Source organism: Drosophila novamexicana, unplaced genomic scaffold, assembly GCF_003285875.2.
Source record: "Drosophila novamexicana strain 15010-1031.04,08,12 unplaced genomic scaffold, DnovRS2.1 tig00001089-arrow-arrow-pilon, whole genome shotgun sequence".
NCBI classification, from domain to species: domain Eukaryota; kingdom Metazoa; phylum Arthropoda; class Insecta; order Diptera; family Drosophilidae; genus Drosophila; species Drosophila novamexicana.
In genome coordinates, this window is record NW_020824841.1 from 954,214 (window position 1) to 1,069,638 (window position 115,425).

At 39.2% G+C, this 115,425-nt stretch overlaps 14 protein-coding genes across 16 annotated transcripts; 7 read left to right on the forward strand and 7 right to left on the reverse strand.

Moving 5' to 3' along the window:
• Positions 1-16,915: 16,915 nt before the first annotated feature.
• On the forward strand, positions 16,916-17,541 carry LOC115766287 (glycine-rich cell wall structural protein; the record flags this gene model as incomplete). Its single annotated transcript, XM_030710155.1, has 3 exons — positions 16,916-16,921; positions 16,993-17,350; positions 17,408-17,541. Coding segments are annotated over exons 1-3 (498 nt in total), but the record flags the coding sequence as incomplete, so codon positions are not given.
• Positions 17,542-21,816: 4,275 nt separating this feature from the next.
• LOC115766288 (scoloptoxin SSD976) lies at positions 21,817-26,767 on the forward strand. The gene is made up of 5 exons (XM_030710156.1): positions 21,817-21,822; positions 21,871-21,925; positions 25,920-25,993; positions 26,070-26,449; positions 26,515-26,767. The coding sequence occupies exons 1-5, from the start codon at positions 21,817-21,819 to the stop codon at positions 26,765-26,767; spliced, it is 768 nt and encodes a 255-aa protein (XP_030566016.1).
• LOC115766343 (glycine-rich cell wall structural protein) lies at positions 21,975-23,219 on the forward strand (the record flags this gene model as incomplete). Its single annotated transcript, XM_030710237.1, has 3 exons — positions 21,975-22,293; positions 22,369-22,545; positions 23,173-23,219. Coding segments are annotated over 3 exons (543 nt in total), but the record flags the coding sequence as incomplete, so codon positions are not given.
• A 2,471-nt stretch (positions 26,768-29,238) lies between the features above and the next one.
• Positions 29,239-31,725, reverse strand: LOC115766341. Its single transcript, XM_030710235.1, has 9 exons — positions 31,427-31,725; positions 31,248-31,352; positions 31,040-31,183; positions 30,868-30,979; positions 30,667-30,800; positions 30,427-30,567; positions 30,205-30,360; positions 29,738-30,145; positions 29,239-29,679 (listed from the first exon to the last, which is right to left on the reverse strand). The coding sequence occupies exons 1-9, from the start codon at positions 31,622-31,624 to the stop codon at positions 29,290-29,292; spliced, it is 1,788 nt and encodes a 595-aa protein (XP_030566095.1). The 5' UTR covers positions 31,625-31,725; the 3' UTR covers positions 29,239-29,289.
• Positions 31,726-32,882: 1,157 nt separating this feature from the next.
• LOC115766297 lies at positions 32,883-44,378 on the forward strand. 2 transcript variants are annotated; one of them, XM_030710171.1, is made up of 7 exons: positions 32,883-32,983; positions 40,375-40,716; positions 40,931-41,547; positions 42,738-42,951; positions 43,016-43,334; positions 43,391-43,515; positions 43,583-44,378. In XM_030710171.1, exons 2-7 carry the CDS (start codon positions 40,539-40,541, stop codon positions 43,732-43,734), a joined length of 1,605 nt encoding a protein of 534 aa, XP_030566031.1. In that variant the 5' UTR covers positions 32,883-32,983; positions 40,375-40,538; the 3' UTR covers positions 43,735-44,378. The 2 variants fall into 2 exon arrangements, with proteins under 2 accessions (XP_030566031.1, XP_030566032.1); XM_030710172.1 differs by lacking the exons at positions 32,883-32,983; positions 40,375-40,716; positions 40,931-41,547 and adding an exon at positions 42,665-42,737 and having other exon boundaries at positions 42,803-42,951.
• An 846-nt stretch (positions 44,379-45,224) lies between these two features.
• LOC115766299 (protein NipSnap) lies at positions 45,225-47,342 on the forward strand. The gene is made up of 6 exons (XM_030710175.1): positions 45,225-45,322; positions 45,806-45,910; positions 46,035-46,214; positions 46,302-46,595; positions 46,667-46,809; positions 46,886-47,342. Exons 2-6 carry the CDS (start codon positions 45,846-45,848, stop codon positions 47,032-47,034), a joined length of 831 nt encoding a protein of 276 aa, XP_030566035.1. The 5' UTR covers positions 45,225-45,322; positions 45,806-45,845; the 3' UTR covers positions 47,035-47,342.
• A 99-nt stretch (positions 47,343-47,441) lies between these two features.
• On the reverse strand, positions 47,442-49,406 carry LOC115766298 (zinc finger matrin-type protein 1). Its single transcript, XM_030710173.1, has one exon. It carries the CDS (start codon positions 49,375-49,377, stop codon positions 48,217-48,219), a length of 1,161 nt encoding a protein of 386 aa, XP_030566033.1. The 5' UTR covers positions 49,378-49,406; the 3' UTR covers positions 47,442-48,216.
• A 379-nt stretch (positions 49,407-49,785) lies between these two features.
• Positions 49,786-50,724, reverse strand: LOC115766302 (60S ribosomal protein L30). The gene is made up of 2 exons (XM_030710179.1): positions 50,534-50,724; positions 49,786-50,024 (listed from the first exon to the last, which is right to left on the reverse strand). Exons 1-2 carry the CDS (start codon positions 50,698-50,700, stop codon positions 49,856-49,858), a joined length of 336 nt encoding a protein of 111 aa, XP_030566039.1. The 5' UTR covers positions 50,701-50,724; the 3' UTR covers positions 49,786-49,855.
• Positions 50,725-51,035: 311 nt separating this feature from the next.
• Positions 51,036-52,361, forward strand: LOC115766300 (UPF0488 protein CG14286). Its single transcript, XM_030710176.1, has 3 exons — positions 51,036-51,512; positions 51,582-51,716; positions 52,040-52,361. Exons 1-3 carry the CDS (start codon positions 51,341-51,343, stop codon positions 52,342-52,344), a joined length of 612 nt encoding a protein of 203 aa, XP_030566036.1. The 5' UTR covers positions 51,036-51,340; the 3' UTR covers positions 52,345-52,361.
• Positions 52,362-52,477: 116 nt separating this feature from the next.
• Positions 52,478-53,446, reverse strand: LOC115766301 (small ubiquitin-related modifier 3-like). Of its 2 annotated transcripts, none has more exons than XM_030710177.1 (3): positions 53,035-53,199; positions 52,870-52,986; positions 52,478-52,793 (listed from the first exon to the last, which is right to left on the reverse strand). In XM_030710177.1, exons 1-3 carry the CDS (start codon positions 53,098-53,100, stop codon positions 52,623-52,625), a joined length of 354 nt encoding a protein of 117 aa, XP_030566037.1. In that variant the 5' UTR covers positions 53,101-53,199; the 3' UTR covers positions 52,478-52,622. The 2 variants fall into 2 exon arrangements, with proteins under 2 accessions (XP_030566037.1, XP_030566038.1); XM_030710178.1 differs by lacking the exon at positions 53,035-53,199 and adding an exon at positions 53,345-53,446 and having other exon boundaries at positions 52,493-52,793.
• A 5,279-nt stretch (positions 53,447-58,725) lies between these two features.
• Positions 58,726-61,444, reverse strand: LOC115766326 (protein Tob1). Its single transcript, XM_030710217.1, has 5 exons — positions 60,908-61,444; positions 60,666-60,842; positions 60,186-60,604; positions 59,693-60,110; positions 58,726-59,572 (listed from the first exon to the last, which is right to left on the reverse strand). The coding sequence occupies exons 1-5, from the start codon at positions 61,058-61,060 to the stop codon at positions 59,144-59,146; spliced, it is 1,596 nt and encodes a 531-aa protein (XP_030566077.1). The 5' UTR covers positions 61,061-61,444; the 3' UTR covers positions 58,726-59,143.
• Positions 61,445-62,803: 1,359 nt separating this feature from the next.
• On the forward strand, positions 62,804-65,912 carry LOC115766334. Its single transcript, XM_030710227.1, has 9 exons — positions 62,804-63,097; positions 63,172-63,276; positions 63,329-63,472; positions 63,922-64,033; positions 64,091-64,224; positions 64,285-64,425; positions 64,487-64,717; positions 64,787-65,278; positions 65,348-65,912. The coding sequence occupies exons 1-9, from the start codon at positions 62,894-62,896 to the stop codon at positions 65,711-65,713; spliced, it is 1,929 nt and encodes a 642-aa protein (XP_030566087.1). The 5' UTR covers positions 62,804-62,893; the 3' UTR covers positions 65,714-65,912.
• An 8,960-nt stretch (positions 65,913-74,872) lies between these two features.
• LOC115766290 lies at positions 74,873-76,490 on the reverse strand. Its single transcript, XM_030710157.1, has 2 exons — positions 76,414-76,490; positions 74,873-76,172 (listed from the first exon to the last, which is right to left on the reverse strand). Exons 1-2 carry the CDS (start codon positions 76,488-76,490, stop codon positions 74,873-74,875), a joined length of 1,377 nt encoding a protein of 458 aa, XP_030566017.1.
• On the reverse strand, positions 76,446-95,368 carry LOC115766274 (transcription factor SPT20 homolog). The gene is made up of 4 exons (XM_030710139.1): positions 95,087-95,368; positions 81,646-81,706; positions 77,920-81,579; positions 76,446-76,521 (listed from the first exon to the last, which is right to left on the reverse strand). The coding sequence occupies exon 3, from the start codon at positions 81,443-81,445 to the stop codon at positions 77,921-77,923; it is 3,525 nt and encodes a 1,174-aa protein (XP_030565999.1). The 5' UTR covers positions 81,446-81,579; positions 81,646-81,706; positions 95,087-95,368; the 3' UTR covers positions 76,446-76,521; position 77,920.
• Positions 95,369-115,425: the final 20,057 nt, after the last annotated feature.

Below are 115,425 nucleotides of genomic sequence, written 5' to 3' on the forward strand. Positions count from 1 at the left end.
TGTTGAGTATTCATTACGGTTTAAAGTTTAATGAATTCTCGCGCCCCGGCATGCCGCATGTCGGACTTCATGTGGCCCATCATGCAGTCAGCTTGGAATACGGACACGGGGACATGGGGACATGGGGACATGGGGACGGCGAGACGGACACGAACGAACTCTGACTGCAGCCGCCTTGGGGGCACTTTCCGGTTAGTCATTCATGTTGTTGTGCGTACAATTTTGTTTGATATCAAATGGTTGCTATTTTTAATTAAATTATCTGGGGCAAGCGAGCGGACTCGGACTGCCACTCGCATATTCTGGACCAGAAATTCTGCACAACCCAACAACAGCACAACAGCTCGACCAAAAACTAAGGAAGAACCCTCAAGTGCCTCAGTGCCATGTAAAAGCATATTTATTTCAGCTTCATGCCAACCAGCTAGCCAGCCAGCCTCTAATTAACAGCAAATATATATACGAAAATAGAATAAAAATAAAATAAAATAAAGCAAAAAAAAAAAAAACAGTTGAGATAATACAAATTGGAGAGCACACAGAAAATGCACACAAACAAAAACTCTGGAACGTGCCAAAATTGTAATGGCAAATGCCTTGCACAGGCCAAAAGTACTTTCCAAAACTACAAGTATTTATAATGTTTACTTGCCTTATGTACATCTATGTGTCATGTGTCAGTCCATATTAGGCGCAACTTGGCCTGAAACTGACTGTGAGCCTCTGACTACTGGGCTTAATGTTGTTCGTCTAAGTGTGTGTTAAGAATAATTCCTACTGCTCATACATATTTTTCTCTCAGCCATATCTCTACGCATACTGAGTTTTACTTTCCAACACTAACTTATACTTACCCGGCATTAGGCCGAACCGGTTCAAGCCTGATGTGTTCTAAAGGAAGCCTAACCGAAACTCAAAAATGTTGTAGTTAAACGTAATAAGCTTTGGAGAAAAAAAAAGTCTCAAAGTATAAAAAAAAAACTTCGCCTACACAACCATGGCATACTTCTAACCATGTTTAGTACCTGCCGATTTTGGGTAGGCATAAAATTTAGCCCGCATTCCGTATATGAAAATATCTACGGCTCATAATATTTTCAGTAAAACGGACCATTTTCAGTGGCAAATTGAATTATTCTCAGTAACAAATTGAATTCTTTCATTAAAATGTTAAAAATATATGATAATACAGAGTTTCCGCCGAACCGAGCCGAAGCTAAGGCAAAGGATACGGTGCGAACCGAGAACCGAACAGCTGAGAATTTCTTTGAAATTTGCAGCCCTGGAAAGCGCACTCTTCATCTCAAACATCTTCACCTACACGCACTCTACTTATACCTTTACAATCACAATCTCATAATCTCGTCTATTATCCAATTCGACTTGCAGCCCTGGATAGCGCACTCTCTTCTACTACTCACTCTCATCTCGTCTATTATACACTTCGGCTTGCAGCCCTAAATTGCGCACTCCCTCTACTTGTATATCTTCACAGCCTTGCAGCCCTGAATTGCGCTCTCTCTTTTACTCACCCACCTTCTACACATCGACTTCTAGCCCTGGAACACGCTTTCTCTTCTACTCACACTCTTCACTTATACGTACTTATACTCACACTAGCTCTACTTATATATGTTCGACTACCCACACTCTGATCTATTATCCACTTCGGCTTATAATTATACATTTCCTTATAAATATATATCTCACACTTGATTTTCTACATCGACTTATAAATACTTCCACTCCTGCAGTTATATCTACTTATAATCATACTACTCTTACTCAACCATTTATAATTCAACCCGATACTCAGACTCTCGCTGCCTCTACTCCTCTACTTTTACTTATAAATACTTACATATACGCGTACGCCTATTTTTACTTATGCGCATATCCCTGCACATTCTCGGATAATTCTTGTCCTACTCACATCCCAGTCATACACGCGCACTCGCTCGTTTAAGTCTTACTCTAATGCCTTGTCGTACTCCTACGTTCGAATACCCCTACGTCTACTGGCATTCTTTTCGGTATCATCTGTGCACATAAAAACGTAGCATTTATTAAAAATCAAGTGACTGCCTCGAATTAGGCCCCAGCTATGACGCAAAAGCGGAAGCACAACCAGAACCCAAAAACCTAAGCAAAGAATGCGCCGTTATTGCTTTCAGCTGCCCGAAAACTTTGGGCACCGTTATGGCAGCACACATTCAGCCACACACACACGCACACTCAGACACACACACGCGCACATAAAGCACGCTAGAATGGACGCCACTTAAAGGCGAAAATTGAAGATTGACTAACCTTAAATCCCAACTTTTGAAGTCGAGACTTTGCGAATAAGCAGATAGAGAGTTTCTTAACCATTGTATTGGAGCTGAGCCCAAGAGTGATATTACAAATCACTTGAGTTGGCAACTTTGACCTACTCCAAGCCTCCCTCGGCGCAGCTTTTATTCCATTTGCATTTGACTTTGAATTTCAGCAGAAATATTTTGAGTAAAATGTGACTTAAAACAAGTCTGAAGGCTGACCTGATACATGCAACTATGCCTAGATTAAATACCTATATAAACACATATACATTCATGAATTGATCTGGAGCTAAAGCGTTGACAAATTTGATGTACCCTTTGTCTTTCGAAAGGGCATCATAATAATAACCGTAAAATGTCAACGTGTCAAAATCTGCCAGCAGCTTCCTTCCGTTACTTCGTAAACGAAACACAAAAAATATTTTAACGCACACACACACACGCCCACACATGCGCACACACACATCGCACACATCACACATTCAAGGAGGCAAAAGGCTCGAATCTGCGAAAATGCGTAGCAAAACATGAAAATTGCACAGCCGATCGAATAAAAAGTGTAAGAGTGTATTGTGTTGAGAGTGATAGGCTAGAAAATACCTCGTAAAATGTATTAAATAACATAACGTACTTAGAATGGAGCACAAAAAAGACTCGTGGCATATATCCTAGACATTATACAGCAGACAGGCAGGCAAAAATGTCGTATACCTTATATAGTATTGAACCGCACACATCGCCTTGAACTTGTCGCTCAAATATACCCTTTAGAAAATACATATAGAGTATTGATAACAAAAAAGAAAGGGAACCGGAAATGCTGCAAGTACTGAGCGAGTGCATACGTGTATCTGTATGCGTATGTGTGAGTGGGTGTGTACGAGCATCCTAAATAAACAATTTAACAACTTGAAAATTCCATTTATTAACCTTTTTTCCGCATAATAAAATTCGAAACCTTTCTACACACATATCCCTCACACACGCACCGAAAAGAAGAATTGCACAACGTAGTGAAGAGAAAAAATAATGTGGCACGAAACAGAAGAGCAACAACAACAACAACCGCAACAACAACAACATTGACAATACCAACAACAAGAGCAGCAGCAGCAACAACAACAACAACAACAATTTGCTGGAGTGGATTAAAAACAAAGTCAACAAGGATAACACGCCTTAATTATGTATGTACAGGCGTTAGTGCGCACTGAGAGGGATGTGGGGGCAGTGTGGGAGGGGTGCGGCCGGGGGAGGGGGCGATGCCCACGGGCAGGTGGATAAAATGCTGGATGCGGCAAAAGGCAGAGCCAACCAAGCAGGAGCAGGCTTTTTGAGGACGAGCGGGTTAATACATGAAAAGGAAGAGGCGGTGCAGGTGTTTGCGGCTGAATGACGTAAATAGTAGTCAAACACAGCGGCAGCAGCAGAAACAGCAACAAACAAACAAACAAACACACAGACAGACAAACAAACAGACAAACAGACAAACAAAACAGTCAACCAGCCAACTAACAAATGCGGGTCCTGGCCCAGCAGCCGCGCTCGGAGAGATCCTGTGGCACGTTGCCGTCTTTGCCACATTGATGAGCAGCAGCCTGAGCGGTGTGACTCTATGTGTGCGTGCTGTGTGTGTGTGTGTGTGTATGTGTGAAAAACAAATACTTGTTAGCGAATGCGGGCGCAAGCGTCGCGGCAGCCGCTTTTCGTATTTTCATAAATGAATTTCATTTGTGATTTGGCCTGCCAAAGCACTGTCAATATGTTGGTATCATTGCTACTTCTTCTTCTTTTTCGTCTTCGTCTTGGTCTTCTTCTCTTTTTTCTTTATTTTCCTTATTTATTTCATTGTTTTAATTGGCAGGCGTATTTCAAGCTTAACAGCAGTTGGAACCCTCGACAACCGTTTCTCCCGTTTTTAGCCTCACTTTGCATAAATTTAATTAAGACTTTAAACTGATTAAAAATAACTTTGGACAGTTCCACATTTTTGATCTGAAAATTCAATTCATTGCTTTTTTTTGTTTTTCATTTTAATAGGGGGCTCTGAATTATTATTATTAATAATTATTATTATTATTAAATTTTTGTAGAATTTTCTTTTGCAACAAAAATACCTTTCATAATTTTAAATGAATTTAATTAACATTGTTTTAATATTATTATTACTATTATATTATTTTATTTTTTTATATATTAAACCTTGTTCTAATTCGAAACTAGAATCTAAGTATTCATCGTAATGTACTTAAAATATTTAATATTTATATATTAATAATAATTATGATTAATTAAATACGAGCATACAAATCCATAACAAAAACGTCAAAAAATTCCACTATAATTCGCAAGCTGTTCTAACATACCTCCATTTGCTGCACATGAATGTCTGCGGCACGCACTGAAGGAATTACAGGATTGATAATGCCAATAGACACATGCTAAACTTGGATTGTTGGCAGCTTAGCAGCTATTTAGGAATGAAATTTATATAATTTGCATAAATTAGCACTCAGCTGGGGCCCAAGGGCTGTAAATTATTAAATGTGGAAATACTTCTGTCCGGGTTGAGATGTACAATAAGAATTTAATTATGCCAGACAAAGCTGCGCTCAGCCAAGTACAAGTGGCATAAAACAGAAAGGCACACAACACGCACAAACACATGCACACATGGCCCGATGGTATGTGTGTGTGTGTGTGTGTGTGTGTGTGCGTACATAAATATGCAGATTGTTCAGAATTTAAATTAAAGTTTCAGCTGTTGAAACTACACGCGGATTTTGTTTTCCCAGTGCTGCAAAAATTCTTAATCGCATCCATTAGCCCCAGACAGAGAGCAAAAAATAAACGGACTGTCAGACAGGCGGTCAGTCAGATAGTCGGACAGTCGGACAGTCAGATAGTCGGACAGTGGAGCAGGCCGTCATATTTGAATGCATGCTCTCGGATTCAAGTTGGGGAACTTTGCACTCGGATGCTGGATCAACAATTAGAGCCCATTAAAATTGTATCATATGAAATTGAAGCGTTAATGAAAATGTGCTGACAAGAATTTTCGTGTACACCTGTCTCCACAGCAACAGCAGGAGAGTGGAAGGGAGATAGAGACAACAGGCGAGAAAGAGAAACGACCGTATAAATGCAATTAAAAAGCGTTCAGCGTATGAAATTACGAGCATAAAACATTTTCATCTCAATTTGCTTAATCATTAAAAAAATATATAAAACATATGTGTGGGATATATATGCCTTGAAGTATAAGCTTGCCTCGAAAATATCACAATGCTCAAAATGAAATTTTGAAGATGTTCCCAGTTGCAATTACGCCAAAAGTCGCACTAACGATTATTTTGCATACTTTTCAGGGCAATTCAAAAACTTTAATTCATTTAAATTCTGCCTTCAACATATAAAAAATCTACGAAATATATGTATATATATATATACATATTTACTAATCTATATATACAAAACTGTTTGTCCTGACTGACTGACTGACTTATTGACTGACTGATTGGTGATAAACGCACCGCCCAAACCGTAAGAGCTAGGAATCTGACATTTTCACTGTAGTTACCTTATACGATGAAGGTGCACGTTCGCTTGTGTGGATAAAAATGGCAAAACCCTTTGTAGGAAACCTTAATGTTTACCATCCGATCGACTCAAACTTCTTTTCAAAGATCTTTGTTTAAATTCATTTACACACATTTCGAAAAATGCATTCTTCCTTGATGGAAATGGGGCTCAAAGATTTGGTGGAAAATGCGGACCACACATTTTTTGGGGACAGCTTTAGGTTTCATCCGATTGGCCTCAAACTTACATTCAAAGCCCTACAGAAGAACTTAATGAATAAGCGATTCCATGAAATTTATTGTTTACAGCCCGTTCGGCTTTAAAATCATTTTTAAATGCGCCCTTCGTGAATGATAAATGCGGGCAAGGCCGGGTAATACCCGCTAGTTAAATATATATACTTAATAAATACATATTTTATATGCATAAAAAACTTTCATTAAAATTCAAGAAACATGTTTTAATCAGAAATATGCAAAAAAAAAAAAAAGAGACAAGTTTTGAGTTACGTCCCAAAAAAATTGAAGCCAAAAATATAAAAAAATGGGACGAATTGTAAATGCACTGATAATTTAATTTTAATTAATTTCCCATTGATAATCAAGGAATATGTGCATATTTTTAAAAGCATTTCAAGAGCGGCAGAGCTGGCCGGACGGCCAAATAAAATAAGCCCAACGCGTTGTTACTGTTACAGGACTTTTTTTTATTCTTTTTTTTATTCTGTTTATATTTCTAGCTAAAATACGAATTAACACTCGTACGTTCTGTCGATCGATAATAAATAAATAAAATATGAAATCGAATATTAAACTCTAATTCATGTAATTTTGTTAAAAATAAAATATAAAAAAAAAACTTTAATCAAAGTAAGTTTTTTATTATAAATAAAATATAAAGTACAAGTAAAATATACGTAAATAAAATAGAAATAAATAGAAATAAAACAAATAATAATAAATAAACTAAAAAATAATAAAAAATATTTTATTTTAAGTCTGCTCTTTAATTTTAATTCACAACTTTTTTGTGCCAACAATTAAATTAATTTACTTTTAAAAAAGCAAAAAATAAAAAGAGCCATAATTAAAGAATTAAAACTGCGAATGACAGCAAAAAATTAATTGAATTTATTATCAAGCCATAATCATTTTATAATATTCAAATGTCGAATTCTGCATTTGCAATTTTGCACAGTAAAAAAGGCTTCGTTTTATTATTGCTATTATTATGATATGCACTCTTAAAAACAATATTAAATGCACTATATAAAAAACATAGCTCTCTACGTATATATCTATATATTATATAAATTTGGCAATTTGGAATCTGAACTTTATTGTCAGCCGCAGCATTTGGAGCTAATTTGGCCTAATCGTATAATGGGAAGATCCAAAGCCTCGACATTAGAATACTCACCATTTAGACAGAGCTTCAGTTGCGCTGTAATTTGTAATTTAATTTTGTTATTGTTTCTTTATTTTTTTGTTTTTTTGGCTTTGGCACTTGGCAAAGTTTTTGGCCAAAAGAAATTAAGCGAGCTGCGAGCTGGTTTCGGGCTGCCGTTTTAAATACTTTCGAAAGTCATTAGAGGCTGACTGGGGGTAAGCCGAAACGCATTTCAGTTTCAATTAATTCGATCTATGAAAAATGCCTTTGAAGTGCCTGTCGAAGGGCCGACAGTGCGAATAAAAAAAATAAAAAAAGGACGAAGTTAATCGAAAATTAATGCAATCATAAAAGCAACTCAACGAAATGTCACAGCTAAAACCACACACACAAGCACACACGCACACACACAAAAACAAATAAGAAGAAAACACGGAAAAATGTTTACAAATTAGCTACAATCCTCACCAGAATGTTTGCCCAGGCTGTTTTATCGGCAGGGAAATTTGCTTGCTTGGCCCGCTTCACTGACTGCAATTAACGGTACAATAATTCACGCAAAAAAAAATAAATAACAGAATGCACAAAAAGAAATTTTGGCAGATTGGCCAGATCTTTTTGGCCGCTAAAATTTATGTTTACGCGACGCTGCGCCCAAGGAGCTCGCGTCTCCGATTCCGGCTGTGAAACGGACTATGGACAACGGCAACGGCAACGGCAACCGCACGTGGCACAAACTACGCTGACTCAACTGGCTGCGATTCAAATAGCTTAAATGATGCGACTTGTCGACCGCTTCATGCGAGACCACGACCTCGACTGAGCACACGTCGCAACGTGGCAGCCACGGCAGAACGTCAACAGCAACGGCAACAGCGACCACACGACCACGGACAACAAATGGGACAGATGAGTAGCGACTCGTTGGCTGCACTGCTTCGACTGAAACTGAATTTCTAACTGAGCAGCAGCAGCAGCAGCAGCAGCAGCAGCAGCAGCCACGTGCAGCAGCCAGCCGAGTTCCGAGTTCAAGTTGCCGCCTGCTTCCTGCTGTCTGCTGCCCGCCACATGCCACAGAGTCCTTTGCACGAGCAATAACAGACGCATGCTTCGGCTCGCCTAACAGCTGTACGCGCACTGTTAGCTAACAGCAGCCGGAATGTTACGAAATGTAAACAAATAAAACGCATAGCTTACGTCGCAGTCGACGACGGCGTCGGCGTCGGCATCGCTGCTATCGCTCCAACGCTTTCTTTCCGTTCTTGCTCTGCCAATAGTTGTTTCATTTCATGCTGCGGCTGCCACGTGCAGCTCCAGCTGCTCAATGAGCTCAGATAAACTTGGCTATACCCTGGATTGTGTGCAGCAAATATTGCGGCTTTCCTTTCCATATTCAATGCATAATGCATGCCACTTTCCAAAAAGTTTCAGACAAGGCGAAACTTTTCTAAAAGCGAGTACTGTATACATAATCTATATGATCTAATGATACAGGCACACCTGACCTCTATATACTCTAACTGCTCTAGGCTATGATCAATGCTTAGATAGGGTTAGGCCTACGTCAAGCTTAAGTATATAATAGCTGGACTTTATTTATATACCACGATGTTCTCATCTTCGTTTTGTCTATCCTAATAAACAATAGTTCGGAATAATTAATGACTATTAACATTTTGTCATTGTAATCAAATAATTATATAAGAGAGTTTTCTTTTTTTCGATGGGTACTTTGAGAAAAAATAAATCTGAATTTTTATGCTTACCCCATTTACATTTAATTTAATTAAATGAGAGTAAAAAAAAAAAACACAAATAATTTTTAATTAAAATTCGAACTTTTACTCTGTTAAATTCTATTATATGAGGGTTTTAAAAAAAAAAATATGCAAATAAATCATTTTTAATTAAAAATATTTTTATTATTCTGCTAAATTCGAAAGCCACCCAGCTGACATTATCATTAAAAACGTATTAATTTTTATTCAAATTCGCAACTTCATTTCTTTGCTAATAAAAACTAACTTAATTTCAAATATCAGGCTTTTTGTGAACATTTTGCAACACTGGCGCAACAGTAGTGTTGGCACTGGCAAAAAAAAAAAATATGTTTTAATTAAATGCTTAACAGTTGGCAGCTCCTAATTGAACTGCTCGCGACGTGGAGCTGGACAAGGCCTGATTGGGTGGCTGGGAGCTGGTTTGTTATCGATGGCTTTTCGCGAAACGCGAACGTGCGCGGAGCTCATTAAAGACGGCTAATACCCTGTTTGCAAGAGAACAATTTTGTATATATGTAGTTGGCGAGCCAATGACACAGAAAAGCCCGCGACAGATTATGTTTTCTTTTTTCTTTTATTTTTTCAATTTTTCAAATAACAGCATGCTCATTTTCCTTGCTAATAAAGCAAGACTCACTTCTGATGATAATCCGATAAAGATTGAAATTTTATGCTCGTTACTTTGATCTCTTCCCATTAAACCTTTAACAGAGCATCTGGGCATTGAGTGCCAGCAACTGCAGCGCGATTTGTTCCCTTTTTTAATTAACTTAATGAGCAATTAAGCGATATTTAGAGAACCCGGGAAGCCAAAGCAAATCCATTGACAATGGCCACTGCCACTGCGAAACGTGACAGGCTGAATCGCTGGCAGGACGTTCATATTGTTGGTGTGGCAGCAAAGCAAAAGAAAAAGGCGTAGAAACATAAAAAAAAAACTAGCCTCAAAAGAGTCATCAGAAAATAAGAAACATGAAGTGCTCAGAACTATTCGAAGAACCCTACGAAATTGAAACCAACTTCAGAAAAATTTATATCTATTATTACACCAGCTCAAACATTATCAAAAATTACCCTTAAAAATTAAAATAAAGAAGTTAAATCTTAAAAAAAGAACATTATGTTACGGCTTTAGTTCACTTAAATAATTGGTTCGTGTCCATACTAAGCAACAAACAGCATTATGTTAATTAGCAGCATGCTGCTTATAAACACTTAACATTTGCTTTCTTTTCGTCAGGTTTCGATATATGTGGAACGCATTTTCCGTTAAGTTCAGTTCACAACCATTAAGTCAGCCATAATTAATTATGCCTTTCTAAATGCTGCCATAAAAGTGTTGTCCCAAAAAGCTCAGCCGGAAAAGGCATAAAAAAAGGTTCTAAGCTTGGCTTTAGCCAAGTTCCAAGCACCAGCGCAAAAAGTCTGCACAGCTTTAAGCTGTGCGAATCCACAGCTGTATGTGCTTTAGTTTATTGACCCCATTGGCAGAAGCTTTTGGCGTGCCTTAACCCCAAATCATTTCCAATAGATGGAATCAAAGGTGTTCCAATTCCTCTGACACAGTTTTCTATGCACTTGACGACTTCGCAAGTCACAACTGGAACGCAAATGCTTAACTAGATAACACCCTATACTTTAAAATAAAATAAAATAAACCACAACTTCATTCAACCTTTTACTCCATATCATATGCAAGTAAAAACACATGTACATATGTATCTAGTCAAAAATAACCCGAAAATCTGAATTGTAGGGTCATATATATCTTAATTCATATAAATGCATTTATACATACATACAAATGTGAATATGCACTCACCTAAAGAATCACATGAAGACGTAAGCTTATTTAATTGCCAGTAAGAGGGACGCCAAAATACAAATATACTGAACCCTGAAAGAAGTAGAGAACGAATAAGCAAAATAGCAGAAAAACCATAATAGGAAAGGAAAAGATACCTTGTTTTTAATTACAGCGGAGAAAATTTATTCTTATATATATACATATGTACATATATATATATATATATTCATATATACATATATACATATATACATATATACATATATACATATATACATATATACATATATACATATATACATATATACATATATACATATATACATATATACCTATATACATATATACCTATATACATATATACATATATACATATATACATATATACATATATACATATATGCATATATACATATATACATGTATACATATAAACATATATACATATAAACATATATACATACATACATATATACATATATACTTATATATATATGTATATACATATATACATACATATATATACATATATATATATATATATACATACATATATATACATATATATATATATATGCATGCACATACACATATTCGTACATACACACATGCCTATTTGCCAAGACACACACAAATAAAGCTTATAAGATTACCAACACAGTTTTTAATATAACACTTCACTTACTAGCAGAGCATGAAGACCTGCACTTGAATTAATGAGAATCGCAGAGAAGGCCAACATTTAATAAATAAGTTACTTATAAATGTGCAGCGCAAATGAAAGCAAGCGTGTCATGCATATACAGATATATATATACATACATACATGCACTCATTCAAATATACATATGTGTATGCATGGGTAGATACATACCTACATACATATCTCTACATATACAACTGTTTGTCTTGACTGACTGACTAACTGACTGAGTGACTGACTGATTCATTGACTGACTGATTGAGTGACTGACTGATGGAGTGACTGACTAATGGTCTGATTGATTGCCTGATGACTTGTCTGATTGACTGGCGAACTGACTGACAGGTGAACTGACTGACTGACTTATGGACTGACTAACTAAATGAGTGACTGACTGATTGACTGACTGGCTGATTGGTGATCAACACACAGCCCAACCTCTATGAACTAATAAGCTTTAATCTTTTGTAATGGAGGTCCACGCTTCGCGAATATTCCACCTGCAATTATGGAAAGAATTTTGACACTCTATGTAAAATCCGCCCCTCTTCGATAATAGGTGCGTGTAAAAGATTGAATGTTTTGAATTTATGCTAATTTGCAAAGCAAAGAACTTGGACCTGGAAACACCAGCTAGCTTCATATATATAATTCACAGATTGAACAATCAGATAGAGTATTTGAATATTGTAAACAAATGAATGTGATTTTGATTGATTGCCTGCTCGACGGGAATACGAGTAGAGGCCTTCATTAAAAAAACGGGTGTTTGTTAATAAATATAAAGACGAATATATTAAATATGCGTTGGCCAATATAATAATTACTTAGGTGAATAATTTCGAATAGTTTAACATAATTAAAACGAATAGCTTCATTTACACCATGAATCAAAAGGGCCTTCAACAAATATTCAAATATATATATAATATATAGGTATATCTGTTTTTTTTTTTCAATTTTGAATATATTTGCATAAACTATAGGGAAAAGTTTGCATGACTGGACGAAAATATTCATTGCTTAATTGTGTGACTAAAGGTTTAAATAATATTGAGTGCATTACGAGTGCATTCGTTAAAGCAAATGTCAAATTTCAATGAAAGAGGCCAAAGATTCAAACAACGAGAAAGTTGCAAAATGTTTTCACAAGCAACAATAAAAACCGAATTATTTATTAGCTGAAAGAGCATCAAATGCAACAACAACAAAAGCGACACGTAAAACATTGCATTTTGGCGTGTTTGTTAATTAGGCAGATGCACACATATGTTAATACATAAATAATTCGAAATCTAAATCGGCTTTCGGCCTTTTTTTTGAGCATGTTTTTCGTATTTGCATTTATTTCTTTCACTTTGGCCCTTTTGTTAAATGCGCTTTGACTTTAAATGCCCGACGGAAATTTGCATAATTAAATTGTTTAATGTGGTTTGCCAATTTAGCACATTAAAGATTCAAATAGGAATTAACCAATCAACTAACTCAGCCCAGCTGTCACATACCCTATAATCGGCTTGTCTGCCTTGCTACCGCTAAGTAGCTTAGTTTCTTTTTTTTCGCGCACTCTCAATTCGTCTTTTTTGGTGCTGCCAGATGTTGTTTCAATTGCAATGCTTGGCAGCACTGCAATTCTTTACACTTAACAGGCAGATAAACTGCCTGGTAAACTATAAGCAACTATAAAAATAACTATAAGAACTATAAATATAAATAAAAGTAGACCTTAACTGAGTCAATTTGATAGCCATTTTAATGAAGTCAACTCCAGCTGTTAGACTGTCTGTTGAAGACTTAAAAAGCCGAATACGATTATATTTATCTAAGAATAAAAATATTAAATTTACAATTTTGAAAATATAATATTAAGTAAACCTATTTGTATACCCTGAAATGGGTAAAAAAATGTATAATGTTTTTGTGCAAATGAATGTTACCAGCAGAAGGAAGCATCTACTACCCCATAAAGTATATATATTCCTGATCAGCATCAATAACCGATTCGATCTAGCGATGCCCGTCGATCTCAGAACATATACGAGCTATACATATCAGGCATCTTTCATTTTATAGCTTACCCTAACCTCCCCCAGCTAGAGCTGCATTTGGTGTTGGTAGAAAAAGGTTCAGGGCATCTCCTAGTCGGGCACTCCCGTCTGGAGCGCTCTTGTTGAATATATGATCTACCAAAAACCAACTCTTACCCTGCTATCAAATGTGTCCCAATATTAAACATAATATCTTTCTACCCATGCAAAGGGTATCTGCTAGTGTCATACTATCAGGCAGATCATTTTTACAAGCTGTAAGTTGTGCGAAAATTAAACTGGTTCAGCGCTGGGCCAACATATACATATATATTTTTTTGCACAGCTCTTGGCAATGACTGGGCAGATCATCTGATCCGCAGCCACTTGTCGTTGAAGTTGGAGACAGAAGTTAATGGCTTTGGATATGGTTGACTGCCGGCGACCACAATACAATGACTGTTGATCTGAGCTTGTGGCATGGTATCGCATACGGGCTTATCGGCTGGCGCCGCAAGCGGGCGGGCGGCGTGATAAATTGCGGCGCTGATTGGAGGCAAATTAAGAGCCGTGGGATTAAGTGCGACAAATATTACGACATTAGACGACTTCGGGGCACGCTGGGCTGTCTGACAGCTGGACTTTCGAACATGAATATGCATTCCAGCCCCGTCGTAATGCCCGCAGCTTACATTTGGTTATCGCATATGTTTAAATGTGGAAATTTCAAACATTTTCAAATTTAATCGGAATCGCATTGAAGCTATTTTGTGCCCTTCCGGCGATTGAAATATTTCTTTGTGTTTGTTTTTACTCTGGCATTTCTTTCATTTTGTAAATATTTAAATTCTGTTTCATCAGTAGTCTCATATATTTTTACTGTATACGTGTATAAATAATATTTATATTATGCCTGAATTTCTGTTGCCCGAAAGTTTTTAAAATGTCACAAAAGAAATAAAACGAAAAAATGTTAAGTCATGTGAAAGTATGCTAGAAAAATATATGTATAAAAGAAACTATGTCATTTGCAAAATAAATATTTAAGTCAAAAGTACACGACTAAGAGTTACCCTGTAAGCGGCAGTCAAATTATATTATATTTAATTTAATTAATTTTTTTTTTAATTTAATTTAATTTAATTATATGTAAATATTAATAAATTTATGTAGGTATATTTTATTTTTATGAAACAATTTTATATAAATATACTTTATTTTTAAATAAACGAATTTTATTTAAAATGTAAATTTTTGTTCTATTCATATAAATATATTTATTCATGAACGATTTTAAAGAGTTTGAGTATTTTTATACCCGGAACCCATTAAAAATGGGTATAAGGGTATATTGTATTTGTGCAAAATCCAAATGTATGTAACAGGCAGAAGGAAGCATCTCCGACTAAAGTATATATATTCTTGATTAGCATAAATAGCCGAGTCGATCTAGCCATGTCCGTCTGTCTGTCCGTTCGTCCGTCCGTCCGTATGTATGAACGCAAGGATCTCAGAACCTATAAGAGCTAGAGAAATTGAATTGAAATTTTAGATGTAGATGCTCCTAGTTCCCGCGCAGATCGAGTTTGTTTCCGATAATCGATAACATACTCCGTTTCCAAGCAATCGATAAGAATCGATATCGATATCCTGTTTTTTGGGCAATTTTGGTAAATAATAAGAGCTAAAGTCACCAAACTTGACATATAGCTTCTTAAATAGAATATATATATGCATTTGATGTTGGAAGAAGAGGGTTCAGGGTATTCCCTAGTCGGGAGCTCCCGACTAGAACCTCTTACTTGTTATCTTAAGACTTAAAGATCTAGAATAGCACTTGCGATTATATTTGCACATAATTTGCCTTAATTGAGATATATTTCTATGGATGTCTAAAGAAAAGTAACACATTTTTTATGGATGAGCCAGAAGCAAATATTGCAATTTTCAGAAATTATTTTACAAATTTTATTAATTCGTAAAATATCAAACAGTAATCTCTTAAGATTTTCGGCATATGAAAAATAACTTCCCCAGCTTTGTTTTATTTTCCAAAATTCTTTTCCTGTAACAACAAACAATTCAGTTGTTTGCTAACTACGCAATGTGACTGCTCTGCCTTTCAATTTTAACAATTAAATGCATATTAAATAGACGACTTAAGAAGAAATAAAGCATGTGCAAGTCCCTTTATTATATGATGCTTTAAATTAAAAAATAAATTTAAAAAAAATATGAATTCCATACAACAAGAACTAGGAAACATTAAAAATAATATTTATGGCTATAAATGTGGGCATCTATATAGTCTGATGTCTTGAAGAATTTTGGTTACCAATATTTTACTATTTTATATATTTGTAAGAGACAATTTTATTAACCAAGCCAAAATAAAAAGCGCAAAACCAAATATTCAGAATTCCTAAGATTGTAAGCTCTCTAATTAACAATATTGGTTTTATTTAAAAAAAAAATTCTTCGGTTTGGTTTTGGACCAAATATTTAAAAAAAAATGCTGAAGCAAACCAAAAATAAAATTTCTGTGCATTGATATTGGGTTGGAATTAGCTTGACGGAGATTTCTGGATATTTTTGGAAAGATAAATAACACTTTTCAAAGAGTTTAATTTGGAAGTTGGGGCTGTGACGCGGCTTAAGGTTAAATGCTGCCGGTTGACTCCATATTGGAGCATTAATATTAAGTGGTCTCAACAAATTGAACAATATTTTGACATATATATGATGACATATAAAAATTCTCAACCCTTTGTTCTTAACATGCATATATGCAACATCTGACAGCTAGCCATAAATAAATAAATTTGGGATTTCACTAAGAGGGAGGTGTGTCATCGCCCGAGCAAAGCTTGGATGTGGAATATACGTATGTATAAACATAGCAATACTATAATATATAGTATATGTGTGTGCGTGTGTGTGAGTGTGTGTGTGTGTATGCAGATTATGAATGTTACAAATTTCGATAGCAAGTGGCTAGGATTATAATTTCTGGCTTATACGCATTAATGCATACATTAATAATTTATAGCTCGGCTATTTGAGATCGTGAACTTGTTTTTGGGTTCACTGCAGCCGCGCTGACGTTGACGTTAACGTGTTTTTGTTGTTGTTGCTGTTTAGCATCATTTCTCTTTGGATAGCGCTTTTTTTGGCTGCTTGGGTCTGGATGGCGTATAAATAGCGGCCAGCGAGCATAGCATCAATATTAGTAACTGATTAAGCTTTCCAGGCTTAACTTCGTCTAACAAGAGCTAAAGCTAAACCCAAGCAGAACCGACAACAAAATGAAGGTAAGATTTGGACAAAAATAAACCAAAACACGGAGCCTTTTAACCATGAAGGAACTTTGACATTTGTCCAGGTGCTTGTTTGCCTGATTGTCTGCGTGAGCCTCGCCCAGGCTGGCTTCATCGGTGGTGGCTACTCCGGCGGTGGCTACTCCGGCGGTGGCGGTGGCCACTCTGGCGGTGCACCCACCATTGTCAAGGTGATCCATGAGGAAGGTCATGGACATGGCGGCGGCGGCGGCTTCGATCATGGACATGGACACGGCGGCGGCGGTGAGGTCAAGATTGTCAAAGTGATTCATGAGGAGGCACATGGACATGGTCACGGTGGCTTCGATCATGGACACGGACACGGCGGACATGGCGCCGAAGTCAAGGTCATTAAGGTCATCCAAGATGCTGGTTTCAGTCACGGTCACGGCCACGATCACGGTCACGGTCACAGTCACGGCGGCGATGTCAAAATTGTCAAAGTAATTCACGAGGAAGGCGGCGCCATTGATCACGGCCACGGTGGACACTTTGCCGCTGACCATGGCCACCACGTCGAGGACGTGAAAGTCGTCAGCGTCATCAGCGAAGGCGGCTACGGCGGCGGCGCTGGCGGCGCTGGCTGGTCTGCCGGTGGTGGCGGCGGTGCTGGCTGGGCTGCCGGTGGTGGCGGCGGCTGGGACTAAGCGGACCAATGTCCAATGGCACAACACAGACTCCCATCTTCCCATACACCGCCATGTGATATGCCAGGCACTCGACTCATTTGTTTCTGTTGTCCGAGTTGAGCAACGGCATTAGCCTTGTAGATGTTGTTACTATATCTTTAAGACATCTTTTTTTTTTTGTGTTAAATAGTTTATAAATTGTACAAAACGTGTTCAACTATGTTGGAAACCAAAAATAAAAAATATTAAAAATAAAACAATTTTTTTAACAAAATCATTTTCTTTGCTGTGCTGCCCAGCGGGTGTCCCCGGGCCATAGCTACATATATCACAAAAAGTTCAGGGTCTTGTGCCCAATTTTCAATGCAGCTCTCCTAATTGTGGTCATAGGAATAATTGTGCATGCTAATACTGTGATCTATCATTAGTCAAGCATCAATTCAATCATTAGCTTCTGATGTTGTGTGGAAAGATCAAAACAATGCTACGATCAATATGTGCGCGCAGAAATTTCTTAATCCAAATTGGGCAGACATATATCTAGCTGTACAAATGATAATGATATACAGCACTGTTATGTAGGTCGGGAGCTTAAATAAGACCCATTAATAGTTTGCCATGCAGTGAAAGGCGTCGTCGCATAACCCACAAATGGACCAAGATAATTTATGTACAGCCACAACTATCATAGACCGAGGCAGTTGTTGTTTCTGTCGTTGCCCTTTCTTTCATTAGTTTTATGGATATTAAGTAACTTTAATAAGCTTTTTTCGCATTTGTAAGATTTTATATGTACCACGCTTAAATTAATGTCAGTGTTGATTACAGCTATATCAATTTATTCAAAAACACGGACAAAAAACTCAAGATTGCCATAGTCGAAGGGAAGCGACGAGCAGCTACCCTACAATTCAGGCCTCAATGCGTTTGTATATACTTTAAATCGGGCTTAAATTGCAATTTTAAAATGTGTCAGCTTTATTTGAGACATGAAAATCGCCTAGAAGGGTGGAATTTAGTAGAGACAGAGAGCAATTTAAACGGCGTAATTGAAAGCAAGAGAATAAGAGAGAGTGTGTGACATCTTATCAGAGACTGAGAATTAATTACACAGAACGCTAAATACAACTTAGGAGTTAGATAGCCTTAATGGAATATATGAGAATTGCAAAGAAAGGCGAGAACAATATGATCTTTATATGAGAAGAGCTGAAGAAAACTTAAGCTATACAAATATTAATTAAGAGCAACCGGAGAGTCGGTCCACCTTAATTGAATAAATTAGAATCGCAAGAAAAGGCAAAACAACATGATATTTATATACGGTAAGTTTAAGAAGTTTAAGTAGGAGTCAGTCAGCGTAAATTGGGTTTATGAGAATCGCAAAGTAAGGCGAAAACAACATGAACTAAATACAGAGGAGGGTAAGAACAACCTGAGTCGCCTTCATTGAGTTTATGTGAATCGTAAAGAAATGTGCAAGCAACATAATCTTCATATGTCAATAGTTTAAGAGAGCATAAGTTATACAAATATTAAATACACAGAACCTAAAGAACAATCAGAGAGTCAGTTGGCGTTTATTAAATGTATGAGAATCTCAGAGAAAGGCGAAAACAACGTGTTCTTTATATGCGCAGAGTTTAAGTGCACCTACAAACTACAGTTGATGTCTCTAGCTGCTTAAGTCGCCGAGTTCGAAGTGGTCATGCAGATAGCAAGAGAAGGCCAACTTCGGATTGCTCGAAGCTCAGATCAATATATACATTTATGTTATGTGCATCATAGTTACCGCTTTTAGCCTGCTAGCCTTTTTTTAGTGGGTATACAATTTCGATCATTAATTAAAAACATATTTGTCACTATCTTTAAGAGATGATTTGCCAGAAAACAAACATGAGCTACGTCCTAAGAGGATTATTTCCTCACGCTTCAGTGATTGACATATCGTTTAGCTATACTGCGTAAAGGTAATAGTGATACAGTTAGGTAAGATTAGTTTTAATTGAGGAAGTTCCCCTGTAAGTCTGGTTTACAGAAAGGTTTGCTCACGTTAATGAGCCCTTCTTCAATACACTTAAGTATCTATTTATAAATATTTGTTTATTTATTTTGTATCATTTCTATAACCACATCCGCTCGACTGTGACTATATGTGAATAGTTAAAAAAAAAGATACGCATGACCTTAATTTTGAATTCTCTCGTTTTATCAATTCCAATTATTAAAATTATGGAATTATTAAAAATATGAGGTAAATGTGTTCATCATCAAATGGCTTACAAATTATGATTATAATCTATTTAAATCGACGTATCTAATCTTTAAATTGCATAATGTTTCGATAATTATAACCAATGTAAAAATATATAAAAAAAAAAAAACAACAAGCTTTGTGCATGTACTTATGTATTAGCGCATATACATATGTCTATATAAATGTCGGAAATATGCAACATGATGTAAATTAGAAACCTGTTTTTGTTGCTTGGGCACAAACCTTAAGACAAAAGGTCCGAACCAACAAGCCAGACGAACCCTCATCAAAATGTTAGCGGCCAGCAGCCCTGAATTAAAGTTATACTTACTCGTAAACTAAACAAATGTACAACAATAAATTTCTGAAACTTGGAAATGTTCAAAATTCATGGATTTAATTTATTTTTGTTTACAATATGATAGCTGCCCAAACACCCAACTTTTCTATCATAGGCAAGAGCCGTTGCTCTGCAACTAAAGGCGAATAAGATGTCGTGACTGCGTGGGATTTGTGGGCTTCCGCGAACTACAAAACGCTGCTGAAGCAATTAACGTAGCGCAACACTGGAAAATTATTTGCCATCTATCAAGTGTCGAACCGAAGGTTCCACTGCGAAGCAGTTAAATTTTGTGGGGGCCAACAATTAATAAGCGTTTCGATTGACCCCATCAACCAGTTTTTGAAACAAAGAGAACAGCCAGCCTGTCGATGTCGAAAATTCTATGCGCTTACACATAAAGTGTACATTAATCTGTTAGATTTGAACAGAAATATATTACATAAACCAAAAATATATGTCGACGACTTTTATAGGAAAAAAGATCTGAGTTTTAAAAAAAAAATAGTAGGAAAAGCAGACGATCCCTAGATAATATATAGGCTTGATGTATGACCTCTAAATATTGAATTTATTAGTCGAGTTCCTGAAGCTGATTTGAATTTGCTACCAGCTGCTTCATACAAAATTAAGGTCACACTAAAGGTTTTAACGAAAAAAGTTCCGAGGCTGATTAAAATTTGATTTGGTTTTTCTTGCGTGTGCGACTATTCTTTAGGAAGGAAATGACATGGTCACATTTGTTTGCCTTCTTTTGTGATAATCATTAAGAATCAAAAATTATAATAATTATTATTATTATTTCAATTTATTATTATATTATTTATAATTATTTTTTACTTAAGACTTCTCCATTTTATGTTTATTGAAACGAAAAAATATATGAAGAAAAAATAAATATTTAAAATATTGAAACACAAATAACAAAAAATTATAAAAGAAATAAAAAAAAACGTAAAAAATTAATGAAAACTACGTATATTATTATTTATTATTTTATAATATTATTTATATGTATACATATTAAATGAATATGAGTTTAAGCCTCGCGTCATTAGAAAGTCAACATACCCTGTTTTTAGGGCACATTATGAAGGTGGTGTTTGATTTGAAGTCGGATTTGGAGTTGGAGTGTTAAAACGCGCTACTTATTCGCTTTTGTTATGTTCGGTTTATGCTTTTTGTGCAAGTTTTTGATGAATTGCATAACGAGCTAATAAAGAGCACCAGCAAAAGCCCCGCCCCACTGCCCCTCGAAGCTGAGCTGGTCCACTCCGCACTCCACACTCCCAGCTGCCGCTGTGAAGGCGTTAGCTGAAGACGAAGATGGCCAAGATGTTGGCAAGAGACAGCTGTTGGTGTCTGCATGGGCTGGCTGTTTGATGATGGCATAATCCGGCCAGAGCATCGCGTGGACAAGCAATTAGAGTGTCATACATTAGCATACAGCTGTGGTCAGCTGGCTCCGGGCAGGGTCGAGCTGGTTTTTGTTGTGATTTTGGCTCTTCGCCTGCGCTGACTGTGGCAAATAAAAGCAACGGCCGTTGCACTGCTACGGCACAGTTGAAGTTCAGCTTTCGTCGTAGTCGCACTTGCAAATCCTAACTCCTAACTACCAGCTCCACACGTACACAGAGCCAACATGAAGGTGCGTCTTGGCTGGCGGCTTAGCTCGAAATCTCGTGGCCGGGATTAGCGAATTTTGAGCATTTTTTTTTTAAACATTTTTGTTTTGTTTTTGCTATTGCTTTTTTGTGCTGTGCTGTGATATTCATTGTATTCATTTTCTGCGCCTGTTTCTGTTCGAAGGTGTTCGTTTGTCTGCTCGCTGTGTGCAGCATGGCCCATGCGGGCTTCCTTGGCGGCGGCAGCGCCCTTAGCTCCGGCGGCGGCGGCGGTGGCTACGGTGGCGGCTACGGAGGCGGTCATGGCGGTGGCTACGGTGGCGGCCATGGCGGTGGCTATGGTGGCGGTCATGGTGGCGGCTACGGTGGCGGTCATGGCGGCGGCGGCGGCGGAGTTAAAATCATTAAGGTTATCTCCGATGGCGGTGCTGGCGGCGGCTACGGAGGTGGCGGTTATGGCGGTGGCTACGGCGGCGGTCACGGCGGAGGTTACGGCGGCGGTCACGGCGGTGGTTACGGCGGCGGCAGCACTGTTAAAATCGTCAAGGTCATCTCCGATGCTGGTGCAGGCGGCGGCTATGGTGGCGGCCATGGCGGCGGCTATGGTGGCGGCCATGGTGGCGGCTATGGCGGCGGTCATGGTGGCGGCTATGGCGGCGGTCATGGTGGCGGCTATGGCAGCTCCGGCGCTGTACAAATCGTTAAGGTCATCTCTGATGCAGGCAGCATCGGTGGCGGCGGCGGCGGTGGCTGGGCACCACAGGGTGGCGGCGGCGGTGGCTGGGCACCCCAGGGCGGCTGGGCCTCAAGCGGCTGGTAAAGAGCAGTCCACACTCGGCCGAGCGCGCGCACCAGATATACCTTGTGGTTAGGTTGTGACACATGTGTGGCCAGGCACAGAGGAGCTTGGGCACGAAACTGGAGCAACCCTTTCACATATTTGTTTTATATATTTTTTTTAATTTGCTGTCGCTACGTTGAACACTCGAATTGTAAATACTCATTACATTAACAATAATAAAGCCTAAAACAAATACATTTTGTTTGATTCCGGGCATTAATTATGCGAACCGGGTGCAAAGACTGCGAAGTCATTTCCTGTGACGACAATCTCTGCGGGATCGGCAACCGAATTTGTTTTCACTGTACAACATGGCTCGCCTTTTGATGGTAAACTGAGATACATTGTGGAATAACACATGTTAACTGTGACAAGAAAGCACACGTAACTTTTTCGTATGGGGAAATGTAAATACCCTGGCATATTAATAAAATATACATAGCTCGAGACGTTCGTAGACTCCAAATGTATTGACTTAGATTCTCATACATAATATAAATATTATAAATATACATAATATACAATAATATAGGCACAAGTGAGACAGTAAATGAAAATAAGAGTCAGAGCAGAGATTAAGTTAATTAAACTAGCAAGACAACATTTGATATTATAACACTTTAAGCCAAAGCTTGGCAGCCTTTAAGTCATACATGAGAATCGCATAGAGAGGTGAAATTAAAAGAAACAAAAATCGTTTGCCTTTTGGAAATACTGCCAACGTTTGTGTATAGCTGGTTGAAAGAGAATTTATTCGATTTAACACATGAAATGAAAAACGAACTGGAACTGACCTATCTGGCTAATGAAAATGCAATCTGTGTTCAATTTTTGGGCCCGGCCTTTCAATATGATGAACAAATATGTGCCTTTGCTATTGGCACCCACCGGTTGCAGGTGCTGCATTTCAGCATTTCAATTAACGTCTCGTTTCGATTGCCCCCATGTCCACCTGTGCGAACACTGCCCCACCGCAACCCCCGCCCGACCCACTTGGCGTTTCATGCAAAAGCTTTATGCGGCTCACTGTCAACGCTGAGACGAAAAAGCTTCAACACCCAAAGCTGAATCACGGACTCTTTGGCCTGCGTGCCCAGACAAGTTCGGGCAGGGTATCGAAACGGAAGTTGGGCTCGAGCCAAAGGCTGGCCCCTGGCGTCGATACATAAGATTGTTGGCACATGTCAAAGTCAGAAAGTAAAAGTGCACCATCAATTCAATTAAACTTGTTAAACGTACCTCAACTTTAACCGTATGTGTCGCAAAAACTTTGCAGCTTTTATTATACCCTACACCTCTATTGGGAATCGCTTAGATTGCAATCAAATATATATAGAACACAGGCGAGACAGTTCTTAAGAGTACGTACGTATGTTCTATATTATATTCAGCCAATTTAAAGCCATACATGAGCATATGTGTGCATTAGTTAGGGGTAATTCATAATATTACAGGGCATCTGCTAGTCAAACACTTTCCGTGATAAGCTAAGCAAGCTCCAAAAAATTTCTGAACAGCTTTCTTTAGAATCTTAAATGTTGCCAGAAATAAGTTGGCCAGCACCACTGAACGTTGTATTGCTATAGGAGCTATCGGTCGAAGAGCAAATTGGTGTTCGCAATCATTTAGTTAGTCAGTAGAACAATGAAAATATATTTTTAATTTGCCACGCAGCGGGCTAAGCTCAATGAAAACATACCTTATATGCATATATTAATACATACACATACATATACATACATGTATACATGCATGCATACAAACATACATGCATACATACATACATACGTACATACATATAAACACACATATATACATACATATATAAATGCATACATATATGCATTCATGCATACGTACATACATATATGCGGACATGCATACATACATACATGTATGCATATAATCAAGCATGCACATACATATGTATACAAACATACTTATATGCATTCACACATATATACATACAGTAATACATACATATTTGCATACATAAATATATTCATACATACATATATGCATGCATACATACATACACGCTCACATATACACGTACCTGTATACATACATACATACATGCTTGCATACATACATGCATGCATGTATAGATGTAGACATGCACATGCATACACACATGCATATACATTATACATACATGCACACACATACCGACATACTATTATGCATGCATACATGCAAGTTAATACATATGTACATACATATTTAACTTCACACATGTGGTACATTCATACATACATGCATGCATGCATATATACATACATACAAACATGTGCACATACATAAGTACATGCATACATACATTCATTTAAACATATGTATACATAAAAGTGTCTTTAAACAAAAGATTGGTTAGCTGAATTGATTATAATGCATTATGTATCTTAACAAGCGTTAAGCTTAGTTTTGAGAAAGACTTTTAATATTTTGGATTGGGTTGATTATGAAATAGCAAAAATATGTGGCTTGTGCTTGAGATCCAATTACATAGAATCAATGGGAGCGCACTCTCGATCGATTCCAGAAACAATTTAAAACAAATCGGAATTATCCTGAAAATCAGTTTGGGGGCGGACCGCGGCTAGCCGGAGAGTGCAACAGAGAGTCGTAAGAGTTACATTCAATTTCGCGCCCGACAGAAAATTATTATATGTTGTTATGCCAATTAGCCAGACTTGACCTGAAAGCGGCTAACCCAAATGACATTTCCGTAAAACGCCGGATGTTCGCGAGCGCAACGTGTGCGGCAAATGCGAAACTCATTATGACGGACTGCGGCATACCTGCGGCGTGTGGAGGGCGGCGGGCGGAGGGCGCAGGGGTGCTGGCTGTGTGGGCAAGGTGTGCACAACAGCTGCGGGCAAATTTATTACGCATACGCCTACACACGTACACACGCACACACGCACACACGCACAGAGGCGTGCGTGTAGTAAATGGAACAATCAGCGGGTGTTTTGCGCCTGGTTTTAATTTTGTTCAGTCTTGATTTGTATAGAGGCATAAAGAACAGATGTCTCGATGGACCTAGATATGGAATGCATGAATGCCATTGTCATTGTCATTGCCATTGTCAGTCGGAGGCAGCATCGGGCACAGGCTTTTGACTATAAATACCGCTCGGCCGGCGGTGCACGCATAGAACGTGCTGCACTTATAATCAAACGCCCATGACGCGCCACAGCCACCCGCCGCATAAGCCGTACTGTGGGGCCAGGCTGATGCTTGTGCTCGTGTGCAGCGGCTGCTTTGGCCAATTGGCCGTGGCGCAGAATTACTGTGATCCGGCGCTTTGTCCGGCCGGATTGCGTCATGTTGTGTGCGGCAATAGCGGTGTAAGTAGTGGGCGTGGCCAATATATGTCTGGTCTCTGTGTGTGTGTGCGTGTGTATTAACCGTTAGCAAGCTCAGCAATTCGCCAGCGGCTGTCGCGGCGAATTCGTCCCAATCGATGCACACATACCCCTCATACTGAAGGAGCACAACGATCGCCGCAATCTGCTGGCCGGCGGCGGCCTGAGCGGCTTTCCCAGCGCCCTGCACATGGCCACCATGGCGTGGGACTCCACACTGGCCCAGCTGGCGGCCTATAATACGCTGCAGTGCCGCATGGCGCACGACGAGTGCCGCAACACGAACACCTATCGCTATGCGGGCCAGAACCTGAGCGTTCTCTATACGCGCAGCATTGATGTGGCCGAGTTTCTGCGCCAGCGGATTGCCGCCTGGTTCGAGGAGTATCGCTCGGCGACCAGCGCCGACACGGAAGTCCATGTGCCACGTGCCGGACCGTGCGTATGCCCCAATTGTCAGCTCCTTTCTTCTTTACCAGCTTGTAATCTTCTGGTATTCGCAGGGCCATCGGCCACTTCACGACCATGGTGAATGAGCGCAACAATCGCATTGGCTGTGCCATTGCTCGGTACACGGACGCGAACGGTTTGGGGTCTACTTTGCTCGCCTGCAACTATGCGGTCACAAATGTGCGCAACAATCCGATCTATAGGGCCGGTCCGCCGGCCTCTGAGTGCATCAGGGGTCGCAATCCCAACTACTCCAATCTCTGTGCGGAGAATGAGGAATATAACTATAACACCTGGTCCACTTGATTTCGGTTTATTTTCATATGCATTTTTTACTTATTATTTTTATTTTTATTTGTTTTTAAATGTTTTTTTAATATTTTTCTTTAATAATTTGAATTAAACTCCATTTCTCCTGAGAGTGATTTCCCAGTAAAATATTTACCATTATTGATAACCGTTAGCTCTGTCCCAAAGTAGGGGTAAGCCATAATGGGATATTCACAAATTCCCAATGTACCTATATTATCCGTTTATTTTCCTATGCAAATGGCTTAACTAAGTATTAACTCGGGCTTCAGTCCAAATGGAAATATTTTATATTTTCTGGTTTTTGTCTTAGCTTAAAGTACTCAACATTTTTTAGTGGCAAATACATAAATACCCAATGGTACTTTGTATATCGTAAGTGAGAGTATTCGCATATTATCCGTTAATTTGTGCATTCATGTTCCCTTTCTATCCCTCCTCTTTCCCATACAAATGCTTTAACTATTAACTCAGGCTTTAGCCAAAAAATAATATTTTATATTTGCCGGTTCGTGTCTTGACTTAAAGTACTCAACATTTTTCAGTAGCAAATTCACAAATACCCAAAGGTACTTTTTATATCGTATGTGTGCGCTGCTTAGATACCATAATATCCGTTTATCCGCTCAAAGTTTCAACTATAAACATAAGCTTAAAATTATGGGAGGATTTAAAAATGTCCAATTGTACTGTTCATATCGTAAGGGCAAATTGCCTACATGGACCTTTATGTTTATTTTCCCATTCAAATACTTAAACCTTACACATAAGACTTAGCTGAAGGGAGAATACCGACTGGCTTATGTCTTGGCTTAAAGTTCATAAATCTTTTTTAGGTACATTACGTACCCAATAGTATTTTTTTTTATATTGTAAGAGTGCACTATTTACGTGTGTCAATTTTATCCGTTCATTTTTCCATTAAAATAATCTAAGCATAAAAATAAGCTTTAAATTCTAGAGGATGTACTTGTCATTTACGTGTAATTGTGAGAAAATGTGAGAAACTTCCTTAGTAGGAAATTTACAAGTGCCCAAAAATGGGTTGCCTTTATAAATTTGCACTATCCGTTAAATTTCCCAATCAAATACTTTTATAATCTTCGTAAGCGCCGGCCCAAGGGGAGCAATACTTAGCTGGTTTATGTCTTGGCCTGAAGTACACAAAACTTATTTGGTGGGAAATTTACAAATGCTTAATGGTACTTTCTTATATATATGCATTTTCCACATGCCCTTTAAATTTTGTTGAGATATAACCACTCTTAACTAACTAAAATATTTAAGCTATGAAAATATAATAACAAGCAACAAAAAAAAACACCAAGTCATATAGAGATTTGATTCAGCTTAAATGAAAACATTATTTGGTATTTGCTGGTATTGGGCTTGGCTACAAAATGGGTTTGTGTCTACACTTATCGCGAGCATCCCTGAGTTCACATCAAGTTTTATGAGCTTGAACCAGTTCCTGTTTAGCTTTGCATTTTAATATAAATGCGAGTACGTAGAAGGATATTTGAACATTATTCACTTGATCCTCGCGACACCGGATAATATCTTATAATTAATAAGTAAATGTATCGCAGACTAAATACAAATAGAATTTAAGCAATAAGAAACAGCTTACCGAGCCACAGAATGAAAAAAAAAACGATGCAACGGCATAAATGATAAATAAATATATAACAAAAATTATCTGCATATAAATAAGAATATGTGAGCAAAAGCACGCTTACCTTTCCTCCATAGTTCACTTTTATGCTCTCCCACTCTCTCTCTCTCATGATGTGCACTCCGTTTGCGTGCCAATTTGTTGTGGGCAAAAAAAAAACGCGGCTGCATAAAAATGCGATGCGTAACGATTGTTAAATATGCATTAAAGATCCGTTTTTTTCAGGGGCAACTAACAAACACAACACAACACAAACTAATCGCATTAAACACCATTTATTTAACAGAAAAAAATATATAAAAAAAAAAGGAGTTTCACTATTTTATAGGCACACGCGATCAACAGGGCAAATGCGCGCAGACTAAATTCGCTCAGCCGGCTCTGGCACAAAGGCAATTACTATTGAGAGCACACAACTAAGATAACGGGATCGCAAGCATTTCGACCAATGGCGTGAGCTCAGTGGGCACATTCAATACGCTCTCCCGCTCATTGCCATTCATAGCATCGAGAGAGCCAAAGGTAATGCTTAGGACTTCGTCTCATTTGCACTGTGACGTCACAGCTGCGTATTTTTGTGTGCGCGTTAAATAAAATTTAATTAATATCGATTTGAAATCAATGAAAAATGAAAATACACAATATACGCTTAATGAATAATCATTATATTTTTTAGGCGATTAAAGTGTTATGGGAAAAAAAACTCTGAGTGGAGCTACATGAAAGTATTTAAAAGGTATCAAAATAAAAAAAATTATAAAAATAAAAGAACTTCAACAAAGATCTGATAAAAGTAAAGAAATTTAATATGGAAATTTGGAATTGCAATTGGTTGCCCAATGAGCTAAGGATCGCAAGGATAGGTCCTCGGCTCTTTTGTTTCAACGATACGTATATAGATGGGTATATCCTCGATTTTGGTCGGATTTGTGACCGAGTGCGTAAACGGTTCCACGCACTCCTTCTTGAACCGCGCCCACTTACGTGTCTTGCTAAAGTCCTTGAAGAGCGTCTCACGCGAGGGTATACAGCGATCCAAATAGAAGCGCATACGATGCCAGATGTGACCCGGATTCTGTTCTTCCTCCATGAGCCAGTAGAGTGGCATCAGCAGGCACTGTACTGTCGTTCGGGCCATGACAACACGATGATCCCCCCTCTCGCCCACGCCAAACAGGCCGCCATAAGTCATCGAACCGACGTCAACAAAGTGGGTCGCATAATCGCCATCATACTGTACCAGAAAATGTATGAAATAATGCATCGAACTAAACTAAAACATGGACATTTACGATAGACTTCAGCGATTTGATAGATACTGAACTACTGGACGAGCTCGACGAGGAGGCGGTATATATTTCCGACTCCTCAGACTCCGCTTCCGGGTTGATCAGCTCTCTCTTTCGGCTCTGTTTGCTCTGTTTGCTCTGTTTGCTCTGTATGCTCTGTTTGCTCTGTTTGCTCTGTTTGCTCTGTCGACTTGATCGCCTGGCGATATTGATATCGTCGTCATACGAGGAAAAATGGCTTTCGTCGTAATCCTCAAAGTCAATGGAATCGCCAAGCATTCCCTGCACGACAACCGATTTGAAACGATTCAGCTGGCGCGTCAGCGAATCGGGCACTTTGTCGACGGGTTTCGATTTTTGGTTCAAGATCTTGCAGTATGCCTCAATTTTGGCGAACTCCGCCTTGCGTTTCTGCATGGAAAAGGAGCCGCAAATAGTTGGTTTATCAAATTGGAATTCATACTTCATACCGCCTTCTTCTTGTTGGCTTCGTCGAGCGATGAGTTCGAGCGCAACAGTTCCCTAACATCGAATGGCTCCGGCTTCTCGTCCTCGGCATCATTGACCGAGTCCTCCTCGATCACTTTCGATAGCTCATACTGGACTTCGCCCTTCGCATTGGACACCTAAGTGGCGGATGTACTCCACGGACTCGAATCGGGGCGAATATGTAGATTCCATTAATTACATACCTTCATGTGGAGGGCCTGTAATAGAACGCATTCGCCGCTTAGAACGAAGTGCACATAGAGTATGCTGTCCTTTTCCTCGGGATATATTGTGCTCAGGGGATCGTATTGCCTTAAAATGCCAAATTTGCAGGCACTCACAATCTGTAGGCGAATGGATTATATGCCAATCGATAACTCGAGCTGAATCTGGTCACACTTGGTTTGGTTGCCATTTGAAATACGGCCACACTCGAGACTCACCTGTGACTCATTCATAAACTTCAGATAGCTGAGCGAGGCAATCGCTTTCTTCTTTTCGATCCAAACCTTTTTCACATACGGCCTCAGCAAATCATTGAAGTCAAAGTCATCCAGTACCAGAATTTCGCAATTAGCTGAAATAGAGCACAAAAATGACGATCAGCATTTGAATAAAGACTCGTTTTTTTTTGGTTCAGCTACTTGTGGCCTTATAAGTATTCATTCTCAGGCCTCCCTCTAACAGCTCAATCTCGCCGATCCAGTCGCCTGGTCCAAAGAATGCCTCAGGCTTTGATTCGAACTTGCGGGTGATCTGTGATCACGTGCCAGATGAAATAGAGCTACCAGTTAAATGCATATTGTTAGCTGTTACCTTATTCCATATCCTTCTGGACATCTCGACCTCACCGCTGACCACAAAGTAGACACAAGTCGGCACATCGCCCTCCTTCATCAAGGTGCGACCCGAACCGACGACCATGAAGTGTAGGTAGGGCACCAAACGAGCTCGAATCTTCTGCGAATGCCCATCGGAAGTAGGAAGTTTAGATGATGGATGTAAATATATCAATAGATCGTACCGGTGGCACTTGGGTAAAGCAGCCGAGGCCAGCGACGATTGTGCATAGTTTTTTTCGCTCCGGAATGTTCCGGGTGTGATGCCGGGTGGCTAGCAAGCCTTTTTGCTGTAAGATGCTCCGATCGATGAGGAATGATCTATATATATATATGTATGCATGTATAGGGTCCATTCGCTTACCGCCATTGTCAAAATGCCAGTCTTGTGCTTCTTGCGCACCAGCATGGCCACATTCTTCTTCACATTCAGGGTAATGCCCTGATCGTCCACCTCGCTGATCCATTGATGGTTCACGAAGGCGACTCTGACCAATCTCTTGAAACGCAGCTTGGCCCGCTCCCTCCGTAGCACATCGTCCTCCTTGTGGCGCTTGGACATGGTGGCCGATCAGTTAATTGGATTATTGTAAATTGTCTGTCTTCAATTCAAATATTTTCTTTCGTTTGTTGTGTTGTGTTTATGTATTTGTCTTGGCTGTGACTGTGACTTCTATATGGAAGCATTGGACGAATTGACAACTTGACAACTTTATGGGCGTCTACTTAGTTTCAGTACTAACTTTTAGGAGTCCACAGGTGCTGATAGGACAGCGACTTTCTGCTTCTTCTTCCATTGGGCACACACAATGGATCAGGAAGTCGGAATGACGTACATTTAGGTGGCGGTTTTTCTTGTTACTAGATCCTTAATTATTCGAGATATGCTTGACAATCGATAGTTATCGATTTTTAAGAAACAAAGCGAGATATCGTTAGCTTAAAATATACCAAATTTGATAGACCAACAAACATTTCCGGATATAGATGCTCTATGGGATCGGGCACATAACATACATTTTTATGGTACACGATCTTATTACGCTTTGATTACCTCGAAAGTGAATTTCCCTTGAATAAAAAGTCCCAACTGTGTTTGGAATAATACGAAAATACTCTGATTGGAGTGAAAGGCAAATGGACTCAGAAAAGTGCAAAGCAGTTAAATGTTATTGAGCGCAAATGAGCATCCCTTGAGCAGATGCTCAATGCACCCCTTCGCTCTGCACAAAGCTTTGGGACACATTGGCACACTCACCACATGGTAGACGACAACACGGCCGTGGTGAGTAGAGAGCATCGTTGAGTGAACTGCAAATTGGAGAGTTTGAGTGTGCAGCGCGCAGAGAGCTTGCACTCAATGGCTGCCGAGCTGTTCATTTGGATGCTTCGCAATGTGTCTGTAATTTTGCGAACGACAGTTCATTACTGTTTTCAAGAATAAGCGATGCCCACGTGCTGGGCCCGCACTGGCAAAAACATCAAAATTCAATTGTCGTCTTTGTCGCCTCTTGTGGCCGTCTCGCTGTCAAGTACTTAGTAAGGACACAAACAAACTGCTGCCGGAATGCCACTTCGAGCAGCGTAAATGGGCAAGACCAACAAAAATAAAGCGAAAAAGAGAAACCGTTAAAAAAACAAGTAATGAAGCTAAGAGAAACTAGTTGAAATATTCACCAAAAAACAAAACTGTTAATGAGCAAATACCGTTACGCGCGTTTAAAATACAAGTACTTTTTTTTGCATTTTTGTTATTGTTGTTGTTTTTTTTTTTGCCAAATGCAAACAAGTGCCAGTGTTGTGATGTGCCGCAAATGCCGAAAAGCATAAACAAAAATATACAAAAACTTGCCGCAGCTCGCATCTAATCGCATTAGCCGATTTCGGGAATACAAATTATAAAAAAAACATTTCAAAACGGGTTAGTGAAAGTTGTAACAATTAAATTGTTTAAACTCATTTAACACACACACACACACACACACACACACAGAGAGAGAAGTGGACGGGAGATTTATCCACTTGCTGCTGCATCCGTCTCCGTCGGCTTCCTTTTATTGCTGCATTCCCATTTTCTGCTCGACAAACATTCACAGTTTTTCCACTTCTTCTTATTATTTTTGTGTTTTTTTTTCCGGTTATTTAACGTGGCGCCGGCATCTTGTGGCCCAAGGCGCCTTTTCCTCCGTTATTTGTAAAACCTAATGAAAACTAAAATACAGAAAAATTGATGTCTATCTAGGAACGTCCCTCACCGGAAGTTTTGAATGGAACTGTGTGTCGATCTGTAAGCTACAAATCTTTAAGTACTTTCTGGTATATACTAGTATTTTATGGTATATACTAGCAAATACTTTAAGACTTGTTAACGTTTTACTTAAGTGAAAACCGACAAAATTATACTAAATCTATGTGAATTTCTGGAATAATACTTATATGACATAGAAGACTTTCTCTCGCTTTAACCCAGTTTCTATATTTTTTTTCAATTTTTCTTTAGTTTTCGCTTCTGGATACTCTTTGTGTCCTTTGTCAGCCTCAAAAAGAGTAAAAGATTTGTGAGCTTTAATTGATTGGATCTTTCATACATACGATTTTTGGATTGTATCTTGTTGCTTCCTTTCTCTCTCTTTCTCTTTCTCTCTCTTTTTGCTCATTACCATAAAATATTTGTAAATTTCGTTTGTTTGAGGTCCCCCCAAAAATTGGCTTCTCTCTCCCAACTCTCGCGCTCTATCTATCTAATTTGGCCTCTCTATATTTCCCCCTTTCTCTGGTGTTATCGCTCTTTTTTCTGACTTTCCCGCCTTCTTTCCCTCAATCATGCAAAGTTTTTTGACCTTTTAACGAAAAACATCGCTTCTTTTCTAGTCTCTCGCTCCATCCCCCCCTCTCTTCCTCTCTCTATCTCTCTCTCTCTCTCTCGCTCTCTCGCTCTCTCTCTTTCTCCATTTCTCTCTCTCTCTTTCTTGACATTTTTATTAGTTTTAGGTCCCCAACAAATTAGTTTCTTTCTCTCAACTCTCTCACTCTATCTCTTTATTATTTCCGACCATTATCTCTGTCTCCCTCTTTTCTCGTTCCCCCTCTCTCTCTCTCTCTCTCTCTCTCTCTGTCTCTCTCTCTCTCTCTCTCTCTCACACACTCTCTCTCCCCGCCTCTTTACCTATAGCTCTATAATAATATAAAGAAAGAAATATTTAATTTGTTTTAAGAATCGCAGCCTCGTTAATTCCTCCCTTTCGCTGTTCCCCCCTCCCCCCCCCCTTGCCAGGGTCCTTTAGCAAAAACTACGTGCTTTAATTAACTCATTTTGAATGTAATTCGGTTGAGGTAGCCCATCAAAGTCAGGCAAATATACATTTTTGATTAATGTGGTGTGAATAATTTATTCGCATTAAAACAATTAGTTTGGTTAAACCAACATTTATGCCAGTCCGTGGTAAAGTGCAAATACATTGAGGCAGGTGTGCGTATGTGTGCACACACACACACACACATTATACAAGTGTTGTTGCATGCCCCACAGAAATTTTCATGTCATTTACATGCCTTACGGTATATTGCGCTCGAACCAGGTTCGTTGCCTCCCCGAGCTGAGCAAAATCCAAGGATTCGAGGCTTAATGAGTGTAGATAGGTAAAACAATATCATATTTTATTTAAAACATTTAAATGGCCTTCCAAGCAATAATATTTGCATCGTAAAGTGGACAAAGTGAAAGGACATTAGCTCCATGAGCATGTGCCTGATAATATGATTTACAACTTCTCAAATAGCTATTTGATTTGGCTAAGATATTGCGCAAAGTCTGGCCATTAATTGCCATCTAATATATTCAGTATTCGCTTCAACGCAGAGCAAATTGAACAATTGACTAGGAAATTTTATTAAATTTCTAATAATATATTATTAGCCCTTTGACTGGATACTCAAAGGGAACAACAATATTATATCATATTCTTTTTCACTATAAATGTGTCTTTTCAAGGCTCAATTCAAGTGCTTAATTCTGCTAAATTGGCCACAGTTCAAATATGTGGGCTTTAAAGCTCAAAGCTAACTGGGCGAGGAATAAAATATAGCTAAAATATATTTCAATGGAAATATTATGGAGGTTTATTGACAAAAAAGTCTAGTATTTAGTGCTAGAGGCCGAATCGAGTTGAAAAAGAAGTCTTTTCTTTATCTATATGTATATATGTATATATAAGAATGTATATAAATTTATATATATATACTTAGTAGCGGGTATAACCCGGCCTTGCCGTGGCACGTATGTAAAAAAATCTTTAAAATGCACTTTCCACCGAATAAGTTTGGATTTTGCGAAAAATGTGAAACACGTCTCAAGTGATTTTTCATATAGATTCTTGAAAATGAATTTGAGCGCGAAACGTCATCCACCAAATCTTTGACTCCCATTTCCGCCAAGGAGGAATGGATTTTTCGAAAAGTGTGAAACACCCCTCAAATGAATTTGAACAAAGAACTTTGAAATTGGGTTTAAGGCCATTCGTATGGTGAGCAAAAAGTTTCTTACAAACGTTTTTCGCGATTTTTCCACACTTGCGGGTTGAATTTCCCGAAACCCCGTCTTAAGATGCAGCTTCATCACATCAGGTAACTACAGGGAAAATTTCAGCTTCCTAGCTCTTACGGCTTGGGCTGTGCGTTGATCAGTCAATAAGTCAGTCAGGACAAACAGTTTTATATATGCAGATATATATCTCCAATTTAGGTTTTGCATAACCAAATAACAAAAAACTGAAGCTTTTTATTCATACTTATTATGGCTTATATGCTCAATTCCATTGTTCTAGCTGTATACAAAAAGATTTAAGTTTGACATCTTCGTTTTTTAACGAGCAGTTGAATTACAAAGGATCTAATCGAAATAAATGTTGTTAACAGTGCTCAAAATATGTGATTTTTTTTTATAATATAAAATATATTTTTACAATATGATATTTCTACAATATAACAATATAGTAATATTTCCGATTTCTATGGACACAAGTTCCTCATATCTAGATGCACAAATTATAGCTTTAATTGTTTAAAGCAAATCTTACACACACATGTACACACCCATTCGTTTGTGTGTATGCATCAATATTACGTATACGCCATAAATTAGTGTTATAAAGCAACATAATATAATATAGTAATATATATCCGATTTCTTTGGATACATGACTTAAATATCGAGATTCATAAATTATAGCTTTAATTGGTTTAAGCAAATCTTACACACACATGCACACACCTATTCGTATTACGTATACGCTACAAATTAGTGTTGGAAAGCAACATTAGGCTAACCTCAGTATATCACTCCTCAAGGCCTTCGGCTTTGATAAGCAGACAAATATACCACACGCCGAAACCGAAAACCGCAAGCTTGTTAAATTCCGTTAACCGTCGAGCACACCGCAGCAACACACACACACACACACACAGACATGCATACTTATTCGAATGTATGTGTGTGTGTGTGCGTGTGTCGAAGTAAAGTCAACAAAGTTAGCGCGTCGGCTGAGAACAGCCGTAATCCCAAGATGTCAACCGGCCGTAGGCGCCTGAAGAAGTTTCTAATCTGAATATATACGCGTAAAACAAGAAGAATTTGGTGTAATAAACACAACGGGTGTTGGCCATGGGTGCCAGGGGGATGGTTGGGCGGGGGGTACAAGACTTACGCGTAATGCGTACGAAACAAAACAAAGCACGTTTTGCACTCAATGAGGCACAGCAGGTGCCCTGCGACATACATATGTACATATGAACGTACATGCATACATACGCATGCATACACATGTGCACATGTATGTGGCCACGCATGCAGATTCGAGGGTAGCTTGGACGCATATGCTAAGCGTTAAGAGCTAGTTAGTCAAAGTCAGGTAAGGCACAGGAAATGCTGACGCTGGGCCTGAGTCTGGGTCTGGGTCTGGGTCTGGGCAAATAAAAGAGATAGAGAGAGAGAGAGAGGGAGAGAGAGTGCGAAAGAAAACAGGAACGTGACAGTCTGCAGCTGGAGCTCAGTTATACAGATTACAGTTCTTTTTCTTGAGCTAATGATGACGTTGCTCCTGATGATGATGACGCTGCTGCTGAGAGCCAAGAGCTGGGACTGAGAGCAGCACGAGAATTTCATAAAATGAAATTTTGCTGTACAAGCGTCGCCATAGAGCTCATTTAAGATTTTATTGCTGCTATGTTATGAGAAAATCCTGTCCGCGCCCACTCTCGCTCCCCCTCCTCCATCCACCATCCCTTCTGTGGGCTCCCGGGTCCGCCCATCAAGTGCAATTAGAATACGCAAAAGGCTTTAAGCCTTCCGTTTGTTATCGCTGTGCATAGTTTCGAGGCGGTGCGCCCTTTAAAATAAAATATCGCAGCAAATGGCAAAATCAGATGTCAACAGAAGAAGAAACAAAAAAAAAATGGAAGAAACAAAACAAAACAACAGCTAACTACAGCAACAACAATAACAGCAAAAAAAAATCCTCAACAAAAGCTAACGGAGAGCAGAGGGCGGGGGCGAATGTCAGCAAGAACAAGAGCAACAACAACTTCACTAATATAATATTTATTACGGTGATTATGTCTTGAGCCAAGGGCAAGCGCCGGCAACATCTCGCCCCCGCCCCCACCCCCGCGCCCAGCCGCCTGCCACGCCCCGAGCGTTCACACAGCCGATACAAAAGTGGAAATGAAAGTTGAGAGAAATGTAATAAGCAAGCACACTGCGGGCAACGGGCCGAGCGGGGCGAACGGGGGCATAACGGGACATAAACTATGATGGACGCCAGCGATGACGACGATGACGACGTCGCCGTTGACGTCGACGGCGCAGTCAGCGTCGACGGACGAGGAAACAACAACTTGCCGCAGGAAGAAACTTTAATTCGTTTTATTCATCTGTGTTACGGCAATAAAAACCCGCTTACAAATCAGTTTCTTGATACAAATCAAAAAAAATAAAACAAGTAAGAGGTTCTAGTCGGGAGCTCCCGACTTGGGGATACCCTGAACCCTCTGCTTCCAACATCAAATGCATATATATATTCTATTTTAGAAGCTATATGTCAAGTTTGGTGACTCTAGCTCTTATTATTTACCAAAATTGTCCAAAAACAGGATATCGATATCGATTTTTATCGATTGCTTGGAAACGGAGCAAGTTATCGATTATCGGAAACAAACTCGATCTGCGCGGGCACTAGGAGCATCTACATCTCTAGCTCGTATAGGTTCTGAGATCCTTGCGTTCATACATACGGACGAACGGACGGACAGACAGACGGACATGGCTAGATCGATTCGGCTATTGATGCTGATCAAGAATATATATACTTTAGTCGGAGATGCTTCCTTCTGCCTGTTACATACATTTGGCTTTCGCACAAATGCAATATACCCTTATACCCATTTTTAATGGGTTCAGGGTATAAAAACAGATAAAGAAAAAGAGAAAATAGAAAATAGAACAACAAAAAATAGCACACTTTTTGTTTTCCCAACCACAGCAGCGGGATGCTGAATCAATAAGTGACGCAACGCAGTTTACACCTTTGCACGTTAACTGTGCGATTCTCTTCTCTACTCGGGGGACGCGTTTGCCCGGCCAAAGTATATTTCATAACATTTTTAATTCGATTTCCTTCTATTTTCCGGACTTTTCAATATTTAACAATTTTGTATGCAACGCTCCGACCGTACAAACAATTTTTCACCCCAGGGAACGAGCTTTTCGATTAGTGTAAAACTTGGTCCCTAATTGATTTTTTAGAGAAACGTTTTTCAAATGAATTTAAGCCCAAATGAAAAACAATCAAATTTCTATGGCAAATAATTCAGCTTTTAGCTGCGCCTGGAACATGCGTGGAACATGATCAAATAATGGCAAAAACCCAACCGAACTCCGCCCGGGGCCCAGGCTCACATCCTCTTGCCTGAGAGCTGGGCACCCAGGTCATCCAGCTCAATGCCTCGAAGTGCCAGGCGGTCAGCTACACACTGAGGCGTGGCAAGGCTCCAGCAGTCTGGATAGATGGCAGCTCCCTTCACTCTGGCAATAGCGCCAAGTATCTTGGCTAAGAGGCCTTCCCAGCTGGTTACTAAACCCCAACAGCCTGTTGCCGGGCAGCTGAAAACGTCGTGGTGGCGCCAACTTGGAGACACGGTATCCAGGTTTGGGTCATTGCATCTCGGACAAATCGAAGACGGATGTAGACACTCCAAAACTTGGCCTTGTACATAGACCTCCAACTGGAGACTATAGACAGCCAAGTCGAAGCATTTGCCAATCGACACAACGAGCGCCTGCAGCGACACTGCAAGAGACCTCGCTGGGAGTCAGGAAGCCCAAGAGAAGATCCTTCAAGGACCTACTCCAGCCACCACAAGGAAGACGCCCCAGAGCCCCCGACTACCTACGAGACGAAGCAGCCTTATTCAAAGAAGGCGCCTTTGACTTTTGTGCTATTTCTATATATCAAAATATCGGTTTCATTAAACGCGGTCATATTCTATAGCATACTATCATCTATCGAACAATCAACACAAACTGTATTTTAGATGGGGTTTCTCTCTCTCACTCTTTTAATAGAAGAGTTGATGGGGTTTTAAAGAGACTGTTTTGGACTTGTCCCATGTCTCTTTCTCTCTGTCTATCTCTCTTTCTCTCTCTCTCTATCCTCCTCTTTATAAACTTGTTGATGAGATTTTAATAGACGGTGTTTAAGTCAAGCTCCAGATCAGGATCTCAGTCTCAGTCTCTCTCTCTCTCTCTCTTTCTCACCCTCTCTCTCTCTCTCTCTCTCCCTCTCTCTCATGGGGTGTTATTGCCATTGTTTCAGCCCAGCCCCGTATCCTGTTGTCTCTCTCTCTCACTATACACTAGTTGATGGGGTCTCATAACGATTGTTTTGGCCTAGCCCCATGTACCTCTCTGTGCCTCTCTCTCTCTGTCTCTCTCTCTCTCTCTCTCTATTGCTCTCTCTCTCTCTATCTCTGTCTCTGCCTGCTTTTAATAACTTGTTTTTGGGCTTTTATGGGTGGTATTTCAGCCCAGCCTCATATTTCTCTGTCACTCACTTTTTCTCCCTGTCTTTATATCTCTCCTTCTTTCCCTCTGTATAGACTTGTTGTTTGGGTATTGTTCTGTCTCTTTCGCCCCTTCCGCTTTCTCTCCCCCTTCCCCTCCCTCTCTCTCTCTCTCTCTCTCTCTCTTTGAAGTCAACCTGCTTTACCTGGACTAGACCCAAGCCAACTTAACCCAAAACGATTTTTTTATGCTTTCAGTTGATCCATAATAACTTCCCATGTAGAACGGCAAGCTTGAGATGCACGGCTTATGCTGTCTATAGCGCCTGGATGCGTTGAGGGCAGCTACGTTTTGGGAATAAAATGAAGGTTTCTGATTTCAAGAGGCCCGTTTATCAAAGTCACGTCATCCCGTGCAAAGGATGAGGCGTTTAAAAGTTAATAACACATCATTAGCATCAGCATCAGTCGCGGCCCACCAGCTCCCACGGACTACCCAGTTACAGAATAGCCCGGGCATAAACCAGAGCCCGAGCCTGAGACTTGTTCGGCTGCTCGCCGTTGTCACAGTGATTGGATTTCAGTTTCGTTGTGTCCTGTGTAAGTATGAGGCAAGCTGGGCCATTGCGGTTCCAATATCAGAGGGACACATTAAATATGTGTATGTAATTCGAGTGCCCTTTGCCTATCCCACATTGCCCCAGGAAGCGTAATGATAGAGCACTGGCATCCGGCATATGTACATCAATTACACTCTCTTGCATATGTATCAATAATCTGGGGGTGGGGTCGACTCTCAATTTCTTCCGGCCAGGCACAGCAGCAACCAGTGCATCGATATCAACGACCCTGAGCACACAGAGCAACAGCACAGAAAATAATTTCTATTTTGATGAGCATAATACCACTACCAAATTGCTATCAGTCCTTGCTGCGGACTCGACAGCCGCAATTCCCGACGTCTCACCGATGCCAGCCGAGGCGATACCGACCCTACCAACAGCCAGAGCACAAGTTGGACTTACTACGCTCACAACTGTCCGGCTGACGGGAAGCGAGACCTCAATGAGAACTGCGGTTGACAGCGGTGGGATCGGGAATGGCACAACGGTTAAGAACTATAATGCTGTAGATCTCGGGTCCACGGGCCTGGCGACGGCAGCGGCAGCCACGACCAAGAGCATCAGAAGCACCATTAAGCAACCCAACCTGGATGTCACACGCTCCAGGAACCATTGGACTGTTGGCGGCTCCGCTGATGCGGAACGATCGCGCACATTTCGCAGCAAGTATCATCATGAGAACCACTATGGTCCATTCTTCGAGGAGCCATCGAACCTAGTTGATCCGGGCAAGACTCTCGTCTCGGCAGTACATCTATTTACGGAAGCTGTGCTCAACTGTCGCGTCGGCATGCTCAAGGATAAGACGGTAAGCGGGCTTATTAACTCTGATAATTGATAAGCAAATTAATTGGCTTAGACCACAATCAGTTGCTGGTCTCAGTTGATAGTTTCCTGATTTGTCCATGCTGAAGGCTATCAAGGACATCACAAACTTCATTTGATTCATTTACAACAGTGCTCGGAATTTTAGAAAAGGAGAAAGTAGGGATATCTTTGACACGCCGAAGATTTAATACCTTTGTAGACATTTCCTTTTTGCGATGTGATATGTGATAAAAGTGAAGCTCGTTCGGTAAAAGTATCTTGGAATACATTCGACCGATCGTTCTTAAGTGGTCCGATATTGATAAGATTTTGCATATATACGAACATAGTGAGACTTATAAATGCCGAATTTGGTCAAGATATCTTAGGAAACATACAAGTAACAACTTCGAACGATCGTTTCTATAGTGATCTCATCCAGCTGGCTCCGACATATGAACTACCTCAAACAGAGAGACATTTCTATGCAAAGTCTTAAAGACAATAGCTCTAAAACTCAGAGAGACCAGTTCGCAAAGAAATAGACAAATGGAGAGACGGAGAGACAGACATGGCTTTATCAACTCGGCTGTTGATGCTGAACTGGAGTATATATACTTTTTTTTGGTTGGAGATGTCTCCATCCAGGCATTACACATTTCATCACAAAATCTAGAATAAAATAAAATTAGCATTTATTTCGCAGCGTATCCGTATAAATGGATGAATAATCCAATTTCTATACCAGATGCCAAACCTTCTAGACTGTAAGTGTAACACGCTCTGTAAGGTTTTTAAAGAAAACACGCAGTATTAAGCCAATCCCTGGAATCCCCTTTGCAGGCCACACAAAACAGCTGTAGCAGCTAAGTGTGCCCGTTTGTTTCTTAAGCAAAAATGCTGGCATTTAGTATTTGCGCCAAATTCAATTTCGAATTTTTGCAAATAGCTGGCAACGTTTGAAAAGCATCTCGATGGCAACGCTGTTCAATCCAATTAACAAAACAGAAAAACGTTTCAAATTCAATTTCGAATTTTTCCAATTAGCTGGCAACGTATGCATAACATTTTTAAACCCGATGGCAACGCTGCCAAATCAATCAAATCAGACTAAGTGCATTGTATGCTAGTTATTTTATGTTTCACTGCAAATACAGCCAAATGGACGAAATTAAGTGATCGAAATTTCAGGTAATGTGGGTGAGGCGAACAACCGAGAAGGTGTCACTGCTTACCGTTGGAAATGTCACATATAGCGGGGATCCACGCATACGAGTCAAGTTTCAGTATCCGAACAACTGGCGTCTGATGATTAACCCAACGCAAAGGGAAGATGCTGGCATCTATATGTGCCAGGTTTCAACGCATCCTCCGCGTGTCTTCACCACAAACCTGACCATATTGGGTAAGTTCATACATACATATATCTCAAATTGAACTAATGGGCGTATTGTCTGAATTCCGTGCAGAGCCGCCGTTAAGGATAATCGATGAGCATGAACGGGATGTGGGCGACAGATATTACAAGTCTGGCAGCACTGTGGATCTGCAGTGTCAAATATCGCGGAATTTCTTCCAAAAGGAGCGCCACAACATACTCAAATCGACGGAATCGGGCGGCTCAGCCAACAAACTAAATGAGACGGGCAGCGAACTAAATCTGATCGGCGATGCGAATCAAACATATAGCACATTCTCGAGCCAGGAGTTGGAGAAATACTTTACTAACTTCATAACATGGGCCAAGGACGAGGAACCGCTGCCAGCACTGACCAATAGACGTTCCAGGTATGCTTCCAATCGCATTCAATGTGCCATTTTTCATTCATTCATTTGTTTTGCAGCGTATCCGATAAATGGCTCAATAGTCGAATTTCCATACCAGACGCCAAACTCTCCGATAGTGGCAATTATTCCTGTTCACTTGGTAGACTATTTACTGTAATTGTACAAGTTCAAGTACTAACGGGTAATATCCTTAATTTCAATACCAAACAAAACTTACCTTAAGCATAATACAAATTTTGCATTTTCAGGAGAATTACCCGCCGCAGTCCAACACAATTTGGCACACAGATCCGACAGCTGCATCTCACTCTCGTGGAGTCTCTTCAGCATTGTTATTTGTTTTTATGTCCTCAAGGGCCATTCATTGCACTTTCATAATACCGAATCGATGAATGCCTGATGAGATGGAATTTGTGCTCAGCATCGGTTCATTTACTATATAGTCCTAACATACAGATACGACTTAAATACCAGAAATACTAAAATAGAGCATTTCCAATTATTTCCATATGTGTATGTGTATGCTTCACGCTGTGTAACTGCTAAACTGACCGATTTGTCCAACAAATATTCGTATACTACATACAAATTAACATTCATAACATACATATATATATATAGAGAGAGAGAGAGCGGGAGAGAGAGAGCGAGAGAGGGAGAGGGAGAGAATTTTCTATATCAATTTACACGACTTTCATTGATATTCTTCTTAATAAAATAAAGTCGACAACTTGTTTAATTATATTCGGAATATCGGTTTAAGTAATCCCCCCAGGAACTAGCCCAGTATTAATATATACATACATATGTTTTATGATAAACTGAGAAATTTGTAAACAACAAAAAACATTTGTGAAAAATCAAATAAAATTTGTTAATCTGTTTCGTTTTGAGTGTAAGTAAGTAAGTTCAACTTTCACTTACATGAGTTTTTGACATTTAATTGTGTATTTTGGCAATTAGTATGTTTGTAAATATTGTAAAATGGCAGACGTTAGGATTTTTACCTTATCTGAAATGTAAACATCCTCCAAACATATAACCATATATGCCCCCCCCCCCCCACTCCTTCTGCTAGACCAAATGTATAGTTAAAGTATTTTATTCAAACTGATTTGTTTACATCACGATCTGAGTTAACGGTAAACTATTTCGAATAAACCAATCAAACCCGAGAATCCCCAAAACATTGTTAAATTGCGATAATCATGTATTATCACGATTATCATGCTATATTACAAGTAAATCAAAATACATACTTTCAAATATAAAATCTGTACAAAATTGTTTTCTTTCATCAATTTTTAAGGACTTTGCTAATAATCACTATTCTTTGCATTTCAATAATTATTTTGCACAAATTTAATTTCTTTTTATTACATACTCTGTGCATTTGCGTGTCGTAGCAATTAGGTTTTCAGTGAGTGCCATTGCAGTCTGCTTTTGTCCGACTCATTTAATGGCAACTTGAAATCAAACCGTTCGAATTCCCACTTAGAACGTGCAAATTCTAATAGGAATTCAAGAGTTAGTTGCAATTTGATTGGCATCTAAGCTGTCTGCCCACTAAATAAATGTATTAGCCCAAGTTAACTATCACTCACTATATCCTAGCAGCCCTGACCGCCTAGGCTATGTTAGTAATGCGTAAGAATATATTACGGGCCTTTACATATCTATTTATGGCTATATTTCACATATTTTTACATTTGATATACACTTTTGCCATACATTGGAAACAACAAGCTGTTTATCAAATATAACTTTTTTTTGGGGGCTGCCAATTTGCGAACTATCGATAACTTGCAAGCTTGCAAATCTATCGTTTGCAAACAACATGCCAATCGATATTTTTAAAGGCAATCGCAAACTTATTTATAGCACGAATTTATATTTTCTTTTTGTTTAAATACATAACATTAACATTTAGTCAATAACATCAGTTTTCTTTTTATTATTTTCGAAAAACAGCCTGCAGCGCATAAAATGTGGGTCTAAAATTGCCTTAATTATAGCCAAACAGTGTGTACAATTTTTTGCATTGCCCAGTGATAAGGCCTATGTATATAGCTATATATATATATATATATACATATATATATATGTATGTCTATGTATATAGGTATATTTACATATGTATTAATATGCTAAAAGCTGCATAAAGTACATGATTTGAGCCGCTTTCAACAAAATGAAATAAAACGAACACCTATTCAACTACCTGTTGGGATAAATGCCCGGACACGGCCTGTGGGTGGGGGACAAAGATAATTAACGGCATTAACTAACGATGGGAAAAACGATTCCTTTTGCCACTTGTGTTCGTCTGACTCTGACTTCACCTTGACTAAAGTACACGGGCGCAATGCAAAAACAAAAACAACAAAAACAAAAAACGATCATGAAAAAAAAATCGACTGGAATGATAACAGTAGTAAAAAAGAAAATAACATGCAAATGATTTCCCACAGTTTACATACCAAGCAGAGCGTGTGAATCGTCCGGGCAAACATGTTGAAGCTACGTAACATCTTGTCAACAATGGGCCACAATGCCGGCCCTATCGCGGCTGTCCGGTAAGTTGGTTCCGGAATAAATACGATATGCACACACACACACACACACACACACACACATATATGTGCTGACGATAAGCACCTGGAATGTATATCGCATTTATGTGTCTGATTACTTTTACAGCTCGCTTTCAACAACCGCCAGCTGCAAGGACTCCGAGTCGTGGTTCTCCAAGCTGCTGGTGCGCAAAATCGAGCCGACAAAGGAGTCGCACAGTCGCATGCTGAGCGATAAGGAAATAATATATGCCTTGCATACGCACAACGTGCGCCCCGATTCCATGGGCAACTATCTGAATAATTAGTGAGTGCCAGATCGGATCGGACCGGATCGGAGATATGTTATGTTTGTTAAATTAATTCATATCCCCTCTCTCTTTCTGTTGCGCAGCAAAAATACGGTGGCACTTATCAATGAGAAGAAGACGAGCCTATCGTGCAAATTGGTCGCCTCATGGACTGTCCAAGTGGGCGACATGGATCAGTGTCTGCATCTGTGGAGATATACGGGCGGTTTTGAGAAAATCGATCAGGCCAAAGAAGATCTGTGGAACGATCCAGAGTATTTGAATTTAATGAACGAGCGCTCCAAGTTCCTGCGCTCACGCCATCTGCAATATCTGTTGGCCTTCAGCTATTGGCCGCAAATCGAAAGCCGATCGGGCAAAAACATCTACGAAATGCGGCAAGTTGCCCGATATGCCCGATGCCAATCCATTCGATATGCTATTTATTCTCGAATTTATGCCCGTACAGATCGTATCGACTAACCCCGGGCACCATGATCGAATGGGGCAACAACTGGGCGCGTGCCATTAACTTCCGCAAGCATAACAATGAGGCCTTTGCTGGATTCTTCTCACAGATTGGCCGACTCTATAATGTCCATCACATTTGGTGTAAGCGACGGCCAACGACAAACATTTCACATTCGTCGTTAGCAGATAAAAGCCAATAACGTTTCCTTGTCTGCAGGTTACAAATCGCTGCAGGATCGCAAGGAGACCAGAGAGGCGGCCTGGCGTTCACCCGGCTGGGATGAGTGTGTGGCATATACCGTGCCATTGATTCGCGAGATGCACTGCCGCGTCCTGGCGCCCACTGAGTTCTCGCCCACACAGTAAACTGTGCCCATCAAACTAGAATGATTCAATCAGCAGACCGGCTCTGTGTCTAACAATTTGATTTTAAATGCTGTGAAACTTTGAGTAACATGTACCCCTCTATCCCCCCTCGAACCCTTGCTCCTTCTGTTGAAAACTTGTATATAATGCCAGCATTTGAATGCTTTCATTTTTAGCTGCTATTACTTAAGATAAAAGTGCATTTTTGTTGTCAAACATTTGAAAGCTATGTGTTTTGTGGATATAGCAAAAAAAAAAGAAGAGAAATATAATCAAAAATCAAAATGATCAGAAAAGATAGATATGCAAATTGCAAATGTAATGTATGTACAATAAATAAATTGTGAATGAATTGCATTTACTTGCGCATCTGTTTAATATTCATTTGAACTAATTTAATATAGTTATATCAAGTAGTTAGCACAAAATGATTCGTACAATGAGATAAAAACGTATTTTATAGTTATAACTAAAATATTGACTAGCGTATTCGGATGTACATTCAATTTTTCAACTTTTACAAATGTCTGTGAACAATCAAATTCCCTTCTGCAGCTCCTCTTCAAATATGTACATAAGCGCCTATAACTAAATATAGCCATTTCCGTCTGCATGTTTCTATGTGTATAGCATATCATGTATATAAAACAAGAAAACTGATCATTCAAAATCCTAGCTGATTTCACACATAAATCCAAATGGCAAGCTATTTGATAAGCTATCCGGGCTTGATTAGATTGTGCTAGAAAATATATGGGCCAAGAAGCATAAGCTAGAGGGACAGGACATAGACAGATATGCGATCAGACCCACTTTTATATATGCAGATTGAATCAGAACTCTAGCCTGGGTTGCCTAGAAACAAACAGCCAGCCGGATATGGCTATATCGTCGATGGAGCTTTTGATACTGTTCAAGAATACATACATACTTAATGGGGTCTGCTGGGCGTTACACATATCGTGACAATATTAGAATATCCTCGACAATGACAATGATAAGGATACTAGATATAGGAGATTGACAATGAACATCTGACAAATCGCATTCGTTTGCGCCAAAAAGGTGCTGAGGTATAACAAATTTGTGTGAATAGCAAGAATGTGGGAACAATTCGTGATGAATGTGGCTGACATGTGTTAAGCAACTATTGCTTTATTCATACATAGTTGGGTTTATTGCTTATTGGGAGATCGTTTTCTCTGTCTGCTGACGCACAGTCTTTAGATGCTTCTTGCCCAGCAAGTGCTGCTGCAATATGGATATGTGATTCATGGCCTTATTGCATAGCTTGCAATAATATGACCCGGAAGGGGTACGATACATGGATAGGTCTTCATTCGTATCGGTGGCGAGCGCAGCTGCTAGTGAATTCTGCTGCTGGCCGCCGTTTGCGTCAAGAGTGGCTGCCTCCTCCTCAAGGATCTGCTTGCGTAGATTTTTCTGGTGCTTGGCACCATCGAGATGCATTTTGATTTGCGATGCGGATGTTACGCTGATTTTGCATACTTTACAGGTGAGGCTTTCGTCTACAACAGGTATCTTAACTTCCAGCTGCTGCTGCTCTCCATTGGCGGAAACTTCCTGCAGTTCTGCTGCAGCCGCTGCCTTGATGAACAGTTCGCCAATGCCAAACCGACCGTCGTCTGGAACTATTTCGGCTTTTGTGCCAGTGCGCACCCATTTGCCTTCCTCATTGTAGAATCCAGCTCCAGACGGCTTTGAACGCTTCTGTACCACCAGCTGATGCTTGCGTCCGGCATAGTGCTGGCGGGCATGAGTCATCGATGTGAGAGCCAGGTCGCACAGATTACAGTGGAATGCATTCGGGCCGGTGGGCCCCTGTTTCACGAGGCGTTTGATGGGCGGCGTCTGCAAACCGACCTCGGTGTAGTTTTTGGCCAGCCACGCGCTAATGTGACGATCGTGTGCCTTGGACTCATAATGATCCTTGGCACTTTTCATAGAGGTCATCTGTGCCTTGCATAATTGACAGGACAGCGGCTGAATCAGTTTGTTCAGCTCGTCCGGGTAGCTTTCATCACGGCCCTGAAAAATCGCCAAATTGTTGCCCTCGCCGCACTCCTCCGATTCGTTTAGTTTCCTTTTTAGCTTGCGCTGGGATGCGACCGCAGGAATTGGTTCATTATCCTTCATCGATGAATCTGTCTCCATTTTTGCCACTGGCTTTTCCTTTCCGGCACGCAGCAAACGCTTTGCACTGACTGAAGACGTTGGTGGCGCAGTCAGCTCAATGTTTACAATCTCGCGAATCTTCTCCGGCTGGGCTCCTGACGTTGTTATAAGCGGTATTTGATAACCACTCAGGTATTCGGAAGCCATTTTTCTGAGACCGAACGTAAGGTTACTTAAAATCTATTTAAAACAGTGCTAGAGATGTGCACAATTCTCGTGTGCCCCACAGCGCAGGCTCTAAAGTTATCGGCAGGGCTTCCATCACTAAATGTACAGTGGGATGTTGCATGTTTTAATGCGAACTTCCGTCAATTCTATCGATTCGATAGCAAGAGTTAAAAGTAGCCCATAAATTTGGGTATTTCCAATCTATCTTGATCTTGAATTACAAATCTCTTAGAAAACTAAAGCACTAGACGCATATTCATATAAATCGGCCCACTGTTTCGCGACGTTCAACGAAAGAATACAACTTTTGTTCCATGTTTTTTGTGATTTTCCCATTTTTTTTATTTATCATACCCAGTAAAATGTGGTAGGACCAAACAAAACACCTTCGAATGTACGACTCGTACCATTTCAATGTTTTCTATTTTGTTTGATTACATTTAAAACCGAGAACCCATTAATTGTCTGGCAACGAACGAATGATATCAGAATCTCCAGGATCGGTAATGGACATCGTGCACACGCGGAAGTATTTGCCGCAGGCGGTGCCCAACTCAATGTTGGTGCCACTGTAGTGCTGAACTTCAGTTTTGGCCAACATGGCGTAGTACTCAATCTCAGACTTCCTGCAATTGTCATCAAGAATATTATATTTAATACCAGCCCAAAACTTGTCTAGAGTTCTATGCCCTTCTCTATATAGCGTTTGGCATTCAGAAAGAGTCTCTAGTAATAAAATTCGTCACGGCGGTCGGAATTACAAAAATCATCATATACATAAGCTTAAATTATGATAACTGTTCAAATCCAATGAGAACAACTTCTTACCCCAAGCATCCACACGTATGCATGCGTGTGCGTGTGTGTGTTGTTACTGGAACCATTTGGAGACGTGCGGTGTCTTACATTTTGGCGGCGGCTGCTGCTGCTGCTGTTTGAGACTATACTACTCCATAGTTTCCATCAATATTTTTCATTTGGAATCATATTTCTCAGTCAGCATTAAAGAAGACTCCATATGGTTCCAATAACTACAACATCAGCTAATTATTGCTGTTCATACTTGGGCGTAATGGAAATCTACTTCTCAGTAGCATTTGCTTCTGTTTCAATACCAGAACATGTTCGTTCTCACCTCAAAGCAGGCGTGTTGCTGGCGATGAGCACCAGTTTGGCCTTGCCCTGACGCAGGGTCTTCAGAGTCTGCTTGTATCCCAGGCAGTATTTGCCGGATTTCATAACCAGCGCCAGACGCGCATTGGTGCTCTCTAAAGCCTTCTTTTGTTTCTTAACGGCAACCATGTTGAAGGTTTTTCACAAAAACAACTATATGCAAACAAGAATAATAACGTTAAGCAATCTTATTCAACTTTAGACGCGGAGCAAAACAACCTACCTTGGTCGAGCGACGATGGTAAAAAGGCAGAATTGCACGAAAAACGGAAACACGCTGCCTCTGTCAGGGCTGCAGAAAATATTTACACACTTTTAGGCTAGCCCTGGGTTTAATGCCAAACAGTACGATGAATTGCATGACAGGGCTGCTTATACTAATCGATAAGTAACTAAATTGCGTAGAAAAGTTAACAATTGTATTATTAAACCGCCAATATTTTTTATTTAAAAAAAAAAGTTACACCCACGTTGTTGTTTTCATCAATCTTGAATTTCTTGTTGCGGAATAACGCATGTACCAACATGGATACAGGCAAAATACCGCATTTAAATATTCAATGTACATATGTATTTTCTCTGCGCTTTCATCATGCAAACAAATATCGTATAGAAATATTGACGTCATAAAGATGGCGAACATGTGAAGGCGCAATTGTTTTTACAAACGTGCACAAATACATGCACATGGCCGCCATATGATATGTTTGCATGTGTATGTTGTGTACAACTTTATTGTGATTAATCGCACATGTAGCCGCATATAAACATGCACCGAAGGAAAAGTGCAAAATCGGTGAATAAGCCGCCGCCGATTCAGGCGATTCCCAAAAAGAACACATTCGATGGCGACAACGACATACAATTCGAACTGGAGCTCTGCTGGTGTGTCCAGCAATTGCAAACAGCTCTGGACAGCGGCAAGCTGAGCCAAAAAATTGGTATGCCCTCAACCGAATAACATTCAGAATGCCATTAATAAAACCAAATTTAACAAATTAACAACACAGCTGAGGATACGGCCAAGAACTTGAAAACATTAACCAGTCAAACGGCGCCCCTCATTAAGAAGCGGCAGGTCATGAAGCTTGCCCTGGGCGATTACCGGCTAAAAATGCAACAGGAAGAGAAGAAAATGCTGCTAGGTAAGAAAGGAACTTCAGCTTAAATGCAAGCCAGATAGATCCTATTGATATGCTCTGGAAGCTAGGCCAGGCGAATCAAGCGATTTCTTATCTTAAGCAAAGTTAATGCTGTGTCCCATTAATGTTCTGCATTGTTGTTATTATATCTTTGTAATCGGGTCAATTCGACAAGTTTAGACATTGTTATTTGGGACTATCCAGACTATTCATTGTGCATGATATTGACTGCCTCAGGCAATAGTACTTTTCATCTGTCTGTCTCCTTCTAATACGTGAGGCATGAATCTTGCATATATTTACCATCTTTCTCGTTTACATTTCAGCTTCAAAGCAAATCAAATTTACTCCAGCTGCCGATACGAATAAGAAGTCAAGCTTTGTCAAGAAGTCAGCGCTGCTAACGTCCGGCAAGGATTTTCGCTTTGACTTTGCGCTGCCCACGGGCAACAATTATGAGCCGGATGGAAGCCAACCGGCTGGCCAGCCCGCGGCCGTGCCAGCTCAATCTGATGCGTCCGCGCTGAGCAGCAGCCTGCTAACGGGCAATGGATCCCAGTTCAAGTTCAATTTTGCTATTGACAATGCGCCCGAGGATATCAACTTCGAGGGCTTAATGTTAAATAGCTAATAGGTTAAAGCAACAACAAAAATAATGTAGTTACTATATAAATTATAAGCGAGCGTGTTGCAGCTCTCAATGTGAATGCAAACGACGGTTATTTTTGTTTCGTTTGGATGAAATGTGAATGTTCATTCTTAAATACTTTTTATTGTTTCTGCAAATACAATCGAAGCAGTGTAACTGTACAATATCAAAATATGATTCGGCGGCGTTGTCTCCTATATATAGATATAGATATATATAGATATGGGGCAGAAATGAAAACCAATTGAACAAGATACGTTTCAATGACGCGAACATAAGCCCGTTGACAATGTTTTATCAAATTGGCCGCCAGTTTGTTGTTGATAAACTTCAATTGTGTCGCCCTCTTCCATTTCTAGTGAGGTAGGTGTGTCGTTCTCATTGATCGGTTGTCCATCGAAGCGAAATCGTACCACTTGCATTGAAAGGCCCTAAAAAACAATAGAGGAAAACCCAACAAAATGAGCATATTTGATTTGGAATTTGGAACAGAAATGGAACACTTACAGCTCGGTCACAATAGGCGTTCATTAGCTTACGTAGAGGCGTGTGTTTCTTGATCTTGAATTGAACGACCGCATTATCCTGGCCCAGCACCTTCAAGTTGATGTGCTCGGTTTCAGTCTGTGATCAGATATAAAACAACATATACGATTAATAAATACAGCATACATTTATATTAACAGGAAACTGCGGCGAATGCAACTCTTCAATGTCGAATACAAATATTGGCGGCATTTTTGTTTCTTCTTTGGAAATCCTCAAATTGAATATCCCAAATGTGCGCTAATATTTGAATGCTACGCTTCAAATGTGACAAACATGTTCCATTTTTATTTTTGTTTGCCTTTGTATGTGTGTGTACATACACATACACATATATACACAACACACGCCGGCTTTATTTCGCAGCATGTTTGCATTATTATTTACGCCCCAGTTTGCTGCCAAAATATAAATGAGTTTGTCAAAGTACATCTACCTTCTTTTCCTCAGACATTTTCAAGTTGTTTTTGCAGTTCTGATAATGTATATATTATAACGGAGTGTGACAACTACAACCAACGTTGTCAGCGAAGTGAGTTTCATACAACAACAAAATCAGCGATGACCGATAACCGCTTGTGTTTTGATGTTCGCACTTTGAGCCAGTTCAATTGAGCTGGTCTCGGAGCTGAGCTAATTATGAAATGTATGTGAAAAAGCAAAAAAGTGCTGCGCTGCTCGGTTCGGAACTAGAATTAATAAACTTGTTTTCGGTGAACTGAACTATTCTTTTTTTTTTTTTACAATGAAGGGTATTCCCATCTTTGATATTTATATGAGTCTGTTTATGAGGTACTATAATTTATATAAAAATAGAAAAATAATTGTAATCTCTTCAAAAACTAAACAAAAGATAATTGATTCGGCTAAGACAAACCTATAAGCTATTTATTTAATCAATGCTTGCCCCCGTTTTAGTCGTAAATAGGCAAATGGCATTTTTGAATAATACGATAATCTTTATTCTATTAAAGGTAATATGAAAAATACTCAATATGGAAGTTATTACTTTTCTATACATAATATATGCATATATGTATGTATATAAATCTATATTTGTTTATATAGAGATATATGTATACATATATGTATATGTATATGTTACATTTACAATATTAACTCTATATTTATGTACACACGTTTTGCTTTTCTTATATTTCTTTTTCATCTTGTTGTTATTTTGTTATTTTTTTAATTGATTGAATATATTTTTGTTATACTAAGTTCGTGTACACATACACATACATACATATGTACATCTATAGCACTTTGAATTCAATGTATGTATGTATGTAGGTTTATCGTTTATTTTAATTTGTTATTGTATTCACTGATATGCATTTATTTAATTATTAATTGTTACACACATATGTATGCATATAATGTATCTATGAGTAAAAACATATTACTCGCAAGCAAAGCTGTATGCATGTGTGTATGTATGTATGCATGTACATAGCTTTAATTTTTGTATGAATAAAATGTCAATATATTGCCAACATCGCATTTATAGAGCGAATCCGACTATAGAAATTGGAATGGCAGCCTGATTATCACACAGATCACACATACATACATGCATACAAATACAAAAGAATATAGATGGATATTCTATATAATCGCACTCTGTGTACATACACATACATACATGCATACATATGCTTATACATATACAATTGCTGAGCATTATTTGATTTACATGTTAACACATACACATACATTTATCGATTCTTGGAAAAAGGATATCTAAAATTCTGGTTCACTTACACATACATACACACATGCGCGTACATATGCACTAAGTATAGTTATAATGCACATTTAGATGTTGAAAAAGCTTAGCAATTAAAATTGAAGTTATCTAAAAATATATAAAAAATTACAATCATAAATGAATTGTCATCTAACTACTTACAATCTTAATTATACGGTAACATACTTAAAAATCTTTTCTAGACATATGATTTGAATTTCTGATATACATACATACATACAGACGTATGTACACGTACATATATTCATATAGAAACACACTCCGAGGTATAAAAAGCGATTTTTTTCTTCTTTTTGTTTTTAACTACATAAAGTCGTGTGTAGCTGGGATAAGACATGAAGAACCGTGTACACATATTATAATAAAGTTTTTTAATTTAAGTGTACTTTATAAATTCTGAAAGTTTCAGCTGAATATATGTAAGTACATTTGTTATTTGTGATGTACTAACGATGTACATAAGCATGTACAATACTTGAGTTCAATTTTGCTTTGCTTTTCTTTTTGTATTGTGTGTTGTCAATATAATAAAATATATAGTATGTCCCATATATATATATATATATTTGTTTGTTTGTATATATATATATCGTGTGTGTGTGTGTGTGTGTACATATATGTATGTATAGATATCCTATTATATATAGATAGTTGCTGAATACCCGCGCTAACTAGAGATGAGCAATTTTATCATTTTAGATCTATTATAGGTGTTTTTTCCGTTTCTTCTTCTTCTTCGTAAAAACAGTAATTTGCCATTGACCGTTTAAGTTTATGAATAGACCGTTAAGCTATGTACAGTTATGCAATATATAATAAAGTTTTCTTTCTATTTACATCATTTATTTGTATTTGTATTTGCATTTGATTTTCTTTTCATTTCTGTTTTATGTTTAACCATGGTTTGTTCTATTTATAGCTATTTCCTATAATGAATTACTTTCATTTCTGTGGGTCTAACGTACATGCATACATGTACATACATATGCATGCATGCATGTCTGTACTAAGTACAGTCGTGGGTAAGAACTTATAGTGGGGTATTGTATTCTCTCTTCTCGCTTCTCAGCACTGATTTGTTTTAGTTTTATTTTTACTTATTTTTTTTATATTTTTTTTTTTCTACTCCAATAACATTTAACTACACAGAGTCGCATTTGTCTGCTTGGCTGTCTTACATTGGTATCACAATTGGAGAATGCCTATCAAGCAATCGGTTGTTTTTTCTACTATTTATTTATATTTTGTTGTTGTTGGTTTTTGTTTTGTTTTTTGTTTCTAATAATTATTATTGCACACCTATAGGTGCTTATACTGAACAATACCACCCCTCTCTGTCGCGCTCACACAATCAGGTTACATAGAAAAACTGCTCGTAGAGCCCATATGCTTGCTCTGGCTCAATGAGGCTTATCTGTTACGGAATTCGGAAGTGGAACTGGTGGCAAATAGAGTTTAGTTGTACATAGATACATATGTAGTTAATATAAAACTGACTTAACCAATATATATCTATATTAACAAGATAACTAAACGATTTGACTAACATTGAGAATCCGGTATATGTCTCAAGTTCTTGCTATATATATTCATATTCATATTCATATTCATATTCATAATTAAATATTCATTTATATGTGTGTTTATATAAAAGTACAAAATTGTTGTTGTTGTTGTTGTTGTTGTTGTTGTTGTTGTTATGCACTAGTTTATCTAAATGATTTGCTGCTTCTTGTGTTTCGTGTCAAATTGTGAATGCATATTTGTATGTTTTGTAGGTACTTTTGTACTACCATGATCAAAATACTGGGATCAAATGATGTTTATAGCGAAATCGGAACGCCTATAGGTATCATATTCAATTCAGCTCCACATACATATATCTGCAGAGAGAGAGAGAGAGAGGGAGAGAGAGAGAGAGAGGGAGAGAGAGAGTTCGCAATCATAAATCCACATCGCATTTGATCACAGTAGCGTTTAGTTAGAAGCTTGTTTAAGGTACTTAAATGTTTCTTTAAATTTCCATTTCAGTGGTAAGTTTAGATACACGCACACACGTGTATATTATGTTGTAGGTACATATTCGAATACAATTCAATAGTTGTTAAAATTAATTTTTAGTTTCCATTTTGCATAACAAAACTGAATTATCATAATAATCGAAAAAAAAAAACAATAATTGATTAAATCACGCACATTTATCGAATACAAATACTTAACAAATTTTCTTCTTTTTTTTTTTCGCTATATAGAAGGAATTGTTGACCGTAGTTAAATTGTGAATATCTTAACTGTAGAGTAAAAGTATGCCCCGAATTTGTTTGCATTTCGGTTAGAATTCAAATAAGGGTCTTTCCCAATCGTATTTACATATACATATGTATGTCGCGTTATAAGGTAGAATAAGTGCACATACATACACACACACATATATATACATAGTGATTATTATTATTAATATATGCATGTATGTATGTGTAAGCTATAAATAAAAATGCTTATTAGTTTTGGTTTGTTATTTGCATAAATTTCTCGTTTGCTCTTGTTTTTTTTTTTTTTTTGTTTTCTTTTGGGAAATTAAAGTAAACATTTATATAGCACAAGGTATATTACGTAAGCCCGTATAAAAAGTATAAAATTGTTTTTTACTTTACTTGTTTTTATAAAAATTACAAATGTTCATATAAAAATAGATATACATATAAAAAAATGAAGTCAAATAGTAATACGCACACACATATAGCACACAAAAAAATTGTTTAATTATAACATCATCTGCTTTGTCATCGGCGAACCGAAGCTGGCATACCCTAGGAAAACTGGGCTTAGGCAATGCCTTAGAGATTTCTGTCAATTGAACAAAAAATACAAAAGATACACACATTGATTTTGAATAACATCTTAAGCAGACAATTTGACAAATACATAAGATATAGACTACGTTTTGAAATGACATCTTAATCTGACAATTTGAGAAATACAAAAGATACAGTCTATGATTCTGGTTAACATCGTTATCTGACAATTTGATAAACACAAAAGGCATATGACAATTAAATAAGTACAAAAGATATATACTGTGATTTTGAATTACATCGGAATTTGACAATTAAATAAGTACAAATGATTTAGACTATGATTTTGAATGACATCGTACTCTTGCAGCTGTAGCAACTCTTGTCAGTTAACAAAGAAATCGATTAGGTTTTACAATACGTAGTCGTTGCTTTTTTGGTTCAAAGGGTATGCCATATGTCGTTCCTATGTTATTTTGTGATACACTTTTTGTTTTGGTTAGTTTTTAATCCTTGACTCTTATCGTGATACAAAAACGAACTTATCTCTTAGGTTATAACTAATTAAAAACTTAATGTCAGGGTTTTCCAATTTTTGGATTAGAGTTTTGTTTTCTTTTTTTTTTTTTATCTTTTCCTCTTTTGTTGTTCTTTTTTGTTTTATATAGATATTTAACAATTGGAAAACAATAAGTTTAGAAGTATCTAAAAAGGATCTCGATCTAGTTGTTTTCTTTTTCTTTTCTATTTTTTTCTGCTGTCGTGCCTTAAATGTTTGTTTGTATGCATTTATGTATGTACTTCTATGTATGCACGTGTATGCCTATGGCTACACATATGTGCATACAAACATATGTAAGCCACACAGATATCTAAATATGTACATCCGTTAAGTTTTCAAAGCGTTTTGGTAAATAAATTCCACATTACCATATAGATATATAGGTATACATATATATATATATATATATGAAGTAATGTAAATAACAAAATAAATGTGTGCGAATGTCAGCCCGAATATGCCAATTAGTAACATACACACACACCATATACATATGCATGCATGCTTGAGCATGTGCGTATATCTGGTATATATGTATATATACTATATAGATGCATATTCGGCAAGTACAGAGCACAAAGCTTTAAATACACTATCTATCCATTTTGTATATTTTTTGCTTGTTTGTTAGTTTGATGTTGTTTTTGTTGGTGTTGCTGTTGTTTTTGCTGTTATTGCTGTTGCTTTTGTTGTTGTTTGTTTGTTTCTTTGTTGGTTGTTTGTTTGTTTGTGTTTTTTTTTTTTGAAGTAATACATGAGTTAGGATATTGCTATTTCAAATGGTTACAGTGAGACTTGCTATATCGTCGCTTCATTTCCTTCGTCCGTCTCTGCACTGCCCTGACTTTTGTACAACGTTCTGACAATAGTGTATATATTCTATATATTCTAGATGGGGGTAGGGGGAGGGGTTTTTTGTGGGGCCAGTTTCTGGCGCCCATTCAACATTTATCTTCAATTCAAATTAAGATGCCTTTGGCCGCTTGCGTTTGGAACAATCCTCGTTCGTCGTCTCTTTGTTGGTTTGCATATTGTTTGGCGATTCTCGTGCTTCTGTCTCTTGCGGGTCACAGTGACCTTAGCTGGGTGGGCGACGGTAGCTGCCTAGTTGGCAACCAGTAGCTGCTGGTAGGAGGATCCGGTGCCATAGAACGAGCTGAGACCATCAATTAGTTTACTGTTGCTAGCTGCAGCAGCTGTCGAGTCCTGAGTGTTGGCTCCGTTCGATGTGGCAGCCGTTGTGGCAGCGGCAGTGGCAGTGGCAGCGGCAGCGGAACTTGCCGCAGATACGGTCGATGCAGCCGTTGCAGCGATTGTGTTCAGACCGGGCACAACGCCAGCTGTAGGCGTGGCTATCGGACTATTATCTGTTGATGATTCGCCAGTAGCTGCGCCGCCAGCTGAATTGCCAGATTCCTCGACACCAGCGCTAGCAATGCTGCAGTCCGTCTCTAACCCAAAGCAGCTCTCGCTGCTGTTGGCATGCTCCAAATTGTTTTTAAGCTGTTGCTGCTGCTGCTGTTGTTGTTGCTGCTGTTGCTGCTGCTGTTGCTGCTGTTGTAGCTGCTGTTGTTGCTGCTGTTGCTGTTGTTGTTGTTGCTGCTGCTGCTGCTGATTGATCAATGTGGTGCCGCCTGCGGCATTGGCATTAACGTGACCATTGGCAAAGTAACATGGTTCCAGGTAAGTACTGAAGCTATTGCTGGCCGCAGCTGCAGTGGCAGCTCCACCGCCGAACAGGCTAAGACTGGCTGCATCCGGATTGAAATGTGGCTCAAAGAGGCTGCGCTGACCGTTATACTGTGGATACAGACCCATCGAAATGTTGGGATAATAGAATGGATCAGCAGCAGCAGCAGCAGCTGCCGGCCCGCCGCCAGACGCGTTGCTTTGATTGCCACCCAATGCCAAGGGATTGGGTGAGAGCGAACGCGCCGGCGAGACGGCATCCAATGCACCAAATGCCGAAGCCGATGAGCCGCCAACGCTGTGGCCATGATGCAGCTGCTGTTGCATGGCGCGCTGCTTAATATAATTGGAGAATTCAGTGGGCGACATGCGATACGAGCTGCTGCATAAAAGGTAAAAGAATTGCGATTGAGTTAATACATTTAAAGGCTCGCATTTAGACAACGCTTTTGCCCACCTATTGGTACGCTTGGAACTAGTCTTTAGTTTGGTGCTTCCGAATTTCGTCTGAGCAAAGGTGGCCGTTGTGAATGTTAGCGGAGCCTGAGCAGCGCGCTGCACAAAGGCGGCGGCTGTAGCGGTGGCAGTCACATTGTTACTGCCAGATAGACTGGCACCGCTGGAGCCACCGCCATTGGGATTCGGGCTGCCCTTATATGTGGGCGAGCTTGAGGCGGCCGAGTGCGGTGAGGAGCCAGACGGCGGCAATGGCAACGGTAGCGGCAGTGCCTTTGGGCTTAAGCTCAAATTGTTCATGGTCGTGTTGACCACATCGATGGGACGAAAGCATTGTGCCTCTGGATTGAACGTTTTGGTAACCTCACGATCGGCCGAGTGGCTATCCTCGTGATTATCATTGTTCTCCGTATAGAGTATCTGTGCGGGAATATGCAATTGTAATTGTTGTATATCCCATATATATATTTTAAATATCTACCTTAACAGCGCCTTTCTCGCCAATGCGATACGAGACCTCGCCCGGATCAACCCAGACGGACAGCTCATTGGGTAGATTCTCAAGTATATCGCTTATAGGTACACCACTTTCACGAGCTGCACGCGCCAGTACCGAATCAATCGGATCACCAGTTTTGAGACAACGATATGCCGAACCCTAACAAAACAAAAGGAATACATATATATACATATATATATATCATATCATAGGTGTTGGCTCACCTTAAAGGGTTTCTCTGGATACCAGTGTCCTTGGAATTTGTCGCGTAAAGCCTTCTCCAGTTCCTCGCCAAATATATTGACTCGTCGTCGTGGCAATTTATTATATAGATACGAAATGACAAAATTCAAAGCCACTTGTATTTCAATATGCATTTTGATAGCAGCCTTTGCGCTAAATACGATCGCTTGATCTATGTAACAATCCGGCCACTCGATTTGTATCTCAATCGGAGATTGGTTTTTGTTTTGTTTTTTATTGTTGTTCTTTTTCGTTTTGTGGTGGAAGTGATTTTTATGTTTTATTGCGATCAGCGAATTGTGCAATTAGCAGCTTGCGATTTGCCAATTGCGAATTCCGAATACTTTGTTTATTTTATTTATTTATTTTTTTGTTTTAAAGAACGTTTGCACTTATCATCCGCAATATGATAGAAATTTGGAATAGTGTTTCAAAATCTTTGGCTCCTCAAGTGTGTGTTGTTGTGGGTGTGTGTGTGTTTGTGTGTGTGTGTGTGTGTATTTGGTAGTAATTGTTATTAATTTATCGGGCTTTCGTTTTTTTTTTCAATAGTGCTGTTTTTTTTTTTTGTTATTTTTTTTTGTTATTTTTTTTGCTTTATGTTCAATGTTATGTGTATTGCACGTTGTATTGAATATATTTATTAAACTGTTTCTCTGTGTCAAATGAGAATTGTGTTTTTCTCTCTGGTTTGACTAAGTGTTCCCGGGTTAGTTGATGTAATAAGCGTAGATTTCTAGATCGTCCCATAAATATGTATACATATACACATGTATGTAGTCCTATGTGTACGCATACCTTAAACATATATCTCTTCTAGACGGTAATGGTTTTTCATCGGTGTTATTTACGTATCTCTCTCTCTCTCTCTCTCTATGAATATATACATACATATATATATGTTATATATATATATATATGTATATCAATTATGTATATATTTAGCTATGCGTGTATGTATGTATTAGACGTCTATTGTTTGTCTTTACAATTGTTTTTGGCAGAACTGTGTTAGATTTCTCAGAATTATCTGTATCCTTAATGCCAAGCGGTGTGCATTAATCATAAGAAATATGTGAATGTAGTTATGTACCTGCAAAACAAAACAAAAAAAATCATTGACAAATGTTATGTGATTCAAATTGATGTAACTTAAGAATATATATATACCAAATGTTGCATTATGTTATGCACCAAAAAGTCAAGGCTCAGGCTTCTAGCAAGCTCTACCCTATAAATTTCACTCTGTGCACAATTTATGAAAGTCGCAAAGACAGGCGATATTTAAAAGAATGTAAATATTGCATTCTATTATTCACAAGATGTCAAGGCACAGAGTTCTAGTTTATCATATTACAAATTTGTACATCGCTCTATTTAAGTTTTACCCTCTAAATTGCACATTTGCATTATGAAAATCGCATAGAGAGGCGATATTTTAATGAGAGCAGTTACCAAAGGGGGCTTGTTAAGAGAGAGAGAGAGAGAGGGGGGGGGATAGCAAGAGTCATATAGAGAAGAGAGAGCGAGAGAGAGAGAGAGATAGAGAACTAAGAAACGAAGCGCGTGAGAAAGTTACGGAGCGAAGGAGCATAGCTCCCTTATATCATTTTAATCATTTTTAATGATAATTGGCGAGTGTGTTTTGTCTGAAACAAATTCCGAAATGTAACTAAAGAAACCGATAATGAAAAAAAATAGAGAAAATTCCCAATTTTCAACAAATTGCATTTAATAAAAAACACTAAACAAAGCACTCGTTGCTTTTGATGTAAATTTAAACCAACTTCCATTCGTTGTACACCTCAAAACATGCTGACATTGTTTTAACAAAGACTCTAGAAACAAACACAAAAACACAATAAAACATAAAACAATCCAAAAAAACAAAAAACACTCAAAACTAAATAAAACTACATATAACAATAAAAAATTACAAATAAATTCACAATAAATTTGGCATAAAGATGGCTAAACGAATACGCGATACAGATGAAAAATGTCAGCGCAAGAAAAATATGCGACTGCGTTTCAAGAAATTGGTTCGTGCTGTCATGTTGAATCAGCAATGGCTGGATGAGCCCGAAGAGCAGGGCATCGTCATGAATGCCAAAAAGAATGTCGCTTTTCTCATCAGGCAAAAGCGCAAGACTGGGCTTTTGACTGTTGCGGTAAATAATGTCGAGTATCTTGTTTATTATACTTTTTCATATAAATATATACCCTTCGATCGTCTTTTGGGCAGGAGAAAGCCCTGCTTCGTACTCCACATGCATACCGCACTATAGAGGAGCGTAAGAAGTTGTGCCTGATTGTATCTGGCTTGTCGTGCTTCAATAATATACCGCCGGTAGGTGTTACCTAATTGCCCGATAGTATAGCTCTAATGCTTGGGCTTGTAGAAACTGCGGGCCCGATTGATACCGGTTCTAAAGTTTGCCACTATCGGAGGAGATCGTGTGCTCATCCGGCAAGGTGATCAGCCGATTTACGTGTATTTCATGATCTCCGGCGAGGTCGAAATGAAGAAATCCATCTACGACAAAGTGAGTTCGTCTAAAAGATTGACTGACTGATTAGTGGAAACCTTTAACCAAAACAGCTTTAATCATTTCCATTTAATTGGTTTTTTTATCTATGCCTAAATTCTTTTTCAATTTACATTTCCCCTATGTCGACAAATCCACGCCATTGGGTGAATTTAGCTTTACATTATTATAGATGTTTAATAGATAGTTAAGATTTTAAGCAAGACGCTTCTCTAATGATATTTTGTTCATGTTTTTAACCCGAAATTTCACCACATAAATGAATATAAGCAGCGATCTTTTCAATGGTAAACAAAAGAATTGTCTTATGTTCGTTTTTCGCACTTTTTCCACACTTGCGGGTGGATTTCCCGAGAACTCTGTGAAAATTAAAGTTTCCCAGATCTGTCAGTCAATCATGCCAAACAGTTTTATGTGTAGAGAGAGATATAATCTGCTTGCTATAGAACACTAGAAAAATCACATTGGTGTCAGAGGCCATTATGGGTGCTGGAGATATCATAGGCGAGGTTGAGCTCCTTGAGGACTGCACCAGAATAAACACCTATGTGGCACTATGTAAGTGCTAAACCTGAACTAAAAAGATAGAAGTAGACTTAACATTTAACTCTGCAGCGCCCTGTGAAGTATTGTCAATAACCGACGATGACTTTCGGAGTATTTTGGGTCCTTACATGATAAAGCAATGGCACGAAAAGAAAATAGCTCTCAGATCGCTAAACTATTTCGATTTTCTAACAGACGAACAGGTTTAAGAGTTGCCCACTTTCTCTAAATACAAATTAACTATGTTTGATAATCCTATACAGATTGTGCGTGCTTGCAATTACTGTCAGCTAGCACAATACGATCCGCTGCAGTCCATATACTCGGAGGACAGGGGCGCTGTTAGCTGTGTCCATTTCATTTTGAGCGGCGAATGTGTTATTTTACAGTGCCTCAAAATGCTTGTAAGTATAGGACGCGATATAATTATACACAGTTGATGTATACATATAATCTGGTTTTTAGCAAGTGGTCAAGGCGGATGGCACCAGAACATTCGAGCTGATCAATGTCAAGGAAACGGGACAGAATCTCTTTGAGAATCCCTCAAAATCGATGAGAGCACTGAGCACATCATTTATTGATTATGGAAATACGAAAGACAAAATGTTGGTGGATTCGGTTTTCAATATCAACGATCTATTGGCTTCTTCGTCGGAATTCGAAGATGAGGAGGCATTGCAGCAGAAGAAAGCGGTAAAAGCCACAGAATTATCATACTTTTTGCCTGACAGTCTGACAATTCTAAAGAATTTGACATTTTAGAAGCGTAAAATGGGACTTCGCGAAATCGAGGCAGCGTGTGGTTTTATTCGCAATGATATGGCTGTGACTATTAAAAAAATGAAGCTTAAATCGATTGTTAGGCGAAGAACGACTGTGGTTCCAAGGCGATTGACTACGTATTATCCGCGCCCGTATGTGGACGAAAGTGAATCAATAGACGAAGATACATCGTTCAACTACATAGAAGAAGATTATGTTGTGGAAGAAGAACGAACCGATTCTGAAGCAGAATTAATGTCGATACGATCAACGAAAATCTCAAGAGCTTCGATCTCGAGAAGAAACACTGATGCATCAAGACGTTCCACAGTTGGCAAACCGCTTCCGATCATAAAACAAAGTCCTAAGACGAGCCGAATTGCGGTTCGCATCGAAACGGAAGATTCTGTTGGGGTTATTTCCGATTCGGAAGACTTCTCAAGCTCGGGCTCTAGTCACGTCTTCGAGATGGAGAAAGACAGTCAAATAATTGTAAATGCCAGTCAATTTAACCAAATGGCGATTTACTCATTTGCCTTCTTCTTCTTCTTTTTTTTACAGCCCACGGAGACACGTTTCATAGACGTGGGCTCCCTGACCTATGGCGGTATTTTCGGTCTGGGTGAGAAAATGGCCCATCGCGTTATAATGGCACGCACCGTGGTACAGTGCCTGCTATTGCCACGCTACTGGCTGTTCGAGGAGGAACAGAATCCGGGTCACATCTGGAAGCGTCGCCGATTTTATCTGGAGGGCAGCATACCCTCGCGCGAGGAGCTATTCAAAGATTTTATAAAAACCCGTCGCTGGGAAAATTTCAAGCGTGACTATGTGCAAAGCACATTGAATCCAAATAGCGTGAATAGCACCCAGCCCGAAGATATACCGATAATATGCCGCATTGTTGAGACCAGAGATGATATTTAGAAACGCGTGAAACAAGGGCCATCTAAATTATAATGTGTAGAACGAAATAACAAAACAAGTAAAGAAAAAAACACAGATAGTATGTATATGATATGTTAACTAGGAATATACATATATGTGTATGGACATGGAGTATATTATATATGTACTAGCCCGAGGCTTTTGCCCGGGCAAAGCGTATTTTATGAACTATTTTTTTGAAAGTCAGTAAAAGACGCATTCAATCATTTACTCTTTTTTTTTTCTTTTCATTTTAAAGCAGATTGAACGCAAAATAATATTTTTCTCCCTACACCTTCCCGCTGCTGAGTAGGCTTCCCATGAAAAATGTTAGAGCTCTTTTAAAATCCCGTCTTAATTTTAACTTTCATTCAACGTCAGTCAGTCAATCCTGATTGATTAAGCAACTGTTATTTCTCACAGGTATTGCTCTGGCCCGCTATTCAATGAGTTTTTTTTTTATAGCTCATGAAAAACGGCCTTTGCTGGCACTTAAGTTTATGCACACACACACACACACACACACACACACACACACACACATACACAGACGCAGTCACACACACGCACAGCTGTGCGTAAACATCATATAGCGGCAGTTGTGCCCCTTGTCGCAGACAAGTGCACAGCACGATGCACCTAAATGTCAGCCGCGAATATAGGTTAACCATGGCCACCAATGAGCACAGCCAGCGCCAAAACTAGTCCAGGTGAGAGCGAAAGCCGAAATGCAATTCGTAACTGGAGCAACGACGAGAGCTTTCGCAAAGAGCAAAGTGCCGTTCAGCTAGCGTCTGCTGCCGTTGTTGTTGTTCTTGCTGTTGTTGTTGCTGTTGTTGCTGGTGCGTATGCGCAATGACATTTAAAAGGGTGCGCTTAAACACGCACACACAGCTAAGCGCGAGTATATATATATGAATACATATATATATACACATATATACACACACATTCAGTTGACTCGTGCTTTTGCTTTTACTGCTGCAGCTGTGTAAAATGCATTCGCCCAAGCGTTATGTACATATATATATATATAGCATACATATAAACGTATATACATGTATGTACATGAATACATATGCATTTGTACATATGTATGTAGACGCGCACTGGCTGAAGGCCGCACATTTCAAAGCTCAGCCCAGTAGGAGACTTAGCTTAATAATAAACACACACACACACACACACACACACATACACATGTGCATGCATATGCATAGCACACGCCGATTTGCCCATACACTATGACACCTTAATGAAAGACAAAGCGAAATAGTTGCCATTATTCGCATTTCTTAGTTTCTTTTTTTTAGAATTTGTTTGTGTAATATGAATTATTTTCAAATCAATAAAAAATAATATCTAGAACCGAATTTATGAGAGTGGATTCTAGTCGTATAAAACAACTTTCTATCTTAAGTAAAATAGTTAAAAGTCAATTACTCTTAGTTACCAGGCTCATTACCGGGAACTCTGTAAATTACTGTGTTCAATTATTTCACTAATAGAAACGACTCTATAGAAGTAATACTCCAGTAAATCTAACACTTGGAGTAATATAGAGAGTGTGGCTATATACATACATACTTATGTATAATCATATGCATTACGGGTATTCATTTCAAAATGTCTATTAATTTAATACATACATATATACATGCATATAAAAATATATGTATTTTCTGCTTGATTTTTTGGTATACATATGTATATGCAAAAATTAAAGACTAGCATGTTTTTGCTTAAAGCTTTTCCAGTCTTTTGTCTGTCATTGAGTTGCGCTTATCTCTATTTGACCTTCAGTCGTGCAGGGCTCACCGTTAGCTATCAAGGGCTAGCCCAATAATGAGAGAGACTCAGAGAGACTGATGGATGTTGTTAACACTGGAATGCCCAAGCAAATATCTTTCCTTTTACAACTCTATACAAGCTGCCTGCCATTCAACCGTTAAATGTTGCTTAAAAAGCACTTGTGCATGTGTGTATAAGTGCGATGCACCGCATGTGGTATGTATGTATGCATATGCATATATGTATGTGTGCATGTGTGTGCTTCGTATGAACTTGAATAAGCTCAATTTTCACTTTTATTTAAACACATGTACATGTACACATACATATTCGCATGCACAAGATGCAGGCAGATCTTAACATAGCGCAAGCAGAGAGATGACAGTTTCTCCTAATTAATAAACCCCTTTGGGTAGGCAACATCCGGACGATAGCTGGCGGTTTATTATTGTTTATTTATATGCGAATATGTACACACGATGCGTACGTGTCCGTGTCTGTGTGTGTGTGTGTGTGTGTGACTATATATAAACTGTTCACAGTTGAGTCAAAATGGCGTCGTCATACCTTTTAAATCAACCTTTAAAATTGTTGGCCCAGATTTTATTGATTTTTATTGTGTGGCAAAGAGCAGCCAACGACGACGCCGCCGCCGACGACGACGTCGACGTCGACGTCGACGACGACGATGACGACGGCACAGGCGTTAAAAGAGTGCGAGAGAGAAAGCGATAGCTGAAAGCCGAGCGAGAGAGGCGCAGATGTTCTTGTGTTTACTTTCACATGGCATTTTATGTTGGCTGGAATGTTGTTCATCATCATCATCACGAACATCCTCATCATGAATGAATGGATGCTTGGCTGGATGATGATGATGATGAGGGTTATCTGCTCAGTTGGTGTAAGCAACAAATTGCCAAAATGCTCATATACATATGTCCCAGAATACTTCAAGCAAAATTCTATTTATAAAAGCAACGAACCTACAGCGCCTCAAAGCTGCATAATACAGTGAAAGCTCGCTTGAGCGGATACCCAGGATACCCAATAAATTAAGTTTGACTGTCTAACAAAATAGATACATACATGTATGTATGTATGTCAACAATTTAATATGAATTTAGCTTGTTATCATTTTTTATTGAAATTTGTAGCAATTGCTGCAAGAATCAAAAAGGATATGGAAATTTATGAAACTGGAAATACTCTATTTTGGTCCCAAAAACATCGGATATAATCCGAATGTCTCTCTACCATTTGATTTTTGCGAAAAGTATTGGAAAAATAAAAATTGGAATGAACAAATACTACCGATGTTTGCATAGCAGAACTTGTCCATTCATAGAGGCTTCACTGTAGCTCATAATGTGTCTGTGTGTGTGTGCTTGCATTTATAAGCAGCGCCACCTATAGCTCATATAATGAGCGCTTAGATAAAAGCATTTCCCGGAAAAGGTTCCCCATGACCAGAATCTAAGCCACGTTTTTTCTATTATCGAGGCAAAATGTACTCAAATAATTTTATGCTAACGCGATGACATCTTATCTATTCAATTCACTTATTATTTATCGCTTTTAAATAACGGTTTGTCTGTTTTTTATACCCTGAACCCATTAAAAATGGGTATAAGGGTATATTGTATTTGTGCAAAATCCAAATGTATGTAACAGGCAGAAGGAAGCATCTCCGACTAAAGTATATATATTCTTGATCAGCATCAATAGCCGAGTCGATCTAGCCATGTCCGACTGTCTGTCCGTCCGTCCGATCTCAGAACCTATAAGAGCTAGAGACTTGAAATTTTAGATGTAGATGCTCCTAGTTCCCGCGCAGATCGAGTTTGTTTCTGATAATCGATAACTTGCTCCGTTTCCAAGCAATCGATAAAATATCGATATCGATATCATGTTTTTGGGCAATTTTGGTAAATAATAAGAGCTAGAGTCACCAAACTTGACATATAGCTTCTAAAATAGAATATATATATGCATTTGATGTTGGAAGAAGAGGGTTCAGGGTATCGCCTAGTCGGGAGCTCCCGACTAGAACCTCTTGCTTGTTTCCAATTATGAATGCTCTCATACTCGAATATCTTTCGTTCAACAAAGGCATTCAATATAAGTGCAAATACAAGGTTATTGGAAACAAATGATATATTAATGAAGTTATTCGCGTGAATCTAAAATTATCCATATTAAATCTAATTTAATGTTTTAAGACTCTGCTCAAAGAGCTTGAATTTAAATGAAGCCTTAATGCTGTTATTCCTACATTTACCGTAAAATGATGAGAAGTTTGCATTTTTTATAATTCTTTTAATACTCTATACTTTACTCTTTGTTATTTCCTTTTACACATGTGTATTGTGTTACCCTGCAGGCATTGAAAATGTCTAAGATGGGGTATATTGGTTTTGAGTATAACAGGCAGAAGGACGCATCTACAAGCCGCAGTAGATACATAAATACATATTTATATTCATGGTTGGCATCAAAAGAAGCGTAAGAGAATATATATTCCATAAGCTGGGCTCAGAAAAAGCCCAGCCACTAAGTAAAATGCATTGCTTGCAGCATGCACAGGGTACCGCCTAGTCGGGCAATCTTGTTTGCATATGGTTTTTTTTTGTTTTTTGTTTTGCTTCCTTTCTGCGGTCTAGAAAAGTTTTGCATTATTACCGATATGTGGAATATGACATATTATGGCGTATGGCGTATGGCGTATGACGTATGGCACAACAAAGTGTTTACAAATGTGTTAGCTTTAGAATTGCGTGATATTATGACATTGTCGTGCAGTCAATTAAGAGTGTAAGAGTAGTTGTTGTTATTGTCGCTTTCTGGTTTCACCAATTAGGTGGATTTAAGTTAATTAACTCTTAAGCTGTCGATTATGAATACGCAGTGATAATGGACAGGCAGGTTGCTATGTTGAGGCATTTGCCACTCTCATATCTACATACATACATATGCGTGTGTGTGTGTGTGTGTGTGTGTCTACGGATCTGAGTGGCCTTCAAATAGCTTGTTTGTCGGTAATTAGAGCGTACGTACCATATATGTGCATATGTATGCATGCATCTATACGAACTAGTATGTACATATGTACATACGTATGTGTACATATGCACATGCATACGTATGTATATAAAATGGGAGGACGTTTCATTTTGTTTTGTGCCACTTTGTTGGGCATTTTTTGTGTGCCTCTTTGTTTTGTTCTTGTTTATTTTGTATGTTGTCAATAATATGGCTGTCTATGTAAGTAATCCAGTTCACGTGTAACTGTTAAAAACAGTTATTGTTACATCACGCTCTCTGAGTGCACTTTGGTGCCCAAAAACAAATTCCTATTTTCTAACTGGGAGCTGCTCGTGGGAGAAGGCACAGCAACAGCGGGCTCTCAACAAAGAGCAAAAGTTGACGATTACATAAATACAAATAAATGTTAAGGAACTGATGCATACTTAAACAAATGTATTCAATTATGTGTGCATTTATGCATCTGGTTTTAGTTTATTGCACAAATATGTTGCTTGTTGTTCTGAAACATCGCACTCTTGCATTACATATTTATATTGCTTTTGATGTTAGCATTATGTATGTATGTATACACATGTGTGTGTGTGTGTGTGTGTGTGTGTGTGTGTGTGCATATTTTCACTTACAAAAAAAGAAAAGAACAGTTAAGCGCAAGCCTTTTTCTATGCATTGCATAATTCCTTTTAGGTTATTTGCTTTTTAGCACATCTTTAAAAGCTGAGCGACACTAATACACACAAATTCACACACACACACGTATGTTTTAACACCTGAGAGTGTACACAAGTACTTAATATTACAAGATCGTGAACACACTAAATTAATTTCCACTCGATATGTCGGGTAACATTTTTCACTGACTTGTCATTGCCTCTCATTTGCCCCAAAGAGCATGTACCCAGGCTAACACTGAAACACAAGCACGCACGCACACACACGCACACGCAAAGAGAGGCACAAACTAAGACTGCCGCCACACTCGCGCGCCTCTGCTCCTACAAACGGCTGTTGGTTATTTACGTTTTGCTGTAAAGCGCCCTCCTCTCACTTCCCGCAGGAGCATCGTCTTCGTCATCAGCAGGCAAGCAAAAATGTTGCTGAAGCAATTTGGCATAACAACACAAAACAGCTGACAACGTTTGCATGTGTCTACAGCTGTGTGTGTGTGCGCGCGTTTTGTATGCTTTTCATGGGCTCTCTTTTGGGCACACTTTTTCATATCATTTCCACTGTGCCGCGGATATATTTCTATCAATTTGCCACAATTAAAATTGTTTTGCTCATACTATTTTGTTATCATTGAAAAAAAAAAAAACAAAAAAAACGCTCAGCCTGTTGTCAATAACAGAACGCACGCACGTTATTTGCAAAAGCGTAGTGAAAAACAGCTGATGTTATTCAACGTAATCACAATGAAAACTATTCGTTTTTGCTAATTTGGTCTATTATATGCTAACATACATACATACATGTGCACCACAAATAAACAAGTGTACATATGTCTGTATGCAGGTATGGTATGAAGGTACAAATGTACGTACTATAAATGACAGCAAAACTAAAGCACATGATTTTTTATCTGTGCACACATGAAAATTGAAACGACAAATACGTGAATACGTAAATATGAACAAATGTATGTCTGTATGTATGTACGACATTTAACATTTGTAGATATGTTTGTCTGTGCATGTTCCGCGACACTCGCTCGCCCACGAATATATGCCAAATAACGTTTGTACGTACACACATACATATGCACATATATGCTTTCCGATATATGTATATATATATTTACATACATATTGTACGAACTTTTCAACACTGCCAACTCACTAAAACGAATATTTAGTTTATCGGAATCGAATTGGGTACATAATATGAGTTTGTAGAAGTTCGTTTTCTGGTGCAAAACATATGCATGTACGTAAATGTGTATGTATGTATGTATGTATGTATCTATTTACGAACAGCTAGTCGCAGCTAACAGCTGAGTGCAGACTATGACGACAAATTGCTGCGAGAAATGAGAGCAGGCCATTGGTGAGCGGAAGAGCAGGAGAGGACGCACTTGTTTTATTCAATTGATTTGTAATATGTACGTGTGTATTATGTCTGAATATGTGTCGACGTCCAAAAAGCTGCTGTGCACGGGAAACAAATAGGTAAAAAATAAGACGAAAAAACACACACACACAAACACAATACTTGACTGATGGAACGTGTCCGAAGTCATTCTCGCGGGGGAGCTGCTTTTTGGGACATGCTGCGACTGAGCGTGAGAGGGAGGCGGCAGTCTAACAGCTGGGCGAAGCACGAACTCAAGCTCCACTGGCCTACTGGGCGGCAACGAAAACGAAATGGAGTCAAATCGGAAACTGAATGCCACTACGACAGGGACATTCGGGCTCGAAATTAGGTACTCCTATTTATCTCAATGCGTTTTGTTATTGTCATTTTTTAGTTATCACACAATGTACATAGTACATACATACATATGTACACACACACATAGTATTCGCGTTTGTAATGCAAATTAAAGTTACTTGGGAAAAAAATTTAAAAAAATGAGAATAACTAATATTTACATAGCCTTAGAATGCATATTTTTGGTATCTCAACACAATAATGTATTTATTTAGCATGTACCAAACGTATTTATTTTGTTGATTGATGTAGTTGTCGTCGTTGTTTTTACGATGGGCGAGAGTTGGCGAGTTGTGTAATACGGCTTAGTTATTACAATTGCTTTTTCTATTGTTCTGTGTGTTTGTTGATTTTGTTTGTTTATATTGTTGTTGTATTTTTCAAACGCTCTGTCCCGTTACTTAATTGCAGCGCGCGCTACCAACGCCGTGTGGAACGTCCGTAGGTCTTGAAATCGTTGTAGTAACTGAAATGAAACTGAATTGACGCGCGAACGCGAAACTCAGTCAGCCAGCAACAAACAAATACGCGCTTATACGCCCGCACACACACTCATAATTGCATTCGTAACGATGTGCACACGAAGTTCGTGCATTCACGAACTGGCACACGAGCGTTTATAGTGCTCTAAGCTGTTTTTTTTTTTGCTCTCTTGCTCTCTGGTGCTGGGGTTTCTCATTTTGTGCTTTTTCCTGACAGCTACGATAGCTAAATTGGTTTTATCATCAAAATATTGGGTGCTTTTACTGTACACACGCACACACACACACAAGCATCCGCACAGCGATGCTTGCACGCATAACTTTGTGATATACGTACATATGTATGTGTGTATGCGCATATCGAAAGCTTACGGCCGTAGTAAAAAATCGTAGGACAACCCCAACACAACGAAGGTTTTCACCCAGTCGACGACGATGATAACTTTCGCACAGAAAGGAAAGTGCATACATAACAAAAATAGAAACTGACACCGAAAAAATGAGGAAGAAGAAGAAAAACGCCATGCAAAGGACAAAAGGCATGTTCCTGCCCCCAAGTTACATGTACATGATGTATTCATGTGCATGTATGTACATTTTATATAAGAAGTCCATAAGAAATACAAAGAAATGCATTTGACTATTTAGGTTTAGACAGGTTTATTTATTTATCATCATAAAGGTACATACATATATGTAGATACAGATATACAATAAGGAATTACATGCATACAAAAATATTTATATGAATTGGCTTCCAAGGAATATCTAATATGGTACAATAATTTAATGTTATAGTCTACAAGAAAAAAAAAAAAAAAACAGTAGTAGTGTAGGTGTATATATCACAAATATGTATATTTTATTTTAGCGAAAACTAATCAAGGAACGCCTTACCAATTGAAAAGCCCAATATAATTCAAAGTGGAACAAAATTGGGTTACCCTAGAATATTGAAAGGATTTCGGCTTTGGTAGGACAGAAACGTTCACGTTTTCGAACACTGTTTATTTTCTATACTTTTTATTTGATTTATTTTGTTTCGATTTATAGTTAAGGTACTTACACAAAATAGCGTTTCGTGTTCTGTCGTAGGATAAAATACATACATAAATATATTTAAGCACGTACATTTGATGTTTGTAGGTCGAGATGCGATTCAAGCACTTACATACAATAGACATATACATATATATATATATATATATATTTAACTGCATATAACTTCGTAATAGTACCAACAAATACACAAGAATCCAAGTACTTAGAATATTGTTTTGGGTTTCATATGTGTGCACGAGCCCAAACCAAAAAAATAATGAAAAAAAAAACAAACAAACAAACAACAGCCAGTCAAATCCCAAAATACCCCGCCCCTCCCATACCCGCCCACTCATTCGACGCCCTGCTCAGGTTTTCAGCGTCGTCTGGTCTCGCCGGAACGTATCTGCTCCCGACTGTCACCCCGCTCAATATACCAGTTGTTGTTGCGCTTCTGTTCGTGCCTCTGGCGCGATTGCTCTCGATGTTGCATCATGCGTTCGTGCCACTCGCCGCTGCCGCTATCATTGTCGTGCCCCCCGTGGCGCTTCTTTCCGCGCTCCTCCTTGGACTTGTCAGCGTGCTTTCTGTTGTGTCGCTCCTTCGAATCGTGCTCGCTGCTCTTATATCGGTAACGCTCCCTCGAGTGTTCCTGACGCTTGTGATTATGTTTCGTTGTGTAACGCTCCTTGGAGGCATCAAATGTTGGTTGGGGCACGTGTACGGGCACGGGTCCGCGACTGTTGTTATCTAACGGTGGTGGTCGCATCTTTTCGCCATGTGCATGAAAGGTTTTTGGACCGTCGCTGGGGGCATCCTTCTGACCAGCGAGTGTGCCTAGCCGCTCGGTGACCTTTTCAAAGTTGTGAAAAGCTTGCGATTGCTGCAGCACATCGTTGACCACATTACCAATCTCGTCAGCTAGAGATTCGGCATGCGGCTTGTTTTCCATGCACATGGCAGCGATTTCCACATATTGGCCATCTGGACATTTGTACGGGCGCTTCAGATCCGCTTTGGTTATATCTACCGGATCCACGGAGTTGCCATTGCCAGGCCAGGCCTTGAACGTTTTTGCCCGTCGGCCTTGCGATTGCGCCTGCGCTTGGCCCTGACCGCTGCCAGCCAACGAGCTAAGGTACTGCAACTGCTTGGATATGATGTCAATCTCGGCCCGCATCAAATTATTCTGCAGCTCCAGCTCAACCAGACGCTGCTCCAGCTCCCCAATGGGCTTGTCACCGCCGAGCACCTGCCACTCGGGATTACGCAAACGCCCAACAAACGCCAGTATGGCCAGTGTGGCGCCCACATAGAATACAGCCGTCAGGCCGCTCTGCACCAGCGTTGGCAGGCGGTAGCCCAGCCCCTGGGTTGGCTGGCTCAATTCGCTTTGCGGACGCACAACAGGTGACGCCGTTTGAGCCCGTAGGGCATCATCCAATTCTAACTGGACGCGTCGCCGCTCATGGATCTGCTGTACGGCGATGTCCTCCGGTAGATTGCCCAATAGAGGCAGCTCGTGACCGGAGTCGTATTTAAAATTAAGTTCGTTCAGATGTTCACGCAAAAATGGATGTGGGGAGATACGTCCGGTGCTTTCGCAGTCGCTAATTATCGAAATGCCGTCTGAGACGTCCTCGGCCTGGGTATCTGGCTCCTCGACGAGCTTGCCTCTGTGGATTCAAAGGATTTCAGGATAGTCAATTGCTTCATCTCTCTCTCTCTCCCTGTCTCTTTAAGACTCACCTTGCATTTGCCTGCTCGTCCTCCCCCACTCTCTCCCTCTCCTCAACCAAACGATGCTCTCTAGTTAAAGGGGCTGCTGATGACGACGACTCCTCACTGCTGCTGCCGCTGCCGCTGCTGCTGTTGTTGTCGAGTATCTCGATTCTCTCTGCTGGCAGTATTGTCCACGATGATGATGTGCTAATGGGGAGCGACTGCTCGTTGGCTTTGGTTGTGCTGCTGTTGCTACCGCTCTTCTCGTCCATGCTGCTTTGTCTGGGCTGGTGGCCTCTTTCTCTGCAAATGCATACAAGAATTATTTATTTTCGTATCGACCTTCGTGGCGCTCTACAATTATAGCGAAGCCGATGCGTCAATAGCATTGCCTGTGCTGGCCAGTGTTGACAATTGCGCTTTTTTCCTGCCAAATCTGGCCGTTCTTATATAGCGCGGAAATCTTTAAAAGTAGTGCGAATGTTTTATACTTTATAAAAAATTCTCAAATTACATATTTTTCAACTAGTTTTTAACACATATGTATTTATGCAAATACCACATGCATTTTATCAGCTGATTTTTGGCCTTTGTTAAAGGTGAGATTATCTATGTCTTTATAACTTGGGCAAATATAAAAGTTAAGATACATATATGTACGTATGTCTAACGTGACATTTAAAAAGCCAAATAAATAGCTAAATTTAAAACATAAACACATTCACATTCTAACTAAACATTTACTCGCTGAAGCTAGCCTTTTTTTTGGGCAACACTTGTGCTCGTACATGTAATACACATACATGTAGTACACATACATGTAATACACATACATGTAATACACATGCATACATGCATGCGTGGGTATATGCAGGCGAACGTATGTATGTATCTACATAAAAGTATTTAGTGCTGTGTTGTCCGGGCCTGGGGACTACATACGTATCTAACATTACCTGGGAATATATTGTACGTCTGTGTGAAAAATGTCTTGAATGTTTTGTCAGTTCTAGTTGAAATTTGAGCAATTCGTTTCGGTGTTTTGTTGAAATTAGCAACATAGCATAACAGCACGGTATATGTACGTATGTGTTATTACGCAAAATTTGTACATTTGTTGTGGAAATTAACATAAGCACACATACATATACAGATTTGTTTGTTTTGAACTCGCACTTACCAATTCAGTTTAAAAACAATGCATATATGTATATGTATGCACAATAGATATGTGTGTGAGTGCACTAGTATATTTGCATATGTATGTATTATTGTTTCACCATTTATCAGCCTCTCGCCTGATAAGCAATAGACCTTGAATCTTTGGACAATTGTTGTGTACAGATAATAACTGTCTGCACTTGGCGCAGAAATAAGCGAACGTCGCAATTCCACTAAACGCCTCAACCTTTGTGTTGTCACTACACGACATAGATACAAACAAGCGCACGCTTGCATATGTGGTTCGTACTGCGATATCGATAACTTTAGTCGATAAAGTCACGGTTTTAGGTATTTTTCTGTGGTATTTGTGAGCAAATTCAGTTTTGGGCTAAAAATGGCAGACATTGCAAAATACTCAAAATGCCCACATGCAAGACATTGAAGATTGATCAAATTATAATTTTGGAGCTCATTTTAATATGGTCGGACTGAAAGTGTATGCATCAAATGCTTGGTAAGTCTTTAAATTAGACTTACCCTACAACGATTTCTCCATGATGCGCCTTATTTCGCCCGCCTCAGAGCTGCAATCCCAATCGGATGTGTTTCGCTCCAACTGCTGCCTGTTGCAGTGCTGCACCAGATTTCTGGGCGCCGGCACAACAGTTGCATATGGCTGGCCGTTCGCCAGAACATAGTTTTGGGGCATGTGCAATCTGGGCGCTGGAACTGGATACATGCGTTCGGAGCCGCGACGCGGACTTTTCTGCAAAGTCATCTGATTAAAATTGGTACGCTGCGGCGTCCAATAGATCTGACTGGTCTGCTGCCCGGAACGATCAAGTATAAGAGGCGTCGCACGGCCACTCTGCAGCTGCTGCGCCTGCTGTTGTTGAGCCTGCGCCTGTGCCTGTGCCTGCTGCTGCTGCTGCTGCTGCGCCAGTGCCAGCTCCTCGATGCGCACATAGCCCTGGGGACTGGCGCGAATGTATTGCGGCTGCATGTAAAGGCTGCTATTGTGATAGTCAATTAACTTGGCGGCCTGCAGGCCATCCTCCGTCTGGATCAGCACATACTCCGTAGGTGTAAGCGTCAGCAGCGACTGGGGATTTTGCATCGAGCGCTGAGTCGGCAACTGTTGATTGGACACATACTGCTCGGAGTCATTGGACAGCAGGCTGTTGCGCTTGTTCACGTGCGCATAGATAGGCGAGGCACAATTCGCGCCGCCCGAGCCTGGACCATAGCTAGAGCGCGGCAAGCTCTGCACGCGCAGCGGCACTTGTGGCCTGGCGCTCAGTTGTGAGGCGGGTCGCTTGTGCGTCTCCACGGAGGCGTATGAGACGGGTGAGATATCAGCGCCGTTCTTGTTGCTGTTGTTGTTGTTGTTGTGCCGCTCGTAAATGGGCTGCATCTTGGCGGCGGGCAGCGGCGTGCGATTAATGGATTTGCGGCAAAACTCTTTCACCTTCTCCAGGATCTCTTCGCGCGTCAACAGGCCACCAATGCGACGCGCCGCGCTCGACTCCTTGCGCCTCAGAACTACTGGCGTCTCATTCTCGCTCTCGTAGCCGCGACGTGTCGTCGCCTGATTGCTGGGCATGATCATCTCATCCAGTACGCTCTGGCAACGCGGTGGCGGCTGCTGTTGTTGTTGCTGCTGTTGTTGTTGCTGCTGCTGCTGCTGTTGTTGTTGCAGCAACTGTTGATTGCTCACATTAACAGGCATTGGCATTGGCACTGGCGCTGACGCTGGCCCAATGGGCGTGCCGTCCAATATCATCACCTGGCGATTGCGACCGCTGATGCCGGAGAAGGTGTTCCGCTGCAGCGAGCCGCGCACAAAGTACGGCGCCGGAGCAGCGTTCATCAACTGATTGGACTGCAGATGTTCATAAATGTTCTCCTCACTCTGCCGCTGTTGCCGCTGCTGCTGCTGCTGCTGCTGCTGCTGCTGCTGCTGCTGCTGATGCTGCTGTTGCTGGAGCACCTTGTGGTATAGCTGGCGATCGGTCACCTCCTTGATGGCGCGCAATTGCTCCCATTCATTGCTAGCCGCATCGCCCTTTTGCTGCTCCAGCGTTTTTCTCACTGGCGTCGATGTGGCAATGGGAAAGCTGTTGCGCTCATCGCTGGACATGCAGGATGCCACGGAACGCCGTTGGCCCACGCTCTCCAGTCGACTCAGTGTGCGTTGGCCATTCAATCTGATCTGATTGCGATCCATGGATGCCGATCTGTTGAAACGATTAAGATTGCCTTCGGCCGAGACGCGTCTGGGTATCAGGCTCTGGCGTTCCGCTCCGCGCTGGAATGGCGCATTCTCCAGCTGGCCATCCGCCTGTGGCTTCCATGTGCCATTGACCATTGGCGCCGCATTCCGTTCACTTGGCCTGGGCGCAACTTGTTTGAGCAAATCACTGGATCTGGCGGCGGGACGTGGCTGCATGCCAGTTTCCTGTTGCAACTGGCCATTCGGCTGGCGTCCATTCGTCTGGCTTTCGAGCAGTATACGCCGCATCTCGGCGGGCGTACTACTGTATTTCTTATGGTCATCGACGTCGCCGTAGACCGTGCGCGGCATGGGTATTGCGCCCTTGGGCGTGGTCTTGCGCCGCGTCGCAAATAAACTGTTGGAGAGGCGCTGCAGCACCGATAGCTTCTTGGTGTTGCTTTTGCGCAGAGCCGCCAAGGATTCGGCCACCTGCTGGCGGCGCTCCTCGGCCGTTTGGAATGTGCTCGACCGTGTCGGCGTCGTCGTCGTCGTTGGCGTCGGCGTCGGCGTCGGCGACGACTTGGGCGTGGAACTATTAATGTCCCGCTTCGGCATCAGCGCCAGACCCTTGCGTTCCAAGTACGCCTGGAACTCCTCGGAGCTGATGGTGTTGGTGAAAGTGCCGGGACTATTCCCGTTGCTTGTCATGTTTGTGGTTTCGTTTGGCCCTTGGGGCACGCCGGGACTTGGCGGCTGGTTGAGCTCGTCGCTGGACTCGCTTTTGGTCAGCGGTCCGTCTATGTCATCCAGATCGTCGTCGGAGCTGATTTGCAGCTTTTTGACGCGCTCATCAAACTTTTTGGCATTTTTGGTCACCTCGGCGGGATTGAAGAAATCGCCGTTAGAGTCGCTGCCAGTTCGGATCTTCAGATTGGCCAATTCCGGATAATTTGGTTTCGAGCACTTCTTGAAAGTGGGTATCTTCGGTTTATTTATATTATTATTGTTGTTGTTAGCCTCTTGATTCTTCGACAGCTTCGTATGCGTCTTGGGATCTCGTCTATTCCCCACCGACGACTGTGCGCCTAGGTTTTGCTTTCGCTTCGGTATTTTGCCGGCAATGTCGCGCAGCTCCTCGAATTTCAGACGTGCGAGCACCGTGGGATCGTATACAAAGTAAGCATCCGGATTTTTAATGTACGTTTTAACATATTTGGATTGATTAAGTACCTCCTCGGTGGTTATGAATTCATCAGCACCCAGATTCACTTTACTGGCATTCTTTTTGCGTGCGTTCGATTCGTTCTTTTGCTGTTCGCGCTCCTTGTCCCTAAGATTCTTCTCTTCGAGCTCGCGCTCCTTCAGCTTTTCTCGCTCCTTTTCCTTTTCGCGCTCGCGTTCACGCAACTGTTGCGTAACCGTTTTCCGTACACTCAACGTGGAACGCTTTGTGGGCACCGGCGGCGGCGTCTTCTTATCCCGGCCAGCTATGTGACCATTCTTGAAGGGATTCTGTTGATCAACGATCGGCTCGCCCGTGGTAAACTTACGGATTTTCTCATCGTTCGGATTGAATGTAACGCACTTTTTGGCCTTGCTGCTCTCCCTGTCCAGCGGACTCTTCTCCAATATGTTGTTGCAATTGTCAATCGTATTCTCCGGCTTATCGAAGGGTTCAATTATTTTCAACGTCTCATCGTCTGCGATATAATCGTTAAATACTTTGCCATTCGCGGCACACTTCTCGTCCAATACGCTGCTATCGACAATATCTTGGATAATCTCAAGATTATCGTTTAGAGTGCCAATTGCCTGGGAGTTGCGCTCGCTGGCAATTGTCTCAGACATGTTTTTCTATAACGCTCGGCTAGGATGGACAGGGGGGAGGAGTATGTAGGGATTTGGAGTGGAAGAAAGCTGGAAATCAGTTTTGCATAGCCGCCCACCATTGAGATCGTTGCCAATTAACCGCTCGAAGAAATCTACAACAAATAACAACATATTATTTACCAATTCATATATTTGTACTTGTATATTTGCAGTCATACTTGCAATTCCTATTCTTCAGCCGTTAAGCCTTTAGAAACAGCCTCCAAATTGTTTGGAAATCTGCAAGAAGAAAAGCAAGAATTTTGAGTTTTTATAGGATTTTTTTTTTTATAATTAATTAATTTCTATATCAAAATGAAAGGAATATTGAATGCAATTCTTAAGTACATACAAATTTGCGTTAGTCTAGGTTGTCCGACGAGGAGTTACCCTGTAGCCTAGAATTCGCTTCACATTTAACTTCGTCTCTTTGTTAACTCCACATTATGAAAATTGTCCAAAATAACTTCGGTGATTCTTGTCCGATTGTTAACAAATTTATTGGCCTTAAAGATGGCATTCGTATGTGTGTTTATACCAAAAATCAATAGGGTTATATCACCTGAGGTTGCTTTTGAAGCCCTTATAGAGGGCTATCATCAAATTTTAACCTTTTAAACACTTCCGAGCACATAAAGTATATTTAATCCTGATCAGCATGATGAGCTCAGCTGCTATAGCTATCACCATAAAACTTGACATGGGTTCGTCTTTCTGTTGCAGGCAGTATATATATATATTGTAACCGGCCGGATCGGAGCACTATAACATATAGCTGCCCTAGGAATAATTGAACGAACAAGTTGTTATTTTTCAACTTATCTCGAACCATAGCCATAGCTTGACGACGTCTTTACAAAATCTTATCAACATCGCACCACTATAGCATATAGCTCTATTGGAAGAATCGGCTGACAGGTGAGTTTTTGTCTGTAACATTTTTCTCATTTTGAAGATATCTGAGATGCCCTGTCCACGTATTTCCAAAACTGACCCTGAACTATCCCCAGATAGTGTTAATGCCATAGGAACAATCGGTCGATGATATTGCTTTCATATAAATGCATTTTTGGGGACACACAATCTTTATACCCTGAACCCATTAAAAATGGGTATAAGGGTATATTGTATTTGTGCAAAATCCAAATGTATGTAACAGGCAGAAGAAAGCTTCTCCGACCCCATAAAGTATATATATTCTTGATCAGCATCAATAGCCGAGTCGATCTACCCATGTCCGTCTGTCTGTCCGTCCGTCCGTTCGTCCGTCCGTCCGTATGTATGAATGCAAGGATCTCAGAACCTATAAGAGCTAGAGATGTAGATGCTCCTAGTTCCCGCGCAGATCGAGTTTGTTTCCGATAATCGATAACTTACTCCGTTTCCAAGCAATCGATAAAAATCGATATCGACATCCTGTTTTTTGGGCAATTTTGGTAAATAATAAGAGCTAGAGTCACCAATTTTGACATATAACTTCTAAAATAGAATATATATATGCATTTGATGTTGGAAGAAGAGGGTTCAGGGTATCCCCTAGTCGGGAGCTCCCGACTAGAACCTCTTACTTGTTTTCTCCTGTCTTAGGTTAATTTGCACTGGGTACAGGGTATACATTTATTGTCGGGAACTTTATTTCTTTTCGAGGACAAAATCAACTTTAGAAATCGAGGGACATCTGTGTTTGATTTTGCCATATGCCTTATAAGCAGGTAAAAATTACGAAATAGCCCAAAAATTGCGGAAAATTCTTGTTTTTCCCAAGCATTTGGCCTCAAATGAATTGGCTGGCACATCTGTGTGTGTGTGTGTGTGTGTATTTCCCCCCGCCCTATATTTGCCACATTTTTGCAACAAATTTTCTCAAATCTTTTATTATTGTTCATTAGGGCATGGCCAAGAAATTGTGGGCCACAAATGATGAAAAATGCAAAACGAGGCAATTGCTAAATAATTATTATTATTTCTTCCGGCTCTGCCATAGATGTACTCAATATGTGCACATACATATATCGTATATGTTTATAGGTAATTTATATATGTGTATATCGAGTTTTCTATGGTTATGAATTGTGTGCGATGTGTGTGTGTGTGTGTGTATTTGGGTCACTTGATAGCTAATCTTTTGCCCGTACCTTTTGTGCGGTAATGAAATGCGCATATGGTTAAACGAATGCAGAATTTCGATCTATGTGTGTATGTAATATGTATATAGATACATATATATATATAGCATAAATAGGTATTCATGAGCCTCGTTTACCAATGAAATCAATATTTTTCACCCATATTTAACGCCATAGTAGTGACAATAGTTCAACACATTGATTGCCCTGTTGCGGGTGCATTCGAGGGGTTGGGCGAGCTGGTCGATCGGGTTTGAGGGGTTGCTAGCAGCTGTTTACCGACTTGAAGCATTTCTAAACTGCCTTGCATCCAATTTGCATGCAAATCTGACCGACTTTGTTGTACATTTTTTTTTCTTGCTGCTTTTCAGTAAGTATCTAGTGCACCTTGATACGAGTAGCTGCGCATTTAGTGTATGCCTCATGAAATCGCCATTCGATTGCAAATTGAAAGCCACAAAACCCCGCGCAGTGATTCAGACAAGGCGCCACTTTTGCCACTGTGTTAATCGCTTTCCATGTTGTTACATGTAGTTGCACTCTACGAAACCAGTCTAGAATTCATTGCTTAAGTACAGATGATCCTGACAAGATTGCCCTTGCTAAAGTTGGGCGTATGAGTTGGGATGAACGAGAGTTGGAAAGAGCTAGGTTTTACTAACTTAAACAAAACGTTAAAATATTATAATTATATACGCTTATACATACGTTAATCAACACTGAGATGAAAACAATGAAAATCGCATAGAAAGGCGGTTATTCAAAAAGGAAGGCGGTTATTCAAAGTGAGCTCGAGTAGGAGGAAGTGAATGCGATTAAGAGAGCGAAACGAGTAGAGAAACAGGGAAAGTGATATGGAAAGAAAAGTAATGAAGAGTGAGCGATACTTTAAATAAATCAATTAAACAAAAATTGCCAAATCTGTTCCTGGTCTTATGAAAATCGCATAGAAAGGTGATTGTGCTTACTTTAACGCGGCAAATTGAAGAAAATTATCGCAAAGGCAATATTAGAAAACATACGAATTGGTGTTCTTAGTTCTTAAGGTCTCTGTGAGGAAAAGGTACGCTATATGAGGATTTCTAGATATATGAAGATATTTATATTTATATATGTTGTTCAAGATACCTTCAAATCATGTTTTTTTAAGTAATAGATGGAAAGGTGGAGTATATTAAGACGTCTAGCTCTAAGCCAGATTATTTGTTTATATATAATGTCCAAGATAACTTTACAATAAGTTCGTTTTGAATAGTTTAGATGAAAAGGCAGAGTATATTAGGAGCTGTAGCCCTAAAAGAGATATGTTTATATGATGTCCAACATACCCTCAAATCATGTTCGTTTAGATGGAAAGGTTGACTATATCAAGATGTCTAGTCCTAAACGAGATTTCATGTTTATACTATGTTTAAGATAAGTTTACATTAAGTTGTTTTGAAAGGTTTGGATGGAAAGGCAGAGTATATTAGGAGGTCTAGCCCCAAACAGGATTTGTTTATATGATGTTCAACATACCCTCAACATACCCTATAGGATGTCAAAAATAACTTTAATCATGTTCGTAATAAAAGGTTTAGATGGAAAGGCAGACTTTATGAGCACTTCCAGCTCAAAACACGAATATCTGTTCATATAAAGTTCAAGAAAACTCACATTATGTTCGTTTTTAAAGGTTTCGAATTTGACAGGGATATCTGAGTAGTTTTTTTTTACGGATTCCACAGACATATACATAAATGCTATATGTAAACGTTCTACGCATTATGTATACAAGAACCCATTGAAATAACGGGACAGGTGTTCCCCACATTTTGTAAAACGACTTGCCCATCTACGAGACATCAAGCGTGAATATATGTATTTATATATATATATATATATACGTATGCATGTATAGCACAGCTGGAAGAGAAGTCGAAGGAAAACCTTGTGAAATCACATAAAAGTGCCACCCTTCGTTTAATTTTTCGCTTAAGTCAAAGGAATTGTACAAACGTTACGCGGGGGGGTCAACATTCACCACCCTTGCCACATGCAATCCACCCCTGCTTGACATCTATTAACTAACAACCCCCTGGAAAAAAGTAGAAACTACGAACCGAGCCAAACATAAAAATAAACATGGCCAAGAAGTGTTTGTGGATTAGAAATACAATTGGAAATGTTTTTCAAATTGTTTGCTGTTTGCACTTTTTGCTTACAACTTTTATTTGACTTTGAGATTTCAAAATATTATATTTTTGGCACAACTGCGAGCTAGAAATATAAATTTGTTTTATATTACAACATAATATAAATATCTGGGCATATTGTTTCGATTGGAATCAATTGAAGCAAATACCCAAGACTTGCAATTACTCTGCAATGAGTTCTTTAATGTTTCTTAAGTTGCCTTGACGTGTTCGTGCTGGGCCTATAAACAGATATTTTTGTATATAATATATCATTTATTTGTGTTAAAGCAATATCTTTTCGCTTTTGTTCGAATAATCGCCATGAACTGCAAGACTTTACAAAAAGCTGTAAAATTTGTAATTGGGCATTCATTTGGCAATAATTGTTGGTACACAACTTTAATTTTCCACTTATGGGTTTTGAACTTAACTCTTTGAATTAGCTTGAAAATAGCTGATTTATTTTTGTTTAACACTCGGAATGATTTATAGATTTGAGGTTTTGGCGCATGAGACGGCGCCATAAAGTCAATGGCTTGTCGCACACACAAAGAGGCATTAAAAGATTTATGCGGCAGCTTGCAGTTAAGATACACATACAGATACAAACACACACAAATATATATATACATATATCACATTTAGATACACATCTTAGTCCAGACGCTGGCAGCAACAGGACAAAGTCCTGCCAAAAAAACCAAGAGATAGGGCTAAGAATCTATGGAGTCTAGACAAGCCTTATCGATTGGCTTTGCCGCAGCTGCCCATTTGATGGGTGTGCGTGTGTGTGTAAACATGTTTCCAACACTAAATGGCCAAAAAGAATGAAGAAAAAAGAAAGATAGATGTAAACTCCAGCTGTTTGTATTGTGAAACACCTAAATTAGGTTTTTTTGGAGTAGCAATCGTCGCCCAGATCTGGCCCAGCTCCCGGTTGCCTGCACTTGGCTCTACTCTTGTAATGAACGCATCGCGTTTGTAAACAAAATACACGCAAGGGAATGTGTAAAAACAACAAAACACGCGCCCAACACAGCCCAACTGATGACTGACATTGACGATAAATGAACAATCGACCTCAATAAAGGCAAACACATGCCCCGCATCGCGCCGGACAGCCGCACAGCCGGACAGCCGGATAGCCGTACCGTCCGCTTAACCGTACAATACAAAGGCAAAAGATACATTTGTATCTTCAGCGACTTGGCAATTTCTCATGCCTGTTTTCGGATCGTGCATATTGCAAAAGCAATGTATGGAAACCTTGTCGAGGCATTGAGCTGACCGTAAACTCCATTTCTGGACTTAGCGCCAGCTCCCGATCAATAATTATGTTTTTTGTTTTGGTTTTTCTTTTTTTTAAGAGGCAAATCCCGTTTCGCTTAGCCGATACATGATATTGCAGCTTTTTTATGGCTCTAACGCCTCAAGATACCCGAGTAGCAGATACTCTGCATTAAAAGATGTCTGGCACTTTGGAGAAAATGGATGAAAACAGTCATTTTTGTAGGATGACGCATGAGAAATAAGTCTTAACCAACTGTACAACTTTTTGAATATTATCGATAGATCTTTCGATATCTGAACAAAGTGTTTCCTCTGGCAGTACATAATTTTATATAAATAAAAGTTTACAGTAAATTACCATCAATAATTTTTTTTAAACAAAGAGACAATGCATTTAAATGAGTCCTGACAACATTTTACAGCACTATTAAAATTATCGATAGAATTTTCGATAGCATTTCTAAAAAAAAGGTGTTCCCTCAATAACCTAAAAGTGAAGGCATATAAAAATGGACACAAAACTGACTGCACTGTTGTTTCAATTTTTAAAGTTTCACAACCCCAAATAAGCTTTTAAAATGATCGATAGTAACTATTTAAGCATATAAGTATATAAGCATCAGCGATATTTAGTATATATTTGAAATAACTGAAGGAATACCCTGTATGTTGCGTACGTTCAACTCTGTGCTGTGATAGCCTTTCTATTTAGCTGTTGTACAGGGTATAATTAGTGATGTATCTAATAACAGATCGCAGCAGTGTTGTTCTTCCTCTTCTTCATTTTGCCTTTTAAGAAATTGCTCAAGTGAACTTGAGAGTCAAGCACAGCACAGCACAGCACATTTAGAAAACTGGTTTTCGTTTCCTCAAAAATTTGAACGTTAGTTACTCGGCTCGATGATCCCATAAACTTTGTACGTAGCCCAGCTGGATTTATGCCAGCGACAAGGCAAGGCCAAGATTTACTTGGAAGCTCGAGCAACTAGTAAATGCAAAAAGCAATATTAAAAAAAAAAGAAATAAATAAATAAACCAATTCAAAGCACTTGTACAATACGCTAGCATCTCGGGCTCTGATTAAAACCGGTGCTCAGAGGCCCTCGTGACTTGGCTTCAAATTGGATTGGGAATGAGAATTCCAATTGGACGTGAAATTGAAATTGGAGTCGGCAAATACTTGGTGTGATTATGTGTAGTACGCACTACGCGTACTTTATGTATGTACATACATGCGTACATACATACATATGTACGTACATACATACATGCATGCGTACAAATCTATCTGCGAGTCTCCGGTACGCACGCACAATAAATTGCGCAACACTTTCAAGTATCTTTTTTTTTTTTTTGTATCTCTTCGTCTGGCCGAATGTAATCTTTTAGCTGGCCAAGTGTCTTGGTCCCGATTCCCCGACTGTTTGTGGCTTTTGGTTTTGTTTTGTTTGATCTCTGCTCGCATAGTACTCATTACTACTTAGAGAGCTCGCCCAGCCAGCTCAAGTGTTTGTTTTTATTTACGAGCATGCGCTAAGAAATGCCCAAGATATATTTTCTCATTATGCTTCTACGTTTATTCTCTGCTTTTTTTTATACCCAGTAATCAGTTTAAATGGCTTGCAAATGGAGTTGACTCATATATATATATATATTTATAAGCATGCTAAACAAGAGAGGGCTTTGCATAGATGATATCTATAAGCAGGATATCTATGAGTACATACAAAAGAGGCCTAACAAAACTTCTTCGATACTTGTCTAATCTATTCAATTCTCAGAAAAATACCTATCTACCCAGCTTAGTTATTTTTAGTATCTTCTAGAAATAGAAGAAAGATTTCATACACTTTTCGATTCCAATCTTTTATAACACTCAATCTTGTATAACAAGGCAAAAGTAATCTAAGAATTATATCATTCATTATGTGCATTCATTTACCGCCGGTTAGGCACACTCAAAATTAGAGGGTATCTACCAGTCGCGTGCTGTCCGCTAGTTAGTTTTTTCATATTTATAATGATATGCATATGTCCCTGTCTATATGGCAATCTGTGCAGTGAGACGAATGAATCTTTAATTGCGTGCTGTGGCTACGTCATCTATTGGCATCGGGTTGACCTTACAATCCCATATTCTAAGCGACATATGTGACATATGTACACACATACATGCGCACATATGTGGCTCAGGCAATTGCAGCGCATGTCAAACAATTCCGATTACTTTATTCTAATACGAGCGGCGACTTTTTGGCATCGATTAATTGTTAAAAGATGACGCCACAGCAATGACAATGGTTGCCCCCGTCTCCGGAATTGACCCACTAAGTGGCCGCTATGCCGCGGTGGCTACAGTAAAGACTCGCTGGCAGCAACAGTGAGTGTAACTCGAACTGTGCGCAATGTGTTTACAACTGGCAAATCGCATAGAGTTATGAATGAAACCCTCTTCGATATTGTTTGGGTAATGCGATTTGATGCACTATGAGAAAGTCGAGACTGGAATTATAAACAAACAGTCTTCGTGCATATTGCATGCCATATACGAATGCAATTGAGAACATGAATTGAATTTCTTGAATAGCGTTTGCTAACATTACACATAGTACAAAAATTGAGGAAGAAGCACGTCAGTAGTTTTAAAAGTTTTACAAATTTGAGATGGAAACACATTTGGTTAAGTTCATTAAAAACGAGTGGACCTGCTGGAATAGGGTTTTCTCAGAAATACGCAGACAATTGCAATGCATCTTATGCACTTTTAATTAAGTTCAATTGCTTATGGAATTACTTGAGCGAATTTAAGCTATCGAAATCGTTATAGCAATTTGCATATAAAACTGAGGATTGTCGACCTATTTAATCTAGTTTAATTTGCAAAATTTGCTAAACTCTTTAAGCAGAGCTTGAGCCCAACTATTTCACGCAAAATATTATTCTCTATAGACTTACAAAACCAATTTATTATTATCATTATCATTATTATTTTTATTGTTATTGTCATTATTATCATTATTATTGTTATTATTATTATTACTATTATTATTATTATTATTATTGTTATTATTATTATTATTAATAGTTTTATTATTATCATTATCATTATTATTATTATTGTAATTATTCTTATCAATTTTACTATCATAATTATTATCGTTAGTATTATTATTGTTATTATCATTATCATTATTATCATTTTCATTATCATGATTATTGTTATTGTCATTATTATAATTGTCATTATCATTATTAGTGTTATTATTATTATCATTATCTTTAGTATAATTATTATTATCATTATCATTATTATTATTATTGTAATTATTCTTATCAATTTTACTATCATAATTATTATCGTTAGTATTATTATTGTTATTATCATTATCATTAATATCATTTTTATTATCATGTCATATTGTTATTGCCATTATTATAATTGTCATTATGATTATTAGTGCTATTATTATTATTATTATTATTATTATTATTATTATTATTATTATTATTATTATTATTATTGTTATTATCATTAGTATTATTATTATTATTATTATTATTATTATTATTATTATTATTATCATTATCATTAGTATTATTATTATGATTATCATTATCATTAGTATTATTATTATTGTTATTATTACTATAATAATTATTGTTATCAACATCATTATTAATATCAACAAATTTATAAACTATTTATCTCACTTTTATTTTGAAAAAGCACTGTCTATTCTAGCATTGGGTTAACCCATCACTATTTTATAGACGGGGGTTTAAACCAACACGCTCTTTGTTCAGTTGCCTAAATGGCTACCGAGTTATGCAAATGTTTGTTAGAATTGGAAATAATACAAATTAAGGACGATCGGATTTGATTGCTTTCTTTTTGTCTATTTCAAAACACATGAATAGTTTGAACTATTTTGCTTGCAACTATTTATATTTTCTCTTACAAAAAGGATTGCCATGCTAAATAGCTCTCATGGGAACTATCGAATTGGAGAATATCCTTACTGAATTCCAGTATGACATCTATTATAATGCCCCGCTATATTTAGTCGATCTCATAATTCTCTCCGCCTACTCTTTCATATACTTAATTTATGATATTCTTTCACATTGTCAGTTATTTTTCCGCTATGTGAACGACTATGCCTGGCTCTCAAACCCAAAATGTATCGTATTAATTGTGACTTTGAGAGATGCGTGACAATGTCATAGGCACATCAATGTTAGGATGTCTAGAACTTTAGTGCCAAGCGTTTAGCTGGCTGCGATATTGATTGATTTAATGGCCGGACCGTAAATGGTGGCAGTTTCAGTGATTAGCTTCCATAAAGTTGGTCACGTCATCGTGTGGCCACTGTATGGGCCGATGTCAGTAACAATATGCGATATGTGCTACTTGGTTTTACCTAAAACAAAGTTCATATACATACATATATATTGCCTTGCCTGTCAGCGCGTGTGACGTCACGGCCAACTTAATTAAAGTGAGGTTAAAGTGAACGTGTCTCTCTTTGGGCGTATGTGTGTACCTTTTCTTTTTGCATGGATTGTGCAATTGCAGTTGCAAAAGCGCCGTTAAATTGATAATTCAGTATGTTGTCTGTGTGTGTGTGTGTGTATCAAATTTCACTCACTGTGCGGTCGCGACCGACAATGCAATCAACAGGTGAACTACTAACCCAGCTTTAAAATGTGCACCCCTTCACCCGCCAATCCACAGCCTGTGCCGAGCGCCTTTTGCATATCGTATATGTATATACATATGTACATATATGTTATCGTAAAGGGTAGTCAGATATCGTAGCTGACAATTACGATTACACAGATGCTTGCACACAGCGTTTTGAGTTGAATTGACAGCCACACACATACATATACACTTAAATATGTTTAAACATATGTATTTAAATTTGTGTATGTGCGTGTGTCGTGTGTTTCGCTAGCTGTCTATGGGCGCCGGCTTAAATGATTACTGGCGATTACAGCAGCCGCCCATACACCAAATTATACAATCTACACATAGTTTCATGCTGATTACATATATACATACTATGCTATGTATACATGTACATGCATATATGTATATACATACATACGACACAGTCGGGTTATTATTTGATTTTGTGCGCTTGTACATATTATTATTATATTTTATTTAGTTTTCTTTTCGCTGTGTGTGTACCTACCAAGTTATGCAAGATTTCCAGAAGTAACAAAAACCTGAACAATGGAGGTACACAAAAAATAAAATAAAAAGAAGAAGAGAAGCGTATAAAGAGGTACGAACAAAAAGTAAAAAGTAAAAAAAAAGCGCTTTGTGTGACTTTTCCCGGCATTTAGCTTTTAGTCAAATTTATGTGCACACTTCTATGTAACTGCAGAGTACAGTAAATCTACTTATAAGTATATATATATGAATATAAATATATATATGAATATAATTGTATATGAGTTCCATGCACCGAAGGTTGCCGCCTTGCCCATAAATCATCATCATTTTTGTTGTTTTTTGTTTTGTTTTTGTTTTTGTTTTTCGGCATATCTACATAAGTATGCACCACTTAGATTACACAGCAGATTCACCTTGACAATGTGATAGTGTCTTTGATAAGGTTTCGTGGCATTTCAATTCGTAGTATTCTTTTCAATTTGTAGTCGTACACACATTTGTATGCTCCAACTCGGCACCGAGTGGCCCATTCGGAACACTCAGTACAGCTGTGTTCACAAATATTCTCATATGACTGTCCCGAACTTTAATTTAAGCTTGAACTTTTAACTGATTCGTGTGCGAAGCGCCAAGAGGCTGTGGCAAGTGCTGCCCATTTCGCCAAAGCTGTCAATTTCTGGGCGCGTAACAAAATTTCAAATTTCTTTCGTTGTTTGGCTATAATAGAAGAAAAACCTTGGAATTTGCATACTCGTTGAGATTTATGCTTGAATTTTATTTATTTACAGAATATTTTGATTTTAATTGAAAAATACTATTCAAATATTTGAAATGAAGGCCATATTGCATTATATCTGCAAAGCAAGTATTATTAGTAATAATATATTTGAAAGAACATAATCGTAGACGGGTTTTGAAACAATATTTCTAGTTTTAGTTTCATTTTTTTTAAGAGGGAAGTAAGTCTGCTGTGTAATAAGGTGCAATCAGTGATTATATAAAGCGTTTCACAACACTTTTTTTTTACTTGGAAGACATTGCGCATAAATAAACAGATGTGAGTGATCGTTGCAGTTCTTGGAGGCGTATCCTTAAATTGGAAAATGGTTCCAATGGGATGGGATCACATTAAAAGTGCTTAATTTGTGAGATTTTTCCATAAATACGATATAAAAAGTTTTTAAATACGATAGAAAATCGAAATAAATGCGATATACAAATTATATATATACGATATTCAAAAAGATATAAAGGCGATATAAATACGATAATAAAAGATATAAATTCGATATAAAGCCGATTTAAATTGGATATAAAACAATATAAATACGATATAAAAACGTTACAAATGCGCTATTTAAAAAAATATAAATACGATATAAAACCGATATAAATTCGATATAAATACGATATAAAGTCGATGTAAAAACGATATAAGTACGACATAAAACCGATATAAATACGATATAAAAACGTTATAAATACGATATTTAAAACGTTCTATTTTTGGCTATTACAAAAGTAAAACAAATATAGCTATTTTTAGCTGCTTAACTGCCTAACTGCTAGAAGTAGCTTGAACTTTAGCCCGCTCAAACATGGCAGCACTGCACAGGCAAAATAAGCCGACTGAGCAGCAGCAGAAGAAGCAGACGCAACAGCAGCGGCAGACGCGGCAGACGCGGCAGAGAGCGCTTTTTGGCGCACCCCTCTGTATGCGGCATCGAGTTGCGAATCCTTAAGACCTTAAACCGGTATCTCGGCTATCGGATATGGCACACGCAAAAAGCTCGTGAGTAATGCATGTAGCATGCAGGCCCCCAAAGTAGATAAGCTATGTGAATGTGTGTGTGTGTGTGTGTGTGTGTGTGTGTGTGTGTGTGTGTGTGTGTGTGCATATATGCATATTTAAATGCCGCCTGTATATTATATGGCAGTTAGTTAGTCAGCTCATTTCAAATGCAGCTGTTTTGGCAGCACTGTTCTTGTTGTTGCGCGCAAATGCTGCCAATGGCAGGCAACAGATTGCCAAAGATTAAAACTGCCCTGATAAGATAACAATTATCAATGTGTCTGTGTGTGTGTGTGTGTGTTCTAACTGGAGAGAGAGAGAGAGAGCGAAACAGAGACGTATTTAAATGTTAATTGTTGTTGCTGTTGCGTACAGGGCAATTTTTGGTAGCTGTAACAACAAAAGCAACTGTGGAAAAAAAGGCATTAAACAAAACGTTGGACGCATTTTGCTCGTTTGGCTTTTTCTTTACTTCCCTTTCGTTGTTGTTGCTATTGTTGTTGCTTTTGCTGTTCGAGGCTTTATGCCGTTGTGCACAGTTGGGTTAATATTTCGAGAAATGTTGCTTAGTGCTGCTACCTTCTACCACCATTTTGTGGTCACACACACACACACACACAGACACACACACAGACACACACATACATATTGTCCATAAGCGTCGCATACGTTTGTTGTGCGTTTTTTCGGTTGGGTTCATTCACCGGCAACGCAACAGCAACAGCAACAGCAACAGCAACAGCGGCAGCGGCAGCAGCAACAACAACCACAACAATCCAATAAGAATCATCCAACTTGGTCTCATTCAAACTCTTGCTTAAGCACAGCCGCTTGCTGCGGATGCACGGCTGCAGATACAGATACATTTAACACTACACACACATGCACACACACACACACGTCACGTATGGGCTGTGTTATTAATTTAGCGTGTCTTGTCGTCAATTTCTAATAACATTTCATGATTACAAAAACAAATACAACAACAACACAAATAATAAAAAAAAAAAAACAATTGAAAGAAAATAGTACAATATGTACGAATATTACCGTAACGAAAATACGTTGTGCACGTCGGGTTGGAACAATACAGATGCAGTTGCGATACAAACAAACACAGTCACACACACGGCCGCGCGCACCGATTCCAACTCATGACTGTTTAGCTGTGCGTGTGTGTGTGTGTGGCAATTACCAAAACGACAACAACAACACTGACAACAACAGCCAGCAGTACTCACAACAATAAACACAATCTACGACGCGCACTAAGCGTGTACTCAGAGCTCGAGTACTTGGGGCAAAGGCAACAGAACAGCAAAAAAAAACACGTCCGTTCACCACGAAAGTCGCATGTATTTTGAATCTGACGACCGAGCATGTTAACTAACAGTGGCAACGTTTCGTTGAGTTTTGCATATTCGTTAAGTTAGACCAGTTCGTTGGGTGAGTAAGCGTCTGCGTTGTAAGGTGGTGTGTGTCTTAGCTAGAGGGTAGCTTTAAAGCATGCGGGTGTTTGCATTAGCTAAGCGGCAGTTGATAAAGCACCTCACTAGATGGTGCCACTTTGGTGTGTGTTATTGCTAATCTGTTAGCTTTTAAGCTCGTGAAGCTTTGTTGCTTACGAATGTGGTTGAAGAATAGTATTCTTACGGCCTATATATGTAGCAGAAGATAATCCTTGCTCAGGTCTGGATAATCTTAAAACAAATTCCTATTTATATACATACATTATGTTGTGAACTCTTAGTAGAAAATATTCGAGTCAAGGAGAAATGTTATGGGCGAAAAAGTAAGAGAGAGAGAGAGGGTGAATGGGAGAGGGACGGCGACAAAGAGGGAAAGGCAGCGAGAGTAAGAAAGAGATCAAAAGCATAAGAGAAAGGAGAGACAGAGCAAATGGGTTAAAGAGAGAGAGAGAAAGTATATTAGGGAGGAGAGAGTATGAACAGAGACTCAGTCTATTAGACTGCCACCAAAACTTGTCAATAGAATATTTATAATCATACCCTGAAACATGTAAGACTTACTTGAATTCATGAGAATCGCATAGTAAGGCAATAATTGTTAATGCGCTTTATTCAAATTTGCAGCGCAGCGGCAGTTAACTGGAAGTGCGTTTAGTACATATATACCTACTCACATACATGAATACAAACGTACTTAAACACACTAAGCAGAAAAAGAATGAAAATCTGTGAACTAACTTTAATTCATGAGAATCGCATAGAAGGTCAATTTTTAAAAAGGGTTGATTTTTTAAGCATTTGCAGCTCAGCGGAGCCAATTGTTAAAAAAATGATGTTGAACTTGTTCCACAAATGCATACATACTAAAACGGTTATAAAGATTATCCGGCCTTGCCAGGGGCAAGATCAAATCTTTCCTTGCTCGTGGCACAATTTGAGTCTTCCACTATTTAAAATTCGCATGAACACCAAACCTAGGGGAAGAGTACATTTTACATATGCTAATTAAAACTAGATAAACTCGATTGGTCGGAAAATAAAATGTTGCAATCGATAGTTTATCATTGATATTTTGCCCATGGGCTCCTTAGCAACTGAATGGGGCATAGAAACAATATGTAAAATTGTTATTCATAGTATATCTAACCGATTGATATGAACAGGCGAGCAGAAGCAAAAACCATCTTTCAGCATCAATATCAGCGCCTGCGGGCTATAATTTGCCGCGGGGCAAAATGATGTGGCCAGAAGCGAATGTACTTATTATTAATCTCGAGGCGCTAGTCTATGTTCGCGTCCAGAAGCCCACTTATCATCTAAGTTATAAACATGGCCCCGCCGCTCGCTTGGCACACACACACAGACACACACACGCATACACATACACAGAGAGAAAAAGCTTAGCTAAAAACTGATTGCTTGATATTAAAATGGGGAAAACGGCAGGTTAAAGAAAAAGAGGTCCATATTTTGTTCCTTTATAAGAAGTTTTTAAGGTTTTGGGATATTTTAGGAAAAATATAAGTATAAACTCATGAATGAAGTACAAAATTAAAATTTTGTTATATGTTGGAAAAAATATATAAGTTCTTGCATCAAGTAAAAAGAGACCAAAAGTTAGATAAAAATGTATTTAAGTTATATTCGTTCATGAAAATCGAGCCTATATCAAGCATAAGCGATATTTTCGTATTTTGAAGATCGGGCTTACGGGATTCCCAAAATGTTCTCTCCGTGCACATATGTACAAGTTTGCCCGTGCGAAATTTGAATCCCACATTGCGGAGTCGTGGTGGTCATCGTCTTTCTGGACATTGATTCCATTTCGGTTTTGGCTTTGGTTTCTCAGCTTTAGCTTCAGCTTCAGCTTCGGCTTTGGCTTCAGCTTGGTTCTCATCAACTGCTGTGGCCGCTTAATTCATGGGCTTAAGTTACGGTACTCGAATTGGGATTTTCGATGGACCGGACCTGCCCATTTTCATGGTACGTAGACCGTTTAAGTGCCGAGGCCAACACAATGCGAAGTATCTTAGCGACCAACTCATATGCATATGCGAATATGCTGATCATATGATCCTCAGTTCGCTTCAGAGCTTTGGTTCTCGTCTTTGGCTTTCGATATATAATTGGTCTTTGGTCGGCCCGAGAGCACGGCACATACACATATACCAATTGCAAGGGGGCCCCAATTTGAGTGATAATGATTATGCGTTCCCTCGGTTTTGGGCTACAGATCAAGCTGTAGACGATGTGCTGTCTGTCTCGGTGTGTGTGTGTGTGTGTGGTGTGTGGTATGGGTGTTATTGTGATTTGTGGTTAGTTGCAGCTTCTGTGCTACGTTTAAGCCATTGAAGCTGTCAGGTCTACGTTTGACTTAAAGGCTCATTACGTTCAAAAAACAAAACAACAAAAATGAGGGAGAAAAAAAAAATATTGTTAAACCTTTGGCAATCTGTGGGAAAATTTGCTTGTCCATAATTTTCATTGGGTTCAATTAAAGTTGTTGTTGCTTTGGGCCTTTCAGCGCAATATGGACAGTATTCACAGGAAATTCTTGCTCTTCATCTTCAAACGCAAGCTCAACAAAGGCCAACAAAAAATAATGTATTTCATTAAAAGCTTCTATTTGAAGGATTGCTCTTAAAGCAATTATTCAGCAAAAAAAAAATATATATAATTATTCTACAGGAAAAATGGATTTTATATCCAGCTCTAAAAAAGTTCAAGAGTATCTTATATAATATATATTTATCGCTAGATTTTTAGACCCTGAACCCATTAAAAATGGGTATAAGGGTATATTGTATTTGTGCAAAATCCAAATGTATGTAACAGGCAGAAGTAAGCATCTCCGACCCCATAAAGTATATATATTCTTGATCAGCACCAATAGCCGAGTCGATCTATCCATGTCCGTCTGTCTGTCCGTCCGTTCGTATGTATGAACGCAAGGATCTTAGAACCTATAAGAGCTAGAGACTTTTAGATGTAGATGCTCCTAGTTCCCGCGCAGATCAAGTTTGTTTCCGATAATCGATAACTTACTCCGTTTCCAAGCAATCGATAAAAATCGATATCGATATCCTGTTTTTGGACAATTTTGGTATATAATAAGAGCTAGAGTCACCAAACTTGACATATAGCTTCTAAAATAGAATATATATATGCATTTGATGTTGGAAGAAGAGGGTTCAGGGTATCCCCTAGTCGGGAGCTCCCGACTAGAACCTCTTACTTGTTTTTAATATATATTTTTTTTCCAATTCCAAATATTTTTGGATTGTTCTTAATACAAAGTTGCCTACTCTGGAGCTCTAACTGTAGATATGTATATACTTCGCTATATATAATTTCGCCATTTGCCACGCCCACAGTGGGCGCAGCTCCACAGTCTTAATATATTACACGACAGTTTAGCCTAAGTCTGGCGCTTTATTATCTCTAGAGTTAAGACCAAGTTAACTTGCCGCTGTGCCACGAATCTGGAAATAGTTTTTTTCCGTTAAATATTGCCTTTCAATGCGATTCTCATCACTTTAAGAATCACTCATATGTGCATATGCTATGATTATAGGAGGTTTATTATTAATTTTTTTTTCTAACTTTTTTCTCTCTTTCTCTTTTGACATCCCTTTTTTCAAGAGTTCTTATCTAACTCGCTCTCTAATTCTTTTCTTCTTCTAGAGCTGTGAATGAGTGAAGTGTTTTTTTTCTCTAACATCTTGACATCTTGGGTGACACAAAATAATTATGCGTGTTTATGTGAATTTTTGGGTAAGCACAGTTTAACATAATTTTATATATTTCTTAAAGTTCTTAACTCCTAATTTCTATATGTCAAAGTGTTTTTCCAAACTGACAGACTGATTGACTGAATAATTGATTGTCTGACTGACTGATTGACTGACTAACGCACAGTTCTAACCGTATAGGCTATAAAGCTGAAATTGTTTCTATGTTTCACCCGCAAGCGTGAAAAATGAGCGGAAATCGTTCGTACGAAACTTTTTTTCGAGCTGAAATTCATTGTCAATAGCTGCAGTTAATTCATTTAAATTTCGCTCGAGCGTGTAGGGAATTAAAAAGTATGGTATAAAATGTAAATAAAACGAGAAAGTGAGAATATCTTCGGGAGTGTGAAGATACAATAGCTTTGTAGACATTTGCCTTTTGCAGATATGTGAGAAGAGTGAAGCTCGTAAATGTTGAGTTTGATAGAAACACAAAGAAGTTGTCCATACCAGAACCTACTTTTGGACCGATCGTTCCTATGACAGCAATATGATATAATGATTCGATCCGGCTGGTGGACCTATGCATTGTTACAAGGCGACAGCCTTGAAACTGAGAGATTAGTTGGCATAGAAACAGACAGAGGGATAGACAGATTTGGTTATATCAAATCGGTTCTTGATGCTGATCTGGCATATATATACTTTATGGAGTCCAAGATGTCTGTCATTTCATGACTAAAAACTTGTTCCGAGCAAAGCTGGGTAATACCCGCTAGTCTTATAGAAAATATTTACTATATACTTTGGCTACCTGTAATATCTTCAGATTGATCAATTATTATAATCTCTATAAATTGGAAGGTTGCCAATCAAAATCTCGAATTAAATTAGTCCCATTTGATTACGATCAAGGTTTGAGTTTCTGCCAGCTAAAGTATATTGGGAATAGTTTTTGATTCTGGTGTATTAGCTGGAAGGAGCGTAGTTATGCCCGCACATTGTCAGGCAGTCTGCAGCCAAATCCTGTGCCAATTGGAGATTGGGTTAGCCAACTGGCATTCAAATGAAGAGGCCCCAAGTTGTGGCCTATAAACGGACGTAAGCTGCAGTCATTCATTTGAGGCACGTTCAGGTGGCGTTCGAGGCGTTTACATTTATGCTGAATGGCTTTGGTTATGCCACTGCGGGCGCTCTCACCTGGGCCAACGCGAACGATCACTGCTGTAAGAGGCAGAACTCTGGGTAAAATCCAAACTAATTAGCATAAAATTGAAAATGCGCTCATTGGGTTTTGGGTCGCTCGTTCATGCCGCATGCGGCATGCGGCATGTGGCGCGAGTCAAGTGCAACCGGCAACCATTTGGCAGCCAGCGGTGGCAGTGGCAATGGCGTCGTTGGCGTTGGCGTTGCGCACGCTGCCAGCTTGGTAGGCGGTACGGTCGGCCAATTTAAAAGGCATGCTGCTTCTGGATCAGGCACCGGCCACGGCAACGGCAACGGCATCGGCACACGGGCAAGCCCAGGCCCGAGTCGTCCCGCCAAGTGCAGTGCACACCTAAGCTTTCGCCGCAACTGCAACTGCAACTGCAACTGCAACTGCAGCTTCAGCTTCGGCTCGTAATTTGTGTGTGCACAGCAGAGACTCGCGCTCGATCCGCGCACTCCCTGCTCCGGCTGCGTAGCGAAGCGAGGCAACACATAAAACAATTACGCCTACACTCAGTGGCTGGGTTGCAGGCAATGCGGCATGGCTGGGGCATATTGGTGTGGCACGGTTTTGCGGCAGACGGCGCTACACATAGACGCAACTGTGTCGTGGTGATCTCTTGATGGCGTGCACGACCTTCCACGGGCGTCAGCGGCTCATTCGGTACTCGGTACCCGGTACTCGGCACTCCATAAGCATGAGCACAAGCTGCCAGCTTGAAGATCGCATCGCAGCGTTTCGCTCGCGCCCCCGCCAACGATTCGCTCGCCCTCTTCCCCTCTCTCTCTCGCTCGCTCGCTGGGGAGTATCCAAACGGATTCCAGTCGGAAGCTGTAAAAGCTGCGACTCGGCCTTCTTCTGTGGCAGGCTATGAAACACAATATTCATTAACTTGGAGCGCATTAATGTTGCAGTTGCAACTGCTTTATGCGGCTCCCGATGCTCTTGTCCATGTTTTCCTCTTGATTTTTTTGTTTTTTTTTTTTTTTTTGGGGGGGCAAGGCAGCGTGAGTGTTGCCTCAACTGAAACTCGTGAACGTGCTGCACTCAGCTGCAGTTTACCTTTTGAATGGCTGCTGCTGCTCGGCAGTCTCCCGACTGTGGATGCAAGTTCATTTTTTTTATGGTTTTTGCATGGATCCGTTTGGCTGTAATAATGCGGCTATTAAACTCTGCAATCACTAACTTGAACCAATCCATTGGTTACCTGAGAGTTTTTTCTCCTTTTTATGTCCAATGCCTTTTTTAACGACTCTGCATTTGTGTGCCTGTGTCTATGTGTCTCTGTGTATCTGTGTGTGTGCGTGTGTTGTTGTTGTTGTGTCATTTGTTGTTGCTGCTGTTTGTGGCTGCTGTCAATTTGGCATTACGCAAGGTCATTTGCTGCCAACTGCTGCGAGGAGCGTCTCACAGAACGGGCAATAGAGCGAATAATAGATTAAATGCATGCACACACATCGCATCAGCCATATCGCTTTTTTATTTTCTAGCGTTTGCTCTACCGAAAATATTCCCAGACTCAATGTTCTAACGAAATATTCCCAGCATTGCATACAAGTTTTTTCTACCCTGAACCCATTGAAAATGCTTAAAAAGGGTATCATTTTTTTGGAGTTTATCTATTTTTTTGGGCCTAAATGTTATGTATATTCTTTTATTATAAAACCACAATACTACGATCTAAAATTTGCAGCTTTAGCAAGTTATATTTGGGGGCAAAAATGAACTAGTGAGAATGCTCTACCTAAACTATGCCCAGTCGTATATAGTATATAAGCTTTTGGTAATTTTTTAATATTTGCTTCTTTTATTTTATATATATTTTTCTTTAAATTTAATATAATATATTTATTACAAGCAAAAATACTACGATCTACAAAATTAAACAATTGCGACTTAAAGTTATTAAGAAAACTAAGGTTCAGCGAATTAAAGCCTTGATTGGCAGCGATAAAATTGCATTGTACGTCTAATCAGTTTTTAATCAATTCTCAAGTTTTTTCCAAAGCAGTTTTTATCAAACAGGAGGATTCTTCGGGTATTTCCTCTTTATACCGCCCCGTTCAAGACTTCTTTCTCTCTTTCCTGCTCTAAAAACCCAAGCTTCATTTAAAGGACACTTTGTTCTGCTCCTCCTCCTGCGAGATTTAGGTTTTGTATTGTTATTATCTTATAAATAATACATTAGTAAATGACAAAAATAAAGAGCGCTAGCGTCCAGGCCTTCAGCTATGTTTTATTTTAAACCAGAGCACTAAACAATATAGTTTAGTTCAGACTCGAATGTTTTATTATTTTTTTAAGCCTTTTTTGGCTTCAGTTTGACTAACCAATTCGCACCGTTTCGCTTCAAAACCGATTTGCAGCCTTGGTTAGCGTTATCGTTTTGCCTGGCATATGGAAAAAGTATCGCCTGGGGGATAGAAAGATGATGATGCGCCCAGCTAAAGGGACAAAGTATCATCTGCGGGACAGTCAATTAGCCTGTTGAGCAGATGAAAAAGAGAGCTGCTTCGAAAAAAAAAAACTAATAAGAATTCGTATCGCCTGGCTGATACCTATGCGATATTGCCAAGATATCAGAAGGAAAAGGCACTGCTTTATTGCTGCTCTAGTTAAATAAAGGTTCGTTTATTATATACTAACTTACTTTCAAAGCATCGCCAAGCTATCCTCCTGCTGATAGCGATAAGAGACAGTTGAGCTTTTTGTTTTTTGGGCTACGCATGTCTTGGCTTAAGTCCTGCGGACGCACTGGAGTGCAAAGTAAAAAAAAAAAGGGAAAATCACTGGCAAAACTTTTGCACGTAATTGTGGGAATCGCATTGCGCTGGCCACGCAGCTGTCAGCTGTCCCAGTGACTGCGGATTGGGATTGGGCTCGGAATTGTTGGGACTGCAGCTCGGCAAGGAGGCTGCCGTTGACGGGGGGTTGGGGTTTGGGCTGCGCATCTGGAGCTGGAGCTGGAGCTGGAGCTTGTTATTAAGCGCCATGATTGCGGGTTTCGAGTCGCCGTCGACTTTATCTGTATCTGGCTAAACATGCACACATACACGCACACACAGATACACAACTCAGCTCTTTTTTTTGCCATAATTTGATATACTTTGTTAAAGTTCCATTGCAACGGTTTGTCAACGTGTGTATTGTGTGTGTCTGTGTGTGCTTGTGTGTGCTTCTGTTGTCTTAATTGAAATTTGAATGCAGGCTTTACTTATCAATGCCAATGTCATTTGGTATGCGGCCGCTTCTGCTTTTGCTTCTGCTGCTGCTTCTCTTGCCTTGACTCACGGGTTTGTCACAATATGCACTACTGTGCCCGGCTCTAAGTCACAACTAATTTTGATTGATTACACGCGGCCATTGTCCAGCGTCTGTCACACATGAACCAAAGCATTCTTTTGACAATAAATAGTTATGGCCAAGTTTTAATACCCTGTATCCATAAAAGTGCCCCAGCAAGGGCATAGGAACCAAGCGCAAAACATACAACAGGCAGCAGCAGGCAGTCATGACAATGTATTTAGTATATTGTCTCCTTTGATTGATCTACTGTATATAAAATCTAGAGAAAATAAAACGTAGTAGCTTAAAGACTTCATATATATATATGTTTCATTAAAGTTTAAAGTCTTTTGCCATAATAGATGAAGGCTAATTTGTAACTCGTTTATATCCTTAAACGTTATTTGTTAACCTTAACTTCTCATATATATACATTATTTATCTAATTTTAGTCTCTTTACATATTAGATCAAGGCAAATTGGTTTCTGTTCTATATTCTTAAAATCTATTGGTTTACTTTGGTTTATATACTTAAGAGCTATTATGAAAGCTTCTTTATTTAATCGTTATTGTAGTTGAGTTTTTTCCATACTAGATCCAGGCATATTTGTAATTCTTTTATGGCCCATAAAGCAGCTTGTTGGCTTTGGCTTATACACACGGCAGTTATTGAAGCAACTGTACCTATTTTCTTTTTTAAAGATTAATTTTGTTTTAATATACCTTTTGATCCTTACCTAGCAAACGAGTGTGAAATTAGGTTTTAATAACAACGCGTTGTTGCTTAAATCGTATTTATATTCTATTCTAAAAGAGGGAATATATTTTTACAAATGAAATGTGCAAATTGTTTTTGCAATCGAATCAGTTTAGGCCCGGAAATCGAATCTTAACACATTTATGGGTAAGGAATTGAACTATTTGATTGAAAAGAATATATGTAATTATTATTTGCGTAACAAAATGTAAACCAAAACCTTAGCTCAAAGATTTGGTAAACCAGGCTTATGAAGCAAACCCTGAGGCGAGACATTGTTCAAAACCTGAACCGTACCATCAGAAATGTTTGCTGCCGATCAAGGTACAGGGTATAGCCCAGTCGGGCACACTCCACTAGCGCATTCTTAATTGTTTTCCTTGACAATAACAGCAGCAGCCACATCTCAGCAACAACAACAGCATCGGCATCAGCTTAGCTCTAAGCCGATTAGGTTGCTCAGTTTGTCGGAACGATTTTGGGTCACATTGGGGTTAGATTGGAGATTGGGCTCAGGTAATTACCACATAAAACGTTTGACACATCTTGGCAGGACGCGTGTGTCGCTTTGAGTGGGCAAAGCACAAGCTGCTCGGGCAATTGATTAGATCGTTTCGGCTTTTCACACATTTTCAGACAGTCTTACATGCAGACAGATTCGAATGGCTCACAATCTTGTCAGTTTCATACTTATGAATGATTGATTTGAGTTGACACTGTTATTATTTATTTTATCAAAATATTAATAGCCTAATGCATTTTTAAAAAACTGAAACAAAATATGGGCATGAAAAATGACTAAAAAAATACATTACTGAGCGTACAATCTTTTGTTCATCTGTCTGCGATCTCAGAGAATCCGAAAAGCGAACTCCGAGGGATAATCGAAATTTAAGAAAATATATATTATATTCATATAATATGAAAGATATTCAATCTGCCCTTAGCTTTAATATTATTCGCTTTCTTCTTGTTATCCAAGATATTTTCATAAAAGTCAACATTTGTGAGCTTCACTTTTCTCACATATCTGCCTTTTGCAGAATGTCTACGAGTGCATTTCATCTGAGGTGTGCCAAAAATATACTCACTTTCTCGTTTATTATTTATTTAATATTTATTATACTTACTTATTATCTCTATATGTTGAACTGTTTGTCCCGACTGACTGACTGATTGGTGATCAATGCACAACTGTAGTTAGGTTAGACGGGGATTCTGGTAATTCCACTCGTATGTGTGGAAAAATCGCGAAAAACGTTTGTATAAAACTATTTTGTTAACCATCCGATCGGGCTTAAACTCATTTTCAAAGATCTTTGTTCAAATTCGTTTGAGGGGTGTTTCACGCTTTTCGAAAAATGCATTTCTCCTTGGTGGAATGTGAAAAGTTTCTGCTATCGAGACGGTCATACGGGCATATAGAAAGACAGATAGACATTATTAAGCTCATTTACAGGGTATATTGACTATTTTGACGCAATATTTATTAGATATAGATAAAATAGATCTAAAAAAGATTTAACCCAGATTAAGGGCTGCCTTTTAATCGTAATATAACAGTTAATTGAATTGATATAAGTTAATTATACCAAGATCTTTTACGATACTATTCACATGCGAATATTAGGCATGCATGACTGGGAAAAATATCATACTACATGTGGAAGCCCTGAAATATTAACTATCTTGAGTTGGTGCTCGTCTGTTGTCTTAACTATTTTTATCAAGTTACATGTCAAATGACATAGCTCAACATGCAGAGACGGAAACAGAGATAGGGACAGGCACAGAGACTCATTTTCATTCTCATTCTCAGTCTCAAATCTCAATCTGAATCTCAGTCGCAAGTCGCAGCGCACGCAGTCAAGAGATGAATTTGACATGCGTCTCTGATGATGATTTATTTTCATTTTCGTATTTTTAATTCACTCTGCGCCATTGTCGCTCATATGACGCTCACGACGACGACGAATCGTCGAGTGTGGGGCGTTCTAGAGTAGGGGGCGTCGGGTTTAGGGGGGGGTGGGGGAGGTAACGGGGGCGTTGCGGTACGCATGGGCATGGGACTGGACTGGCACACGGGCATTATCGTCGATGGCAAAAAGTTAATGATAAAGATGATGACCATCAGAATTGGAATAATGTATGTATGTGGCTTTGCTGGACTCTGGTGGACTCTGGCTCTCTGGCTCTCGCTCGATGGTTAGATGGATGGACAGGCTGACCGGACAGGCTGGCTGGCAGACAGGCAAGCTAAACTAAACTGAGCCGCAGACAGCCTGATACCGAGAGCTGGTGACTCGAGAGCTGCGACTGGCGACTGGCGACTGAAGACTGGAGACTGCAGACTGAGATGAGAGCTGTCCCGAGGTCTGAGGCCATTTTTATCGAACCACAACGACGCAACCATTGTTCAGTTCTAGTTTGGGGCTTCGTTTTTTTTTTCTGCATTTTTTTTTCCTTTTCATATTTCGCTGTTGTTGACTCCTTGTGGCCATCGTTTTGGACAACGCCTGTCGCCCTCAGCTTCAGCTTCAGCTACAGCTACAGCTACAGCTACAGTTTCAGCTTCAGCTTCAGTTTGGGTTGCCTCCTTTAGCCATTAACCTGCTAAATTACGAATGAGGCAAAGTGGATTTAACTTTGCTCTTCACTCCACTTGCCTCCACTTGATGCGATATGTGTGCCCGGCTGAGGCCCCTGATCCTGGCAATGATTGCAGTCAGCAACAAAATTGTTTCACTGTTCTTGTCACACACACAGTCGCACACACAGGCACACACACGCGTGCATACAGCTGCCCTTTGGTCTGTCTGTCTCTCTGTCTGTCTGTCTGTCGTCACAAATACGAAGGCAACAAAATCTGAACAGATAATGACCACTGTTCTCGCACTCAACTACAAGATGAGCGGCTGATATGACGATGACGAATGCGACGATTTTGAAGACGTTGCCTGACTGCCTGCTCAGCCCTCCTGGAGTTGAAGGTGGTGGTGGTGGTGGAAGCGGAGGTGGAGGTGGAGGCGGTGATGATGTTGAAGTCAGTAAGATAGACAGACGGACAGACGGACAGACAGACGGACTGCGCATGATGATGGTTATGTTGATGCCGTTGGCCGAGCTGTGCGCGCTCTGGCCAGGCGCTGGACCGGCGCAACCGGACCGAATGTGGCTTGCTGTGTCCTGTTATTGGAATAATGAGTTTTTAGTGATGCGCATCGATTTGTCAATTGATGATTTGTTGTTTTCAGTTTTCAGTTTTCAGTTTCGTTTCGTTTTGTATGATTCCTGTTTTTTTTTTTTATTTTGTTTTTTTTTTTTTTTTATTTCTTGTCCCCTTCAGCTCTCCACAAGTGGTTAGGACACTATGCGGCGAGTGGCATGAGGTATGCCCATCTTCGGGTATATATATCATTAATTCCACTTTTGTCATATTGAGAGCTTTACAAAATTTGATTAATTGCATAGTTTGCATCATGGGGAGTGAGAAATTGTCACAATTGTAAATGTCCCTACGTGAAACGCTGTCTGTCTAGATGTATGCAAGTGTGCATGTATTCAATTATGCATGTCTGAATGTATGCATGTCTGCAAGTATGCATGTTTGCATGCACGCATGTATGTATGTGCATTCAAAAGGACTCGCTGTCATTGATCTTACGATTATTGATGAATCGCTTTATCGCCAGTTGGTAATTTGTTTGGGGGCCTCTCAATTAAGCCGCGCTATACGAAATTTATGGCCAAAAATACACAGAAACAAAAATCAGTCAATTACTGTTCAATTAATTAAGGCTTTAGATATACTTATAATGTGCATTGCGATTAAATAAATTGCCGACATATCTGTCCCATATCTCAGCTATGGCAACCAGATCTCAAGTAATAGTCTTTCTATTAATTACACGAATTTTTATATCTTTAGCTTTCCTACTTGAATATAATATGTAAATAAAATGCATGCCGATTAAATAATAAGCAGACTTATAGATAGATCTTGGCTAGATCTTCCCTGATTTTAAATTCTTTCTATTAATTACTTTAATTTTTAGGTATTAATTTTTTTAAATTTTCCTACATGCGTATAATATTTATATAATGTACATATCGATTAAACAAATTGCGGACATATATAAAATATTTTCTTCGATAGACTAGCTGAGGTCTTGTTTCTATTAACAATTTATTTATTTTAATTTTCTTTCCTGAGTATAATATGCATATAATATGCAGGGCGATTAAACGCATTGCAGATACATATATAAACCATCTTTTCTCTGATGGATTTCAACAAGATCCTACCCAATTTCAAATAAAATTCTTTCTATTGATTACACTTGTTTCTCTGCTCAAAATATTTTAATGTGAGTGATATATTGTGATTTAAATATAATGAAAATCACGCAATATCATCAAGGACAAGAAGGAATATCACAGATACGGGCTAAGTCACTGTCAAATAACGCAGATCATGTATTTGGTTTTACATTTAAATCAGTTTAGATCTTGACTAAAGCTTGACAAGAATTAAAATATTAAATTCATTATTAAAATCACATATTCGATTCTTAAAGTTAGCTACTTAACCAAAACAAAGTGAAAGTCTAAGTCCAAATTTGATGATGTGTTAAGCAGTGTTCAGCCCTTGAGCACTTTGTGGAATAAGTTGAAAGGGGAGTCTCTTAAACATCCATTAATATGCACGAAAAGCCGACTGGCTGATTCATCATTGAACATATTGTGTAAAAGTGTTTCTTTATTTATTGCGCAATAGCAAAACAATCTAAAATGTTCGAAGGTAGCCACTTAAGAAATCAGCAACAATAACTTGCAATGGGTATAAGGATAAACGCCGGCATCCCCTTTCTATATATAATATATGTATATTTTTATATATGTATATATATGTATATATATACATGTGTGTATTCTTACCCTTTTGTTTTTTCATCGACTGGTGAAAAACTTGTGTTGCCAGCGTTCTAGCCACCTCACCACTTACCCAACTACCCACCCACCCTTCCGTCTATCCATCTATCCATCTAACCATTCGGGTCCTAAACGTTCGTCCTTATCGCTTGAGTTCCAACGGCATAGAACGAATTAAATGCTTACATCAACAAAGGGCACCAATGTCAAAAACTTTTCAAAGTGCTCAGCTCAAGCTGAGCTCATGGGCACAACGAAGTTAATATACCCTTACCAGAAGGGTATAGGTTCAGGGAGCTTAGTAGATCTTAAAAAGAGACAAAATTTCGCAAAATTAAACTTTTTGAGAACTTGAGAGAAAAAAAATTAAAAATAAATGTTTTTAAAACATTAACTAGTAAACAAATTAAATAATAAAAAAAAGTATTGAAAAAATAGCATAAAGAATAATCAAAAATATTATTAGAAATTCAAATATTTTGATATAAAATATATTGAAAATACAAAAAAAATGTAAATTAATCAAAAACAACAAATATTATATTAAGAATAGTTGAAAATATAAAAAATTTAAATTAATAAAAAATTAAATAAAATACGAAAAATATATAAAATATTATAAAATAACGCTGAACACCCGATGATTAATTAAAGATTTAAAGATCATTTGTCAAGATCAAGAATATCAAAATATACTTTAATTTTGAACTTAGGTAGCTATTTTTCGGCACACATCAAGTGTCTAGGATCTAGTTCGGGTTAGAGTATGGAAATACAAGTTTTAAACAAACTGGAAAAAAAGAAAACAACAAAGTCGAAAATATAATATATGTGGCCTGGCATCTGTGGGCTCTGTCGCCGGGCACACTTGGCCACCGTACACTTTGAGGATGCTTATAAGCCGGGCCAGGTGTGTGAGCCTTAGCGGTTCAAATCGCATTGACGTGTGTGCCAAGAGAGCGTAAAACCTCAAACACGTTGTGTAACTTTCATGCGTTACAGTTGAACCGGAAACGGAAATCTAATAGACCAAAGCATGCATAAGTGATGAAGCGAGAAAATGTGCACCCGCGCACCCTTTTCCCGATGCCAACTTCTGACCAGAAAACCCCTTTTCAATGCTGCCCAAAAAAGCCGTTCGTCGAATCTTATCAGAAGGCTTCAACTTTCGCCCATCACGTTTGCCTTTTTTCATTTCGTGTTTTTTTTTTTTTTTCTTCACTTGTTTGGCTTTTGCCCGTTTTTACATCATTTTCATTCTGTTGCAGCATTAGCCCAACGTACAGCTGGTCGGGGGTTTTTCTTTTGCAAACTTTTACAGCCGCAACCGTTGTCCATCTCCGCGCCGAACCTGAATCAGCGCATGTGTGTGCGTGTGTGTGCGGGTGTGCGGGTGTGCCAGTGTGTTGGGCGTGTGTGGCACGGCCTTGATATTGTGAACACATGTTTCCAGGAAGATTACCTTGTCAATCGGTTCGTTGAACGATTACTTTTCAAATGTTTTCGAAAACTAAAAACCAACGCCCGTCATTCGCCAATACGTTGCAAAGCACAAGAAGCAGAAGACACCCTTCTCCAACAAAAAAAAAAAAAAAAAGCCCTAAAAAGAAAAACGAAACGGAAAAAAATACAATCTTTGGTTTACCAAAGCTGTCAGACGTTGCCCAAAAAGATTCACAACTTCCTTCCTGCACGGCAAATAGAAAGCCGAAAGCCACGCACACGCACGCACATATCATCACCAAAGAACACCAACAACACCATCAGACATATCGCAGATGGAGCACAGCGACAACATTGTTTTATTTCTCATTTCACAGGCAATGCAATAAAATCGCCTAAGTATGCTACTCACAAGGTAAATCGTTTCGGTTGTTCAAAAAAAAAAAAAAAAAAAAAAAACGAAAAAAAATACGAAAATTCGCTTCATCTGCATCCAAAATGCGCCCCGCGGTGCAAACATTGGCGCCTTGGCTAACTACGAGCCAACCGGGCCAACAGAACGCTTGTGTACGGGATCAACAGTTCGACTTTAACGAAATTAATATGACCTGAAACAAGCGGGGTTTGAATGTTTCATATTCCCAGTCTGTACCAAAATCTAAGGGGTAACACATTCTGTTCCAAATGCTGTAAATAGGGATTTGATTTCCAAATCTATTCGATTCAACTTGGCAATTTCGAATGCCGCAAAATACCAAAACTAATTGTACATATTAATTGTCAATTAATTACGAAATTATAAAATAGGTTTCGATCACATTTGAATACGGTTTCAAATAAGCAAAATCCATGCGAAATATCAAATATAAAAAAAGTTTCGATTTCAAAACAAACTGAAATAGGCAGCTATATAACTATGATTAAGGAAGTTATAATCTTTAACTTATAGTAAAATTATATTTTTGTTTTTATACAAACTGAAACAAAAATGTATTAAAGTCGCTTTTGCTTTAAATAAATATTATTCTTAGAGATTTTCAGTAGTTTTTGGTGTATGCCTTGCAAATTTCACACATTCCTTCAAGTGATTTTTTTCCTCAGAGATCATCTCTGGTTTTGATCTATAAATTGTCAATCGGGTCCAGTAATTGGTTGACTGTACCTAATGCTTATTTTCACTTTATATACTTGATTGATTCTCAGAAATTGTAAATACTCCAAATACTCTGTAGCTTGTCGCATTAAATCAGCAGAGTGCAGAGCTTTTTGTGTCCTGCGTGCTGTAGCGCATTTGGCAAGTCTTTAGGCCTGGCTAAAGGCAAACGCAATACTGAATGGACTGCCGAGGACACATCGGGTCATTTGATTCGCCGCAGTGTTTCGCTCATAACGTTTAAATGAATGTGACGACAGACTGGCAATGATGGGGCTCAAGTACTTTGGTCACCATTTATTTGCCGGAAGTCAATTATAAATTATAATCACAGTGGATCACAAAGCATTTCAAATCGATTAATGCGCAGCGCAGTACCAGCTAATTAGTATTTCAACGATATATGCCGCCGGCTATTGGGCATTGGGCATCGGGTATCGGGTATCGGGTATCGGCTATCGGGTGTGGGGTATCGGGTATCGATATTAACGTCATTATCTTGCCATGCTTCATATCACATGTCGTCGACATAGACGGTCACAACATTTTTGTTGTCGTTAATAATTTAAAAACTGACTTTGTGGCATTTTATGGTTGCATATATAATTTTATTTTTCATTTCGTTTTTTTTTTTCACTCATTTTTTTTTTTATTTTCTCTTTACCGACAAGTGCCCATAACGATTTAGACGATTGACAGCTGCGAAGTGGGTGTCCATTGTGGATACCTTTTACCATGGCTCTGCCAATGCCGACAGTTCTTTTGCTGCTGCTGCTGTTGTTGTTGTTGTTGTTGTTGTTGGTGTTGTCTTTGCAGTTATCCAGTCCGTGCCGTTGTTAAGTTTGTCATATTTTATGGGCCGGTTACGTCCGGGGCTCCAGCTCCAGCTCCAGCTCCAGCTACGGCTCCGGTCGGCCACCGGCCGCCCAGTCCATTTTGGCAGTTCGGCTGCCTGGCTGACTGGGGCCCCCTCTGTGGAGTGATATATATGACAGGCGGATTTTGTTTTTAGTGGCATGGGTGACAATCCCTTTAGAAACTTTTATTTATTCACGCATGTTGGCAAAATGTGCCCCTTACACGCAATTCAAGAAGAGCGGCTAGTCAACTTGCAGCAGGGCAACGCAACAACAAGGACAACGACAACGACAAAGACACAATGAGACAACAAAACAACGAGACAACAAGACAACAACGAGACAACCTGAATTGGACGTGGCTTATACACTTTATGCTCATGTGTGCGTGTGTGTGTGTGTTTGTGTTTGCTTGAAGCTATTGCATTATTAATTATTGTTAATTAGCCGCATGCATTTTTTTTTTACAGACTAACTATAAGTTGCGCCTGGTCGAACAGCCGAAGCCGGAACCGGCCAGCCTCGTCGTCATATGACACCTTGAACAACAAATCGACTTGTAATTGTCGCAATTAATAAGCATGAAAATAATAGAGAACATAACTAGTTTATATCCATTAGCATTTAAGCAACTGCTGCGAGCATACCATGGCTATATGCTGAAAGAGTTAGTGCTTAAAGTAACCATGGAGGACATAAGTGCATTGAAGGATATTGCTCCACTCTAAACTGAACATGGAGAGAGTTGGTGGCTAAAGTAACCGTGGAGGAAAGAGTGTACTGTTAAGATCTAAACTTCTTCAAGGCTATAAACTAAACATGGATATATGCTGTAAGAGCTGGTGTCTAAAGTAACCATGGAGGATACAAGTAAGTGTAAGATCGAAACTTCTAAAAGCCTTGCTCAGTAAGCTATAAAGTGAACATGGATGTCACATTGGTTTCAATTGAAGCTGTTGATACGATTATAAATATCAAGCAACTGCGATTAAAGTGGCCATTGATGATGCAAATTTTAAGAAAATACGCGAAAATGTTATTTGAGAGAATATCATATTAATCATATATGTATCATATAGAGAAACTTACGAAAACTATTGAAATCATGTGGGAGAACGCGTTCGCTGCGATAAAAGTGACCATGGAGAAGGACTTGAGTGTTAGCAAAACAGGTACAAATATTACTTAGATGCACTCACTGACGAGTAAAGTGACATTAAGGACACACTTGTGAAGAAAAGTGTTGGCAACATGATTAACTAAAGTAACCATGAAGGACATATGAAAACTGTGAACAATGCTAATGAAAAATGAAGTTTTATCTTCTTAAGCTTAAGATCGGCTGTCATAGCTGAGTTTGGCTAAGAAAAAATGCACTAAAGAAATTGAAGGCCGTGTAGGCAACGAGCCGCGCATCAAGAGTTCAACAGCTACAGGTAGTTAAAAGATTGCCAGCGACTTGGCCAAGGAACATGCAGCGCCAGAAATGGACAAATGCGCCAAGAAGTGTAGTTAAAAAGATTGTTTTTGCATTTTTCTTTGGGCAAATATCTGCTGGATGCATGTTTGTCGGGCGAAGGCGGCGCCAGCGATCGTAACAAGGCCAACGTTAACAAAAATAATAAAAATTTTGAAAAAAATGGGAGCCACAATTGCAAAAAGGGTCCAGAGCAATCAAATGAAGTTCTTGAATGACTTGAGTTGAAAACGTCCGTCAGACTTTGCAGGGGGAACTCATCCACTGCTGGCCAAGTGTGGCCAGAGCTGCGTGAAATTGTCACAGGGAAAGTGAGTCGAAAGTAAGCGTGATGACATTACCTTGAGAGTAGTTAATCCCATTTATGGTTACACTTTATGCGAGTACTCGTAACGTGTTGAATTCTTAAGCTCAGCTCTGACTTAATTGCAGTTTATTCAAACTTAACCAGTTCCACCTTGTGCTCCAAATTCACGCTGTGAATGCCATGTCCAAGACAAATGTGATTTGTCAATCATTGGGACAACTTGTGAATGTGAGCTGCAAATTAAACTTCAGCCCTCGCAACTTTAAACTGTGACACTATCACTTTTCCATAAGCCAATTTGTCATCCAACCAGTCAACAACTGGGTCAGCACATGTCACAAAAATAACGAAAAGTCGCCACGCAGCGACTGCCCAAGCCCCAAAAGCTAGGACTCTGATTTTGTACAGTAGTTACCTTATGTGATGTAAAAGCAGACCGGATTTTGGGCACATTTTCACGCGTTATATAAATCTTTTCGAGCAGCAAACCAACAACAACCTTATTTAAATGGGTCAAAGATTTTGAAAAATCTATCCCTAAGTTCGGAAAATGTGCGATCAACAGTTGCATGCAACTTGGATTTTTTTTAATCCCATCACCTTTCTATGTGATTCTCATGAATTCAGGTAACACTAACAGAATATTATGCTTCATCTCTCTCTTTCTCTCTCTCTCTCTCTCTCTTTCTCTATCTCTCTCTCTCTTTCTCTCTCTCTCTTTCTCTCTCTCTCTCCTCTCTCTCTTCTCTCTCTCTTCTCTCTTCTCT

Excerpts from the sequence above, each read along its gene's own strand:
- LOC115766300 (XM_030710176.1), top strand. The coding sequence starts at position 51,341 with ATGCACCGAAGGAAAAGTGCAAAATCGGTGAATAAGCCGCCGCCGATT. Across the intron at positions 51,513-51,581 it reads CAAGCTGAGCCAAAAAATTG|CTGAGGATACGGCCAAGAAC; the intron begins GTATGCCCTCAA and ends TTAACAACACAG. Across the intron at positions 51,717-52,039 it reads AGAGAAGAAAATGCTGCTAG|CTTCAAAGCAAATCAAATTT; the intron begins GTAAGAAAGGAA and ends TTTACATTTCAG.
- LOC115766334 (XM_030710227.1), top strand. The coding sequence starts at position 62,894 with ATGGCTAAACGAATACGCGATACAGATGAAAAATGTCAGCGCAAGAAA. Across the intron at positions 63,277-63,328 it reads GCTTCAATAATATACCGCCG|AAACTGCGGGCCCGATTGAT; the intron begins GTAGGTGTTACC and ends TTGGGCTTGTAG. Across the intron at positions 65,279-65,347 it reads AGAAAGACAGTCAAATAATT|CCCACGGAGACACGTTTCAT; the intron begins GTAAATGCCAGT and ends TTTTTTTTACAG.
- LOC115766290 (XM_030710157.1), bottom strand. The coding sequence starts at position 76,490 with ATGGACGAGAAGAGCGGTAGCAACAGCAGCACAACCAAAGCCAACGAG. Across the intron at positions 76,173-76,413 it reads CCCATTAGCACATCATCATC|AGGCAAGCTCGTCGAGGAGC; the intron begins GTGGACAATACT and ends TTGAATCCACAG.
- LOC115766326 (XM_030710217.1), bottom strand. The coding sequence starts at position 61,060 with ATGCATATTGAAATACAAGTGGCTTTGAATTTTGTCATTTCGTATCTA. Across the intron at positions 60,111-60,185 it reads AGTTCCAAGCGTACCAATAG|CAGCTCGTATCGCATGTCGC; the intron begins GTGGGCAAAAGC and ends CCTTTTATGCAG. Across the intron at positions 59,573-59,692 it reads GTTACTTTGCCAATGGTCAC|CAGCAACAACAACAGCAGCA; the intron begins GTTAATGCCAAT and ends CAGCAGCAACAG.
- LOC115766302 (XM_030710179.1), bottom strand. The coding sequence starts at position 50,700 with ATGGTTGCCGTTAAGAAACAAAAGAAGGCTTTAGAGAGCACCAATGCG. Across the intron at positions 50,025-50,533 it reads AGCAACACGCCTGCTTTGAG|GAAGTCTGAGATTGAGTACT; the intron begins GTGAGAACGAAC and ends TGACAATTGCAG.
- LOC115766298 (XM_030710173.1), bottom strand. The coding sequence starts at position 49,377 with ATGGCTTCCGAATACCTGAGTGGTTATCAAATACCGCTTATAACAACG.
- LOC115766288 (XM_030710156.1), top strand. Across the intron at positions 25,994-26,069 it reads TTGTGTGCGGCAATAGCGGT|CAATTCGCCAGCGGCTGTCG; the intron begins GTAAGTAGTGGG and ends TAGCAAGCTCAG. Across the intron at positions 26,450-26,514 it reads CATGTGCCACGTGCCGGACC|GGCCATCGGCCACTTCACGA; the intron begins GTGCGTATGCCC and ends TGGTATTCGCAG.
- LOC115766299 (XM_030710175.1), top strand. The coding sequence starts at position 45,846 with ATGTTGAAGCTACGTAACATCTTGTCAACAATGGGCCACAATGCCGGC. Across the intron at positions 45,911-46,034 it reads GGCCCTATCGCGGCTGTCCG|CTCGCTTTCAACAACCGCCA; the intron begins GTAAGTTGGTTC and ends TTACTTTTACAG. Across the intron at positions 46,810-46,885 it reads TAATGTCCATCACATTTGGT|GTTACAAATCGCTGCAGGAT; the intron begins GTAAGCGACGGC and ends CCTTGTCTGCAG.
- LOC115766297 (XM_030710171.1), top strand. The coding sequence starts at position 40,539 with ATGAGGCGTTTAAAAGTTAATAACACATCATTAGCATCAGCATCAGTC. Across the intron at positions 41,548-42,737 it reads GCATGCTCAAGGATAAGACG|GTAATGTGGGTGAGGCGAAC; the intron begins GTAAGCGGGCTT and ends TCGAAATTTCAG. Across the intron at positions 43,516-43,582 it reads ACAAGTTCAAGTACTAACGG|GAGAATTACCCGCCGCAGTC; the intron begins GTAATATCCTTA and ends TTGCATTTTCAG.
- LOC115766274 (XM_030710139.1), bottom strand. The coding sequence starts at position 81,445 with ATGTCTGAGACAATTGCCAGCGAGCGCAACTCCCAGGCAATTGGCACT.
- LOC115766341 (XM_030710235.1), bottom strand. The coding sequence starts at position 31,624 with ATGTCCAAGCGCCACAAGGAGGACGATGTGCTACGGAGGGAGCGGGCC. Across the intron at positions 30,980-31,039 it reads CCAGAAGGATATGGAATAAG|ATCACCCGCAAGTTCGAATC; the intron begins GTAACAGCTAAC and ends ACGTGATCACAG. Across the intron at positions 30,146-30,204 it reads AAGCCAACAAGAAGAAGGCG|AAACGCAAGGCGGAGTTCGC; the intron begins GTATGAAGTATG and ends TTTTCCATGCAG.
- LOC115766301 (XM_030710177.1), bottom strand. The coding sequence starts at position 53,100 with ATGCCGCCAATATTTGTATTCGACATTGAAGAGTTGCATTCGCCGCAG. Across the intron at positions 52,987-53,034 it reads AGTTTCCTGTTAATATAAAT|ACTGAAACCGAGCACATCAA; the intron begins GTATGCTGTATT and ends ATCTGATCACAG. Across the intron at positions 52,794-52,869 it reads ACGCCTATTGTGACCGAGCT|GGCCTTTCAATGCAAGTGGT; the intron begins GTAAGTGTTCCA and ends ATTGTTTTTTAG.